Source organism: Sparus aurata, chromosome 3 (genome assembly GCF_900880675.1).
Source record: "Sparus aurata chromosome 3, fSpaAur1.1, whole genome shotgun sequence".
NCBI classification, from domain to species: Eukaryota; Metazoa; Chordata; class Actinopteri; order Spariformes; family Sparidae; genus Sparus; species Sparus aurata.
In genome coordinates this window covers 5,411,225-5,531,153 of record NC_044189.1, presented here as the reverse complement: position 1 = coordinate 5,531,153, position 119,929 = coordinate 5,411,225, and the positions used below count along the sequence as shown (strand labels likewise).

The window sequence follows — 119,929 nt, the reverse complement described above, 5'->3', positions numbered from 1 at the left end:
TTGACTTTCTCAGAATTTGTCTTTTTTTTCAACTTTTCTTGTAAAAGATTGCAAAATTATAAAACATGTTTCCATGCTGATCCATAAAATGAAGAGAGAACAATGTTATTTGAATCATGTTATATCATAGCAGTGATGGAATGTAACTACTTATTCAGGTACTGTACTGAAGAACAAATCTGAGGTACTTTTAATTGACTTTTGCTACTTTATACTTCTATTCCACCACATTTTGGAGGCAAATTGTTCTTCTACTCCACTACATTTACTCTATTACTTTAATTACTGTTTACTTTGCAAATGTTATGCTGCATCAGAGGAAAAGTAACGCACTGCAGGTTTTACTTCAATTTAATATCAGATAGTTTAAGAGTGTTTTATCAAACTTTCACCAAGTAATGTTTCAACAAGATTTTCTTTACTTTGACTCAAGAATTACTTTTGGGTACTTTGTACATGTACAGGATATATAAGAGTTCTTATTTACTAAAGGTGACTCTTGTTCTTTACCTGCTATGTTTCTTTGGTGGTTCCTTATGCTCTTACTAACGGTGCACAGTCTGTTTGTTCCAGACACACCAGAAACTCTCTAAGCACCTGAGAAGAGTCACACCACATACTGGACGACAAATACAATCCATTTATGAACTGCACGTTGGAGCAAAATGTCTAATATCAACTGTTTAAAGGTAAAAATGATCATAACAGATTTTCTCCAAATATGAATATGGACGATTTTGTCTTATACTGATACTATTTTATTAACTTTTTTCTCTTGGAAAATAAATCAGCTGTGAATGTTTGTATAAACACGAGGAAACAACACTCACATGAGGAAAATACAAATGTGAATTCTACACTCGCGCCTTTGGTTTTGAATGTGCTTCAAGCGCGTGAAGGCAGAGATACAGCCCATCACTGAGCTGACGTGTGGCTGCTTGTAAAAATGTGGTGTTACAGTCGGTGTTACGGAGACGTGAAGGCTGCAAGAACACTGATTGGTTCTCTTGGGCTGCTTGTGTTTGTTGAACATCAATATTAATGATAGAAAAACTCAGTAATCTTCTCCATTCCTTTGAACCCTAATGGTATAAAGATTAAACAACCTCCATTGTCTTCATAAGTGTCATTGCTTCAGTTTAAAAAATAAAGAAGCATAATTGGATTTTATTTTCTCTAACATTGATATTCAGATGGTTCTGCTGCACGGAGAGCCGGCAGCAGCTCGTCTTCGCTTCGTGCCATTATTGACATTCCCAACGATCTCCTCACATCCCGTGCCATGGCGAGGTGACACAGAGATTCTCTGTCCTCTCCCTTCCCAGTGCACTCTGGGAGAGCGACCAAAAGCAGTTTTACGACCAAGAGCTGCCGACGCTCACTTCCTGCCAAGAAGCAGCGAGGCGAGGTTCAAAGTGACCAGCGGCACACATACCAACACACGTGCAGGGAGGAACACACATAAACACTTTAAAACAGAAACCCTGGCACGTGTGTTTTAACATTTACTTCTGGATGTGTTCATACTATCAGACTTTATGCTTAAAACCCAAACTTTAGTGTGTTTTCTCTTTTAAAAAACTCTGATCTTGTATAACGTATAGAAATGTCACTGAAGTACAGCCAACAGGTGGATGTAACAAGTCCATGCCTGTTCTGGGCGCTGTCATAAGGCACAAAGACTTCCGTCAATGACAGGAAGCTTCTAGTCTGGCTGCCTAAATAGCTGACAGCTAAGTTAGTGATTGTTTTTACGTCTATTTCCACACAGGCTCCATCACTGAGTCAGACACTTATCAAGGAATTTGCCATTTATTGCAAAAGTTTCCAGTTGGATTTAGCTGTGAATTAAGGAAGCTCTGGAATGATCTGGTCAGTTTAGTACATAAAACAGGAGGCAGGGGTGGTGGAAGGAGGTGCAGCACGGACAGCCCATTGTTCCAACGCCCAAAGCCGTCCCACTGGAGGGAAAACCCTGATGTCCGACAACCTGTTCACCTGAAGACAAACTCTGAAAATGTCCTCGTGGTTGTTAGTTCCATGACTGACGGCTCTGTCCGTGGTGCTGAATCAGCTGTTTTTTGTTTACATTTTGGTTCTTTTACTTTTAAAAATGTTTAATATATTTTCCTGATAATACTTCAGCAGCAGTAGCATGCAGCTCGCCTCTGCTTTCAGTCTGTCTGCTGCCTGAACAAGTCGCAATACTGCCTCTGTATCGGACACGCAGACAGGAAGTGACAAAAAAAGTCAAATTTTCTCATCTTTCTTTGCATTTTTTTTCCTTACAGCAGAGAAACTTAAAGCAGCTGGAAGGAAACTTTCATCCGTGTTGATTCTGGTGACCCCTGTGGACAAAAGTGGTACGAGCACCACCGGCTGTTCGCAGGATGCATGACGAGCGTTAAGAAAAACTAGATAAGAAAAAGCCATTCTTTTCATGGATGGACTTGTTCGGTCGGTCATATAGAGGCATCAGGATCGAATTTACAATGTTTCATAACCAGCTGAAAACTCTGTATAGTCCCTTTAATTACAGAAGATAGTGTACATACGCAAACACATGACCTCAGTGCATATTTATCTTACTTCCTGCTCTGACTCACATTTACAGCATTAAAAACCTCCTCAGATGTTTCTTAACGCTGAGCTTGGTTATCATACTGAGCTGATGAGCAGGTCCTCTTATAAACCTGCAGTGGTTGCTGGGAGATACATGTTGCACCTACAAAACCTTGATTATCTCGGGTGGATTGCAAATGATTTACTGACTGTTTCAGGGGCTGCTCAGAATAAAGGGAAAGATCCAGGATTCGTTTTCTCACTTACTTTATCTAGATTTGGCTTTTCTGAGGGGCATTTTTTGACATTTTTGTTGACGTCTCAGGGTTTATTGTAATGGGTCTTGATGAAAATAATCAGGTGTATTCAGGTGGCTGTTATCTTTGAGTGAGTACAATTTGACGCAGATCCAAATCACTTGTGTAACTGCACGTCCATAACAATCATACAGGGTTAGAAGTATAGCTGAAGAAAGAGAGTCGGTAACAAGGAGGGAAACACGGTGTCTGTACATCTCAAGTGAAGATGATACAAACTGATCTATTCTGGATAATCATCATAATCATCATTTTAAGGCTTCTTTCAGATGTGAAACATTTGATGTTTCAAATATTTGCTTGATGAACTTATAGCACACATGACAAGTATGTGCAATAGTTGCATTAAACTTATTAGATCATTACAGCCTGAAATGTTACTATTTTAAGATGTTTTATGTCAAATTCTGAATGTTACACTTATGAGCAGGCTGTATCTCACCAAATATCAAACCTATTCACATTCTACTAGCAAGTTCTGGTAGATTTCTTATAGCATTGCCATCACATCCTTGTTTTTTCATTGTGTGTGATACGCTCAAGATGTTGGTTTAAACTTCTTGACATCCTGATGAAGAGCCTGATGATTCAATGAGAGCGATGAAAAAAGGAGGGAAATGGCCTGAGATGTCTGAATTGATTATAATGGCAAAGCTCCAGAGAAAGGAAAGCCTTAATTTAAAGGCGAAGGCGTGTTGGGTCTGAAAACGTCGCAATGAAAAAACTGTGTGTGTGTGTGTGTTTGTGTGTGTGAGAGAGAAAGTTTGAGAAAAAGAGCGGTGCATGTGATTATCGGACAAGGACCGGACAGAGGCCAGGCAGGGCAGCCCGCAGACAGACGACCAGAAAGAGACATTTACCTTGAACTCCAATCGGCCCGTCTCTGGGGCGGGGTCAGGTATTGTAGCCGGGCCTGACAGGGTCAGGAGGGGACTAGAGGGGGAGACGGGAGGCGGTTGGGGAGCAGGGACCCAGCCGGCCCCTGGGGTCGTGGGGGGCCAGAGGCTGAGGGGGCAGTGGGGGGAGGGAGGGGAGGTATTGGCAGATTTTCATGGGGTGCAGATGCTCAATATGCAGATGTCTAATCGAATTGTGCGACGATGAATTGGTTCCCCTCCTGATTTGCATCAGGACAATCCCTGGCAGTGGCTCAGGGGTCAGCGGAGTTCCCCCGGACGAAATGAGCAGCCGGCTGCAGACGCCCCTGAGAACGTGTGAACTTGAAGTAGACTTTATTCAATGACAAGGATATTGATTGATTTAAATTTCTGTCTGTCTGTCTGGGAGCGCATCTGACATCTGTCATTCCAGTGAAGATGTTATTTCTCAGCCTGAAATGGACAAAACATTCATTGTTTGGGTGTTTGGCCTGAACTTTACGTTAGAGCTGCTGAAAATGAGGCAACAGGACATCTTAGAAATATCATCATTAAACATAAATAACTTAATAATAAACTTAATAAACTTAATAATCTGATTCAAAGTTCAGACATCATAAAGAGCCAATCAGATCTGACATACTGAGTGTAAAGATTCATGTTAAAAACACTTTAAAGCCGAGACTGGACCAGGACAGGAAATCAGCTTGAAGCAGGTCCACGTTTTTGTGTTCAGTTTAACTTTCAAGCATGAATATGTTAAGTAAAGCCCTATTGCTTATTTCGTTATAATTCAATACATCATGTGTTGGAACAAGAATTGGAACAATCAGCCAGTTTGTAGCACTTAGATTAAGCTATAAACTGAAACATAACCTGGTTTAATACCTAAAACTTATAAAATACTAACAACCAAACCAGAACAAACCAGAAGAAGCTCTTAAGATGTGGAATTGTCTGTGTCGCAGATTTCTGACATTCAGTTATCCAATATGTTTATCTCTTATTCACGTTTAATTTTTATTTCATGAAGTAGTGTTGCCATTTCTGTAGTCTGTTTTTAAATGTATGTTTTCCCCTCTGAGCAAATTCACCTTCATCTGTTAGCACATTTTATTATAATATGGTGTGAATGATTTCTCTCAGCCCTTTAACATCAACTGTGTTCTGCTCGTAGTCCAGATGAATTACAACTCATGAACCTGCTTTTAAAGACTTCAGATGAAGTTCAATTAAAATGGAATTAAAAGGTTTTTATGTTAATTTCTGTGAAGTTTTGAACCCTCTTGTCCTCTCTGATTAAATCATTTACACTTTGCAGATGACCACCAAAGTCATTGAGATTTGCCTGGAAACAAAACTATTTGTGCAGCAACATAATCTTAAAATATCAGAAAGGAAATACTCAAATACTGACATCAAACCTCAGACCAAGTGTCACAGTTCACCTTTCCATCAAACTTGTTGATTTGATCTGCCACTGAATCGACCAATACTGTCCTGCTGTTTGTAATATAAAGGTAAGGACACTTTTTGAATCTCAGCAGCTCTTGTTGCAGCCAATACATTTCTAACTTGTGTTGCTCTCTAGTGGTGACACAGGGGAAGACAGTTTGAGCCCAAACGTTCAGTCCTCACACGTTTAACAGCTAAAGAGTATTTCTACGCGAGTTTAGAGATTTAGTCAGGAGCTGTACGGTCAGAAACAAACTGTCCGTCCACTAATCCTGAACTGAATCAGCACCGTCTGTTAGAGAAAGGTCGGGGCAGAAACCTGCAGCGAGGGAAAGATGGAAAGGAAAGGAAGAGTCTTTTGGAGGAGAGACACTGAGGGGAGCTCTGACAGAAGAAGAGAGAAACTGGCATGACTCAAGAAGAGTCTGTGGTCAGTGCAGCACAGCTGAGAGAGAGACAGAGATGCACAATTTTGGATATAAGAGTAGAATACTCTAAATTTGACCATTCCATACCAAAATGCACAGACTTTGATGAAACTACTCTTTGCTAAAGAGTCTCCTAGGAGAGCGTACATAACTGCACGACATGTGACTGCATGTCATCAACTGAGAAACACATAATGAAAACTGACACCTAATTAAAAGTTCATATACATGTAGATAGGTCTTATTTAATTTCTATATTTGTATGATGTTAAGATGTTCCCTTCTTTTTCCTCAATGTATTAATATTCCTACTTTTTCTATAAACATTCTAATTTTTTTTTTGAAACTTTGATGCCAGTACAGCTTTTTTAGATAAAAATTGGGAATGGAATTGAGAGAGAAACTGTTAAACAATGCAAGAGTTTGATTAATGTCTGAGATGAGAAATTCATAAATCACACAGTTCACCTTTACACCACCAGGGGACGCCAAACTGTTATCCATGAATGAACTTTTATGGCCAGAGAAGACAAAACAAGGACATTTTACTGACATGTTACATTTCATCACAAGTAAAATACATACAGCAACATAAGATACAAGAACATAAATCAAAAGAAGAGAAAGAATCAAACAAGCACAAATCCGAACATAAAATGTGGTTTTAGAGACGAGAGCTTGAAGAGCAGCAGAGGTCCTGATCAGTCCGGGACTTGAACCCATCACTTGTGTAACCTCTGGTTTACCCGAAATCATGATGTTATTGCATTTTAATGGAGTATTCTAACAAACAGTTTGTTTGTTAGAATACTCCATTAAAATGCAATAACATCATGATTGTAATCAAGTGGAGCAGTAGTTACATCCCATCACTGATAAACACTTTTCTCATATTGGGGGTTCACTAGCAAGGACCACACCGTCAACGAGATGCGTTAAGGATTTATTAGTGACAAAGGAAAACAAAGTGTCGAAGATCTTGGTTCTTTTGAGTTCTTCGAGTGCGTTGTGGGGATTCTTGTAGAGAATCCGCCGCCGCTCCCGGGCAGCGACGGACCCCCTCATGGATCTACGAAGGAGAGGAGAGAAAGAAGAAACAGGCAGAGAGAAATGGGGTGGGGGGGAGGGGTGCAGAATACGAGAGCGAAGCAGAGGAGAGGGTCAGGTGGTTATTTATAGAAATGCGGAAGTTGGCCGCTGTTGAGGTGTGGTCCTGCTCCTGAAACTTTGCCAATTAAGCTTCAATTAAAGGAGTCATTACAAGCTGTCGTGACCACAACTGGTGACCTGCAAGAGATACAACACCAGTAGAACATCCATCCTGTTGTGGCCTGTAAAAGAAAGCTCACAGCAGGAACTTTATTATCAATGTCAGGAGAAAAAATCTGCTAAATATTGTGAAAATACGATGCAACACAAATGGATCAACGCCACCTGTCGTCCATCAGAGGGCAACAGAACCAGCAGTCAGTTCTTCAGGCTGACTGTTGACGGACGAAGGAGATTCCCATCTGAGAGGTCAGCTAATCTGATTCCCCTCTCACCTCACTGCTAAAAACACAGGACACGTCCGGGGTTACCGAGTTCATCAGTCACTGTGGGATTATTGTGACCTGCCGCCCCACAGCAACTGCAGCAGAGCAGCTACAACAAGTCATTAGATTAGTTACAGCCACGGTAACAGTAATCAGAGTAACAGTAATCTGAGTAACAGTAATCAGAGTAACAGTAGTCAGAGTAACAGTAACCAGGTCAGACAGAAAACTGTATAATTTAACAGACCAGTAAATAGATTTGGTGTGGTTACACAGATTTGTTGTAGATGATAATGCAAAACACAATGAACAAGTCTTTTATTGGGAGCATAAATATGAAAAATAACAAAGTACAATTACTTAAGTATCAGCACTGGTTTGAGGTATTTGTCTTGAGTATTTCCTTTCTATTTTACGGCTAGATACAATTCAGATGCAAATATTGTACTTTTTACTGCACTACATGCATTTGTAACTTTACTTACTACTCACTTTGCAGATTTAGTCTAATAATACAAAATATAATCAACAAATAATTGATGATATGATAAAGGTTTATTGATCCCAGAGGGGAAATCCACAGGCCAGCCAGCAGATGAATGATAAAAAAGTACCAGTGTCAGTGTTAGAATGATTAACACATGAAGACATTAATAAATATAAGCTCACCGACAACAACAAAGGAGGGACAGAGCCTTGAAAGTGGCCTATTTACTAACTTTAAGTAAACCAATATTTCTATTCGTGCACAAAAAGTATAAAATCAAAGACTTCATATGACCCATGCCTCTCTATGTCTATGTAAAATTAAACTTTCAAAGCTTTGATTTCCCCCTTAAAGTCATACAGTTTTCTTCTTTATTGGCTTTCTGTAAAAACATCAAGTCTAATCTCTCTCTGAGACCTAGTTTGACTCGTTGTCCTGGTCTGACAGCCCAGTGGATCTGACCTCAGTAGCCCTGATATGCCAAGTCCCCCACCATGTGGTAAACCAAGTGGATTAAATCTTGACTACAGTAAATAGGTTCTCATTTACCCATTTTTTTTTTTTTTATGTGACTCAGATTTTATCTGCACTCAGGTTCTTTACAAAATACTCATCATGGACTCAGTGTCGCTGTGTGAACGCCCTCCACCCTCCACTGGGTGAACGTCTCGTGAGCAGGGTATTCCCCCGCAGACAGTGTTTGTACTGCTGGTAATGAGATTATGAGCACACTAAGCATGTTTTCACTGGTCTTGTTTTGAATACTTGCAGGTGAAGTCGGGCCATTCACTTCAGAGATGACAAATTCTAAATGTTGTGTTTGTTTTCAAAACTCAGCTGTGTTTATTGAAATGCTTGTTTCATTCAAAAATCTATGAATAATACTTTATGAACAGTGGATCTGAAGTCACCAGACGTCTGGACTTCTCCAGCTGCGTTTGTGACGACCAAAACAGTTATTTTAAGCCAGAACAAGAACTTTTCTTGACCCCATCCAAGTTTTCTTTTTTCCCTAAACCTAACCAGACCGTTAGCACAGTGCTATCACAACAAAAAATGTAAAAACTGAACCAAAAGAAATGTAAACGTGGACGTACTAGACTTCTCTCTATGCGGTTAACAGAAACACATCTTCATATTGATGATGAAGTTACTCTCTAAGTCATGTCAGTGCAGGTTTAATGGGCAAATAACAAAAGCTGACCAAAACATTTTTCAGAGGGAAATGTCATTTTGTTTTCATTGCCATCGAGTCTAAAGTCAAGATAATATTCTGTCCAAATACTCAGACATGTCGGTCATGTGACTCCAAAAAGTCCCAAAGTTTTTTTGTGTGAAATTGCAGGAATCCTCTTTTTGAATCCTCAGGCTGACTGTTGATCCGACCTCCCTCTGCTGCCTCGTATCCACACTGGAAGCCTTGTTGCATCTTTGGGTGTCTAGATAAAACTCTACTCTTACTGAGAATAGATCCCTTAAGGTCAGGCCAAAGAGCTTTGATAATTAGCTGCGTTGTGGCACTTAGTTTCCATTCCCCGTACCAATCCTCTGTCTGCTTTGCAGCGCTGCCAAATCCTCCTTACACCGCCTAAAATCAGCACCCCCCCAATCTCCTCCTGCTCCTCCATTTTAATCTCCCTCCCCCTACAATTGAAGGATGCCCTTTCCTAGAACCCGATTGTACGTTAAAGGCGGGATTGTGACAGGCGAAGGTTCCTCTCAAGAGCCAAGGGACAAAAACGTCTAATCCAATAAATCCAGACTCTTTAGTCTGAAGGGAAGATCCCCGTTCTAAAAGAGGAAAGATCCTCATGATAGACGGACGACTAAACACATTAAGGATCCTCCAGAGTGCTTCCCCATTGTTATACATGTTGGCTCAAGAAGAAAACCTGGGTTATATGACCCTGAATTTTGAGAAAAGACCCAAAATAATGTAAACTTTTGGGACAGATAAATTCTGACTGCTTTACTTAAACTTCAGTGGGTGGAGAGAAGAAGTTGTGGCCTAACTTTGGGCTCCCAAGAGTCACAAAACATTTTGGCCATAGTCACTAAATTGCAGTCTTTCAGCTAACATTACTATCTTTGGCTCATGTCAAATTTGAATGTCATAAACGAAACGCCCGCTGAGTTTCAGGTTGGGCTAAATTATGACTGGAAATACAACAGGAGCCAAATTAGGCAGCAGTTTTCTTATTGGTTATAACTGGTCTTTGTATGGGGATGATGTTCTGTCTCAGCATTTAAAGACACATTGTTTTGCTTTGAGAAGCCATTCTAGGTTGACATTGGTTTGCATGTCCTCTAGCAGAACTCTCCAAAGCCGCTGCAGACAGATGGCAAAACCCAACCCACCTGTGGAGCCGCAACCAACGGTGCCAACAGGGAGGCAGGACCGCTGAAGTTAGGCCTCGGCATGTCAGCAGAGGAATTAAGTTGTTTTATTTAAAACAGGGGAGCGATCAGGAGTTTGCCAGGAGAGCTTACTGCGGATGTTCCTCTATACTCGTCCAGTGATAAAAAAATCTATTGCAGCCACGAAAGCAGTTGTTGTGGAGGATGTCTGCAGCTACTTATGTCATCTTATTCAGGTTGAATGCATGGACAGTAAACATGCTCAGAGTCAGTTGTTGTTGTTGTTGTGACTGAGATTAGTAATATTATCTAATAGGGGAAGGTTGCTGAGCTAACACCGCTCTCAACAGCAGTCATCTGGAGTTCAGCCGTCATGTTAGCTCATTGAAGGTAACTGAACAACTCTAAGAAAACATACAAAAACACTCAAGTATCGGAAACCACTGATGAAATAAACCAAAACAGATGATTTATAGTAATGTGTAAAACTACTATGAACAAATTTAAAATGAACTACGGGGCAGGAAAACAAACACAAATACAAAAATCTGTCACATTATAGGACGATTTTGGTAGAAAGTGCTACATCCCCTTTCGCTGAACAAGCAAAGAAAATGACTATGATGGTCAACGAAAGATAACAAACATGCTTTTGTTTGACCTGGCACACACAAACCAAGTCAATAAGATAATACATCATTTGAGTAATTTCAGTTGAGTGAAGGTGGACATGTAGAGAGTGGCAATAAAGGGGCGTCACAGACTGGAAATGTGTCTGGAGGGTGGGACAGACGGTGATTGCTTCTCATTTTAAGGCCATGACATACATTCTAATTGGCTGGTGGGTGAGGGAGGGGAGAGGGCTGGTCAAAGTGGATAAATACCACCCCCACAACAACGTCACTAACTCTCAGCCCGGAAGAGTTCAGACACTTAATCCCTGCTTTCTTTCCACCATGCTCCACTCAGGTCGTTCACACCTGTAGAGTGACCGTGTTTCTGCATACAGCATGTGTGCTGGAGTTGATTTGTTTTCTGGTGAGTCTGGTTTGACAGCCGAGCAGATGGTGGATCAGCAGTCAATGATCGGTTAAGTGCATTTTACATCTCTCGCTGTACCACTCGCCACCGGTCGCTGGATTCAAACTGTGACAGTCCAAGGTAGTTTTGGAAAGGGCTCACTTTTACTTTTTCACTTCACTTGATCTGTTTTATTTTTACAGCAGATAAAACCTGCAGCATACTCGTAATCCGGCTACACGGCAGTGCCAAGTTCAGTCAGCTGACTTGTTTTGATCTGCAGGTCAAGACAGCGGTCAAGCTTCTGGAAAGAGTTTAGTCTGAACTTTAACCTGGGCTACATGTACAAACCTCCATCTTCCCCGTCAACCTTATTGTATATGTCAAGATTTGGAAACAGTAATTGATAAATAGTAATTAGTGTATAATAATAATAATGATAATAATGATAATAATGATAGTAAAGAAAGAGAAACACAAGTAGAGTTTACAGAATGAAAATAAAGGACAGCAGGGATAAGGTATATATATGTATAGACTATCATGAGCTAGTCACCAATGTTAGCCTGATCAAAAATGCTTTAAAAACTTTATACAAAAAATAAATGGTTAATACTGTTTATAGATATATTTACAAAGCTAACTGTGAACAGTGAAGTAACTGACTTAAATGCACGATATGTGACTTCCACTGCGAGGGGTCTCTCTAACAAAATAAAGCAGGAGACGTTTGCCGAGTGTTGTGTTTCGGAGCTAGCTCTGGAGGTCTTCAGGTGCAAGTGTTCAAAGACGAGGTAATCATTTAGTGTTATCATGTTATGTTTTGTCTCATTTGATGTCTTCATTCCTCAATCTCTGACTTTCCATGGATGCTATTCCATTTGGTGTTGAGGCTGAGTGACACGCCTGTCTCTTCTGTAGGTGTGTCCTTTTTCTCTGCAAAGCACTTCCTGCCACCCTGTTTGTGAAAAGCACTTTATAGATAAATGGGACTTGCCTGCAGCTTGGTAAGCTCACGTGTTCACATGGGTCCTGTTGAGGCTCCGCCCTCAAAGCGATCCAGTTTAATTGACTTACCTCACAGCAAGTGGAGGCTGATTTCCTCTGCTGCTCACAGACAAAGTGTCGCTGTTTGTCTTGGACTCCTCAGCTGGTCACACAGGTAAGAACCAAACTGAGCAGCACTACACTGACACAATGAAATATCACGACCCCGAGAAACTGAACGCTATTAATCACTATTGGACTTCTGACTTTCTTGGACTATCGGTCAATTTGTGATTCAATTAGTATTTGAGATTCTCCTCTTGGAAAAGCAAAGAGAGGCATTAAAACAGAGGACAAGACTTGAGACAAGGCTTGATGAAGGATATAATCTTCATTTGATGTTGATGTTGTTCTTGTTATGTAAATGCAGCAGTGCCTTGCCTTGCATTGCATTGAATCATTGGTTTTATCAGCAGCGACATACCATGTGGAGCTTTTTATTAATTAGATGATGATGCCATGTTGAAGAAAAGATTAGAATGTTTTGATAATTTTAATCACATGTTGTTCACTTTACCCTTAATGGTACTACTACTATAATAACCATCAATAATATGTGCTACATTTATAGCAAGTTATGCTTTAGCTGTTATTTCAATGTTAAATAATGAAATGTCACAAACTGCTAAGGTTAATAAACAGAAGTTGCAACCTTATAATGACCATCAAAATGTTGTTTATAGATTAACTACACAGTATTAAGGTTGCAACTTAACAAGACACATTTGCTCAATAAATTGTTTATAAATAATTGAATATTTTATTTATAGGGAAAGGACTAACATTTTGATAGACCATAAATTTACAATTTAGTAATTGGTTACCCCTTTACTCGAAGCAATGTTTAATTGTACAAAAGATTTAATCTATATTTATTTAAACCAAAGTATGTCAAATGGAGCTTGCCTAAACAAAGCCTTTCATATTGAATAGGTGTTAACTGAATTTAATCATGGTTACTAAAGTACTTCACTTGCTCTCCAAAAGATAAGATTACTTTGTTCTGGCTGAGGCAGATTTTTCTGGTAAATAAAGTTTAATGATGATCAATTAAGTAAATTTTGGTCGGTTGAGATAACAAACCAGGGCACTGCCCAAGTTTCATGGTGTATTCTGTCCACAGAGTTGAACTTTAAGTGTGTCGGACTGGTTCTGGTACTAAGACACAAAATATCTTGAGCTGGACTACTACTAATATTTTAGTTCTGTACCTGTATGGTAACAGCACATTCATGGCAGTAAAAAAAACAGGAGAAAAAAGCCCCCAAGAAATCTACACCTATATAACATTTTCCAACATTTTGGAAAAGTAGGTCTAGCTCCACATCCTTTTATGTTCTATATATATCTATCTATATCTCTCTCACAATTAGGTATGTTGTCCTCTCCTCTTTATAAACACAGCCTGCAGTCTGGGCAAATTTTCACAGAATCTTTGTCAGGTGTTTCAGCCTAGATTTTCCAAGCTGCCAGTTTGCGCTGTGGAGTGCAGAACTTATTGTTTGTTGAATAAAGTAAGGGATGTGTTCATTACACATGATTCATTCAATGAGCATCAGAGAACCTTTACAATATTTTCTATTCTTATGCTTTCTTGTTGTAATAAATGCTGTAATTTTGGGTGAAGAAAATATGCCTTTCAAACCTGCCTGAGGGTTGTTGAGTGTGACTGGATTTAACTTTATCTGTGACATCTCTTGGTAGTATTATTGTTGGTTGATTGGCTTAATGAGCTTATCAAGTGGCTTCTGCTCTTTTCACAGCATATGCTTCTCTGGGCTGAATTGTAGACCAGAACCAGGATCCAAAAAGGTACTGCTGCAATATCCCTGGGTTAGTCTTCTGTTTACTACTTTGACAGGGTACAGGAGGGAAGTCCCTTGGTGGAAGCTGTGCATCCTAGAAGAGCTCAAGGGGCCACAAATTCACACTTTGATACAGCTCTAAAACATCACCAGCATATCCAACAATGGGTAACTCCAAGAGTGGCGCTGTTTCCAAGGAGATCCTGGAGGATCTGAAACTCAACACCAAGTTCTCAGAGACTGAGATTGCCCAGTGGTATGAAAACTTCAAGAGGCAGTGTCCAACAGGGCGCATCACAAAAGAAGAATTCCAGTCTATTTACAGCAAGTTCTTCCCAGAAAGTGATGCACAAACATATTCCCAGCACGTCTTCCGCTCCTTCGACACAAACGACGATGGCACACTGGACTTCAAGGAGTACATCATCGCTCTTCACATGACGTCAACAGGGAAGACCACCAGGAAACTGGAATGGGCCTTCTCCCTGTTTGACGTGGACAAGAACGGATACATCACCAAGTCAGAAGTCAGGGAAATCTGCACAGTGAGTCTAGTGAGCTATAATATCCTTGCAGACAGTGAGTACTTGTAGCTTGGTAAGTGCTTGGCTCCAATATGTTTGGAAATTGGCTGAGTAAAGAGTTGAGTACTGTGAGTGAGTGATGAGAGACTCGTAGACATAAGCAAAAAGAAACGGAGACAACAGTATCATCTGCATAGAATTTGATAATAGACTGTCCTGTACTCTATCTGTTAGCGGCTCCTAGCCAAATGTCAGACATTGTTAGGTTTTGCAGAACTCAACTTTGGGTAAACTGGATTTAAGTGGGCTCAGGTTCCTTTGTATACCTTAAGGTCGGAGTGTATTAAACATTTGGTGGAATGTACAGTTAAGTTATTTGGAAGATAAAGGCATTGGTGAAAAGTAAGGGAAAATACTGAGTGGATTGATTGGTTGTTAAATAGAAGAAGGAATAATGGGAAGGATGGTTGACATTTGATGAGCAGTAAACTCTGAAGGAAGCTCTACATACAGTGTTTATGGATAATTAATAGGCATATGGAGATCACAGGAGAATGCACTGATTGTTGTCTCTCTCCAGATGTTGTTATATTTGGATATGCCCATCCCTTTAAATGCACATTCCCATTTTTTTTCCATTCCTAATTACTTCTCCATCAGCACACATTCCCTTAATATTGGCACCTATCTCCTTCACCGAATTAAACTACAGTATTCGACACAGGATTAGACTTAAATTAATGCTGATCAACGGTTTGGGGTAAATTAAGGGTTAAGTCTACTGAGAGCTTTACGGTATACATAAATAAGATAATGAAGGAAGAAACTATAGACTGAAGTGTAAAACACGAAGTTACATCTTATTAAAGAGTTCACATATTAAACTTATACTTTTATTAACATTCTTAAATCAAGAGTAATACAGTATGACATGACTTGACAATGTAAGACTCAGTACCCACTTTCAGAAATCTAAACCACTTGTTTCAAAGAAGTGCATGAGCAGAAACAAAATAAAGTATATATGACAGCATCCTCTGCATACAGGATCAGTTGGCACTGTCACTTAATATATTATTTGGTGGCTTCTAGGGAAACTTTGAATTTGGACACTACTTAGAACATAATTATGCAAATGATTTACTTAAACATTGTCCTCAAATCTTTTTGAAATAACACACCACTAATGCCACTTTTTTGGCTCCTTAAACATTACTGGCCTTCATGACCTCTGAATTAGTTTTTAGGGGAAATTATTGCTGTTTATTTATTTCTTTACTGCAAAAAATCAAAGAAGGTTTAAAGTATAAGGTATAAGGTTTAACTATTTAAGGTTTAAAGTAAAAGACATTGAAACAATAAGGTTTATGAAAAAAGTCAATTCCTTCTTTGGTCTGACTGCACAATGTCTGAGTAGGACCAGTTGTGACTGATTTGACTGCCTGGCATTGTTTTTCAATAATCTTTTCTTAAGCCCTGCCATCACATTGACATGTGAGAGAGTAGTTTTCCGATTTTACAGTGTTGCTAAAATAAAATGCTTCTCTCTCTTTGACAAGTCTGTATCACCTGTTTTTTTTTTTGTTTTTTTTCCTTACAGGCGATCTTCAAGCTAATTCCTAAAGATGAGTTGTCTGATCTGCCTGATGATGAAAACACAGCTGAGAAGAGGGCAGATAAACTCTGGAGCTTCTTTGACAAGGGTGAAAATGGTGAGATACTGTGGTTTAAATGGAGACTGAAATGAAATAATAAATATAAAAATTATTTGACTATTTGGGATGCAAAATAATCAGTGTGCTCCTCTCCCTTTGCCATGGGACCCTTAACAAGTATTTTTAATTCAACTTCATTTCAAAAACCTGCGCTGAACTCTGAATGTTTTCTTTCCTTTTGCTCCCTCCAGATCGAGTGGCAGAAGGAGAGTTTATCCAGGGAGTGTTGGACAATGATGAAGCTCTACGTTTGATTCAGTATGAGCCTTCAAAGTAACTCTTGTACAGATTTTTTGTGTCTCTCTTCATTCCTGTATTTTCAACTTTACCCTTCACTCTGCTAATGCAGGGACAGCAGCTTCATAAAATGTGAACACATAGCAGGTGTGACAATAACACCCTGTTGCAAAAAATTACCAGCAACCATATCTAAATTTGAAATGAAGTTCTTTTACTAACTGCTGTCTGTCTACCATTTTATATTCCCTCGTACCCATGTGACCTTACATTTTCCCACAACTAAATAAAATGTGAGTATGCTTTTTCTGCTCAGATTAACCCTGTGGTTCTCAAATTGGGGGCCCATAGTTCCACTGCAGGAGGCGTATGGATAACCAGGGGGAAAATATGGAGTGCAAATCAAGTCGAATGAATATGATTTATGTTGGGAAAATAAACAAACAAAAGTTTTCTGATAATATCGATCTCACCTTTATTACACTAAAACTCAACAGTGTTTTGCAGCCTAGTCGCCAGGATATATCAAGGTCAGCAAGGTCAACAAGGCTGCCAATCGGCCGACCACAGTTTGAGTCACACCACTGGACATTCTTAAGGTCACCTGACATCGCTATCTGTGATCATGGCGATTAAAACAGACATTTTAGGCCAAACCATGATGTTTTTTCTAACCCTAACCAAGTGGTTTTTGTGCATCAACCTAACCAGAGCACTAGCACAATGTTGTTACAAGAGTAAGACATAAAATCCAACCTAAAATTGCAACATAAACAAACTCCAATTTCATCTGTTGTTTTGCAGAAACACACTTACCTAACATTTATTCTGCTGATTGGATTGACTATTTGGTAGTTGTTTCTCCTCCTATTAACATGTTATAGTTGTCGGGTTGGGGGGCGGAATTGTTTGAGAACCACAAGATTGATTCTTCATTAAAGTTATGATAGAAGAGGCCCATACAGTACTTCTAAAACTGTCAGTGTGTAGTTTACATCAAGTGATATTTGTGAAAGAATATATCATGTGCTTTAGTTCAAGTGTCATCACCACAACTTATGTTGTTTTTTCTCTACTGGGCAGCCAATGCTGTTGTCTCATTTTATCTTAACATGTAAGAGCAGAAAGGTGTATTTGAACCCCTGTTATTCTCTAATTTTGTGTCTTTCAAAGTGATTAATTCATCCAAGTGGGAAAATCCTACATGCTTGCTTTTCTAGTTAAGTGGTGCATATTGAAGTTTAGGTTTGTTAAAGTACAACATGTGAAACTAAGTGTTGGTCCTGGATTTTCCTTTACAATGAATTCAATAAATCATAACCATGAAATTGTAATACCATTTAAGGTGTCAGAAGTCTTTTTTCCCCTTATCTTTCAGTCTTTTATGTCTCCTGTCCACACCATTTTTATTCTTTCAATTAGGCACAAACATCGACTTGGACACAAATAAACTGTTTGTGACCTCACAAATAAATGTCCTAACCTATCACTGCATATCACACACGGCAGATAAAGCAAGACAAAACAAAGTAAAAGACATAACAAGAGGGAAACAGGCATATTGGTCGACTCGAATGGGGGAAAAGGTGTGTTCGAGGCCCAGCAGCCCTCTGCCTGGACATTTCCCCTGGGTAATTGAGGTGTCTGTATGGCTACACATTCTGAGCTATGATTTAACTGTGACAGGTAGCTTCTGCTTCTAGGAGTTAAGGAATGTGGTGGATGTTGGCAGATCAACTCCCCTTTCTCCTATTGGATAGATGGACCCTTAATCCACCAAAGTGACCAATTAGAAAAAGTAGGTAGGTGCGGGCTAAGGGACTTCAAAAAGGCCCGCACAGGCAGGGAAAGTTAGGTGGTTAATTGTAGATTTCTTAGATCTAAGGTTCAAGAGGATTTCTGGTAGAGCAGAGGGCAAAGCTTTAGGCACATTAGGAACACCGGGTGCGGCCACATTGGTTCGGACGCAGGCTTAAGATCTGTTTAAATAAAGATTGCTCCATCATTCCATCCAGCCTTGCCTCCGCAGATTGTTTTATCACAACACTACACGCCGACTCCTTTGATAAAGACAGCCCAGAAACAACAGTAGCAAGAATGGTTTTGGCTATCAATATTTTTAAGGTAGGGTATCTATCTTTGTGGTGCGTTTAGGAACAGCTGGGACAAATCCAACTCATTCTACCTTCAAGTTTAATAGTCTTTGAATTATATTAATTAGGGCTGTCAAACAATAAATTTTTTTAATCGCGATTAATCACATTTTGTCCATAGTTAACTCGCGATTAATCGCAATTTTTTTGGGCACATTTCTTTCTGTTCTAAATGTAGTTTTGTCATGTTCTTTAACATATACTTTAACAACATAATTAAGGGCAAATATGCTTGCTTTATAAAAATGTTTTTTCAACACTTCAAATCATGCAGGAAAATGAAAGGCTCAAAAAATATCCCCTCACCCTAAATGGGATCAAAACGTTGTGATGTGTGCTTTTGGCGGGGGGGCTCTCTGGATCTGTCGTGTGTTTGACTTGCAAATGATATTTGAGACTCGACGTACTTCAGTGGTAACTCATTTCATGTCGACAGTACGTGCAGATAACTTTTGTCCTATGGACCGAACCATCTGGCCATGTTTTGAAAGTGAATTTGCCGTTCATAAGTCCTTTCTCCATTTCCTTTCACTTTCGCTTTTCAGTCCACCATGTTTTTCCCGAACGCCAACCCTGCTTCTTCTTCTTCTGATTCCCTTTCTTATTCTTCTGCCACCCTCTGGATCAAGACTACAGGTGCCACCGACGGCCGTAAATCAAACAATGTGCGTTTCTTTTTTTTTTTAATACTGAACGTTAATCGTGCGTTAAAAAAATTAACGGCGTTAAGAGGATGTTGCGTTATTAACGCGTTATTAAGTTAACTTTGACAGCCCTAATATCAATATGATGTGAGCTTCAGTTAGCTTTCCATAGAAATGGCTGGTAGAAATGTCCTTCAGAGGGATACATTTTACTTTTATACCTGAGTTCATTTGAGAGCCTGTACTTTATTACTTTTACTTGAGTTAAAAAGTTGTCAACTTTTTTACACAAGTATTGGTACTTTTTCTTGAGTAAAGAATGTGTGCCCTTTTGCCAACTCTGCTAGAGAAAATAAAATACAGTCAGTTTAATCCGTTATTGTCTGAACCTTGACAGCATGTCTGAAATTCATGGAAATCTATCCAACAAGTGGCAATAGTATCTCAGGTGCGAATGAGGTCGGTCTACATGTGCTCAACCCTCTTGTGACCTGTTTATAGAGTGTAAAATGGCTGTCGCAGGTTAATCTGTATTAGTCTTTAACTGAATTTTGGTCACCGGTCAACAGCAGAAGAAATGTCCTCAGGATAATCCACCTTCCCCACAGCTCCGATTGGAGCCATTTCCTCTGTTTACAGTTACAGTGGGGTCTGTGGATTATCCAGAGCCACTTCGGCACAGTTCAGATATTTTAGTGTCAGAAGGCTTGTTGTCCTAAAAATAAGAGTTTCCAGATGTTCACGGATGGTTTCATGATCCAAAGTTACACAAGACAAACACAGACAATAGTCTCTATAGAGAGGATTAGTATTGTTTCGTAATGAGAAGACCTAGTTTACTGTCTCGCTCCACTTTCTGGAAAGACATCTGCGTGCGCACTGCTTATTTGATCATGAAGCCAAATTAATTTCAAAATAAAATAATCACTTCTTTCTGACGTAACACCTTTAAAAGGTAGAGATTTCTTGAGAAAACAATCCGCTATAGAGTGAATACTGTGTTCACTCTCTAAAAGTACATAAATAAAACACTTTTTATAAGATCATTTTCAACATCCTCAGATTCTGTTCATCATGTGTGAGCTGTTACATTATCATAACTTATTATGTTTCTGCAATATCAAACATGATACAGATGAACACAAGTCTATTTACAGCGAATACGTTCATGAATTAACCCCTTCATTTGTTGGCTGGATTATGAGGAAAAACTAAACTAAATCACTTCAGTGTTGCTGCAAGTGCTTCATCTTACATAAACTGTTGTATAATTCAATCTCTTAATTTACATTTTTAATTACTTTCAACACAGTGGCCTGACCCCTTCTGCCTCACTGCCTACAGTATGTCTCTCTCTCTCTCTCTCTCTCTCTCTCTCTCTCTCTCTCTCTCTCTCTCTCTCTTAGTCTTATTCCCCTGACTGGGGAGATTATTGACATAATCTTCTGTCCAGCATTTGAAAGCATCTGCCTTAATGTCTAAATCTCTCTGTTGATGTAATCTTTGATTCTTGCCTTTCTTCTTTCCCTTGCTTTGTAGATGAACATAAACATGGAAACATCGTTGGATAACAGGGTTTACACATGCAAAGCCTTTGCATTGAGGCTGCAGGTGAAAAAAAAAAAAATATCCTGGTAATGTTTTACTTCTTTATATTTGTCTGGTGTCTCGACTGTAAAAGTCTTGAAATGGTTAAGAAATAAGATAAATCTGTGATACAAACAGATATGAACAAGTAATTTCATGAATAGCCATTCCTAAAGTTTTGTCAGTTGAACCTAAACAATACTGAAGCAGTTTCTTCTTATGCATACTGATGACGTACCGAGGAGAGTTTTATGGCCATCTGAGTCTAGTAATGCAGCCATCACCTCACATTGTTTATTATATGTGAAAACTGAAGTTACTAAGTTATTTATTTAGGTTTGTATTGCGTTGACAGAAAACCGTTCCCACATGAAACTGCTCATAACTGTGTCAATCAATGATTGACAGATTGATGGATACATATCACTACAGGTAAGAGGGAAACCAGATTTTGGATTTTGGGTCTAAACTGTCCTTTTAGAAGTCCATAATAAATATGGACTGTCAATTTCTTCTGCACTTTTATTCTGATGTTTTGAAGAGATGTAATCGATCATTATAGCAGAAGTCTCAACATAACCTGCTGACTACATGATAAGACATCAGACAATGTGGTTTGGTTTTATTTATCACCGCACGGGAGGAGATTTTCATCCATTCACACAAACATAGATCACAAACCAAAAATGTAAATAACATTATATGCCACAGTCGTTGTCACATCTATGTCATTAACATCTCTCAACACCCTCTGAATTTCTATTTGAGTACATTCTCACATCCTGTCATACATCTCATGAGTCACAGCATTACATACAATCCCTGAAGAAGTCACTGAAGTTGGTAATATTGATATATTGCTGTTGTTTTGTGTACATCCAGTAAGAACAGTCAGTCTTAGACATGATAAAAAAGTAAAAATATACTAACAGGATACAACATCTATTGGCGTCGCCTCACATTATTGCATTTCAACTCCTTAAACATATCTGAAAATACTTTGCAGTTAAAACTACACTGCTGTTAAAAAAACATACAACATTCTATTTGATACATTTTATATAGTTTTTTGTCCGTATCTTGCCATTTTGTTCTTCCTGCTCATTATAAATGAATAAATAAACAAATAAAGACTTAGGGAATGAGTTTCAGTATGTCATTGCTGCTGGGTGAAAACTGCAGGGTTTGAGATGCTATTGCATGTTATCAAGAAAACAATCAGTGAATCTGTGAAAGCTTCAGTAAGCAATGTTTTTATTGAACCAGCCAAGAACCAGGTGACCAAGTCCAAGAACCAGTTCATGAGGAGAAATGGCCATTGATGTGACCTGATCAACACCAAGCTCTATGCAGTCTAACTATGCTGGTTCTGGTGCTGCATACATACTTGATGGCAGCGGTGAACCAACCGTCCATGTAAAAAGACACAGTTTTAATCAAACAAGCTCAAAGAAGCTGAGCCGGCTGTACGCTACCTACCCTGTCAGGATTGTCAGGAAGCCAAAGATATTCTTGTCAATGGAGACAAAAGCAGGAGAATGAATATTGGTCTTACAATCATCTGACTGCAATGGGATGGTAATGTTGTGTAAGTAGTAAATTCTCTGTGCAGCAAGGCATTTGAGCTGTCAGTCTGTGAGTTTGAATGTTGTTTTGCCTCCAAGTGGTCACAAGATTGAATGAGACAGCTTGAGTGAGATGCAAACTGCAAATTTTCAAACAGTCTAGAAATGCATCATGCTACAGTTATCATATGAAACAGCAAATATACAAAAAACCCCAACAAAAAACGAGAAGAGTTTTTATTTTTGTGTTCAAGTCCTACAAGATGTTTGTCCTCTGACGTCCAAAGTCTTAGCAGGGTGAGTCCTCTCGCTCTTCCTGCACACTGTAATCTATGTCGTCCATCTCCCGTTCACAGTCTTCACATCCTTCAGTGCCACAACCCTCCACCACCACCACACCGTGATGGTCCACCAGTCTTCCCCCTCCCATTCCACCCAACGCTCCCATTGTTCCAAAACCCATTCCCCCAACTCCTCCTACCACTCCCATTCCCATTCCTGCCTTTCCAATTCCATTTCCTCCAACTCCCATTCCTCCAACTCCTCCTACTGCTCCCATTCCAACTCCCATTCCTCCTACATCCATCCCTCCCATTCCAACTCCATTTCCTCCTAAACCCATTCCTCCCATTCCAACTCCTCCCATGCCCATTCCCATGCCCATGCCTATGCCCATTCCCATTCCTCCAGCTCCCATCCCCCCACCACCAACCAGCAGCGCTCCCCCAGCACCGCATGCCAATTGTCCGACAGCTGGTCCCACTCCTCTGGGCCACATAGGATCCATGAGCGCCCCCTGCTGGCCAAGCTGGATCAGCTGACTGACGGAGTAAACCCCACCACCACCAGCTCGGACAACCTCCTCGTAGGAGGGGGCGCGGGCAGCAGTGCGAGCCTCCTCCAGCCTCACCCGGGCCCGGTGCTTCATCTCGATGATGGTCTTGGTGTAGGAGTTGAGCGTGGCGACGGCAGCTGCCATGCAGCAGCTGAACGACAGCCAGGCCATGCTGGTGAGTAGAGGGAGGACGGAGGTTACTCTGTCATCAGGTCACAGGCCAATGCCATTTGTTGTGTTCAATTTGCAGCTCTGACCAGGACTATGACTCAAAGTGTTATTATAAGACAGGACAGACTGGGGCTAGCATGCTAACTTCAGTTTACACCTCGGCAACATTACAGAGACATCTGACCTAATGTTGTTTCTTCACAGTCTGTTGATAACGTTGATTTATTTAACCTTTAAGTTTTAAGATTTTCCATGGTGGTTTAATTTAAACACACTTACGCAAATGACCATCCGTAGTCCCACGTCTGTGGCCTCCAGTCTTTGGGCCCGATGCTCACAGTCATCTGAAACACTGTGGTGTACATCATGTGTGCGACCATCCCCATCATACCTGGTCAGGAAAAAAAAATTTTTCACTAAAAAGACATTTAAACCATTGGTAAACCCTCTTAAATTAGGTGATCGACTCCTTTGCTATCGCCAGGAGACAAGTATGCCTCTCTGTTTTTTCCCCTAAACACATCATAAAAACAGGGAACAGTAGAAATTAGCACAATCCAGTGACTACTGCTGAGTCATCTGACTGGAAATGAATGCTAACTGCACCCACCAAAAACAAATGTCAGTGGGTTTAATGGGGTTTTTGTCCAGTATGACAGGGTATTTAAACTCAAGAGAGTATAGGTCTCATAAATCCTTATACACAAGAATGAATACCAGTCCACTGACATCACATTAGTGCTCATCATTCTGACATCTTCTCACAAATAATTGGGGCTGCCAGTGTTTAAGTTCAAACAACTAAAAGTGTGAAATTTCCCAACAACTCAGCACAAAGTGTCGCTCATCCCCACCTGACAGGACGGTGCACATGGCAGCGAAGGCGTTGATCTTGAGGGCGTTCATCTCCCTCTTGGCACAGAGGCAAAGCGCTTCCACACACATCAGCAGGAAGCCCATAGCCAGAAGGCCGATGTACGTGAACTCACTGATGACTGACAGCCAGAGGACACCTGGAAGGAAATCAATTTAGTAATATAATAAGCCAGCCAGCAAGACTGATGAGACAGTCTATATCTAACGATGGTAAACTGGGATGCAAACTAGAATACCGATTATATTTTCAATATGCTCTGGTTTGATTTGTGTTGTACCGACCTTGTGTCTCTCCTGGCGTCAGCTCAATGAAGCTGCGACACTTTTCTTCTTGATCCTCACCTGAAGGAACAATAACAACAGTCAGAGTTACAGAGATTGTAGTAAAAATACACAATCCCTGTCTTTAAATATATATCACATTAAATCTATAAAGGAACAGTTCAAACAAAAAATGGAAATTCAGTCGTCATCTAATCTAAACTGTGCCTGTGTTTATAGACTCTGTCAAAGTAAAAGCCAAAGGATCAGAGTGTTATATTACAGCTGCAATATGTAGGCTACTTTTTTATCATAATGACATAAGTAAGGTATAAAAACATAATGAAAATAGCTGCTTTAGGTCCAGAAGACACATGTGTGATGTGCTGCTGACTGTCGACCATTCTCAGACAATTTACTTATTAATTCTGTGACTACAATAATCCAGGCTGGTACAAAATGATCCTCCTTAGAGAGACTTAACTGTAAATCATCTGTGTTGACTCAAACACATTCTTACTGGCAGCTTTAATAGTTACAGAAGAAAACAGTTGTAGTGCACCAACATGTCAACAACGTTTTCTGTTCATTGCACATTCAAGTACAAAGCTTCAGTGCAGTTTTCAGGTATTTGTACTTATAGGATTTCTGATTTATTTGTTTTTCTAAGAATATCACCAAGGAGATAACGAAAAAGTAATTTGCTGTAAATCTTCACGCCTCAGAGAGTGATGAGTAGATATTCAGACCGAGCATGTTGGTGCTTACAACAACAAACCTTTGAGTTCAAACTCAGGTGTTTAACCACCAGGTCCCTGTCACTGATCATGCTTTCTGCTCCCATCACAAACCTTCGTTGTGCTTCTCACAGGAGAGCCAGAAGCCGGTGTGGAAGTAACGCAGCATGTACTTGTCCTCGCCCGTCTCCCAGATGTAATGGACGGCGTTGGCCAGCTGCTTCCTCTTTATCCTGGCCAGCTCCTCCTTCTGGAGCGGAGTGAGGGTCACATTGGAGACCGGGCTCCTCGGGTCCGGCGTGGGAGTCTCTGGATAAAGAAATGTAGGACAAGGAGAATGATTAAAGTAGAAAGAGATAGAAGAGAAGCACAGAAGTATAGAAAATAAGAAAAAAGAAAGGAAAAGATTTTAGGAAAATCTAAGGAAAGACGTATGAGTAGACTCAGGAGTAAATGTACCAGGAGGTACAGAGAGTGGAGATGCAGAAAGATTATAAAAAAACATGTTTATGACTAAAACGTCTTCCTCGATATCGCAGACCAAGAACCTCTGACATAAATCCCAGGGGGATCTCCTGTGGGTGACGGCATGTAACACAATCCAGCCCTGTAAACACTGTTCTTTAGGTAATCTGTCATTTTCTGTGCACTGAAAATTGAATACTACATGGAAACAAATAGGCTTAGCGCTCAAAGATGAGACAGCGGGTGAGTGAATCCAGATGACACGCCGCTGCAGATACAAAGTTCTGAGATTAGCAACAAAGCCGGGATTATGTGAATCTCTGCCAGTCAAGTGTAAAATACTTGGAATATCGGGCGTAAGACAAATATTGTAGAGGCCAGAAAAACTCTGCAGTATTTCTAAAAATACTGATGTGGTTCAGTTATTTTTACATGATCAGTGTGCTCTTCCATGACAGAGGTTCTTTCGAACTATCAACATTTTTCATGGAGAAGAGTGACGTGTGTGTGATAACATGCATTCACATACAAGAAGGAGGTCACGACTCACAGTAGCTGTACGCGATCTACAGTTCATGTGTAAAATACATGTTTGGGTAAAAGATGATGATATTTGACTTGACACTTTCGGTTTAATTTCCAACATAAATGATGATATTACCACTACACTACAGACAGCTGGTGTGCCACCACGGTCTGAGAATAGCGGTTCTGGTATATCAGGTGCAGACGACATCATGAATTTAATTTAAATCAGTAGATGTTTGTCACACAAGGCTCACTTCCTGGACAATTTATGTTTGAGTTACAGCAACTTCCTGTTTTGTGGGGAAACATCAAAATTCGCCGTGCTGTTACAGTAATTCCGCTCAGCAAAAACTTAAAATCTGAAGAACATTTAACTGTTATGGTCTTAAGATTGAACTCACCCAGTCTGAAGTATATCTGGTTAAATCTCTGGGAACAGTTCAATAAAGAACTACACTTGTAAATTCAAAATGGCTGACTTCCTCTTCCTAACAAAGAGGCCTGTTCAAAGTGATGAAGATGTGCACTTCACATGCAGTTAACAGTGTGTGTCTTCCCCCTGTGTACCAGTATACAAACTATTTCTGAAGCTTCTCCCGACGCTTTTCTTTAAAGTCTAGAGACATGGCAATTGAATCTATGCACGTTGTAGACGGCACAGTCGAACCATTTTTGCCACACCCAATCCAGAACCATGTCAGATATCACATGCCTCATTTGCCTCTTCTGACACTACTGCCATCTTTGTCCCTAAAAATGCATCACCTTGTTTAGGTTCAATTTTCTATTTTTTTCTTGCACAAAACTGTACTAAGGTTTAGGCACTAAAACATCATGGTTTGGCCTAAAATAATGGTTTTGGTTGGCACAAAACTAGGTGGAAGAGTCCCCAGGGGTCCATAAAAATATTCAGGAGTGTTATACGTAGAAAAGCTGAAAGCGTTGAACGGTGATCAGCTATTTGGCAGCAAGTGGCCTGTTACCTTCTATAAAACCACCATCCAAGCTATGTGAAAGGAGGCTAATAAGCATATAATGGTCGATATCTGTGGTATGTACAGATTGGCCGTGTTGGTTTGCAGAAATGTAACATAATATCTGGGCGACTGGAGATGAATTTCAAACCATATTGGATTAAAAGTTGTTCAAATCTCTGATAACAACACAAACACACATCATGGAAGCTTGAAATAAACAAATGTAATGTTTGATGCTTCTTAGCCAAAATGGTCGAAGTTGTTTTGGCAGAGTAGAGAACCACGTCAGTTTGATGAAGTTTGATGTGAAGAAATTGCTGATTACTTGTTAAAGTATGACAAACTGATCTGATGTTCAAATGATGTTATTATTAATAATCTAGGTGTGAAAAATCTCCTTTACTTTTCTACTAAATTTTACCTGGAAATGGAGGCTTGAACATCAACATCTGCACCTGTACGTCAGGTTCAGTCACACTGAAACAATGACTGACATTGTTTCCTGCTCTCACCTGTGGTGTACGGCTGACTGTTGTTCTGCCCACAGTTCTTCAACTTGACGGGCGACAGGCAGAGAGGCTTCACCACCTTGTGTGTTCCCTCACACCAGTAGGAGGTGCAGAAAGCGCAGACGGACAGGGTGAGCGCCAGCGAGGTGAGGAAAAGTGACAGCAGGGAGCGGTTGCGTCTGGACATGTTCTCCAGCATGGCGGCTTCTCGACTCTGACAAATCCGGAGAGAAACAGTGTGTGTCGGCCTGACTATGAGGTTCAAAAATGGCTCCACGAGCCTGACAGCATCTGCTGACCAATCAAGATAAGGATCAGATGATCCAGGGGGTTTCCGTGACACCACAGAGACGAGGCAAGATGAAGTCCAGCGCGTTGGATGTGGGTTGTTGTGACGACTGAGATTGACTCATGGACGATTGCAGAGAGGAGAAAAGAGAAAAGAAGCAGGGAAAAAAAGGAGGATTAAGGATGTTTGAGAAGTGGAACAAAGGTCAGAGGGGAATCTGGGAAAAGGGTTGGTTGGAGAGACGGAGGGAGGGCGTGTTTGAGGAAGGAGGACAGTCGATGAGCAGAGGTCAGAGGACAGTGGAGTGGACAGAGATGAAGTGCCAGGATTTAATCACTTCACACAAGTAGAAAAGGAGACAGATGTGCAGGCCAGGGGTTGCAGGAGGAACTCCAGCTCTCTTTTTCTGCTCCAGTATCAGTCACAGAAAATCAGCGTGGATCATCAGATTTAAATTAGGGATTTCTTCTCGATGTCACGGCACGAGCCAGGCGAGACGTTTGACTCCACACATTTCTTCTTACCGAGCTGCCTCTCTACCCCATGTTTCCACTGCCTTTGCGTCTCGCATCCTTTCTCTGGTGCTCCTTCTCTCTCGCGGATGGATGATAAGCGTCTAATTCTTGTCCTGCGGATTTTGAAACTAATCAGTCCAGCTTCCCGGGCACATCGGGCTCCTCAACCTGTTCCTCCACCTCTCCGGGAAGGATTGAGCTCGCAAAGGAGTGATTAGTCCGGTTTCTCCGACCTACAGTACCTCTGGGCCTGGTAATCTGTGTTAATCTTGCAGGGTTAGGTGGATGAGATTAATGCCCACTGACTCTCATGCTGTCTTTGGCTCGACGACCACCTAAAAGTAAAGATGAGAGACAGAGGCAAGCATCTGGATTAAGAGTTGCTAGGAACAGCTGAGTCGACAGGATTAGTACGAAGCCTTTGACGTTAACATGGACTTTAAGGCAATAAAACCTGAAACTAGTGAATCGAAACTCTTTGTTCTCTCTGTTTTTTTGGTTTTCATGGTGTGTGGGGGGACGTTTTCTGATTTTTATGTTTGTGTTTCATAAAGTGGATTTTGATTAAGGGTAAGACGAATAAACCTGAATTGCTATTTAAGATATCGATGTTGGTAACAGTTATTTTAGCTTTTGGGCCATAACCATCTCAGTTTTTTGGAGCCAGCGGTGACCATATTTGGACCAGAGGGTGGAGCTTATGTTTGGATCTAGGACAAACCTAAGTAGCAATTTGTTAATGACAAAGTAGCCACGCCCAAAACATACCCTGATTTATCGTCTATTTGACTTTAAATGCGACCATAATTCACAAAATGAATGTCATGCTGCATTGAAGAAGAGTTGGAACTAATGACTGAGACCATATACTCATTGAGGAACTGTTTACTGAGGCAAAACTACATACTGCCCCTTTAATTTAACTTTACTTTGAAAATCACCATTTCTATTCTGCAGTATAGCTCGTAGCCCTTTGGTTGTTTCAGCACCACACTTCCTCTGTCTGATGCACGACTCACTACCACAGTCTGTATCAGTGGTAGTCTTATTTTACAGCATATTGCACCTAAATCCAATTGGACGTAGCGTAGAAGGTGACATGGTGCACTTTCACCCCTGTTTGAGCAGTTTGATTGACATAACACACAACACATCCCTGTACAGAAAGCCTTCAGTGTTTTCTCTCCGCAGCCATTGGATTAAAGCCAGACTTTAGGAAAACCTGTCTGAAGCATCTGTCCTGCAGTTTTGAAGACTAGTCAATCAAAATGTAGGACATTGGATGACGAGATAAAAATGCTGTCTAGACCCTCATGAAGTGGGACACCTGGCCACCCAAAGTGGATTTTTAAACTTTATCATCACTCTGCTGCAGCTACCTGGTAGTTTACAACAGCTGACAATAATGTCAAGGTGGACTGTACAGAACCATCAGAGGTCAACATATGCTACATAAAACACTGTAAAAGTTAAGTAGCAAGACAGCTTAGATGCCAAAGTGCACAAGAAGAACAATAATTATGAAAAGGCTATGAAATGAATGGAACCTGTCTCTGCAAACAACCAGCAAGTTGGTCTCATGCAGCACAATCAACATCATCTAAACCCACAAACACACAGGTTTCTTCTACACAGTCTGACAGAACTTCATACACTGTATTTCATCCAACTTGGTTATATTCGTATATGTAAACAGGGAAAAGTGTATAAGTTATCATCTTGTTCCAGCTCTTCGTTGCACTGAGTGAAATATTCAGAAACCAGGTTTCTTTTACATATCATACATCTATTTGTTATCTTTGAAAAAACACTGGGATCTCCACCAGAATTTCACATAAAGTTCTGTGGGCGTAAATAATAAGCAGGAGTTTTAAATAAACGACCCATTTACGTGTCGATGAGATTTTAAGATGTGTTAACAGGTGATCTGTCCTCGACCCCCGAGAGCATGTAACCGCCAAATTAATCAAATCGTTGCGATCGTAAATGCTTATGTGATGTTCAACCGGGCATCGCAGATTAGTTTGGTCCATCAAATCATCTCGAGGTGTTAATCTATAATCCATACACTGAGGCAGTAATTGTTCTGCTTTACTTTACCTTACATGTGTCGACGTAATGTCCCCACACACCTGTCCATGTTAACAGCAGCTGAGGCATACAGATTAACAGATCCAAGCACACAGCGACTCAGTCTACTATCTAGCATTAATTGAGCGATTTTTTACATGGAGTTTGGTGGGTAACCTCCCTTCTGACTGGTGTAGACAGTTAGTTCTTCACACAGAGACATTTACATTCACAGTTTATAAAAGAGGCATACAGACTTTTCATAGCTTTCATCATCTCATCGCGCTGATTCTGAAATCTTCCCCCTCGCGAGTGTGAAATCCATCTGTCGTTCACACTCAATTTGTTGATCAGCTTACACCGGTGCAATGAAATAAAAATGTAACACCAGCTCGACTCACCGTGTTTGGGACTCTTTGCGTTTCCTCCTCCTCTCCTCCGACAGGGATTCTGTTTCCTTCACCTTTCCTCTGCGCTCCCTCAGTTTTCAGAGTTTGCATCAGAAACCCACCCAGATTTCCCTCTAATCCCCCACAAGTCCATCTGTTACTTTCCCTCCCCTTTGCTCCCTACACTGCTTCTGTTCATCCATCCATCCTCCCATTTCTCTCTCTCTGTCTCCTGTTTTCTTCATCTCTCCTCCTCTCTCACTCATGACCTCCCTGACCTCTACGCCTATGGTGATTAATCTGACAGTATGGTATGGGCAGCTTAGATTGAGATGAGTGCGACGGTTTCATTGTATCTGCTGCTCTCTAAACTTCGACCCTTCTTAAGTACAGCTGTGCAGTACATGCAGCTGCTGGCTAGAGGCAATCCCATTACCTCGAAATCATTGGTTTGGAAAGCCAACATGTTTGGAACAGTGTGTTCGAACTGTACATCGAGGAAACGGCAGCGTCAGAGGGGAAACGAGTTCAAGTTATTTGACAGCCAGGATTTTGCATTCAGGTCCGAGTTGATTTCAACATGGCTAGGAACGTATTTAGGCCCCGATCAGACGACATATTAACATCTGTCCTGAGGGAGTTCATCACAAGGCGGCAGTTCACACCTGGCATCGAGTCTCTCAAGTGACCCTTTGTGATCAGATCCCAACTCCCCGCTTTACATGCAGTATATCACTGAAACAACATTTTATTTTACAAATGTAGTTTCTGGCCTCTCTTCCTCGAAGGTGTCAGCGAGTAGTATGTTGATAAAAGAATTCTGCGGAGGCAAGGCTGGGTGGAATGATAGAGCAGTCTTTATTGAAACAGATCTCAATGCCAGCATCCGATTCAGAAGCGGCCGCATTCTGATTTTCTCAAATCAATGGCAAAAGCAATGCCAAAATGCTTCGCCCTCTGCTCTATCGGAAATCCTATTCGAGTCCTTCGATCTTTGGAGATCCACCAAATGCCACCCCTCCCTTCTCATCCTATGCAAGGGTTTTTAGAGTCCCTTTCCAGTTCACACCCACTTCTTTTAATTGGTCACTTTGGTAAATTAGCCAATAGATAAAAAGAGGAGTTGAACTGTCTCCCTGCTCATCCCCAACTTGGTTGTGGTCAACCTAAGGTCTTTTCCCCAAATTGACACCTATATCCTTCTACGGGCACATAGACATTTGGGCATCTCCCCCCATTTGGCGTGTGGGCCAACCACAGGTTCAGTACTTTGTGATGGTCTGCCGCCAGCTAACCTTTAGTACTCACACAGTTGGAAAGCTACTCTAGGTCCCCTGGAGCCGTGAGTCTCACTCTGTCTGCATTCCTCAACTCACATAAGGAGAAACAATTCATCATTGTTCAATCTAAGCTAAGTAAACTCAAAAATCAGAATGTGTTGTCATCCAGATACCTCACAAACAGAGAAATATCTTCACATAGTCCAGTGGCTCCCTGTGGCTTTGACAATTTACATGGAAATTAATCTATATGTTTTTTATATCATCATCAATGTTTAAGGCCAACAGTGATTCTTGCATTCTCCGACATTAAATGCACAGCCTACACACAGAATTGTAACGGTTCTATCAAGTTGTGATTCACTGAATGATCCTGAGTTAATATCATTGTGTTTTATGCTCAAGCCCGAGGGTTGATTGCTGTATGTGGCTGAGGATAAAAAAGAAGGATTAACTCACACTGAAGTAGACTCAAATAACATTTACACTGTACTGTGTTTTTATTTTTTACTGTTTTTAAACCTAGCCTGCCACTTTGTTTTATGATTTATGATCAAATGAGCTGACTTTATTTTTCCATTTTCTCCAAAACAGGGAGGTCTAAAGTAGGTCTGCATGTATAATTCTGTATGGCTGCTGTATTTCTATTTATTGTTGGCTAGTTCTTTTATTTCAGCAAAAGTTCAAGTACCTTATCCTGTAAGTAGCGTACTGCAGAGTTGCCACTAAATGTGAAAATATAAATTAATGCTCACTAAAGCCTATTGATAATCTTGATAGACTTATTTAGACTTTCTAGGCTGCATTCCCTTCATTATCAGACACAAATAGGATTTACAGCTCCAGAGAGATTTTTTTTCGCCGAGGGCAGAAGGGGCCCAAACACTGAGGACTCTGTTGTCGACAGTGTTTCACAAAGTTTGAATGTCTTCCTAAATCCCACTTTTATAGACTTGATTTCCATCTTTCATTCCTTCTACTGCTTTTAGACAATTTATCTGTTTTTAATTCCTCCCTTGTGATGTATCTTTTTCTTTTTTCTAACTGTGCTTTACTACTTTTATCATCTTTAATCTTTGTCCTTTATTCCTTTACTGCTCATCATCTGTTTTATAGTTTTTTTCTTTTCACTTCTCTCTCTCTTCTTTTCTGTGATTTTTCCAGTTTTATGACTTTTTCCTTCACGTTTTGTTGACATACTGACTGCATTCTTCTTCCAACTGTGTCTGGGATTTTTGAATACTCCAGACTAAGAGCGACGACTCTGCAAATTATTGAGACATTTAAATCATAATTAGGACAAAGCAGTGTTTGATACATCCGGATACAATCGTTATCTCAGGATATTGGGCACAAAAATGTAAATATGCATTTGTTGTCTTGAGATAACAGGATAAGTAAGTGGACTCGTGACTAATCAGAGGTTCAGTCACTTCAAATGTTTGTGGTAATGAAACATAAAACTATTCACGGCGACTATTCTGTCATTGTACTGCAGTTAATAAGAACCCCTTAGTTTGTATCATGTGATCAGACTCGCTTGTGTAAATAAGGCCGCACGAGGACTGTGACTGCAGTGTCCTAATGTTACTCATGCTGACTAACTGTCAAATCCCCAATGTCCCCCCTACTGCTTTTAGACACTAAGCTCTCTCATGAATGGAGAGATCCGCCTCTCCAGTCAATCTGATATTTCCTCCTCTTCTAAACAAATTCTCTAATGGCTTTAACTGACTCCACTTCCCTCACTCTCCTAAATTAAACAGGAGAAAGATACAAGGGCTGAATGGATGAAACGGCTGAATACACTGTAACACTGAGTATAGCTACATGCTAGACATGCTGTAAGACATACATGAAAATACTGTGCTTCACATTTATTAATTTTTTAAATGTTTTATCCATCTTAAAGCTGAATTAAGTGGTTACAAATTCTTAAAATCACAGTTACTCTTCCTCCCTCATTAAAGAAAATTCAGAATCTATGAATATTTAAATATTTTAATTTCAAAAGTTTAACTTCAACATATCAAATGTCCCTAATTCACTTTAAAGTCCATTCTCTGTGTATTTGTCCCGAAGGCTTTATGTCTCCTCATCACACGTGTTCAGTTGGAGCATGATTGGCTTAACAGAGTCAAAAATCCTGCTCGCAAGAACGCGTTAAATGTTTCGGGTCAAACACATACTGTACATTGTTCTGCACAGTGAAGGTCAAACATCCAAATAATGGAGGGAGACATTGATCCATGAAGAGATCAATAATCTGGAACATGCAGCAAATTGATCACATATAATTTATCTCAAATTATCACAGAATTATTTCCCTTTAGTGCGATTGTTATTTATAACTGTGTTCCAATTTAATTATTGTTATATGTTATATATCAAATGATGCTTGATCCTCTATTATTTTGCTTTCAATGTGCAAACTCTCGTGTTTCATGTAGAGTGATCGGGACATGTTGTGTCTGAATATGTTTGTATGTGAGGCCCTCTTGTGGTGACAGCAGGGTAGTTCTTCATGGGTTGTAAGTGAATGTTGGGCTCAAAGAAATAAGGAATACAAATAAAAAGGAAAGGAAAAAAAGAATTTAGATTATGGAAAAACTTGAAAGAGAGAAAAGAAATAATAAAGTCAACCAAAGATATTCCTCATCAACTTTAACAGAGGAACAATAGAAAGCATCCTGACTGTAAACATCACAGACTGGTTGGTGCATGGCCGGGACAGGAAGTCTCCACAGCAGGTGATTAAAACCCCGAACTGTGTCAACAGAGGTGATACTAAGATTTCTGCACAGAACACATAGGATACTAAAAGACCAACCAGTCTGTTCACCCTGCCCAGTCTCCAGGCAACAACTTTAGCAGATAATGTTTCTGCAAATCACAGATATGTCTGAGATTGAAACTTGTGCCAGACGTCCACATTATATATTTATTAGCTGACTTTGCTATCAGCATTAGTTTGAAAAACGGGCTCAGTGTTTGTGGGGAAACTTTGAGCTTTGTTACTGGCAAATAAAACAGTTATGTTCAGCAAAACCTTGATGTTTTCCTAAATCTAACAAAGTGATTTTGTGCCTAATCCTAAACAGAGCATGAGCAGAGCGTTGTGACAACAAACAAACGTAAAGTTCCAGAGGAACATTAATTTTCAAACTTATCTGTGATTTTGATTTATTCTGGCGTTTAAATGAACCTTGAACATCAGAGCTACAGAAGCCCACAGGCAACACATCGAGCACAGAGAGCATTTCACTTCTTGTATTATTTTATTTCTCAAATGTACTGTATAGTGTCACAGTTTACAACACAGCTTTAAATTTAAATACACAGCAAAATAAACCAATTTCATACAAAATCGAATTTGAGAAATAAAAAATAATCAGTGTTATGGACTTTTTCATCCTTATCTTGCTCTACTATCACTCCTTGAGTCATCAGTCAGGTTTTCCATCAAAATTCACATTTAAAGGAGTCAAGAATACATTAAAGACGTCTACAGGCCCATGAAACATAAAAGAATGTCTTCCCTGTCTGTTTGATTTACGCTGCGCTGTCTTGTTTCGTCTCATATTCTAGGATTAATCCTGCTACTGTGTATGTTTTAAGTCAAAACTCATCTAAAAATGTATCGTCAGCCACAAGGAAACAGCAGCCGTCTGTAGAGCTACATGAAAGTGGAGCCTTGTACACAGATTTGCCTTTTCATACAGGTGTGTGTTGAAATACTTCAGTAAATAATCGTTCACACACCAAACGGATGAGGAGCGGATGCATACACGTAGAGGAGAGGATCCGCTCGGACAGCATGCACATCGAAGAGGTTGATATGTTCAAATTCAGTTTTATTTCAGCCAACGCTGTAGCTAAACATCATACAATAATACAGTTCTGTTTTCTTGTCAATGCCAGGAGGATACAGCGAAAGACGTTCAATTACACAATGAATCCAGAACAACTACAAATCTAAACAGGGATGAAAAAGCCACCATTGGTTACTGAGTTGATTGATAATGCAGTGTTTGAACAGCCAAGTCAGATTAAAGCCAGTCACGTGTGATCAATACCATCAACCACTCACAACGACACTGTAATGACGGTTAACCTGAACTTGTCTTTGTTGGAGGGCATTTGCTGCATCAATAAATAATCACGAAATAAATCAATCAATAAATAGATCAATAAATAGTTACTCATCATTGTAACACTCTAATATACAGTATATTTCAAGTTTATCTGTGATTACTTCCACTATTTACATCAGCACGAGATATATATATATATATATATATACTGCACACACACAGTTCGTGCAGACAGGTCACACATACACGCACACACACACACATACACACACACCGCCTTGTACAAACACATGCACACGTCATGAAAACCTACAGTGACATCATCCTCTGATCAGTTCTGTTAATGTTCTACAGGTCCGGTCACAGAATCAGTCAACACTCAAAATACACAGTAATTCTTCCACATAGACACTCACACTGGTGCTCTCTGCTTCGTAGACTTGTGCATGAAGAAGATTAGGGCTGGCTGAACCAATATTTTTATGTCAGAGCACAGAGTTATATATTTTTGTGTTTGTGTTAATATATTATGCTGCATACTTTAAATCCACGGCTTTTCTATTGATTGGCAATGTGCAGATATTAACGGGAGGCGAGTGTTAGCTGAGCAGCTGTGTGATTAAAGGATCATACAAGTGGTTTTGCAAGGAGGGAGCGAGGCCCAACACTTGATGAAGGATGTTACTACACGTGCTCAGAACACTTTGTAAAACTGTTAAAACGCAGTTTGTTTGCAATTGATTGCTTTCTGTGTTTATACATGGTTTCAGGCCCTGACACACTCTGGGCTTTCAGTGAGTGTCAGCTGCCCTGGTTGTTGTGGTGTGTCTCATACTGGCACTAATCAGCTTGTCAGTGTCTTTTTGCCCATTGAGCATGTAGACCCAACGGCGTTATGGGTAATTAAAACGGATGGCTGACTGGAGGGTAAATTTGAAATTGATCTTAAATCATAGGGCTTTGTTTTGGAAACATTTAGTTCCATTTAGAAGGCTAAATCATGCACAACTACCCAGTGTGGTCCTTTGATGTACTACAGGTATGAGACAGGAACAATATGTCAAGTTGTCAGAACATGAATGGATTGTTGTTTTTATTCACCGTCTCACCCAGTCTGCTGCCTGAGAGCAACTGCGGCCGGAGAGGGACTCCCCCGTTATAAGGAGTGGGTCCTCCCAAGTGGGCCAAGCCGGCTTGTTGATTCCCTCCAAAGAAACTGGACTGACCCATTTGTGTTCCCAAAAAGTGGTCTGCCAAAGGATTCCCCTCCAGATTCCCAGACTGCACCGTTCCCTCTCCTCTACTATGGGGAGTTAAGTTAAATCCCATCTGTGGACTCCCTCCCACAGACACAGATTGAACCATTCCAGTTCCTGAACACGGAGGAGCCGCCTGAGCAGCTCCAAAAGTGAGAGAAGTTGTACCAAAGGAGGGAGCCGGGGTGGAACCGAAAGGGATGCATTGTGGGGCTGGTGTTTCGGGATAGGACACCGCTGCAGCAGCCCCCGATCTGACCACAAGGCCAGATGTCATGCCCCTAGCTTTGAAAGCGCCTGGGAAATTAGGATGAGCAGCAGGAGGATGAAGAGGTGAGGGGAGGAGGGAGGGAGGGATACACAGTTTGAAGTATTCCAGCAAAGAGGAAATGCACCAAAGCAGAGAGGGGTGAGAAGAGTTAATGATCTGCTGGATAACAAACACTAGTCTCTATTCTACACTTTAATAGGTCACTAATGCTCACACATACACACACACACACACACACACACATACACAACGACATCTATACACTACAGCGAGACCACAGGGGAGGGGTGGTTAGGTGAAACACATAATCACAGTAAGCTTTTCCATACAACCTATGATAAACATCTATTTGTCAGTCACACTGTCTCCCCCCTGTCTGTATGTACCCCTCCCCCTCTCTGTCTCACTCTGGACTGATGTCTTCAGCTGAACAGTAGTTGAATGCATTTGAAACCTCACCGGGGAATTGCTGAGTTTTAGTATCTCAGTGATTTTCCAGTCTTTGAGGTCGATCATGCATCCATTTGAATTACGCACACCACAAGTAACTCCACATGAGGCCTTTGTCAAAAATGTCATTTTTCACGCAGAGCCAAGCATTTTCTCTGTCCTTACCGATGGCTTGTGTCTGGGCAGCGAACGTGTTGATGAGGGGGCGTTGTTTGGGTTTGGGGTTAGAAGAAAACAGATCGTCCAAGTCAACGAGCGACGCCCCCACAGAGCCCAGAAAGGAAGCAGTCTTTCTATACGTCTCCTTTTCCTGCATTGCTTGCTTTCCTGCAATAAAATACAGGTCCAATTCTACTCTAAAAGGTGTTTTCTTTTGGGAAGAGGCCAGGGAAGAAGAGAGAGCAAAGCGGAAGAGAAGTTTATTTGATTAGGATTGTTAGCCAGCTGCTGACTGATGGGAAGGAGGTGAAATGGAGAAAATGGAAGAAAATGGTCACACGTGCAAGGGACCATTTAATGTAGACAAGAAAAGGGTATATTTGTACATAAATGTACATAAGCACAGATGCAGGCACACAAACAGTTACATTTTTTAGGGTGACCATTTTCAGTTGAGCTGGGAGATTAAAACAAGCAGAAGTTTTAGCAGACAACGCAGAATAAAGATTTAGTTTATGAAGTCAGAGCGGGACTTTTGTTGCTGTGTAGAAAGAGGACGATGAGATCCTACTCCTATGAATAATGGATGGAGTGCAATTGCATGCATTTAGAGAGAGTGTAAAGTGCGATTTACCTGTCCCATTGCTTGGTGTGCTGCTCGGTGCACCCCAAGGATCACCTTTTTTAGAAGCTCCATCTCCGAAGGGGTCACTCAATGGGGAAGAGTCTGAGGGCGCAGCTGGAGCACCCCATGCATCATCAGTGCCACCCGGAGCTGTAGCTAGACAGGGAAATGGAACAGGCAAGCTCAATGAGGAAAAAACTGTATTACACAGATTATGTCAAACATTTTAGTCTGATGACTTTGTTAGTTATGTGAAAAAAATACTCTCAACACCTGTGTACGTTTGTTGATTGGTTGGTTTGTCAGCAAAATTACACAAAAACTACAGAATGCATCTTGAAGATAAAACTCAGGTATATTTAGGTGGCTGGTATCTGATCCTAAACCAGGTGATCTTAAAATTATGTTTAATCTTTGTTATGGGTGGTTTACAACTTAGAGTGATACTGGGCTGTCGAGTTTTATATTGGAATAGGCTTGGCCGAATAAAAGGAGACTGTTGGGCCTTGTTGGATGTTTGTTTTCCAGAGTTTTCAGTCATATCAGATAGCTTCCTTTAGCAACTTGAGGGCATCGTCATGAGGCCTATCTAGGAAACTTTGGTCATATAATCAGTGGTTGTTCATGGTCTGTGATTGTAACCCATGTCTCCGTACAAATACAGTCTCTGACGTCAGATACAAATGGCCTTCTTGATCTTCCTCCAGCTGTCCGATGACACCTGGTCAATGACTTTGAGCTCTTGTCAGTCAATCTTTTGCTCAAAGTTCTTGTCACTTCACCAACAACGTGTTCATCACACACAATTCAAAGATGACACCTTCAAGAATCTCTCTTTCAACAGCCCACCCACATAATAAAGTCCTAAGGGAATGATTCTGTTGGTATGGGAGTTACAGCCCCCGAATTTATTACCAGTTGTTATCACATATTTAAAGTTCTGATGACACCTGAGCAGCTCCCATTTCCATTGGGAAAATAAGGCAAGCTTTGGAACATACAGAGTTAACTTCAAGTTTAGAGTATTATTTCAGATAAAAGGATTCCTAAGTTCCAGGTATTAATCTTCATGTTCAAGCATTTATTTGTTTGTTTCTTACCTGTTCCCCAAGGGTCACTGTCTGGTTTGGACGAATCCCCAAAACCATCAGAATTATCACCAGGCGATGTGGCACTTGTCCCATCCCCCCAGGGATCTCCGCCTTTTGTTTCATTTGGAGCAGATGGCGCATCCCAGGGATCTGATCCTGTGGTGGGTGGAGAGCTAGCAGGGGCCCCCCATGCATCTGCACTGCCTTGGGGCGAGCTAACTGGAGGAGCATTGAAGGGATCTGAAGCATCATCCTTTGGTGGGCTGGATGGCGCTCCAAATGGGTCTTCCTTAGGTGGTGTTGTTGGTGCAGTAAAAGGGTCATCTTTTGTAGATTTCGATGGTGCAGAGAAAGGATCCTCCTTAGGTGGTGTTGTTGGTGCAGCGAAAAGGTCGTCTTTTGAAGGTTTGGATGGTGCAGAGAAAGGATCCTCCTTAGGTGGTGTTGTTAGTGCAGCGAAAGGGTCATCTTTTGAAGGTTTGGATGGTGCAGAGAAAGGATCCTCTTTAGGTGGTGTTGTTGGCGCAGCAAAAGGGTCTTCTTTGGTTGGTTTAGTCGATGCAGAGAAAGGATCCTCTTTAGGTGGTGTTGTGGGAGCAGTGAAGGGGTCGTCTTTAGATGCTGGTGCTGCAAATGGATCTTCTTTAGGAGGTGTTGATGCTGGTGCAGTGAATGGATCATCTTTTGGGCTGTTAAATGGATCATCTTTGGTAGCATTGAATCGATCATCTTTTGGGGCACTGAATGGATCATCTTTTGGGGCACTGAACGGATCATCTTTTGGGGCACTGAACGGATCGTCTTTTGGAGCATTGAATGGATCGTCTTTTGGAGCATTAAATGGATCATCTTTTGGGGCATTGAACGGATCATCTTTTGGAGCATTGAACGGATCCTCTTTTGGAGCATTGAACGGATCATCTTTTGGAGCATTGAATGGATCATTGTTAGATGAACTGAAAGGATCTGGTTTACCCTTTGGAGCGGCAAATGGATCTTTCTTGTCTTTGGGTGCACTAAAAGGATCTGAACTATCTTTTGGTGCAGCAAAAGGATCTTCCTCAGTTTTTGGTGCAGCAAAAGGATCTTCCTCAGTTTTTGGTGCAGCAAATGGATCTTCCTCAGTTTTTGGTGCTGCAAATGGATCCTCATCACCTTTAGGCGGAGCCCCCCAAGCATCACTACTGGCTTCCTTGTCAGCTGTATCAGGTCTTGCTGGTGTGCCCCATGGATCTGTGGCTTCTTTAGGTTCGCTGGGTGCTCCCCATGCATCCGCTTTTTCCTCCTCTTCCTCCTCTGCTTTCTCTCCTCCCCAAGCACCGTCTTTAGAGTCACCGCCTTTGCCAGCATCCTCCCATTTCAGCTCATCTTCACTCAGTTTGGCCTAGAATTGAATTACAATTGCACAATTAGGAAGGTAAGCACAAACGCTATGGTTTAATTGTGGTGTAACCAAATCCCTCCTGTTTATAAAAGATGTAACAGATTCATTTAAACTGTTTTAGTATTTGCAACTGGCATAAAGAACCCTACGGCATTTGGTGCTTAAAAATTCTCCGATTGGGTGCCGTTTAGCTCAGCTGGTAGAGCAGGCGTCCCATGTAAAGAGGCTTTGTCCTCGCTGCGGTGGCCCTGGGTTCGAGTCCCAGCCTTGGGCCCTTTGATGCGTGTCACTCCCCCTCACTCTCTCATCCTGTTTCCTATCTATCTCCAGCTGTTCTATCAATAAAAGCTGATAAAAGGCCAAAAAAAAAAAAAAAAGAAGAAAATTCTCCCACATTGACCCAAGGGATCAATTTATGGTCGATAATTTTACAGTTTGTATGTATTGGGTGATACATTTACACTATCAATAGAGGGACACAATGAATGAGCAGGAAAAGGTTAAGTGTATCACTGGAAAATTGTGAAATGTATGAGTACTTTGTTGCCTACGACTAATTTACTCGCACAAAATGTTCCTCCGAAATAACTTTCTTTTAAGTTATGACATATGAAGGGATCTGGTTATTTCTTAGCTTATAGCTCTTAGTGATGTTTTAATCCACAGCATAGTGTTGATGCTATGGTGTCCACCTGCTATGTCTGAGAACAGCATTGCAGCATTGCACTTACCCTCCTCTCCATTTCTTTCTTCTCAGCTTCCTGCTTAAGACGCTCCTCTTTGCGGGCAGCAAAAGAAGCAGTCAAGTCAGCCACTGAGGGTATGTTGTCTAAGGATGGAAGCCCTGAGGCACCGGCAACATAGCACGGCTTGTAGCTGGGATCCTTGACTGCATCCGTGGATGAGGCTGGTAAGAAGGGATGGAGAAGAGATTGAATGAGATTTGCAGGAGAGTGGAAGGCAAAGACAATTGTACCAACACAGTTACATTTTGGGCATTTAGTGTTGTTTAGTGTAGTGTTTCTTTTTGATAGAAGGGCTCACCAGCAGAACCTTTTGATGTCTTCTCTCTGGTCTTTTTAGCAAAGTCTCTCTCCTCCTTTAGTTTGTCATCATCCTCCATAAGAACAAGAACAACCTTGGCCTTCTCTCTCACATTTGAACCCTTGGAGAGATATGCTTAAATCAGACAATGATTTGGTTCTGAACATTAAAACCCTATCCAAGCCTGAAAAATCTAGACCTGAAACAACATTATATAATACAAAAATAAGCTCACAACTTATGCACCTCGACTGAATCTCTTAGCGTTCTTTATTTATGAACCTGGCCTAGAGGTTTAAAGGACTGAGATCATGTGAATATTATAGTGTCAATAATGGGTAAACTTAATGCCTACCATGCATTCTTTTAATGGACATGAAAGGGTTGTATGGTTCGGACATAATCAGGCAGCACGTGTTACCTGATCTTTGCCATCCTTTTCTACAAAGCGATACTCTGTGAGGGCTTTGACGATGTAGATGTTGTCTTTCATTTTCAGGAGCACGCGATCATCACCGGTCTTTAACAGGTACTCCAGCAGTGTCAGGGACTGGTATGGAAAAAAGTATGAAAACAAGTGAACTTTTTAAACCACAATGTACATAATGGAAACAAAAATTAACTCAAAATATATTTGTTTTATAAAACAACAATAACATCTGTGTAAAATCACAAATTTGGTAGGAAAAGATAAACAATGCGAAAGCGTTAAATTATGCAATACTTGTAGTGGATACAAGTATAACTTAGTGCTAGTATAAAGTCCCATAAATGGCAAAGTTACAGTCAGTGTGGTCTCTTATGTTATTGCTATAGGTGATACCAGTTAATTCAACAGCAGATATGTAGACCAGTTATGTCTTTACCAAAGACCTTCTGTCTTTAGCAAAGACTGGAGAGATGAATCATATCATGTTGTCATGTGATGGACCAGAAATTGCTTTCAAATGGCAATATATTTCAGCGGAGTTTACAAACTATTGCTAAGGCAAAGTTTGCAAACTAAACATAAATCAATAGAATTTAACAACACATGATGGTTTTCAAGATGTCTAGGAGTACACAGCAGACAGATACATTTTTATGAATTATTGGAAATTAAGCATCCGCCCCCTTCAGATATGATTCTCCCTGAGCACAGCCAAGCAACACTTGGCATTTTGGCAATACAATAAAGCTGCTAAGAAATCTCTGGGTGACCATATTAGGCTCAGTTCATTATCATCTATGATTCATCCATCTGAGACATCTCAGTAGGTCTGCTGTTAAAAGTATCAAAGCAGGGAACCTGTTGTTCATTATCACTGTTACCTTGTGGATGTGTCTCCAGTTTCTGTCATCTTTCAGTCGCTTCCAGAGCATCGTCATGATCTCGTTGCAGGCCACCACATTGTAGGTCAGATCAGAGATGTCAGCCATCTGAGTGCTGGAGGGGCCCCATGGGTCATTAGATGTCGCCTCTCTCACCTGGAAACGAAGCAAAGTAAGATATTTCAGTGTTTGGGAAATAAAAGGTGGTGGCAGTCCAAAGGTCACAGATGCCAGCTTGTGACAGAACAACATGTATGTTTGTTTCATGTTTCATTACATATGATATTCAATGACAATATGTAAAAAATGATACAATAAATATAGAATTTGCCATTGGATATCTAAAAGTGGGATCTTAGGAGGTGCTAGAGGCCGACAGGTTATAGATGTTTAACATGTAACTGCAACATTCCTGGTTTGTGTCTGGTCAGAGACCTTAGGTTCATGTCATCCTCAATATCTCTTCTAAAAAAATGCAAAAACGTTCTAGAAATCCTTTAAAAAATGCATCTTCATCTAGACTAGCAGAAAACAATGAGAAAGCATTTTAGTCTCAAAGCTGAAATAATGGGGATATTTGGGTTCACAGAGTTCTTCACCACTTGATTCCTGTCCGTCTTACCTTGACCTCTGCCTCAGAATAGTTCTGGACCAGGTTCTTCAGCTGACGGCGGAGCATGGAGGACGTCATGGTGTCTTGAGGGGGAGGTGGGGAATCAAACCACCACGGTCTGATTCAAAGAAAACTTGTTAGCACTGATGAATGCTTACAGAGACAAGGAAAAGATGGTACACATATCACAAACAGATACAAACTCCCAAACCTTTTGTAAAAATCTGTCTGTGCGGTCTTATAGATTTATTCTGATCTTGCTTGACTGCAGTTGCTGGCTCACTGAGCGAACATCCTGCTGGTCTCTCTCCTCACTGACTGCACTGGCTTCTCTCAGGATGTCAGAAACCAGATCCTGCAGGGAGGAACGAGTCGACACAAAAAAGAGCTGAGGCAGGGTTTGGCACTGAGTGACAACAGCAAGCAGGCGATAATGAATATGTGACTGCAAAGCTAAAGTAGGGGTGTGCCTACACCTGCTGTGGTGTCAGACTGTCATAATCACTGCGACAAACACGTAGTATCCTAACCTATAGGTTAGTTAGCCGTCTGGCTAAGCTACAAGCTAGTTAGCGCCCAGCATCCTTGGGCTGGTGTAAGAAAATATAAGCTAAACCCTCATTTAGAGCACACCTGGATGATTGGTGTGAGCCGTACCGACTGTATGTCGGCGTGCTTTCAAGTAACGTGTCTGTCAGGAGTCACAGATCGTGTTTTCAGGACCTCGGAGAGCGACTGAAGACGGCCAGCAGCCGTCAATATGGCTAACGGTCGAGCGATGCTGTTAAGCCAGCAACAAGCAGCTTTCAGCAATTAACGCGAGGGGTTATATGTCAAGAAACAGCCGCTGCTTTGAGTTAAAAACAACACACACTGGTCGTTTGTTATTTCGTGAGTCAAATGAGCGTTTTTGCAGGAAAAATAAAGCACTAACCCTGAGCAGATCTCCAGGAATCTTCGAGGAGACGACACGACGCTGCGGTTTCCGCTTCCGCAGTTTTCAGCACCTGCTAGTCCACGCCCCCCGATACATTATCTTATTTCTTCACATTAAAATACACATTTATTTTAAACCGGATTCGCGTATTTTATTCTCGAATTGAACAAATAATTTACCGGAAACGTGTGAATTTTCCAGTAACATATAAATAGTAAACAGTTTCATGGCATTAGAGGAGCGTTTATAATGTTTCTGATGGTAACGGTCATGAGTGAGCCTCAACTGACGCCGTCTGGCGGTTGGTACGTCGCGAAACACACACACACACACACACACACACACACACACAGGCCCCCCTCAGTAAAGAACTGAATAAATGAGTCACAACCACAACTCCCACATCAATAACAGTTGAATCAAGATGGCGGCCGAGGGCGAGTACGAGTCCATCCTGTGCGTGAAGCCCGATGTCAACGTTTATCGCATCCCGCCGCGGGCTTCAAATCGCTCGTACAGGTAAAAGAATTAACGGTCGGTTGTTTCTGGGCGCCGTGAAATCTGCTTTAACGGTGTTTGGTGTCGCTCGGTGCGGGCATTGCACTTTCACTGCTCCGTGCCAGCTTTCACAGCACGACTAAGGGGCACTGGCTTTATGTTGTGTTGTTGGCAGACCGTCGGATTTGACGGTTCCGGCTGTAGAGTCTCGGTTCGGCTCGTTGGCTGGTGGTCTGTCTGTGTCGCTTTGTTGTCCGGACCGGTCGAGCTGTCACAGATGTGACGGGGGGGATTTGTCATCATGCCGGGTCGATATGGGCGAGCTGCCAGGACGGTCCCACACGCTTGTGTGACAGCTTGGATGTCTTCTTCACACAGAGAAACCGCTGGATTTGAAAATATTGTTTTCACGATCGATAGTTTTTGCGTGAGGTTGTTCTACACTGATTTAAACTTTGTCCCAACCCTGTGGTGGACATGCAGGCGCATGTCTGGATGGACAAATAGACAGAGATGATAAAAATAATCATAAAATCTCCATTAAGAGCCCTTACATGGATCAATATGGCAACCAGCAAGCTTATATGAGTTGATAAGAAACTATGTAGAAGCTATAAAGACAAATGATTGATTATATTCATGCTAAAGCACTTATAATTGATAAATATCTAGTATGTATTGTATTTTAAGCTGGTGGGTTCTGAATCCCCAAGAGATGAGATTAAAGCTGCATTATGTAGTTTTGGGGACGACATTTAAGATCTTTATATATTTTTGTGTGCCTAAACAAACAAAATAGATAAACTGTTTTGCTTTGTTTATAGTGGCGGACCCTGCCACCTTTCTAGCTTCAAACAGACTTCTGGTGACCTTATTATCCTCTGAGAACAGTTTGTTTATTCACTTATGGGAAAAAAAAAAATATATTTCTGAGTTTGCTATATGATCTCTTTATCAGTGTAAATATATCAAAATTCTCAATCTGCATTTTTCCCCAAAACTACATTGGGCCCCTTTGTGTTGTGTAAACTTTACTCCAATTCCTGACTTTTTTTTTTTCTTGTGTACTTGTATTTTTCATTAAATATTAACTATTACCTGTTATGTGGATTCACATGCAGACATCACTTAATTTGAAGGGGTCACAAGCCGAATAAACTTGAAATCACTGGTGTTGGTGATCAGGTATGTTGCGGAAAAACATGCATTAATAGTTTTTTGTGATATGCTGTGTATTATTTACAAAAAGCATGACAACATAATACGGACTCTTCTTGATGAAGATAACATCCCAGATTTGATTGATTTGAATGTTCTGTGACTTGACTAATAAATAAGCCTTCACAGGTTCTCTCATCATGAGTAATACTCCTGCAAAACGCTGGAATGCTCAGCTATTTCAGAGTATCTGAAACCAGACTTTTTCGGAAACGGATAGATAATGTCGACGTTAATAGCAGTGTTTTGTAAATATAAGAGTTTTACGAGTTGTATTTTGGTCTAACATCCAGTTTGTCTACAGGGCAGCAGACTGGAAGCTGGAAAATCCAGACTGGTCTGGTCGAATGAGGATCACAGCCAAGGGCAAAGTAGCGTTCATCAAACTGGAGGACAAGGTCTCAGGTAAGACTAAACTTTAAAACTCTATTACATCACACTCAGTTACATCAGAGCAGCGCAGCTCACAGCTCACATGAGCCAACTATTATTTTCTCAGCACAAACCGTCAGAAGCCCAGTGATATACTGGATACATTAATTCGAGGAATAAGTCGATAAATGGATAAATGGTTCGGTGCTTCGAATTAATTTCTCCTGTTGTTTTCCCTCCTGTCCTGCAGGGGAGCTGTTCGCCCAGGCACCAGTCCAAGAGTATCCTGGCATATCAGTGGAAACGGTCAGCGACTCCAGCAGATACTTTGTTCTGCGGATACAAGATGACAACGGTGAGCATGTGAAAATGACTACAAGTTATTTTGGTCTCAACAACTTCAACTGGTTACTTAATTTGATTGTTTGAAGGCTCTAAATCGTCTTTCAACATGTGGATTTAAAGAACGTCACGTGTCTCCTGTCTGCAGGTCGCAGTGCTTTCATTGGGGTTGGCTTCGGGGACCGAGGGGACGCTTTCGATTTCAACGTGGCTTTGCAGGACCATTTCAAGTAAGTGGTGACCGGGCGGCTTTTGTGATGGAAAACAAGACGCTGTCTTTTAGATGCACAGCACTTACTGAAAGCTGCATGCTGTAGTTTTTTCTGAAAACTGCTGAGATGCATTGTTTATTTCTGTAGCTGTGCTGATGTCTGTCTCTCCTTCACTGCAGATGGGTGAAACAGGAGACTGAATTCAGTAAAAGCGCCCAGCTTGGCGATTCAGGACCAAAACTGGACTTGGGCTTTAAAGAAGGACAGACCATCACACTCAACATAGGGGTAGGAACCAGTTTGACAACATGAAGATGTCCAGGTTTTACTACAGTTGTTAATATGATTAAAATACAATGAGAGTGCTGGCAAGTGTGGAAAGTAACAGTCTTCCAGTCAGTGGCTTTATAATTAAATTGCTCTGCTTGTATTCATAATAAATCAGTAATGTCACATGCATTTAGTAGGCAGAAAAATAACTTAATGTTGCCCATAAAACATAAAATGGAGCTCGAGTGAAACTAGAGAATCAATCAAGTCAAAATTTCCATTTATTCCATTCATTTTTCTGTTCTGCACACTATAAATGTGCCTAATATATAAAGAAAAATCATTGCGTTGCTCCCAAAGGGGCTCTGTGTAACAATTTGTAACAATTTACATGAATGAATCCGTTTTTTATTTGCCATTTGTGAGCAGAGTGTAATAAGAGGTAAAATATGAGACCTTCCCCGTCTCTCTCGGTGGCCTATACAAGCCTGTGGAAGATTTGTTGAAGTTGTTTAATGCTGCTGGATAAGTAGAACTGTCAGATAAATGTATCGACAAAAAAAGTACAATATTTGCCTGTAAAATGTCATGGAGCAAAAGTATAAAGTAGCCTGAAATGGAAATGGTCAAGTAAAGTAAAGTACATTAAAATGTAGTCGTTACTTCCCACCACCGGCCCAAAGGGATTAAGTTGAATGTGCTGTGACGAAGCAGGGATTGAAACTCAGAGGTAAAACATTAACAGTCTTGAAATCCTTCATGGACATCCTTTTTCTTTTCTCCATCTCTAAGCAAGGTAAAAAGAGGGATAAACCCCGCCCTCAAGGCTCAGGTGGGTTTGGACTCCTCCCACCACCACCTGGAGGGAAGATAGCCCCTCCTCCTTTGTCGGGCTCATCCAATCACAACATAGTTCCTCAGACCGACGGCATGGCGACAGGTAGATGGAACTCTCAAACTTGAATATAACTCAATTTGTGTGAACAGTGATTGGTGTTGGTGATCAAAGCCAGCGTGCACGTTTGCTTTGGGCAAATAAGAACATTTGATATCTCTGTGGTTTGTGGGTAACCTACAGGGATGACCTATTTCCTTAATCACTGTGTTAATTAGTTTCTGTTAAATGAGTCAAAGAGTCATTACAGCTTCAGGCGGTAGAAAATGAAGTGAAATGTGTGTCAGTTTGTATTCTGTGTTTGTCTCCGTCAGGCTGCCTGTTGGAGCTGGACACTAGTAACTCCAACACGGTGGTTCAGTCAAACCCCAGCTCAGATCTCTGGGGAGACTTCTCTGCTCCTGCAAGGTACAACACTCACTTCTTGTGATATACACGGGCAGGACATTCGTGCTTTGTTGCATTAGATAACATTGCAAGCCTGATTACATCCAGTGCACTTTACTTTGAGGCTCAAATGAATTTGTCAAAGATATGCGTTGATATTTCAAAAGTAATTCACACCTTTCCGTATCATGTCACTGTTAGCTAATCGGTTACCAAATATATTGTTTTATCTTGTAATCTTGCCAAATGTCTGTTCAAATCAACTTTTCAGTTGCCGATCAATCAGGATGCAGTTAAATGATAACAGTTTTGAAGCTGGAAAACAGCTGTACTACCCTGAGCGGAAATGACCGCTGTGTGAATATGATCTATATATAACTCAGGCGAGGCTTTTAACACGTTTTTGGAACCTGGCTGCGGGGATATTTTCCCCTTCAGCCACAAGAGCTTAAGTAACGTCTGACACTGATGTGTCTGGCTCAGTTCATCCCAAAGGTGTTGGATGTGATTGAGGTCAGGTATCTGTGCACGCTCGTCAAGTTCTTCCACACCAAACAGAGTTATATACAGAGAAATGAATAATACAATTGAACAATTCAAGTGAAAATAAAAAATAAACAAACATATTAATAATTTTGGTTGAAAATGGGGGAGATCTGACAGTGAGGGATAAAATGTATGAGCAGAAACGGGTTGAATGAGTGTCTGTATATACCATGTGTAAGGGATAATGCCCGACGAGGTGTCCATAAATAGGAGTTAATGGACGACGCGGAGGCGTCGGACGGTTGCCTCCGCGAAGTCCATTAATTCCTGTTTATGGACACCTCGAAGGGCATTATCCCGCTTATACCATGGTCACTTGCCAAAGAAAAGAAATTAGGACCATTAATTTACATTTTCATGCGTTTTACAATCAAAATATAACGTTTTTCACAAGCCATAACTAAGTTTCCCTGGTAACGCCTGAGGGTTTGACTAATACCTGGAACAATCATTACTCTCCCGTAAGATTCTTATGCAACGGAGACGTTGTTCACTCCTCCAGTAAATAGGACGGATCATAGATACGACTTGGCAACGGGAGATATTCTAGTCCGCTCAGCCATGAGCCAGAAAGCTAACGCTATGCTAGCAAGATTCAAAGTCAATAACATTGCGTACGGTTGACAAACAGTAAATGTAATTTGACAGTATGCTAGCTAACATGATTAGCTAGCTAACCAGTCATGTCATTGTCCCCAAATCAATAGCAAGATTTTCACGAACAAATGAGCGGCCGTGTGTAACGTTACTGTGGCCGCAGCCTGAAGCAGAGAGCTGAACAGCGAACGGGATGTGAGATTATTCGCGTATCAATAAGTTTAGAGGGGAAGTGAACTTTCTGCAGCTTGTGTGTTACAGTCGCCACCCTGTGGTGTTCAGAGGATAAGACGGACGGACTGAACTCAGTGCTGGAAATAAAATATTCAGATTTGATACACCAGCTAGCGCATTAATTTACAGCGGTGAACAGTCAATTTCACTGGAACTACTTAGTAGGTGTCCATATATCAGGGGTTAATGGACACCCTGCAGCCAATCAGAATCGAGTATTCCCCCAGACCATGGTATAAGATGTGTTATACAAAGCATTTTTGTACATCTCATTATGAACAGCTGCACTGATACTGTTACGAGCCAGAACTTTAATAATAATATAATATCACAATACAATACAATACAAAGAACAAAAAACAACCTGAATTTTCTGTGTTTTCAGCTCCGTTCCTCCGCCGTCTCGGCCGCAGGAAACCGGGAACTGGATCCAGTTTTGAGTCGTCAGCTGTGACCTCCATCTCACCTGCATCTGTGTCTGTAGCTTCCTGTGCATCACACTGAGATTAACTCCCACACACTGATCCCAAAGCAGAAACGTGAAACACCGAAGAGCTGTAGAAACAACTCATGACATCATTTCACTCAGAAAGAATCGCAGTTCTTTCTAATGTTCTTGGCAGGAAATGAAGCATTAATCTGTTAAAGCCATGACGTGATATGAGCCATTTCCACTTATATTTAAGGGCTATGTGTGACGACCTGAGTTCCTCTTTTCTGTGTCTGCGTCGCCTCTCCACTAGATGGCTCTCTGAGCAGAGCTTTGTCTTTGACCTGGCATGTTTTTGTCTCTGCCACAGCTCCCCTGCAGGCACTACAGAGTGCCACATCTCAAGAAACAGTACCAGTGTTTCCTGTGACCTGCTGTGAATAATGTGCACAGAGCTGCAAAGCTCAACTTAAGCGAAAGGATACATGAACTGTAAGACACAAATCAAAGAAGAAAATGGTCTTTATTGTTCTCAAATTGGAACGTATTTTTTATTTTTGTCAATTAGCCGTATTATTTCAAATGAAGAGCGACTTAATCGTGACATACAGCAACAATCTAACATATTTAAAGATAAACCCAAAAGTAAGAACAGTTCCAGACACATTACGCTCTTTTACCTCATTTGCAGGATTAGGTAGTTGAAATTTCAGACTGATCAGGGGATTAAATGACTCACTCAGTCCCACCTTCACACTGTGAATTGCGGAGTAGTACAGCTGCGTCCATGTCTCAACATTTCTGTATTTACAACAGCTATAGTTGATCCGAATTGTGGTTTGAATTTTATAATGATATTACAAGTGGATATAAAGATGCAACCTCAAAATGTTCAGGTTAGCTTTGCATGATGGGGTACAGAAACTAAATTCTCTGAATGCAGATTAAATCGCCTTTATCACGCCATCGCCTGGTATTTATCCCTACATGAATCAGGAATGATCCATTGTACAGTATTTAGAGTGTTTATAGAATCACTAAGCTCACTTAAAGTGGGAAAAGATACTGTAGGTAAGATTTATTCATAGAAATATTCGGGGAGCGTTAACATTCCTTCCTGGCGCATTAAATCTATACATTTATGTTTACAGTGTGAAATCATATTTGTGTTTACTCCTGCGTGCTTCTTATCAGCAGGTTTATTGTTATTGTTGTAACACTGGAATCAGCAGCCAAATCCAGACACGTATTATTTCTGTCAGTTATTTACATTTGACATATTTTCACCGAGTTTTCTTAAGAATTATATAAGCTAAGAATTAAGTGTCATATTTTGCTGAATGTGGTGGCGAATGTTTGTCTGCTGGCAGTAAATTAAATTTACTGAAATACTTTTTTAAAGACCTTCCTCACCCCAATCCATCATGGAAAACAGAATCTCACCCCAGTTAACTCACCCATTTCCAAAACCCAGTTTTGGATTGGATGAATGAAGTAAACCAGAGCAGGACTGAAGGCACATTTTTGAGATGATCTGAAGCGTCGACAGAGTGAATCTCAGCTTGGCCTTTGCATTAAACGTACAGTAAACTGTCCAACAGATTTATCATTTAGATGCTAAGAAGATGCTAAGCACAAATGCTCAAATTTCCACATGACTGGCACCTTGAATTGATGGATTAATCTTCTGTTACACAGTGGAAGGAGTGGGATTGTTACAGAACTGCACATGTAATGGATTCATGAAATGTACCCGAGGCTTTTTGATTGGCAACTTGTTTATGGAGCTGTTGCAAACCTAAATACTGTATGTCTGATCTATATGTAAGTAAATCCAGTTCCAGATGCAGAAGCTGTCGGACACAAGTCTGAGCTTTGACAGCAGATTTCGACAATCTGAAGGAAATGATTAGGAATCTAAATGAGTAGTTTGACATTTTTGGTCAGTCCAAGTCCATATTCGTTTTCTTGCTTATAGTTAGATGAGCAGATCATGTCTGTGTGTTTAATCTGAGGCTGGAGCCAGCAGCTGGATATCTTAGCTTAGCTTAGCATAAAAGGTAGCTTGCCTGGCTCTGTCCAAAGGGAACAAAATGTGCCTAACAGCATTTCTAAGTCTCACTAATTAACACATACATTGTTTGTTTGTAATTCCCAAAATGTCAAACTATCCCTTTAATTTATTTTGATATGAAATGATATTCTACCGAAAGGATAGGATTTACCTGACGCCGTTATCAGGCTGTAGAATGAAATTTAAACATGCTGTTTTATTGAAACCATGTGTTCAGTCAGAGCTGTGGACTGATGGCACGATAAACAAAATGATTGTCTTAGTTCATCTGATGAATGTCTTAACGGCAGCAAATGATTTGTTTATCTTTGTGCTGAAAAAGCTTCGGCTCATTGTGACGTTGGATGGTGTTTACAGGAATTTGACATGTGAATTGTCATAAAGATTTCGTGACTGTGAATTAATTTTGTTTGCATATATTTTGAATATTTGCTGTGATAAAATCACACGAACTGTATTTGATTGGCATCAAGCTACAGGGCTGATTGATATGATTTGTTGACATGTGTGTTGTGTTTACATTGCTCGTATCGCTGGCTCAAATATAAAAATGTCTCCCGTTTCTCACTCATTCCACCCTGGCTGTAAAATCACTGGACTAACACTTTTGATTTATGACCAGTTTCATGAGAAAGAGGCAATAAATCCTATAAAAGGACGTGTGATGTTCTTATTTTTAATATGGAGCACTTGCCAAGTTTCCAAAATAACATGTTGGGATTTTACAATTCTGATAAACAGTGTATGGCACGTTTAAGTGTATCAACATTTGTACAATATTTCATGTTAACGTTACATGTTTACAAGTTGACTGTCATGTCGTGTGACGTTACAGCTCGTTGAGACCGATGTTCAAGATGGCACTGAAACATTTGTGAGCAGGAAACCACCAACACATCCTCAAACCTAAACTACAGTAGAGGTTGATTTCCAGTGACTCCCAAAACAACATACACCTTTTTAAAGAATCTTTGAATTACCCTTGCAGTGTGCTAGCTGTCGTACTGTCACAGTTTGGTTAAGCTGAGGAAAACATTTTGGTTTGGGTTCAAATAACTTGCATACCAAACTTCAGTCACTCAACTATGTTTCTAACTTAAAATAATCACTGTTGGAAACCGTCTGACAAAAAATGTAAATATGGGTCATAACAGGCTGCTTTAATAGTTGATCTATACGGCCATTTTCTAATGAGGACAGGCTTGAAACCATTGGATATATTTAAAGGGACAGTGTGTAATATATCAAGTATTTAGCGCCATCTAGCTGTGAGGTTCTACATTGCAACACTCCTTTGTTCACCCCTCCCGTTCTGAAGTCGTTGGAGACGTTCCGGAAGCTACGGTGGCCCTGACGGACAAGAAACTCATTTTCAAAATATGGACTCTTTCCCAACAGCGTCGAGTATTTCTACTGATTCAAGTAATGAGGTAAAGATGTAGTTAGTTATTGTTCGTGACAAGCGCTTTCGCTGAGCTCCCTCTCAGTTCCGCAGTCAAGCTAGCTCTGAGCGAAAACGCGTTTAGCCTTACTACGTAGTACCACGTAGTGCTTTGTGTCCCTCTCGGCAGTCCATAGTTTTTTTAAAACCAGAAAGACATGGCGGCCTCCATAGAGCTTGCCCGTGCTATGTATATTCGGATAGGTAATTCTTCGCTCAGGCGGATAAGTCAGATTGTTGGCAGAGGTAATTGTACACCAATGAGGACTTACTTATGAACGAAGACGTTGATTTGAGTTAATAAATGACTTAAATCGTTAAACACTGTCCCTTTAAGGAAACACTGGGACATTATTGAGAGGTGATTGCAGCAGCAGAACCAGGTGGCCTCATGTTTTCCAAACCCTAACCAAGTGGGTTCTTTGCCTAAAACTAACCAAACCATAAGCACATTGTTTGGGAAAAACATGAAGTTGACACATAAATAAATGCACGGGGCCCGAAGGAGCGACGTGGGCCCGCCCTCAAACGGGCTCACCACTCGCAGGAGGGTTCAGAAGGGGCTGGTGCAATGTGATTTGGGTGGCAGTCGTGGGCGGGGGCCCCGGCGACCCAATCCCCGGACGGTGACTCTAGCCATGGGGACATGGAATAGCTGGAGGAAGTGTCCGGGGAGAGGGAAGTCTGGGTGTCCCTGCTCAGGCAGCTGCCCCGCGACCCAGCCCCGGATAAGAGGATGAAAATGGATGGATGGATGGACATAAATAAATAAATAAATGTAAAGTTTGTAGTCTGTGGTTTGCAGAATGTACATTACCAAACGACTGGTTTGTGACAGTATGTAAAGACGCTACACAAAATTCAGAACCCTGTAAAAAAGGCGTTCTCCACGGACCCCATCCCTCTTTGCAGGCTCTCCTCACATGGTGGCCCAGTATACTCACTTCTCCTTTCCCCCCCCGAGTCCTGTGCCCCCGACAGTAGAAGTGAGAAATATTGCGTAAGATCAGGACATGACCTCATCGAGCAGTAGCTTTTAGATCTGCTGACAGACAGAAAAAGAGAGCGACAGACAGCCGGACTGAAGGTGTAAAGAGGAAACCAGCGGAGGGTTCAGATCTCGATGTCCTCCCCGGAGTTTCAACACAAATCCATCTTCCTCTGATTTTCGTGTCACCTCTCTTTGGCTCTGAGGTCATTTTAGGTATTTAAGTGACAGCACGGAGCATTTCTGATGACAAGTCTTAATGTTGGACTGTTCTGTGTGTGTGTGGCTGCATGTATGTGTGTGTGAGACAGGACTGTGTGTTTTCTGAGTGTGCTGTTTGTGAACTTTTGACCACACACTGTGTGAGTCTCTCTGTGTGTGTGTGTGTGTGTGTGTGTGTGTGTGTGTGTGTGTGTGAGTGTGAGTGTGAATCCCTCTCCACTTTAGATCCGGGTCACCTCCTGCTGTGTAACCCAAACCGAGCAGCACATCTCTCCAGAACAACATCACATGTGTTATTTTGACGGATCCATTCGGTTCTGTACGGCAGCCAAACATAAACTACAGAGTAATCCAGGACTTTTAATACACTTGATATCTCTGGATGCTCGCCAAATATTCTGTTTCCCATCCATCATCATCGCTGGGATGAGGGATCAGATTTAAAGGTTCAACATGGAACTCAAACACAAACTTGAGAATACTCTGATCACAAAAAAGCACCAGTACGACACCAACATGTGGTTTTTAATCTCTGCTGCTTCTGCCTCTGTTGTTCTGCATGCTAACTTGTCTACAGCAATGCTAACGGTTTTTTGAGGCTTTACTTAGGAACTACTGAGCTAAATGCTACCTGTAGCATGCTAACATGACAGTATTGTAAAGACAGCCCAAAAGATGCACTTAAAAAAAGTAAAGTAAAAGTAAAGTAAGGTAAAACTAAAGACACCATGTGGTTCTGTCTGACCACTCTGGTCCGGGTCAGTCAGACAGACAGACACACTTTTAGAGGACTTAGGTCACTGAGTCTAATCTTATCTTAGCGTCACTTTCAAAGCTACATACATCAGCACTTCATAAAAAAATAGACAAGTAAATTTTTGATTTGGCCCGAGGCTGGGATGAGAGGAAATCAGAGCCGGTGCCAGAGACGCTGTCGCAGTCAGAAAACGACATGTACCCATCAGAGGAGATCTGTAATGTCATCTGTAATCTGCTCCAGGTCCAAACAAGGTACCAGCGTGTGTTCACGTGCTGCTCCGAAGCCTCGACGCCAGAAAGTACTCCAAGTTCCTCACAAGTCGGGTGCTGAGTGACACCGCAGGGATCTGCTCTTTAGACATACTGGTGGCTCTCAGGACTCTCGGTGCAGACTGAAATATTTGACAACTATCAGTGCAGACATTCTTGTTCCCCTGAGGATGAAGTTCAAACCCAGAAAAACACATCATGAATTGTGGGTAATGGCGCCTTTACCTCTGACCGCCTGTCGCTGTGACTTCTGGGAAAACATCAAATTTAATGTAATTTAATTGAATTATTTAAAGGATAGTCCCTTAAGATGAATCATCTTGTTTTCAAGGGAGTCCTTAACATGTATACAGACAATAACAAGACAAAACATTACAACATGACATTACATTACAGGACATACAAGAGTAAGACAGAACATTACAACAAAACAATACATTACAAGACGATAACATCCACACAATACACTCTTGACCCAACCGTTCCCTGCCCCCCCAGTCCATCTAGATTCACATTTATACATGAGTGGTATTATATACCACTCTTATTATATACCCATCATCATAACCAGTACGTACATTCAGTGTCAGTGAGATGTATTTTATCCACAGTTGACCAAAGATCAACATTACCGTCAGTAATTTGTTAGAAACAAGAACAGGGTTTTTGTAAATGAATAAAAAGGGATTTCCTGAAGAGTTGAAAGGAAGTGATAGATTTTAGAAAATTAGGCAAGGTATTCCAATCTGAAGGAGCTTTAAATTGAAAGGAAAATCGACCAATTTCCCTCTGAATTCTCGGAACAAAGAAAAAACAACTGTCAGTATGGCGTAAGTAGTGCTGTGACCTATAAGGGGTAAAATATTGTTTTAAGTGTGGGGGGTATTTATAATAAATACATTTGAAAAAAAAAATGATACGTCGGAGAACCTGGACAGAAGTCAGCGAACATGACGAGTGAATAAACTGAATAAAACCTCGTCTGTGAACATTAGAATCACATCAGATAGATCAGATAGAGACGGCTCCCATGATCCCACGCTACGTCATGATGTCATCACACTTCTTCTGTTTTTGTTGTTTTGACTGAGATACCCGCAGCTCCTGAAAGTACCTAAGATGCTTTTAATCAGATCTTAGATCGTTGCTTTCAAAGTGTTGCCCATCATTTCATCACAGCGGCTACGTAACTTCACCTCAGCCTCTTCAGTGTGTGTCTCCTTCTCTGCATCTCTTTCAGCTTGTAAAACGGGAATTTGCCACGTATGTCCATTAACACTGTCCTAACATCTGCTGCACTCGTCATCTTCACCTCTTCATAAAATCTTCTGCCAGGACGAGAAACACTCATCAAACCTGCGTTACTACCGTCCAGCACGTCGTGACGTCGGAATTTTCACTCAAACATCTTTTTGTCACTTTTAATTGCTGCATTTCCTTCCTGTTGATAACTTTTCTCACTTTCTCACCAACACTGAGGCTAAACAAACACACACATTTCACTCTCCCTGCTACACAACCCCGGCATACTTAAGACACATAGCGTTAACGCAACATATCAGGTGAAATGTCAGAAGAGAAGTTTGGATCAGAATAGTTCACAGGCCAGCAGCCAGTGTGCCCTCTCGGACCTGCTCCCAAAAATGTGAGACGGTAATCAAACTGTCTCCCTTTAACAAGCTCGCTAATTCATGATATTTGGCTGAGGAAGGTTTGTGAAGATGACGCGCTCCTCCTCACGGATGATCTCTTTATCTGGACGCTGCCACTTTAATAACATCAGGAATTTCCCGTTGGCTCAAACCAGCAGCCATGTTGTGTGGCACTGTGTGATTGTGTTAGGAGAGGCAGCAGGTGGAGTGAGGACAGAGAGTTCAGAGGTCAAAGGTTAGAGTCACTCGTGATCGCTTGTTGCTTTGAAGCGTCAGAGAAACCTGAACCGACACCTCCAGTGGATGATTTAGATGCTCATGGACACCAAATGTGTGAATACTTTCAGGCTAATATGGGTGTGTGTGTGTTGTGTGTTTGTCTGAGTACATAAACATGTCAATAATTGCAAATGCCTTTAAACAGGTTTTGTTTTAGCTGTTTGTTACGACTGTCAGCTTTTTAGGAATTAAGAACACCAGATTTGTTTTTAGCGTTTACAGTGATATCCAGCTGATGCAGGAAGAGTTTCACAAGCAAATGTTTTGTATGAATTAAAGATATGATGGTGACTAAAAGTAGATTTACAAGGCTGCATTTGGTAAAACCTGATATGTATCTGTGTATGTGTGCTGTGTGTTAAGATGATATATGGAGGGTTGTCGCTGCGGCCTCAGACGGAGGAGCGGATCAGGTAAACACGGCTTCACCTTTCCTCACATTTACTGTATTTTAAAGCAAGGTCACTGTAGTTATCTCAACTGAAATCTAGAGTGTTTACTCAGGAAAGATTTGGCAGTTAATGAATCACTAATGAGAAAATTCCTGTGAAGCTTGTGTTGAATGACTATGAACTAGATAAAGAGAACAGACTATGAGAATCGTTAGGTTTTTATATCCTTTTATAGGCCCGATTGACGCGTCCTGCAGCAGATTTTTGTTCTTGTTTTCATCATGTCTTGTTATTTACGTGTCCTCCGGTTGTTATTAGATCGGGCAGCGGTTCAACATTCTGCGGTCTGTCGCCGCTGCTTCTCTCCCTCTGACCTCACCGTCCTCTCCCTCTGTCTCTAAATGCTGCCGACTCGGCCTTTTCCACAGTAGTGTCAGAGATCAAATGTTTTCTGGCAAACAAATCGTACAGTAGTCGGCCCCGCCGCCCTCGCAGCCTGGGAAACGGAGACCTGAAGTATAACTGTGAACAAACAGAGCTGTATAAATGAATTGCTAGCATGCAGTCAAATATATGAGAAGAGTGTTTGAAAGAGCTGGTCTGCAGAGTGGCACACTTGAATGAATGCACAGAGCTCCAACAAAAAACAAAGCAAGAACACAAGAAGAAGCTCCTGAATGACCTGCAGATAACATGGTGACTCTGCAGACAAAACATTTGTTGCATCGACCAAACTGGATTTCCTGTATTGTATAAACTTCCCTCTAGTTGGAGCAGCACTCATACAACACACACGCCCCAATTAAAGGCGTAATATACTTGAAGTGCATGCCGAATTCATTCATTACAAATTGGGCAGCGTAAAACCACAGTAACCGCTAACTGCTGCTAACTGTAGCTGCCTTTAGCTAGTTAGCTTGGTTAGCCATGCATCTAGAGGTCCAGAGCTCAGAGCACCAAGGAAGTGTTTGGTTGTTTTGGTTGATCTTTGGATTGCGATGGACTGGAGCTAGCTGGTGAGATAACTGCAGTGGATCTCTGCAACACAGCACATTGATTTAAAACTTTGATTTTTTGGTTCTGTCCATCATCCGAGTTAATTTTTGATGTGTTATTGCACCTTTAAATCTAAAGTCAGTGCTCATTTTGGTCTGAACACCTGTTATTGTGATCAGTGCAACTCTTTCATAAGCAATGTTGGTACATCTGTGCCAGAGATCCATGTTCGCTGTCAGCGTCGCTCACTGTGTCTGCATGCTGGCACCACCTCTGCAGGTATCCAGCTGAGAGAGAGTGTGTGACTTGGCTGAAGGGTCGTCGCAGCGCGCCGCGGCACATACATGGTGCTGAAAGGTTGTAGTGTCAAATTTACGACTGCGGATCTATTTTTGAAAACATCTGGGGAAGCTCTTCAAAAGGTCCTCAGTGTGTGTGTGTGTGTGTGCGCGTGTGTGTGGCTGCATGCACTTGTTCAGTGCATGTGATCTATTTGTAATGGTGTATAATCTTACTAGGACATTATTGAGATACGAGCGTGCCAGGCCATGTTGTTTTAAGGTCAGCGCACTTGAAAAATCAGTCTTTTCAGAACACATGGAGGTTTTTGTCTTTAGGACGTAAAGTAAAATCATGAAACCCTTTTTTGAAAAAACAATGTATTTAGATGATATCTGAAATGTATGTTGCATAACAGGTAAACATACTCGTCTTTTACATTGTACACTTGTGTTAAAGTGGAAACAAGCTTTTCAAACTCCCTCTTCTGAACATTTCCCTGTGTTGCTACTGTTGGTGAGGGTAGCAAGAGAGTCCAAGTTTGATCTGTGAAACCTGATCTCAGCGCTGTGAAAAGGCAGAATAAAACAGCCGGTTGCATTAAGAAGTCGGCATGTTCTTGTTCCTTACTGACTCTTACTTTAGTTTTAGAAAATGCTGGTTTTGGACCATCTCTATAAGGAAACACATCGACAGGGGAACAGACTTTGACACCACTCTCCATCGAGTGAATGCCCGTCCATTTGCTCTTGTTATACCTCTGTTTCTATAACAACTATAATATCTTTTTCTTTTGCAGTGTAGAGTTTCCACAGTTATCCCAGTTGTTCAACTGTTACCTGGAGATAGTGACCGGGGAAAACAATGCCACTTCCTGTTTTGGTTGTGCAACGGCAGACAACCTTCATGTCTGCAGGACAAACGAGCCCATACATTTAATCCTCATTTATTACATTCAATTTCATACATTTGACACATTTTACATGTATTATACAAAATAAGAGCAGATGCATCGATTTCGATTATGTAAAAGGTGCAACAGCAAACAGCCAACAGCTTCGTTCAAGTGCTTACATGCTTATATACAAATTGTTAAATGCCGTCAGCTACATTTACAAGTGCTACACAAGTGCTACTAAAATATACACAGCGTTTTAAATATTTACTTCCAGCGATCACCTCTCAATACGTGGATATTTACTTCACATTTGAAACAGTTTTCATAACCCTTCTGCACCTCTCAGCCCGCTGACAGACATGTTTATGGCCGGGCATTTCTCCGGTCTATATACAGTTCAGAACCCACTATGATGCATACAGCCTGGAACCAGATATAGATGCAATGCACTAAAGAGGGGATCTTTTACACGGACCTGGTAGCATTACAGCACAATTAAATACAAGTTATCCCCACAACTGCAGCTGTTACACTATGTTTTCAACTCATTCTCAGCCTGTTACATAAAATACTGTCAGTGCTGAAGCAGATGTGTGTTTTTAAATAAATTAAAAAGGTATTGTTCAATTCATTAATCAGTCGACTTGATTGATAATTGAAATGACAGTTTTTAAATCCAAATCGTTGTCTTTTTTTCAGTTTAGTCGCAATAATTCAAGTTGTTTAATCCTCTATTAGGTTATTTTCTTAATTAGCTTAATGATTTACCACTTGAAATTTAACAAACCATTTAAAAAAAAAAACTGCATCTTCAAATTGGTTTGTCTGATTAGCGTCCTAAAGTTAAAAGATATTCAATTTAAAGTAATCGAAAACAAAGGAAGGCAGCTTAGTCTCAATAGAATACGCTAAAAACTAAATAAATATTTATCAGGTTTAATGAATTGAACCGTCACATATCTTTGATATAACACAAAGGTGACCAGGTTCACTAACGAGGTCACACATGTCCTCATCGTTCTCCCCTCCCCTCCCTCTCCTTCATGTTCCTGATGGCTCCCTTCCCTCTGCTCTTCTTCCTCTCCTCCTCCAGTCGAACCCTCTCCTTCTCCATCACCCAGTCCCCTCCGAGGTAACTCAGCCCGTCCTCGGGTCGTCCGCGGTGCCGGGGCCTCGGGTCGAGGAGTGACTGGAAGAAGGAGCAGGCCAGCGGGGTGAAACACGTGAACTGTGGCGCTGTGGGCGAGTGATCGTTCTCTCCAAGTTCTGCTCCGTCTGTGCCGTCGCCCTGAGGCTCCGCCCACACATCGAGTTCGTCAGCCGGTCCTTTTGTCCCGTCAAACCATTCCTGATATTTCAGGTACGAGTGGCAGTCGCTGGATGTTTCAGCCCAGGGATGGCTGCCGGTGAGCATGGCGTAGGTGAGGACCCCCAGCGCCCAGCTGTCCGTGCTGGGCTCCACAGACACCCAAACTCTGGACTTCTTTTCCATTTCCTTATTCTCCTTAGCGCCATCATTCCCGTCGCTGATGCTTCTCCAGCTGTCGTCATTCCCTCGAGCGATCTCGGCCTCGGGGGTGCAGTAAGGAGAGCTGTACCACACCTCTGGGACCCTGGTGCCCCGGGCCTTCACCTGGTGTGGAATACAAATGAATCCATTACACCTCCTGCAAATGTGTTGACTTTGTTGTTCTGTAATAACGTCACTGGACTTCCTCCTTCACTCTCGTCATAATTACTGTCCAGTAAGTTCATTTCACTGAGAACAGGAAACTTATTCAGCTGTTTTTCTTCTTTAGAGGATGGTCTCTGTTTATTGTCAAGTCACCAGCATAAAATATTGATATTTTATGTGTCAGCAAACCACACATATGTTCAAATTTATACTTTTCACACACGTCATGTTAACATTTCTTCAGCACGATGTAGGGATATACCAGCAACAAAAATGTCTTTCTGGATGAAACATTGGGACATTTATCTGCTTTTTCAGTGGCAACAGGTCCGGATGTTTTTAATGAGATGTTGGGACATTTCCATCCGTGTTTGTGGCGACAAAAAACAGGTATTTGAAGCTAAAAGAATAAGAGGCTTCTCAGAAACCATCTTCTGACAGTGGAGCGATGCACTGTGTGGTATACTGACCATGCCGAAGTCTCCTAGTTTGACCCAACGGCAGGCTGAGTCGCACAGGAAGACGTTCTCCGGTTTGATGTCTCTGTGGACAAAACCGAGAGAGTGCAGGTGTGACAGAGCGCCACACAGCTGGGACACCACCCGCTGACAGCAGTCCTCCTCCATACCGACCTGGAGGATGATGGGAGGAGAGGTGTGTGGGTTATACTGTGATCACAGAAGTGTTTGAATGAAAGGGAGCCTGCAACCTGAAAAACTTTAAGCATGATACTATAACCATGATAAATCCAGTGCATGCTGCACTACTTGTTGTCGAAGTAACTGTGTACCTCAGGCATGATGACGTCGTAGAGATCGCCGAAGAGGCCCGCCTGCTGAGCGAAGACGTAGTGTGAAGGTGTGGAGTAGGCGATTCCCAGAGCTCTGGTCAGGGACGGGTGGGTGCAGAACGACAGGGAGAGGTTGTACTCCCTCAGGAAGGACAAAAGAGAGGTGGACTCACGAGGGAAGAACTTCAGAGCCATGGGAGTACCTGGCAGACACGAGGGACAGACAATGATGTCGGCTTCTTTGTTCTTGGGTGTGTCGATGCTGTAACAAACTAGTGTTAGTTCCCCCCTCACCTCTTTTCCTGTGAACGGCCAGCATGACTTTGCCGTACGAGCCTTCCCCGAGCAGCTTCAGGACCTTGAAGTGCTCCGATGTGTCCATCGGTGTCAGAGACTGAGCCGTCAGATGGCACATCTCATCCAGAAGTTGTGTAGCTGCCTGGACACACACAACAACATTCAATGTATCTGTGTGAAGGTCCTTGAAATATGTGCTGGTTAAGAGGTTATAAAGCCCTTGTAAGACCTTATAAGACGCATATTAACATAAATATGTGTTAATTATTTGTTGGAAGACATTTATAATCACTTAGAAGAAACTTTAAACTTTAAACCGTATGAGTTTCTAAGAGTTGTTTATGAAAGTGTTGCTGTCACTGCGGCTCCGTCCGTTTCCCAGAATTGCGCACCAGAGCCGCAGAGTCCAAACACATATCAGACACCTGCTTCAATAAAAAACAATCCGAGTTCTTCCTTTCGTCTCCTCGTTGACCTTTCTGTTAATAGAGAATAAAAACACAACAACGATCCCTTCATCAGGCCGGCTGATGTTCCGGCATCATGAAAACAACACAGCGTCTCTCTGAGTGAATTCCTCGAAGCTCTGATGAATGTGACACAACTGTTGCCGTGATGATTGTCGCCATGGCAATGCGGTTGACACTGATCCACGGGTATAAACATGTCTGTTAATAGCCTTGTGAAATCCTTTCACACACACACTCTCCCTCTCATTCTCTCACACACACACACTCACGCTGGCGGTTGTTTTGTCTGCTGCAGCGTCGATGTTTCCACCACAGCCGGCTCCCTCAGGCCGGGGCTGGGATGTGGTGTCAGCGTGCGTCCAGACACCGGGCGGCTCATTACAGCTCATTACAGAAACAACTCAGAGCCGCGAATGTGCCGCACACGGATACTGTGAATTCCTGCCGAAGGCTTCAGTCACACCTCCAAACACACGGACTCAAGGACTCACAACATTCTGGACAGATTTATTGCACAATCTTGTATGTAAAATTGCAAGTAGGGACGTTTTTTTTTTATCCAATTTATGGCTGATAAATGGAAGTTAGGTTTAAATCAACAAGGATTCTTAAAATCAGCATCACAGTTGTTACTTTATGATGTCAGTGTTATGTCATACAGTCCAAGTCTAATCCTTGAGCATCATGTGTGCATACATTATTAGGGTGGGAGGTCTGAGAGGAAGCTGAACTCTCACCCTCTGAATGTTTGAGCCGTGATCAGATTACTGCGCTGCTCAGCTCCGTCTGAGGCCTCGTCCACGCTAACGCAGACATTTCTTTAAAACTGATATTTTTTCCCTTCAGCTTTAAAACGATCCTGTGCACACAACCTTTGTTTTGCAGAACACATCTGCACGCGAGAAACAGAAACAAATACAAATGCTGAAACAGGCATTCGGTCAGTAATACATAATTGTTTCCCCAAACGTGTGAACACCCAGACAAACATAAACCAGAGTTTTAGAAGGAATGCACAACAGGCCAACAGCTTAAAATGATTTTGCTAACTTGAACTTATTTGAATCATATTTACAACACTTTCATTTCTGTATCGTTGGTCGTTTTTAGCGGCATTTTATAAAGTTGTTTTTAAAGCAGCTACAATAAAATCCGTTTTTGTTTTTTCTGGCGGCCCCTGTGGACAAAAGTTGAGCAACTAATGCTCCAGAATCACTGGATCATTCACATATGTGGAATAATTAGACCTTCACTCATGCAGTGGATAAAAAGCAGCCGGCACACGGTGTGGAGGACCAGGGGTTAACAGGGTGTTCAGAGAGCAGCATAGCTGACGTGCTCAGAGCTGGTCGGGTTTAGACGGGTGTAAGAGGAGGTGACACCGGTCTGAGCCAGCACAGAACCACTCCAACAGCTTCAGCTTACATAAGACACGCACACACAAGGTTGGACCTGTACTGACTGCTGTGTGTGTGTGTGTGTGTGTGTGTGTGTGTGTGTGTGTGTGTGTGAGATGTAAATGTCCTGATTATGTCCTCTACATGGAAATGGATCTCTGTGGACCACAACCACGTATGCGTGTGTGTCTCTGCGTGTTGGAATACACACACTTCTGTCAGCACTGGCACACATATTCAGAGGTCATCTTTACGTTTATTAAAAGACACGACCATCTTACCTGTGTGTGAACATTATATAATCTATCACATACATGCAGTCATCAATGATTGGGCTTCACATGAACATGGCCGGTTCCGTTGTCCATTTTCAGCAGGTTTCACTATCATTAAACATTATTTATGTTAGGAAAAGACACCTGAAATAGCCTCGTACTGATCATTCTGACATTTATAATCAAATATTTTGGGGCTTTGGTGAATGCAACAACTTTACGGTCGTACATATAAACATACAAAATGTTAAAGAAACATCAAAGCTTCTGTATGCATGTCCTAAAATCTTGATCCATATTTGTATGAGTTACTTAAATGTTAGAGTCGGAGCAGCTCGTACAAAGTCATTTTATCAGATGAACGACTTTGGTTTTTATTCAAGTTTTGGATTTCTGAAATCTACCTGACATTTTAAAGCATTAGAAGCTCCTCATGGACTGTCGTTATGTTAATCACAAATACACAATCGTTGTAGCAAGACTGTAATAAAATAAACACAAAAATATTCTATCAAAATACTTCACAGGGCATTTAATTCAGATACCCATTTCTGTAATAACATGATCTTAACGAGAAGTTTGTGTTACGATTACACTGAAAAAAACACTTGTTTCCCTCGAGGTTTCAATAGAAATCCTACAGATTTAATTTGCAAATAAATTAAGAGAATCTACAGCTGATAAATTACTCAACCTTCAGCTCATCTAAATGACAAAAACAGATTTTGTTCCCATTAATCTCTTTGTCCAGGTTATTACATAACTGTGTCTGAGCTTTCTGCTTCCAGCAAAAGACAATCAGACAATCAGAATGTAAATAGTTTCCATAGAGACTGTGTTTTATTATACTGTACAAAAGTGGCTTCCATTAAAGCTGGGATCTCCACTCTGTTAACATCCAGTGCACTCAGGTGAAGGCAGGTGACAGATGTCTCAGAACCAGCACAGATATCCTGCACAAATCTTGAGTGAACTGAACCTTTATCGTGTGAAAACCTTCCTCACATCGGTGTCGGAGCTGTTTGACTTACTGTCATTTTGCAGATGTGGTTCAGTTCAGCGTCGTTAATCTTCAGTAAGAAATCTGTCCAACATGAGTTTTTGTCCAGCTCTTCATTTAGCAGGTGCACCTGTCAGGAAATCCTCTGCAGGTGTCCATCTGCTGAGTCGTCTCTACACCTTCAGCACAGAACCGTCTCAGTCAGGAGCGTCTGGTTCTGTTCTGCAGCCGCTGGACAAAAACTCTCTGCTGCTGTCCGACCGGCTTGCTAGAGGATTTCATGTCTGCTGCTGCTGCAACTTTTATCCCAAAGTGATCTGTCTTCACCTCCACTCCTCCCCCTTTCCCTTCCCTCAGGATCCCAAAGAGTGTGTGTGTGTGTGTGTGTGTGTGTGTACGTGCGCGTATGCCAATCCTGTCCTTCTATCTTTGTGAGGTCGAGTTGAGTGTGAGGTTTATGGTGAGGGTTGAAGGCATCATTTCATTATTGTCCACTCTTCACATGTTAAATACAGACTTAATGAGCATTTGTCAAAAGACAGAGGAAATATAAAAGGTTCATAAGATTCATGTGTTATGAGATCTATCCAACGCCTTAATCCTTAATGTGCTGATGTTAAGATGTTATGGTATGATTATCTTTTCTAGGATCATATAACATAATTTGGTAAGCACTCGAGTAGAATAAAAGTCATCAAACTTCAAAAACCTCTAACTTAAAACCGACTACAACTCTGTTATTATTATTAAAATGATGGCATCCTGAGTTGCATTTTGAGTAGTTTTCTGATGAGACATGCGCTCTGATAGAAAAATCCTTCAATTAGTAGTAGTAAATCCTTCTTATCATGTCACGACACTCACTGAAGGTCTGGTGTGAGTGTTGTGACGTTGGTAGATTTTGGGAAAGATCCTGGTTTGGGTCAAAACAACTGCTTTGTTAAGGTTACAGGAACATTGTGGTTTAGGGGTTGAAACGACCAGCTGATGACGTTAAACTCGGTTGTGGTCGTTGTTAAAAAGAAACTCAGTGTTGACTGGTAGTTCAGAGAAACAAAGCAGTGATCACTCATGTTTAAAGTCCCCATATCATTGTGGTTGTCTACATGCTTCAATGTTCAAAAAGCACATTATTTAACTCATACTATCCATTGTTTCTATTCCCCGCCTGTCTGAATGCTCTTTTTTAGCTCCTGTCTCTTTAAAGGCCCCCCTCCTGAAGAGCCCAGTGTGCTCTGATTGGTCAGCTCTCACAGGCCTGAGCAGGCACCGCCCATCGTGCTTCCACATCAGCTCTACAGGTGTTTTTGCAGCCTCGGCTGTGCTTGGAGCGTGGTTGAGGACGGTTACTGTATATTTGTTTACTGCAGTTCAGGCGGCTCATTTGAAAAACAGTTTCTGAATATGTTCTGTGCCAGTTTCTCTGTGGATTAATACTTTTTCAGTATTCATATGGCAACTAGATTTGCTTTGTATTTAAAAAGACATGGAAATATGACTTTCTACAACATGAAACCTTTTAAAAAAACAGTTATTTCAGCCTGTGCATCCACCTCAACATCAGCATCCTCTTTTGCTTCTGGATTTTATTTGGTAATGATACACACAACCAAAACTGTAACTCTTACTTGCAGAGAAAAACAAGCTGTTGATCTGTCAGCCAACTTTCTTTCTTGCTTTGTCTTCCTTCTCCCTCCTCTCTGCCAGAGGATTTTCCTCTGCAGCTCAGGCCCACTGGGGGTTGCGGCTCTCAGCTGCTACCAGTGACCACAGTCCCCACATGCAAGTGCAGGATCACTCAGATGTTTCCTGGAGGCCGGCGTTAGTTAGAGGGCCGGTCTGTCTGTTAGTGAGATCATCTGTCTGTGGCCACATGTCATCGCGCTGACATTACACAAGTCGCTGTGTGTAACTGCGGGTCACTTTCACAGCTGAACAGCGGCGGTCTGTACATTCCCATGTGTGTCACTCAGCCTTGTGTGGACGCTTTTAACTTCGGTGCTTTACAAGTGTTTGCGTTTAAGCAGCAGATGTGGAGTTTTAGTGACACAGTAAAGTTTGTTACGGGCACAGTTACTGTCATCGGTCCAGCTACTTCCACATCAGCGAAGTTAACAGCAGTCATTTTTCACGTTTGAAGAAGCAGATGACAAAGTGTCACCAGTGCTTTATTTCACATGGCTGTTATGTCGTAATAATCTCCAGGGGGAATTTGTAATTTGGTACTAAATATAGGCTGAACAGAGAAAGTAAGTAAGCCGGGAGTGATTGTTTACCACATGACTTTTAGACAAATGCTTGTTTTTGCATGTTCTGACCCACTTTGCACTGACAGGTTTTGCTAACTTTGCATTTCATGGTAATAATCTAATTGGAAAAGTTAAGTTCCAATTGAACTTAAAGGTCGAGTGTGTCAGATTTAGGGGGGGTCGTTGAGTACAAATGGAATATAACATTCATAATGATACTTTAATTGATGCATAATTACCTGAAACTAAGAATTGCTGTGTTTTGTTACCTTAGAATGAGCCTTTAATATCAGTGGTGTCAGTACCTGATCAATCCTGCTCAAACTAAAACTTTAAAGTCAAGGTGACTCACAATGGTTTTAATCCCTGTCAATTTAGTAGTTATTATATATCATATATTAATGTTTTAATTAACACATTCTGGATGTTCTCCTGTTGCTGGCCTCAGGCATATAAAAAACCTCCTTGGACACTTCTGGTTGTTGTTAATACAACAAAAGTAGTAACAATTCATAAAAACTCACGAAAAACAAAACAACAAAGACTCAATGTACATTTTATGTGGCTAACAGTAGCTGTAGCTAACGTAGTTTGTTTGTACCATTTCCAATGTCAACAACAGAAATCAATAGAAATACATTTAAGAACAACAATAAAGAAATCATTTTCTAGTTACTGTTTTCTACTTTAAAAATATCTTTTTTTTTTTATATGAGATCGAGTTTCATTCAACCAACACGATTATTTCCAAATACACAGTTTTCAGGTTTTGTACAGGATAACTGATCCAGTGTTGTGTAAAGTGTGATTATGTGTGAACCAGTCAACAGACAGACGCAGAACTCTGTTTCAAGTGTAGCATTTTATTAATAACTTCAGGTAAAACATACAAAACCAAATCATACAAAATGTATAAATAGCAAACGTCTCTATGACAATACATTATTATTAATATTATTAAATATTACTTAATAGATACCCATAGAAAAAGGTGAGATGCCTGCATCCCAAACTAAACATCGTCACATACATAATATAAAAAGCTCATAAATAGCATCCTAAATAGGTTAAAAAAACAACAAAAGTATAAAAATATGAAATTTGTCATTTAGCTCATCAAGTAAATCAACACTTAGCAGGCACTGTGAATGTAAACAGTCTCAGAGGAAGTAAAGGTCACAGGTGGAGTACCGCTGCACAGTGCATTAGTTCAGCACATCTTAAAGGCTACATGTAAAATGTGGCATACACATATTTTCTTACACACGAGCGAAAGAATTACACTTTGTTTGAAGAGCTGTTAATGTGACGGCCCACGCACAGAAGACAACTTATGTAAAATGCCCGTACAATGTGTGAGGAGCTGAACGCCTCACTGTTATTGCATCAGAACAGTTCAACTCTGCAATCAGGCCCATACGACCCGATAAGATCAGGACCTGCACAACATCATGAGTAACAACTACACCAACAGTCTACAGCCATGTTAGCAGCCTGTTTTCAGGCACAACGGTGCTTGGAGCTAAATGCTAATATCAGCTTGCTAACATCCTAAAAGAAATAAAATAAATAAAACGATAGACATTGACATCTTGCTTACGAGGGTTAAACTCTTTGCTGGGGGAAAAGTTAACAGTGGTTCTGTGCGGTTCCTTCAGCAGCTGCTTCTGAGCTGAAGGCAGAGGTTTAGAGTCTACGGCAGGTTCCCTTGAGAATCCGTAACACTCTTTTGGACCAGTCATGAAAGACCTGTAACCGCTCAGAGATCTCGACAGAGAACTGCAGCGCGTCGAAGGCGTTGGAGACGACCGGGAGCGAAGGAGTCGGTGACTGAGGAACCTCTTCACTGATCTGAGGACAGAGAGGAAGGTGGAGGTTTAGAGGTTTAGGCAGCAGCTTCATGCCATTTCCAAACATTTCATACATTTTCCTTGTAAAAGAGTCGAATCATCCTGGTCGTCTCACCTGATTCAGAGACGCAGTAACCAGGTTGGAAAGCTGCAGCAGGTGAGTGCTGACGCTCTCTGCTGCCTTGGAGGACAAACTGACATTTTGTTGGGCTGTTTTCAACCAGTCGACGTGCAGTCTGAAGGACTGAGTGAACACATACAGCTGGGAGAGTGACTCATTCACCTGTGGAGACATTTCACAGACAGGAAGAGAAAATATTAACTCAACTGCTGCTACTGACATGCACTCATTACAGTAAGAAAGTGTTTGGAAACATGAATTTCTCTGATTCCAGAAACTTTACCTTCAATGAACTGAAGTTTTCAGCATGAGCTTGTATGTGAGGAAGAGAGTCCAGACTGGTCTCAGCAACAACAAAGTCTGAGAGCTCAGTGTCGCTCTGTTGGGAACAAGATGAGAAGTGAAGGTTGAGTATAATAGCCAGAATTACATTTTCAAGATATATTTGGGATTTCAAACACCTTGAGAGAAAAATCTTAAATCACTGTGTGGTAGGTTGTGTCTTTGTTTTATTGTGAAGTTTTGATTTCCACGTGTGAATCTGATACATCCAGATTAGCTTTTTTCCAACATTAGAATTTCCACATGTGGCTACAGTGAAAATAACAAAAATGGAAATTTTCATAGGAAACTTTAAGCCCGTGTTTAACAAATGTATGTAACATTTATTACAATAATTACAAGGGAATTATGTTGGTGTGGCAGTGAAACCTTACCAAGCCATGGAGTTTTTTGGAAAAGTTCTTCAGCCTGTCCACCTGATGGATCATCGATCCGAACATGCCACAGATGGCTGGACTGCTGGTGGGACGAGACGAGGTGTGGACAAACAGCTCCGCCAGTAGCAGCAGGTGGAGAAGACAAAGGGTGGAGTCACAAATTACTGAAATGATAAGAAAAGAGAAAAAACTGTTAGTGTTTGTTTCTGTTTCCTTCAGCTGTGACGTTTCGTGTCATCTACACGTGAAGCTTTTAGCAGGTGCTGAGGTGTGTTGAGCTGCATAATTGGTAACCAATCTACAATCACAGAGCGTGACGCAGCTCAATAACATCTTGCGGCGCTTTGAGCCCGAGTTTACAGCTGCACTCCCAACAGGTGGCTACTCGCCAGCGTTCACTTTGCAGCTGAGTGTGTGGCAACTCACATTTTTCCCCTCTGATTGACCTGATGCGTGTGAATCAGTAAGAAAACCACAAAGTTACATGGAAACTGATTTTTTATTTCCAACCCAAACATGCACAGCTGTACTCTGATTCAATTAATGCTTCGCACAGAAAGTCAGGAAATAATCAGCCATTTATGACACAGTCACAGGAGGAACAAACGAGACAACAAACTGATGAGTGTTCAAGGTTCTTGTGCATGAAAAAGATCTTTGAAAGTTAAAAAGGTCAAAGTCCGGATCAACAGAAGCTCCTCTGTCTCACTGGAAACACTGTCAGAAGTCACCATCACACTACGTCACACGGTGATGTGCACAAGTGGGGGGGGGGGGCAGGGGGAGTCGCCCCCCCTCGTGGCCCAATTGTTGAAAAATGCACGCTAAAGTGCCCTCCTGAGAGCCAAAACGCACGCTAAAGTGCCCTCCTGAGAGCCAAAACGCACGCTAAAGTGCCCTCCTGAGAGCCAAAAAAGCGTGCCAAACTGCCCCCTTGGCTGGTTAAAACATGATAAAGTGCCCTCTTGGGTGACAAAAACAGGTGCTAAAGTGCCCTCTTGGGAGCCAAAATGCGCGCTAAAGTGCCCTTCTTTTCTCCCCTGCCCTTCAAAAAGTCTGCGCACGCCACTGATATCACACATTCAGAATATTGATGCCTTACAGCTTGTTTGCCAGGTCAAGAGTTAATTTAGCCTAGCTGCTCTATTGTTAGTGTTGCTAGGTCAGACGTGTGTTTCATTTCTAGAATCATCTAACAAGGCGACACTTGATTCCCCAGATCCACTTTGTTTTAACCAACCCAACAGCATCCAATTAAGAAAATCATTAAGGTCTGAATGTGATTACAAACGGGCGACCGCAGTTTGAGTCTGTGGAGGTATTTCAAGCCAAACCATGATGTTTTCCCAATTAACAAAGTAGTTTTTGTGCCTAAACCAAAGCAATCATAAGCACAGAGTTATGACGAGAGGGGAATAGAAAACTGAACCTAAACAAATGGAAAGTTGCAACATACAGAAACATCAAGTTTGACCTTATGTTTGATAAGTTGCATCCTGTGATCCAGACATTTACAGTCAATCTAAAAGGTCTGCGGTGTGACGGAAGGTTTAGAGGCCAAACTAGGTCAGACACTGATTTACTGTTAGCATGTTCGGCGGCTCAGTGTGGGTTGAAGAGGAGGAAACAGACAGATTTTCTGCAGACTGATATTTTATTTGGGCTTCGGGGAAGCATTACAAGGTTTAGAGGTCAGTTCACATAATACGTAACACCCATTATTGCTTTAGGTCTCAATGATTAACTTTGGCTGAAAGGATTTAATTATATTACAGATAACTTAACAGCAGATTAATCAACGTCATGTTTCCAACATCCACCCCAGTTTCAGCTCTATGTTTGGTCTCCACCAACACCTGAGGAAATATCTTCTGTGTCTGTCTGCGGTTCAGTGTTTAGCAGGTCGTTAGTTTATTTTTAGCGTTATCACTGACAGAGGTTTTCCTGTCGTTGCTGCTTGAATGAGGCTAATGCCTGTAAAGCTTTCGGGAACTGCGTGTGATTCTGTAGGCGTTTAACACCTTTCACATCACACAGTCATCTATTGAGAGAAACAATTTGATAAGCTTTGCAGCTTTGATCAAAGAGTTTAAGTTTTCTAGTCTTAATTAATACATTACAGAGGACCAAAGGCCCAAGACAGGGCGCTGAGATCCTGTACTTGAATCGCCTTGTTGTTGGAATGTGCTACATAAATAAATGCCTTGAATGAATGGGCCTCTATGTTTAAATAGCAAAGTGTCGCACAGCTGTCATCTCCTTATCTTTGTATCCACAGCCCTCTCATTACATCCGCAGATGAATCCTCTGACCTTTGTTTTGTCTTTGTCTCTAAAGCTTTCTTAGTCTGTGACGAACTCCTCTCAAAGAACAACACTTGGATCAAGATACGTTAGCGTCTGTAAATGTATTCCTCGCTTCACGCAACTTCAAAAATCCCGGAGAGACAAAGACATGAACTGTCCGTTAGTGTGAGGTCAGGGTTAAGGAATGAGAGGTATGCTGTGGGTTTTTTGCTTTTCTCCCAGCCTGCTCTGGGCCTCCTGTTGGAAAAGGAGAGGGGAGCCGGCGGAGCGGTGTGACTCAGATTAATCTGTGCGGTGACATCACCAGGCAGACGCCTCGGGCTGCAGTCTTCTAGAGAGAGAAAACAATCACTTTGCTCTGAGCGTCTGACGCCGAGCACTTTAAACACTTTTACTACCGTTCACACACTTAACAGCAGGAACTACTTTCTGTTTTTCCTCTTGAGGTCAAAGGTCTCAGCGAGGAAACTCCAGTCCACTGACACTGACTCTGGCTTGTTCTCATGTAGTTTTATCTAGTCAGACTTTGCATGAGCTAAAACTATAAATCACATTCACTGACAGTAGAACAGCCCCGTCCCATCCCAGCCCAACACCAACAGTCCCCTGGCCCCCCGACCTCCTGGGCTGGACTGCTAGTTGCATTGCTAACTGAGCTAACTACCCGTCAGCAGCTACAGTTAGCAGCAGTTAGCGGTTACTCTGCTGACATGCTGCTCCCTGTCTGTTTGGAGTAAGAATCCGACAACATGGCCTTACACGTTCTTACCTTTAAAAACTAATCTTCAGGATTATGACTTTAACATGTTTACACAACCTTCATATTGGCGCCTTAAAGTTTAATGTCCGTTTTACTCAAGGGGCCTCACGCTCTAGACTTTCTCCCCTTTTTTAAACAATCAATTGCTCTGCTCTGTTTGTGTTTTTGTCTCCATCATATGTTTACTTGTGTTTTCCTGTTCTGGGTCGAATGTCAGCTGCAGCCTGTCTCGGCGTCAACACAGGCGTGGAAACAGCTGCAAAGTCTTGCCTTTATACTCATCAACACTCGCATCTGGATCTTATTCCGGGACCTTGACTGCGGCCCCGTCTTATCATTTTCACAGGGAAAAATAAGATATTGCATCATATACAGTATCACACGTTTCACTGGGAGTCACACATTGACTCCAAGCCAATAACAGAAACAGTCTAGTCAGTTTGACAGCATTTCCACGTCTGGCAGGTGTGGTGAGCTCAGGTGACGGGAGGTGAGGTAACATCTGGAAGTGAGACCTTTCACTACTACTGAATTCCTTCCGATAGCATGAAAAAACTCTGGTTTAACTGCACGTATAATATGTTTATACACTGAACATGTATAATCCCATTACACCCCTGGATGAAGACAAACAGATGTTCGCTTACAGCTCGTTGCCCACAACTGGACACTGAAGAGGACGTGCAGCTTTCTGCCAACAAACCCTGTCAAATATCTCCACAGTCAGGCTTCCTGTGAGTTTTCAGTCAGCTACGGATATAAACAAGAAGTTGGACAAACTTCACAAGGCTTGAGGAAAATTACTGAAAAGGACATCAGCAAAAAGCCTCTGTCATACTAGAAAAATATCCCCCGGCAGTGTTGTGTACAGTCATGTTATTGGCAGAGTGAACAGCTGTGACAGCGTTACAGCTCAGAGCAGAAGTGCTTAAGCAGCAGAGTCAGACGCTCTTTGATGTATTTAGCAGGTCATTTCGTCAGCACACGCTCACTCACGCACCCAACATCAACACATCCACGCAGCGTCTCACGCACTTCCACTTCTGTCCAGATCGTCAGAAATGCTGGAGTTTCCTGCGTTCTCTCTGACACAGTGAACGCCTCGTGTCCTCAGATGGACTGTTAGCCCACTTTCAAGAACTGCCGATGAACTTCTGAACAGATGTGATCGACGCATGGCAGGAAGAGCCCTGCACATATCAACTTCCTCCAAAACCAACCAGCTAAGAAACTGTTAAGTGTCAAAGAACCACAAGTGAAAAGTTTCACTTTTCAACATGTTCAGTGAGGATCATTGTAGTGAGGAGGCAGTTTTGATGTGCTTTTGTATCTCCGAATTTTGATTTATAGGAATAATGGTGAGACAGTTGATATAAACTTAAAGCAGCATTATGTAACATTCTCACCTTAAAGTAACGGTTTTAAAATCATTTTGATGGTACAGTGACTCTCAACGAATGGTGAGTAGAATGGTGTTCCTGCACTGTGTGACTTGTGTTGAGCCTGTTTGATCTCAACACATCCTCACACCTGAACAACTGAAGAGATCGATTACAAATTACTCCTGAAATTATAAATAAGACAGCTGTCAAAACAACACGACTGCAGCAGGTTGGTTAAAACAACTAAGTTACGTATTTAACTTCAGCTTCGACTTGCCTACTTTATGTTCATGATGCTACTAAACCACATAAGTGAGTTAAAATAACTCAACACAGACTTTCTGGCGTCACACTGCAGGTGAACATCGCTCTCCTGGGTGAAAGTACTGTGCTTGTTTTTTTTATTCCTCCCTATGTGGACTCCCTCGTGTAATAATTAGAGCTCGCCGCCTACAAGAAATGTAAATATGTGTCGTAATAAGCTGCTTTCACAGTCAATCTATTGTTTTTCTGATGAGAAGAGGAGCACACTTACAACGATAGGTCACACGCCACCGACTGAGGGTCGCGATTTGGTTTGGACCTCATGGCAGAGATGAAGACATGGAAGCTAAGAAGTACATCAGTGATAAAGCTGCTGTGTGGACGTGTAAACAGACAACAAGTTGGCCTTTCAAAGTGAAAGCACCGGATGTCTGTGTTTGTGCTGCTCCTACGACAGTTTCTGTTCTTTTGGCTCATGAACAGGATTTTTTTCCTTTTCTGCACTTGGCAACAACAATACACAAAACATCTGTGAATCCTCACAACAGATGACCGGGCTCATGTTTCGGCTGGTTGGCCGATACAGTGATTACATGCAATTTCATATAACTCCAGTTTTGAATTACATTACAGTCACATAAAAACACGGTTGGCTGCAACACACGCGCCGTCATGAAAACTCCTCGTTGACGCGCTCAATCAATCAGAATATCGAATATGCAAAGTCTCTTTAACGAGCCCTGTGTGTGTATAAACTGCTGTCCTGTTTCCTCATCAACACATTCAGTGTGATTATTCTCTTTAGCTGCAGTTCCACGTGTGGCCACTAGGCTAAGATGACATCACTCCCCCTCCTGAGACGCCACTGATCCGTCTCCATACAGTGAGTGTGCAGATTACATTACAGGAAAGTGCTCTGATGACGTGCGATGATGTCATCACCGTCTGCCTGCCTGACTCGTGTGCACACACACACACACACACACACACACACACACGCTCAAACACACGTCTGACTTCTGTTGCTGCTACTAGTCACCAGGTTTTCTTCACTTTGTAATTAGTTAGTAATCGATTAGTAAGCTCGACTTCACCGACCACAACCGCTAACAGCTTCACTTTCCTGTCTTTGTTTTGGCTGTCAGGTCATGACTCTATCTGACCCCCCACAAAGACGAGTGACGGCTATCGTTCAGATTCACTCAACAAAATAAAACTTTCCATGTAAAGAGCATCAGCATTTCACGCCTCAACAATTAACTGTCTTTATCGAGAACGTTACAATTTGATGCAACTCTTTCCAAGACTGCTTGTTGATCCGGTGTCATAACTCTTATTGCTTTGTTCTGTTTTTAAAGAGAAAATCTATGTGAAATGAAACAAATTAGGAACCGAACTGATATTAGCTTCATCTGGTTTAGCCGGCTGCAGCAGTGTTTAACAGACTACAGTCCCCAATGGAAGCATAATTTCATGATGTTAGGTTTTATTAACGCGGCAAAACATGACGTCTCGTTAACGTGTTTTCGTTTTAATACAGAATAACAGAGCACATGTAAGTTTAACGCAAACGTTGACGGAGGCATATCTGGGTAAGAAAATGGGGCAGGATTTTTGAGATTGTCAACTGAGATGTTAAATAAATTAGCTGAAACACCAATAACATTAATACTGCTTCCTTTAATAATTTAAGCCTGGGTCCATTTAGTTCCATCTTTCAGTACTCATCCCTAACAAAGCCGTGACACTGCTTCAGGTTTCCACCATTATTCACCTTCAATCTGAGATTATTTCGATAAAGGTGAAATAACACGACGTACATCTGTAAAAATTCACTCAAAGCTGTTTTGACTACAAAAAGTCTGATGCAGCAGGACACAATCATATTGCTGACGAGTTCAAACTACTTAGGGAAACCCCTAACACACACACACACTCTCACACTCACACTCACACACACACACACAGAAGCAGCCAATCACAGCTCAAACAGCGCGTAGTTCATGAAATTCAAAAGAAACTCAGTCACATTTTAACACTTTAAATTGCAGCCAATGACAAACAGATACTCACTCACTAATTCATTCATTCATTCATTCATTGTCTCTCACAGACTCTCTGTCTCAAACTCACTCAGGCATCAAGTAAAAGCAAAGACCACGTGCAGCACATCCCTCCTCCTCCTCCACACACACACACACTCACACACACACACACACACATGCTGTAAAAGTATCATAAACAAACTTACATTTCATCTTTCTGCTGCCGCTGAAGTAAACAAACCTCTCTCTGAGTCCAGTGTGTGTACTGTACTTGTGTGTGTTTGTGTGTGTGTGGACAAAATGTAAAAGTTCCCTTTTATAGCACTGAGTATGACACATCACCTGAGTCATCATCGTCGCCATTCAAGCTTCTACGCCCACGCCGGACAGCCCCCCCCCCTCCCCTCCTCTAACCCCCCTCATCTGAAACAAACTCAGAGTGTCTTGTTTGTGTGTGGAGGTGATTGTGAGTGAAGTAAATCATCAATAAAATCTAACTGAAGTATCAGAAAATACATAATTGAGCAATCCTGCAGTCTCTTCCTTCTCTGCTGCCTCATGTCGTCACCTCACCGTCTTCTTTTGTTTGACCTCACTGTGAGTTTACTTTAATGATTTTGTCCCGTACGTATGAGCCTAAATGACGGACAGTGAATAAAATAAAGACCCAAGAAAGGTGAGACGTGGCAAGAAAACGATCTTTATCACGCGATCAATCGAGTTCGGGACACTGGAACACATCTTATCTTGTTCCTACGTTTCTTCCAATGCAGATATTCATTGGAAAAAATCATGTAACAGGAAGAAATGAAAGGGAGAGAGTGTGAAAGTGAGCTGACAACATCCCAGCAGCGCAGTTCATTAATAATAAATGCAGGAAAGATGATAAACTAAAGTAAACAAAGACGTCCTTCCTCCTGTCACAGGGAGGCGAACTGCTCACAACCACAATGAACCACAGCTGCTTCACCCATTACAAGTCTGTGGTCATACTGGGCACTTCCCAGTGTGGCTTCCTGCCAGGATGAATAAAGTGTTTCTTTTTTTTTTCCACTTTTACTACGTGTGCGTCTGCTTTTGTGGAATTTCTCGAGTTTGGCAGTTATGAGAACTTCCTGAAACGTCATTAAAAAAAGCCATCATCCACTTTCTTTCTGGAAATTGAGGTTACAGTTGTGAAATTCTGCAGAGTTGAGATATTACTCTACAGAGGCATCCTCAGAGTCACGTCAGCTTCCTCTCAGTGAAAGTCATTGCAGTAGCGAGATGAGTGTGACTTTCTGACTCAGTCAGGTGTCTCCTAAGGTGAGAGTGTGGACGTGACCAGGTTAATGTTGTTACACTTGTTTCTAAAAATGACTCAAATGACAGTGTCTCAAGTCTGCAGTTCTCCTCGAGGGTTACAGAACTTTACCGTCAGTTTTAACTTGCCTGTCTTCACCAGAAAAATGACAACAATGGTCCACTAAGAGGATTAAACACGACCAAAGTATGTTGGCGGTGGCCTTTAGTTGCCATAGTAACTGTGACAGAGGCAAAGGGAAAAGTCAGGTGACGTCGTATAAACAGTGTCCACATTGGGAGAAGGTCAGGGTCGAATAAAACCGCAGGAGCCCACTGAAAACCCAACTTTAAACTTACGTATGCAAGTTAAAGGACCAGTGCGTAGGATTAAGTGGCATCTAGCAGTTTAGCTGCAGGTTGCAATCAACTAAATATGCCAAAGAACGGGTGTTGTGTTTGACCATTATGGGCCACTGTAGAAACATGACTCTGTGAAAGAGGACCTTCTACCTGTGTAGATATAAAAGATTCATCCTCAGGTATGAAAAATACAGTTTTTAGTTTCAGGTGATTATACACTGATGAAAACATCATCATAAATGTTATTTTCCTCTCCTGCCCTGAAATCCTGCACATGGGACCTTCAACTTCCATAGCGTGCGAAACTCACGACATAGACAAATGTTATTCTAACTCAAACCATCATATTATCTTAAATGTAACCATGACGTGATGTGACACTACCCTTTGAATGGTCATACATGTTGTGCGGGAAGTCTATTTTGTCGCTCAGGTGTGAGGAGGTGCTGGCTTCAGGTCAGTGTTTCACAGATTTCTCCAGTTTCTGACACGAATTTGTCATTCATCCAAACGTGGGGTGAAAGTTCATATTCAGGCTGTAACAATCTGTTGAAAGAAAGTGCTCTAAAACTACTACTACTACTACTACTACTACTATCATGTTAAAACGGGTTTCAAGATGATTTTGTAATGATGCAATGCTGCATGACATTTCCTCCAGTTTCTTTGTCTCTCGCTTGATCTTTATTTCCCAGAAATGGTTTACAAGTGACCTACAGACGGCACCAGTGACGCAGTGAAAGCAACAGAGCATCAAGTGTTGACGCCACAAGAACAACCTCCTCGATCAGTAAGTTAACATGTTTATTATTATTATTATTATAAGTGGCCATTGACATCTGCACGATCAGCTGTTTGACCACTCGGAGTAACAGAAACAAGCTGTAAACACACAGATGTTTCATACCATTATACAGTTTTAACAGTGTCAGCTGATAAACGTCAACTCTTCCATTAAGCCCTGTTGGGTCAGAGATTCTGCGTAACGCTGCGGTGAATGTTGACCTCCGCTCTGCCGTTGTATTTTCAAACTGGACACAGCAGCGCCGCCATAAAACCTCTCCAGAGTGTCATTTCATTCAGCATGCCAGAGCTGCAGAACCGAAAGTGGTGTAACGGTACACATCATGATGTTGTGATCTGACATCACACGATCGCCATCAGTAAATAGCAGACTCTATCAGGCGCTTACTGGCGGAGAATGCTGCTGTTTTCCATCATTTTCAGTAACTACAACAACGCAATAGTGAAAGGCGATAAAGACAAAATCACGTCACATTATCACCGTCAGTCACCTGCGGGAGCTGCCTGGCTCTCAGTGCCGGGGACAGACGCTGTTTGTCAGGTGGAAACGTGACAAAGAGTTGGTTGGACAGACGTGATGACACCACATTATTGTTGTTCTGTCTGGTAACTTTGCTTTGTGGGTTAAAATGGGGGACTTATCTCTTTTATTTGATGAGTGAAGGATGTGTTTAGTTGTCAGACTGAACACAATCTGTCCCGCGCTGCTGGCTTTCCCTTACGTACAAATGTCGTCTCACCTCTGTCGCTTCCTCCGCTGGCGTATCCAAAGCGCCCCCCGATTCCACCTGTGTTAGTTTCAAACAAACAGCAAGGCGGAATATCACTGCAGGACTCCCGGCTTGAAAAGGCAGCGCGAATGGGGCTTTAGTCTCCACCAACTCATTAAGAAAATATCTGGTTCACCAGCTAGTCACAGCTTGTTAGCTGCTCAGCCTACACATCTTCCCACTGGTCCAGAGAGCTAGAGAGCTTCAGGGCGGTCGTTATCAGTGTAATCAGGCAGGGAGAGTTCAGGTGTTTCTGTGGAAGGAGGCCTGAAGGGAAGTAGTGGGAGAATTTGCAGTTGGATGGACTCAAGTGAAAGAGCGCCAGTCAAAACTGACATTTCAAACCTCGTCTTTTATTTTAATATCCTGTGTTTCCACTCTTAATGTGGCAAATGCCCATAAAAACATGTTGGATGGTTGGAAAAACCACAAATACTTGGTTGGGGAAAGATTGTGTTTTTTCTGTGAAATATTTAAAAGTCTGAGTCAGTGCTGTGTTTATTAATTATTAACCAAAAACACAATATTTCCTCTCCCATTTCCCCTAACCATAAATATGTTAAGCATGCTTTAGTTGCCAGGCAAAATAATAAAAAGCTCTGGCAGTTAATTAATTTGCAGACAAGTTCCTTGTGCAGCGGCAGTCAACAGTTCAATGATGCAATGAGGTGTAATCATGTTTTACCTCTGGCAGCGTCACTCCAACTATTACTTTCACTCCCATGATGTGTTTGTGAGTGGAAACTTCTTGATCACAGTGTAGAAAATGAGCAGGTTAACTGCTGTTCGATAAGTCAGGACTTACTCAGCTAAAAAAACTATCTGGAGCATCGTTATGTTACTCACTTCATTTAACGGCGGTTTGGCGCATGTTAAGGCTGCACTGTCAGTGGGTTTAAGCTGAATCTGAGGAATGACGTTGTGGTTTCCAAGAAGCTAGAGCTAGTTTCCTGCTTCTTATGAAATGTTTGTGATACTTAATCTCCACCCACCAGGATGGAGAAAAACTTAACACATGAGATCTGCATCCTGAAACTTCTTTTATTAAGAAAAAACAAAAAAACCCAGCATGCTCCTCCTGTCGTTTTGTTCCAGTTGGGATCACAGATGGCCTGAAATGCTGAACTGCTGAACTTTGTGCCAGTGAAAGTGATGCACGGAAACAGAGGGAGGCACGTCATAACGGTCGCTGACTCGTCCGGCCTCCTTTTGTCATCAAATATACCCATATGGGGTAATAGGGAGAGTGTTAGGAGGGGTTGAAGGGGGCTTGTCCTCAATAGTGGTTTTTACAGACTCAGTAATCATTTCCCCAGCCACCCACGTCCCGGATATCTTCTGCTTTTGATCCGTTCCTCGCTCTCTTTTTCTGACCTCTGTTGAATGGAGGAATGTGAGGAATGCAGCAGTGAATGGGTGAGTGGGGGAGGCAGCACGCAAAAGACTGACGGATGCAGGGTTTTTTTTTTTTTTTTGGCTCACTGAATCCGATATGAGCTTACAGAAAGTGTGAAAAGTTTCAAGAAAGCATGCTGGGGAAAAAAAAAACTAGAGTCTAAACATGAAAATGATGCAAGCCAGCACCTGCACGAAAGCTGCTCAGCGCAGGCATGAAAAGACGTATTTTTACCCTGGACGCTCTGACACAGGCCGAGTATTTTTAGAGATCAAACGCTCTGCAGACTAAACTGAACAGATGAAACCCTCGCATTAGGCAGGAATTCAGCGTGACAGCCGGACAACGGCTAGATCTCCCCGTTGACAATAAGTGAGGCGTGAAATCAAAGCGCAGACTGAAGTAACCGGCGCGTTGGTGCTTCCTGTGGAATTTCTCAAGAATGTGGGAGTGTGGTGTTCAGTCGGAGACCCTCAACATGACTGATCTCATCCTGGGTTCTCTTCCAGGGGGTTTATATCATCATATGAACAGTAATGTTATGCAGCTGTTACTTTTTTCCAACCAAGACAGACATATGATTTCACCCTTGTCTGTGTCTAACATTAGCATGTTAACTTGAAACGTTACAGATGTCTTTCCCCTTGTTTTGGAAGAGTTTTTTTTATGCTCTTGGAAACACATCTGGGGGTGAAAACATTGCTGAGCGACTTGTAGCAGCCGGACAGTTCTTGACAAACAGGAGCTCATCCAGGATTTGTTGCAAACTGGCTCAGGCGAGGTGACAAGGAGTGAACACACACGAGAAAGTGCATGTAAAACAAGAGTCATATTTTCTAAAAGCAAGGATGAAATAGATCAGAAGAAAAACAAAAGACAGAGAAAATGAGGTGGATGCCGCCTGTAGGAGAGGAGAATAAAGGACTGACAGACACCAGCTTTTATCCTCTGGCAGAACAGGTGAGTTGAATCTAGCTGATGATGTCACTCCACCCACCAGGCTCCAGGAGGGAGAGGCTGGCTCAGGGGTTAATTAAATACAGCAAATTAGAAACCAACAATTCACTGAAAACTCATCATGTTTAACTTGAAACAACTTTTCCTCCTCAGCCAAGCGTTAAAACTTGCAGCATTTTAACATTTTTCCGATTGTTAAATGTCTCATTTCAAATGTGCATGAACTACGGAGGAGGATCAGGGCCACATGCGAAATTCTTTTTCACATGTGAATTTTTTATTTTTATTTCTGACTTTAAAGTCAGAATTCTGAGAATAAAGTCAGAATTCTGAGATTAAAGTCAGAATTCTGAGATTAAAGTCGGAATTCTGAGAATAAAGTCAGAATTCTGAGATTAAAGTTAGAATTCTGAGATTAAAGTCAGAATTCTTAGATCAAAGTCAGAATTCTGAGATCAAAGTTAGAATTCTGACTTTGAAAATCAGAATTCTGAGAATAAAGTCAGAATTCTAAGATTAAAGTCAGAATTCTAAGATTAAAGTCAGAATTCTGAGATTAAAGTCAAAATTCTGAGATCAAAGTTAGAATTCTGACTTTGAAAATCAGAATTCTGAGAATAAAGTCAGAACTCTAAGATTAAAGTCATAATTCTGAGATTAAAGTCATAATTCTGAGATCAAAGTCATAATTCTGAGATTAAAGACAGAATTCTGAGATTAAAGTCAGTTAGAATTCTCTCTTTAAAAATCAGAAATTCAGTCAGAATTCTGAGATTAAAGTCAGAATGTGACATCACCATTTCCCTCCTGCTTCCTTTCAATTCATCTTTTTCAAATGTAAAGTAGTATGTGCACAGTTAACTAGATATCTCATGTTGAAACCTTGCATCATCTGATTTTAAAACTGGTGGGAACATAAGAATATGTATCATTGATGGAAATATAATAAGGTTTGCAGATTACCAGAAAATTGATAAAAGAAGGAAAATGAAACTGAGCATGTTGTCAGCTTCTCAGGACGTGACCCGTGACAGGACTGAATTTCACTGCTCTCCACCACTAATTTCACTTCTGTGCTGTCGAAAGAGCGGCTCCAGTCAGAGAGATAAAAAGAGGAAGTGAAAGGAATGCAAACTGTGATTGTGTTGTACCATACGAATGATTTACAGCGGTGATGCAATGAGTGAAATATTTGTACACTCCAGCAGAGGTTTTCAAAGTGGGGGGCCGACCGCCACAGGGGAGCTCAGTGGGAGGAAGAAACATCACAAGGAGTTGACAGTAGAGACTCAGGAGAGACTTCAGGAACAAAGAGCCCAAAGTTCAAGACAAGAAACTTTCAGCGCCAGGTGCATCTTCATCAGAGTCAAACAATACAGAGACTCCATCCTCCTAAATAACCTCCTCTGATTAGGACCTAGACAGGGCGAACAATTCAAAACAATAAATAATAAACATGCAAACAGTCAATGTCACAGAATATTGCAGAAAAAGCACTTCAGGTTCCCTCGTCACTCCAAGTCATCCTGAAACAAGGTCTGTGGTAACCCAAGCTGAAGACATTTGGTTCCATGACATAAAACATGTCAGTAAATACACGTCTTTGAATTAAAATGTGCTTACATGTCCTAAAAACGGCGGTTCCTAACAAGTGTCTGAATGAGACGGCAGAGGTTGTCGGTGACATTAAACGTCATCATGTTGAACACGGACACTCACCTGCTCACTAGTCCATCTTTACAGGCCGACTTAAGTTGCACTTTTGTAAATATCACAAAGGGGTTTTCTGCAATAAACCAAAATCCAACAAATAAATCCCAAATGTTTTTTTTATCGAGGAAACCAGGACAATGCTAACTTCCAGGTCAACCTACAAAAACACACCATCACCTCCTGAGGTGAAAGTTTCACTTGTGATCTTTGTCAGAGCTTTCAAATGCTCCTCCTGGTCATCTCCCAACAAATGTGTCTGCTGACCTTGAGTAGACTCTCTAGATGTCAGGAATCAAAGTCCAGGCTCAAAATACCAAGTTGTCAAGAAATGATTAAGCATATGAAACATAAATAAATACAAAAATAAATACATTTTAATTATTGTAATTTGAAAAAAAGAGTATAAACATTGTGGCTTTAATTGAAATGTACATATATACATGCATATTCAGCCTCTCATCTCCCCTGTATATGATCCTTTCTTATTTGGAAAGCTGTTATCATGCACAGAGCACATTTATGTTTATATTTGCCTTTTTTTCTCCTGCAGGGAAGCGACTGACTCTGTAAAAGGAAAAATTAAGCATCACATTTCTCAAGATTAGTCATCCCGACTTCCTGCTGCGGTGAAACAGCGACGACGAGGATGCCCGCGAGACGAGACTGTGACTAGACTGTGACGTGCCAAAAGATGTCAAAACTCCTTATCAGATCTTCTGTATTAGTGCTCAGCGTCTGCTGTCTGGCTGTCTGTCAAATTCTCAGCTCCAAGTGAAAAGTTTCCTCCTCCTCTCAGCCTCCTGGAAGGACTTGGCAGGAGAGGAAAAACAAACGGAGGAGGAATGTTAACCAGAACTACAAAAGAAGGATTTTCACCAGATGTAGATTAATCATTAACACCAGCATGCAGGTTTTAAAAGACCTGAGAGTGGGAGATAATTGAACAACAAAATCTCAACATAATATTAAGAAAAACACAGGTTTCCATGAATATAAGATCTGTTAGATCACAGGTGGACAGCTCCGAGTCAGTCGGACACATCACTGGCTCCCACGGACACAATGTTCCGAATTAGCTTCAGGTATAATATCAGTCAAATTTAAAAGTTAAAGGCCAGCTAATAAAGAATTTGTCATAGACAGTGTTGACGTGCCGAAAGATGTCAACTGCAACTGAAACAAGGAAATAAGGAAAGCAATAACTTTATTTTTATAGGATTTGTACTCTTCTTCTTCTTCTTCTTCTTCTTCTTCTTCTTCTCCATCTTCTTCTTCGTCTTCTCCTGCTGCTTCTTCTTCTTTTCCATCTTCTTCTCCTTCTCCATCGTCTTCTTCTTCTTCTCCATCTTCTTCTTCGTCTTCTTCTTCATCGTCTCCGCCTTCTTCTTCTTCTTTTATGTGGCCCCTTCTTTTATGTGGACTCTTGTGTACAGTGCAGCCCAGACCGCCTCTGAATGTGGTCTGAGTGATCATATCTTAAATCCTCGATGTGAATTGTGGATGTTCTCCTCTGCGCTTCGAGGCTTTCCGCTTGTGATTGGATCACACAGGGCACATGTTTATACCGGGTCTCATCAGGGCTAATATAATGACTCCACAACAATCCATTAGACATATTTAAAGGACCAGCACAGCCCCACATAATGAAGGGAATCAACTTAATGCTGCTGCCTGAAAAACAGAGTTTAACATGACAGAACAGACGGACGCTTATTAAGAGTCAGTAGATTAACAGTTATACGTTGTTCTTTTCCACCTTGTGATGTCAGACATCTTCAATCCGTGATTCATCGTTCCCCAAGTTATTTTTTAGTCAAGGACTTTATGATTATTGATGTATTCACTTCCCATCACTGTTTGCTTAACCTACCTAATAGTCTATGTCTGTTATTTTCCAGAATACCTATCTTTGTCCAGAGAATGTGAATAATTCCTCTGTGAGTTTAAAAACAACCTCCGTCTTTAATGGGTTTGTCTGATGGAAACTTCCAAGCATGTCTGCTGAACACTTTTTTTTCTCGTTGCATTTTGGTTTAATATATGCTCCTTCTGCACGTCACCTGTTCCTGTATGCATCGCACAGACAATTTATAATAAAATTCTTTAGTTGCCTAATGCTAATACTTTTGTACCTTACTTGTTATCTACACTAGTACTAATATTTCTTCCACTGCTATCACAAACACAGTACAACTACTACAGCCTGCAATACAGTGACAGTGGCACATTGTGTTAAGCACGTAACCCACTGGACTTCCGTCAACACCAAGTTAAGACAAGTTCTCCTCTTCAAACACTGACTGTTTAAGCAAACGCTTCCGGCCGGGTGAAAAAAAAACCCCCCTCCAGTCACTCAGACGTAGAAGTCGTGTTGAAACAGGTCAACTACAGTCTGCTGAGTCGAACACATTCACAGACTTAATGGGTGATAAATCAGTGTCAGTGCATTCTTCATAATGAAGGAGAAGGGAGGAGGAAGAGTAACAAAAGCATTGTTAATATCTGCTTGTTATTCAGATGTTCAGGCAGAAAACAACCAATTATCTTCTGTTTCAAAATAAATAACATTCAAGAATGACTTTCACTTCACTTACTTTCACTTTATTTGTTCAGTAATGTTTAAGTGATCCAACACTGCCTAATTAATACATATTAAGGTCGCATGGATGTTACTTAAGATTTACTTGTGAAGTTTTATTCAACTTAAATTCGGTCTTGTTTGCCAACTTCCCTCGCCATAAGCGGTGGCGAACGCACCTTTAACTTGAGTAAACTGTTTCTCTTAGTTTGAACATTGTTGGACACATTTGGGATGATGAAAGTACACAACTCAACAACACGTTTTCACAAAGGTCTGGTTGTTTTTAGACATTTTGATGCGGAACTCACATATTTGACCTTTAAATCACCTTTTTCTCTAAAATATGTATAATCCCAAGACTGATTTTTTTCTTCTCAAATTGTTTGATTTGAACAATTTGAGATGGATGAAGTTTGAAAAATCAATTAATGTCCCAGATTCAAAATCTTACTTGAAGTAGACGAGTATTATCAGCAAATGCACTCAAATAATGGCTCATATGATTATTATAGCAGCTTGAGGTGGAGAGAAATGATTGTAAATATGACACAACAATGTTAGAGCAGTTTTTATAGATAGTTAATATGCAGCTATATTAGTCCTGTGTTTTCCCCTCCAAAGGGTGCAAGATAAACATGAAGGGTCATGAGACGATTAATGGGAAAGTTCTGCTGCACAGATTTGTTGTTATTCTTGGTCTTTTATCTAATTTTTTTTTTCTAAGTAAAATCTTATGAGCATCTTAACATTTGTCTTTCTTTGTCAGTACTCTTGACCCATGCAGGCACTAGTGTAGAAACTGGAGTTGGTCCCAATGGCCGCCCTCTGCTTCTAATATTTATGGGTCAATACAGAAAATAAATTAAATAAAAGTAAAAAGCAGCAAATATACAACTGCACATGAGCTACAACTAAAAAAAAATGCTTCAGCACATATCTGGAATAAACATATTTAGAGTTAAGAAGTAATTACAATCAAATTTGAAAAACTTTCTCATTGTCCTGATTATCCTTTTCTGAGATTTCTGCTTCTGCATTCAGTGTTCTAACTGTATCCCTGTTGCTCTGGATGATACGCCACATACAGTCCACTGTCTCTGCAGGAAATCGTAGACACAGAAACTAAACTCTCTACAGGACTAGAAAAAACTAAAGATGAGTGATAAATACATATTTATATGTTTTTAATTCTGAGAGCCAATTCCATAAAATCAAATGACATCAAGCTGCAAATTGTTTTTCTCTGCACACTGAGAACGATAAGACAAGGTTTCAAAACCTCGTGTGAAACAACTTCTATTTGTGCCACTAGAGGGCGACATAAACAGGAGACTCAGACAGACGTGCACGTTCACACTCAGACACACACGCTTATGAAAAAACACACATTTGCAGACATATGTTTGAGCCACCAGAGTGCAGCATTGGAATACATAATGGAAGTCAACACCTCAGTGAAGTGTCTGTGTGGAAGTCTAACTATAACCACATGTCTGTACGTAACAGCTTGTAACAACTGATAACACACATTCCTCACTTCCCTCTGTCAAAACTCTTCACACAGTCAGCACAACACAACTAAACTGACAATGTGCAGTCAGTTTACTTATTTTTGTACTAACTGTCAAATTTAAATTTTAAACACAATTATGCGCTGTATTCTGCTACATGCACATCTAAAAATAACTCCTGGATGAGACACTGATGTTGTCACTGCCACCATGAAAGTCTTGTGCAAGGTGAGAAGGAACCCAGCAGATTTTGTAATTATACACGACACTGTGGTTTACAGCTCGTATATTTATGAATATATATATATATATATATATATATATATATATATATATATATATATATACATATATATGTAGCAGTTTTGGACTGGCGATAAATTGTTGTGCCAGACTGTATCTTGAGAAAAGGAACTGAAAATGTGAAGTGTAAATACTGAGGACTATCATTGTCACATTGCACACTACAGTCCGAGGCACTCTACAGGATTATATTTTTGTTATGCACAAATAATTATATCTCACACATACAAAGAGTCTTTCACAAGATGGAATAAGGAGAATAACACTGAAGTGTCTGAAGAGCACCAGCAGAAACACCCAGCAGCGCAGCCAGTCCATCTTCTGAAACTTAATTTTGAAATGAAAGATTCTTCATTTGGGTAAAATGGTTTTATTGCTATTCATTTGATTACTGTGACTATTCAGCAAAAACTACTTAAATCAATCCATAGTGTAAATAATCATCATTCATCACAAAAATGTACCTGGAGTACAGCTAAGATATTAAAAGATCCTATAAATGTAATAGAGTGCTCTCTTTCTTACAGACATTTGTATCGCATGACTGAATAACTTAAGTTTAGGTAATAAAGTTGTTAACTCGCATTGCAACATTTCTGAGCATTTAATTTAAGGTGTGCCGTTCAGAGAGGCGTCACCTTTTGGTGGAATTTATGCAAATATTTTATGGTGCAGATGGTTTACATTTCTAGGTCACTGTGTTGTATATTTCTGTTGGGAGACAAATGTTCAAAAACAATGGACAATCTGATATCTGTATAGCATTTTGTATGTGAGATAAATTGTTGTCCCAGGCTGCATCTTGGTAAACAGAACTGAAAATGAGAAGTAAGCACAGAGAGGCATAAATACTTGTGAGGACTATCAGGGGATACTTTTTTAAGGAGGACTCAGGACAATTTCCAGCAACAAAAAACACATTTTTGACAAAAAGTCTGGACATTGTTCAGTTGTGTTTGTTGAGATCAAAACATGGTTGGTGGCAGGGTTTGGGGCCTAAACCTAACCAGACCAAAAACACGTTTTGATGAAAGTTAAACCTAAAGAAATGTAAAGTTGCAACATGTCTGTGGTTTGCAGAAAAAATGAATACAATCGAGTTTACACCTTCAAACACTGAGTCAAAAATCTCCTCATCCTGAAGGTCTAACACTCTAAACACACACTAGCACACACACACATAAACATCCATGCAATGTTATATGCACAAAAATATAATGTGCATGTGCAAAAAAACATGTACACACACACACAAAAAACGGCAGTCTTTTGTTGAACGTGTGTTCATGTGAAATCTGAAGCACAACAGGTTTTCCTTGAACAACTTCTTGCTCATGTTGTGGTGGTAGTTCTGTCATGACCCACTGCAACAGCAGGAGGTCATGAGCCCTGCTTAGAGTGACCCCATTGGCCGAGGGAACAACGAATGGAGGAAGTGATTTTACATAACATTTCACGGAGGAAAAAAGGATGAAGTAAAGGACAAACTGGCTGAGGTTTGACCGACATTCTGCACTGAAGGGATTCATGTTGTATAATAGAAAAAGCTTGATGAAAATTACAGTTTGGTAATGAAAAAAAAATTCTGACTTTCACCCTCTATTTGTGTTGTAGCTACGTAGAATGACAGAGTTGAATCAAGAGCTCAGTCACTCTTCTGTGGTTTCTTTCTTTTGTTGTCTTTACTTTCTGTTTCTGGGGGCCTACCGAGCTAAAGACAGCCTGTTTCCAACAAAGAGCAATGAGGTCATGCTGTGTGGGAACATGAATCTAGGGTGCAATCAAGTTTAAATCACTTAAACTTCTCAATAAATCTGCAAAAAGATGTTTGTATAACTCAAAGTCCAACGTGAAGGATCAATTTGACAAGCATTCCTAGAGGAGAAACACATGGATTATCTGAAATGATGCGTTGTAATAACACAAGGTCATCGGCCTTCTTCAGAGGAATCTGATTGGCCGAGGTGACGGAGGGGGAAAGTTATGTCTCCGTCTCATTAAAACAAGACAGTCATCCACACTGTGTGTTTATGCATCTGTGTGTCAGTGTGATCTTGTTTTGCATATTTGTGGGGTCCCATCACCGCCCACTCACTGTGTGGGGTCTGAAATCTTTGTGGAGACCAAAAAGCAGGACCCCATTAAATACATCATTAGACCTTAGGGTGAAGACTCGGGTGAATGTCAGGGTGAGGCTCGGGGAAATTATTGCAAGTGTGTGTGTGTGTGTGTGTGTGTGTGTGTGTGTGTGTGGCTGTGTGTGTGTGTGTGTGTGTGTGTGTGGCTGTGTGTGGTTGTGAGAAAAAGAGAAACAGGAAGACGGAGACACGTATAACATTAAAAAAAGAGAGAAAGAGGAAGGGTCTGTGTGTGTGTGTGTGTGTGGCTGTGTGTGAGAGAGAGAGAGAGAGAGAGAGCAAGTGAGAGAGAGAGAGAGAGAGAAAGAAGTCCAGCTTTTGGCAATAAAACCACTTGAAGTAACATTGACAGAGGGGATTTGCGCATGTAGATGTGTCTTCACTTCTGCCTCTGACCATCGAGACCGAAGCAGCTGACCTCTGAAGCAGCTCCACATCTGCAGGTAAGAAAACAGGACTTATTTATGACCCTTTGTCAAAAACTCAGCGACAATATTGTAGATATTTCACACCTACGATTTCACAACTACAGGGTAGTTTTGATAATCACATGATTTTCTTTTTGTTTCTAACATCACTTGAGGTCCCAGTAAGCTCTTATTGGGAGATTTTGAGGCCAGAAGACATCTAATTGTGGGTTAAATATGAAAATAGTAGATTTATATTTATATTTATATATATATATACTTTTCAACATGTAGACATGAGCTGCTTAACAGTAAAGTCCTTGAATTTAGAAACAAATAGCAAGTGTAACTTAAACGTAAAAAGATGAAATAAAATCTTCAGTCAAATTTAACACAGCCTTAAAAAGACACTATGTAAGTTTTAAAGAGGGATTTTGATATTAACGATATTAATGAGGTAATAAAACAAACTCAGATATATCTATTTTTTCCATAACTGAATAAATGAGGAAAATACGGTCCTCAGAACTCTATTTGAATTTAGAAAGGTGGCAGGGTCTGCCAAATACAAGCAAAGTAAAACCGTATGCAACTGTGTTGTCGTTTAAGGTCAGTTTGTTAATTCTGTTTATTCATGTATGAAAACAAAGAGAGTTTGTTTGTTAAAGAATCGTACAAATATCAGTCAATGAGGATCTTTGTCTTCTGCTTTCTACCCCAATATTGACATAATGCTCCTTTAACTTGGTCACGTTTGCAGAACCTGGGTTTCTGCAGTTTCCGTTCAAACACTGAAACAATGAGAATGTTTTTTTCTTTCCGCAAAGCTGTGAACTGCTCAGAGTGAAGTTTGTGGCATCGTTTGTTGCTGTGAAAGGTTAAAATGGTTCAGTACAGGAAGTCTTTATTAGGCTCAGGTTACTTTTCCTTTCTACCATGTGTTGTGTTGTCAAACAGTGAGAAAGATAGTTATTAAAATGTTTAATCCGATTAGATCCTACCACAGTGAAGTTCTATAAGCAGTAAGAGGTTAGATTGGACCAGATCAAACCAGTGGTTGGAGGTTTGTGGTTGAGCGAAATGGAGAACATAATTGAAACTGTTTGTGGTGAACTGATGATTAATGCGCAGTTTTTCTTCTGAGGTATTTTGATGCACTTCCCCTCATCATGTCCAACAAACTGATGTTCACAGAGGCCACAGTTTTGCTCTCTGACTTGTGTCATCTTTAACCAGCTGTTCTATGTTGACACAAGTCCACTTTTCAACGAACAAACACCAACAAGTACAACAACGACAACGACGACAGTGACTCAGTTGGTATTTCTTCATGGGAACAATCCTCTGGCTCAAAGTCAGTGGTGGGTTAACTCTGGTTTGAGAGCAGTTTGTCTCACAGAATAACCACTAGTTATTAGTGGTGACTTACTATTTTTAAAACATTTAAACAGCAACAGCAAAACCTTTTTTCACACAATTTCAAAGCTGATTATATTTTGCTGTAACTACTGCAACATGTTCTCATCCCTGGTTGTCAGGATATAACACTGGCACTTACATTTCTGAAAAATCTGTTATACTTTGACATTTATACATGTCATCTGTAAGAGGACCTCGGGACGCAAAAAAAAAAAGAAACTGTTATTTTGAACAGTAAGTCATCAACGTAGGTGTTTGTGGCGACCAAAACAGATGTACAGAAAGAAAAGGTCTAGATTGCTCAGGAAATTGAAATTGCTCTTTGGGTCGTAAACAACATAACTCTTCTGGCCAAAAGGTTGAAGATACTTTTTGAGATGGTTATAACATACAGTAATTCTAAATTTGCTACTCAGCTCTATGTAAACATGCATTGTCAGTGTTTCTTAGAATTTCAGTATCAAAATAGTCATCTCAATAAACGGTTTTTGTCTTGGACTTTTTCTCTTTTTGACTTTTTGCCTAAACCCACCGAACTTCTTGTATGTATGAGGTGGCAACATAACTGTGGGTATCCTAGGGTGAAAATTGTGGCCGCCAATGTGTTGGTACATTTCGTGGATCTGACACTAACTGTGTGGGAAATACATAAAATTGATCAAATTCAAGATAACACAGGCTGTTATGACTCTTCTGTTGTTTTCCATTGTGGGTGTCCTTTGACATTTCCAGAGTAGTCTGTCTTTCTTCAGAAGGGAGGTAAACAGCGTTCTTCTCAAGCTAATCTGATAAAAACTACAACACAATCTCAATGCAACAAGTACTCAATGCACGTTCATTTAAAAACCTTCTTACTGTAAATTTTTAACTACTTTGTGAGAGTTTTTAAATGTAGTTTTATAATGCTTCTCTAGTCTACTGAGTGCTCAAAGCGCTTTACAACAACTGACACATTTGCCCATTAAAGTAAAACTCTCGCCAAAAAGCAACCAAGGCTTTTTTAATTGAATATGAGTCAAACCTTTGTGTAAATGCATAGTTTTGTTTTCGGGCAAGCTAATGTTTAATGGAGTGCATGGGTCACTGGCACTCTAGCATCAAAATCGAGTTTCAAGTCAAGTTTACTAAAAAGAAGGTTTTTGAACTACTCACCGTAGGAGCTGGATCTCCGGCATGTTGCCGTCATGGCATACAAAAAGTGTTGATCCCCGAGTGCGACCTAACAGGCAGGAGAGTAATGGTGGACCTCCTACCTGTTAGGTCGCACTCAGGGATCAACACACGCTGAGTTGTCCAAAAACCTTCTTTTTAGTAAACTCTGTGTACACAAACAATGTTCACAATGCTCATGTTCATGTGTATAGACCCTGGTGATACTACCAGCAAAGTTTCATGCTGTGTCGAGCCTTCTTAGTGTTTTAAATGCTAGCATAAGAGTGCCCCTGCACCCCATTGAAAATTAGCTTGCCCAAAAACAAAACTATGGTAAATCTTAAACGTGCCTCTTTCGTCGTAATTATGCATTTACACAAAGGTTTGACTCATATTCAACCACAAATAATGCCTTGGTTGCTTTTTGGTGAGAGTTTCACTTTAACACACTGATGGCACATGACTAAGCATGTGAAACAAAACAATAATGTTGCAAGCTGTAAAACCGAAACAATGAGCTGTTGGACACTGATAACTGATCTTTTTCTGTGGTTTCACAATACATGTAATCACTGTTTATATCAAAATAGTGATAAGTGCAGCTTTACTCATTAAGTTTACATCAAAATTCTAACTTATTTCTTTTTTCAATGAAAAGTAAACATATGCCGTATTCACATCAGAAGTTTGGGTTAGCAGAAACAAAGTTACTAATAACATTAATGATGAATATGGATGATGGCCGTGGTCATAGTTCTGACTAGGTGGTTACAGAACACGCAGGTTACTAAAAAAGGAAACCCCTGTGGCCAATCAAAGAAAGCATGCACAGAGCTTTCTTTAACCTAGTTTCATGAGAAGTCCAACTTGTGTTTCCTGCTGGTCAACCACATCAGGTGTGGCTTAGGTGTAAAGGAAACAGTTTAACAGAACTTCCTTTTTAGCATTTTCATGTGACACTTTATTTTATACTCAGACACACTGGCTTCAGTTACACGCAGCAGTTTAGCACGCAGTATTAAAAATGGATGGTAAGAAGGTTTTTAAATGGACCTGCATTGAGAACTTGTTGCAGCGAGATCGTGCAGCAGTTTTATCAGATAAGCCTGAGAAGATCTCTGTTTACCTCACTTCTGAAGAAAGACCGACTACTCTGAGAAAAGAAACATGACTCATAACAACCTGCGTTATCGTGAATTCAATCAATTTCATGTTCGTCACACACTGTAAGTGACTCATTGTGGGTCGGTCTGACGGTAGATCACACATCTTCACCCTGGGAGGCGACATCTTCATGGTATTTTAACAAATGTTGATAAATGTTTATGATTTCTGTAAATAACGCAGCCTTCACCAGAAGAAGGAGACACTACCACAACCTCAAACTCTAGTTGCCACTCCCCCGTTAAACAGAAGAAGAAGATGAACAGTCGATCAGGTCGCAGGAGGAAGAGTTAGGCCTTCAGAGAGATGTTTTTCATTCCAAATCCCAGAAATCAGTTAGCAGTTAGCGAAAAGCTAGATTTCTGACCAAAATGTACAATTTCTTTTAAATAAGAGATTAAAAATACAAACCCTGATGATTTTTCTTTAAGATTATAATAACCTGATGCCTAAAGACTTTAAAAGCTGGTAAAATCTATTGCAAGTGTGTGCATGTTTGTCGTCCAGCTTGTTCACATGCTGGTCGTCAGTGTGAATTTCTTTTTCACACAAAAAGTTGTATTTTAAGCCCAAACACACACACACACACACACACACACACACACACACAGACACAGACACCTTGGTACATTCTCAGACATTGAAGCAGGCTGAGTCAGCCGGGCACATCTGACTCGTCCACACACACGTGTTCATTCACACTGTTCTGTTAATGTCTATTTTCACAGATAAAGGCTTGTGATCAGAAAAGTTTACTCGTTTTTTAAAACTTGTGACTCTCTTACAAAGTTTTTCCTTGAGCACAACTGTTGGGCAGTTGAGCTTTGTTTTTAGTTTTGTCATGCTTTAGTTAAATGTTCTTGTGTTTTTTAAAGCATAGAGTATAACGGGAAGTAACCCCAAAACCAACAGTGAGTTTATAAACTAGTTTCTAAAATAGAGACAATCTTTGGTTGACCACGAACCATTTAGTATCATTATCACTGATTTGAAAGGTCAAAGAAGCTAGAAGCAAACAAGCTACGACTTGGCCTCCTTTGTCAGCTACTTTCACTGAATTTCAGCTGCATTTCTGGTGTTTACCCTCTTTGAACGTGGAATGAAAACTGTTTTTACCTTGTGTATTTAGCTCATGCTGGGGATATAAATCTTTTCCTTTCCCTTCAAATCTCACTGTCATGTCATAGACAAATTAATACCTCGTGTGCACAGATCAATAACTTCTTCACTCAAATCAACAACTTATGAACAGATTATTTGACTGTGCACTCAAATGATCCACAGTTTTACCTGTTTGAAGGCCCTGCAGTAATAAATTAAACTGATATCACTTTTAACTAATCCACTCTGACCTCAGGCAGGTAATGTTTTGATTTTCTTTTATTCTGTGTTTAACAGTCACAAGATGTTTCCCAACGCCTCTCAGTCTCTTCTCATCCCTGAAACGTCTAAGAATGACGAGGGGACAACTGTAGACATTGACGCCATCATGGACAACGTGTCCATCGTCCTCTACACGCTGACCGTCGTGCTCGGCATCACAGGGAACTCCATGGTGATCTGGGTGGCCGGATTCAAGCTCAAGGTAGATGCACAGTGTAGAATGAGATGCAAAAAGAGATCCTCTGTAGCTCATTGTCGATAAATTGCGACTGTGCTTCTGTTCTTTGGCATTTAAATTTATTGTTTCTGGTTCCAGGAAAGCAAAATACTAAAGGGTCCCCTGCAATTCTGCTCTTTTCCTTCTGTTTTATTCTCTGTCTTTGTTTTCTGTTGTCTCCGCTCTTTTCTTCCCTCATTTCCAAAAATGTCAAACTAGGAGATACAGATCACTAATCCTCCATATGTGCAGTTGTTTTTATACATGTGATGATGCTGAGAAGTCACAAAACTTAACCATATATATTAATATTCTCTTCTACTTCCTCCTCAGCCGACTGTGACCAACGTGTGGCTGGTGAATCTGGCGATTGCGGACTTGATCTTCTGCTTCACACGGGTCTTTTCGCTCACGAAGAAGCTCTTCTTCGACCACTGGCCCTTCGGCATCTTTCTCTGCAAGTTCAACGGCTTCTTCAAATATGCCAACATGTTCTGCTCTGTGTTCCTGTTGGCAGTGATCAGTTTGGACCGGGCGCTCTGCATATGGCAGCCCGTCTTCACCAAGCGTCGGCGCACCCTGTGGGCGGCGAGGGTGGTGGCTGCCTGCGTCTGGGCCACTGCGATCATCTTCAGTTCTCCGTACTTCGCCTTTCGCCAAGTGTACCTGAAGAACAACCTGAGTAAGTGCTCTGTGGACGTGAAGGAGGCGGCGAAGAGTGACAGCACCTCTAAACTTGCTCTCTACACCATCCGCTTCCTGTGTGGCTTCATGTTGCCTTTCATGGTCATCCTTATCTGTTACATCCTGGCTGGCATTGGCATCCGACGTACACGTCTGTCAAAGAAATCCCGTCCCCTGCGCATATTAGCATCTTTAGTCATCGCGTTCTTCTTGTGCTGGGCGCCGTACCACTGCCTTCTGCTGGTGAAGATGGTGGACAATAAGAACCCAGTGGTTAAGATCTGGCACCCTGTGGCGTCGGGCATCGCCTACTTCAACAGCTGTGTGAACCCACTGTTGTACTTCTGCATGGGGCTGGATGTGAGGGGCCGGTTCAGGCAGAGTCTGTTGGGGGTGTACAGGAGAGCTCTGGCAGAGGACGTGGATGGACAGACAAGCCAGTCCAACGAGCGCTCTGTGGATGACAGCATTGATTCGAGACACAGCACTGTGGTGGCAACAGGGAGGAGTCGGACTTCAGTGGATGTAGCAAAAGTCTGAGTTTCCTGAACACACATTTGAGTATTTAAGAGCCATACTTTTTTTGTTTTATCATGTTTTAAGCCATTCAAGTCGCATTAAAATGGAATTTAATGGTCGCTAGCTGTGCGTGATTGAGATCAAATCCCTAAGATATGATTGAACAACTCAAAACCAGGCGTGTTTTGAGTTGTAACGAGCTGTAGATAAATGTTGGCCTACACCTTTAACTCCCTCACCTGAATTAACTCCTGGAAGGATATCCTTTTGACGGGCTAATTATAAGGTTAAAAGACACTTTTACTTTAATGATCCCAGACTGGGAAATTATTTTGTTACAGCAGTAGTGGGTCCGCAAATAAAACATTTCATACATAAAATAAATAGAATCCAATATATACATAGTGTATATATACAGTGCACAGTGTGCTATAAACAGTAAACAATAATAATATATACAACAAAACAAAATATGCAAAATATACTATAACAATAATAATATATACAACAAAACAGTAGAGAGACCAGAGTTCTCTGTCAGGCAGAGGTGAGAGAGATGTAGCACAAAGGACGAAAATACAGTTGTTTTTTTAAACCCCTGTAAATTAAAATGATAAATAAATGTAACTTGGAACCTTGTTACATGAGAGAAAAAGGGCTGTGGTATGAAGTATCCGTCTGTAAATAACTGCTCCATTGCACTTTCCCCTTGTTTTGTTTCTGAGTACAACATATAGCAGCATTAATGCAGGGAAATGCAAAACCCCAGGTTTGGTCCTTAAAGAACTGAGACTGTCTGTCTTTTTATTGTAATCATCACTTGTAGTATTTCCTTCTCAGACTTGAAAAAAAAAATGCACTTGTCAGTATTGATTTTGAATTGTATTTGTCCAAACTGCTGATCCTACAGAGATGAGACTGGCTAGACACATGTTCTTGAAATGAACGTGTTGACAAACTGAGGATAGGTTCACATTTTCCTGCAAAATTGTGTTTTGCTACATAAAAAGTGGAACTGTGGTGAGTCTGGAGGGACACAGAGGACAGCAGAAGGAAGCGAGACTATTAAAAGGAAAGTCTGTACTGACTTTAGTCATGACACTGTCTGGTGTTCAGAGGTTGCACTGAAGGAGAAGAGGAATTGAAATTGTAAAGAGGCCTATCATGGTAATCTGTCACTTGGTTTTCTATGAGCACTTTCATTTTTCAAACTGCTGAAAAGGTTTCATCAGCTGTAACCACAGAGCAGATGAGTTTTATAGCTTTTATGGGCCGTGGATGGTAAGATAAAGACTCGAGGCTGGTCAGTCAACAATGAGCATCAGTCCTTAGCAACCAGCTCATAAAACACTGCTGTACCCACTCTGCAGATTACTTACACATCACTAGAACACATGTCTGTGCAATCAGACTGTTTATCCTGAGCTCACTGTACTTTCGGTTTTATGGTGTCACTGTTCTGTATCATGTTGAATGTCACAGTGTTACTTTTTGATTTTAAAATTCACTGCAGCTATCGCCAAGCTCTGAGATTCTGTAATAATATAACTGTGTAAATAGTATAAGACAACAGATACACTGTAACATGAAATTAAAAATCTTTAAAAGTTGTAGCACATCTAGATATATTCTTTACATTGTTTGATTGTGCATCGTGTAATAAATATGAGTGTTGTTTTATGGTTTAAAGACTGATTCATTTCACAGTACCAAAACCAAAACACCAGCTCAGCCAATGACATAACTTCTGCCTTTTAGAAATTAGTTTACTTACACTAAAAGCTATAAAATGCTGTTGTTATGAGAAGATTATTTGGCAGCATCTATGTTCGCGCTCTGGTTCCCCTTCTTGAAGGTTGACATGTGAGACAAATATAAATAGGCAAAACAAAATGGAAAGAGGATGTGACCTTCCGTTTTGTGGAAGAGTAACAAGAAAGCTTAAACATCAGAAGTTTTTCAAAACCACTCACCGCGTTTTAGTCCAGGCTGCTCGAGAATGGCAGTTTTGTTCCTTTATTGTTTGGTCATAAACTACTTCGTAATTTAATTTCATGATTAAACAAAACTCATAACCCTTCTGGTGCTGCTGTCAGCGTGTAATACATCTCCCGGTAATGTCAAAGACACATCTCTCTGTGTATGAAGCAGAAGGTGATAGTTTCTATTCACAGCAACACAAACACAAACTTTAAATCTTTAACTGAACTGCACAACACGAGCACAACAGAGGAGTGACAATGACATCTGAAGGTGCAAATACAAAGTTAGAACAAAAGAAAGAACGAAAAAATAAGAACAGACAGTAAGAAAACAGACAGAGAAAGAAAGAAAAACCGAAAGAAAACAGAAATACAAAATAAAAACAGAAAGAAAAAGAAAGAAAAACTAAAAGGAAAGGTAGAAGAAATACAGACAGAAAGAAAAAAAGAAAGAAAGAAAGAAACTTTATTCTCCATAATAAGAACAACATTCAGATCAGAGATGTTCATCACCAAGTGCTTTAATGAAAACTGGGGATACAACATATAATTTAAAATGTAATAAACATCCTGTAAGGATTTCAGCTTTTTCATGAATTATCATAATTTATCACTATAAATACAAAGACGAAAAATTCTGTTAATCAGCATTGAAAAATACAGTTTCACCATTTTAATTCAAACACGTCTGATTATCCTTCGTGAAACAATCAAATATTTTTCGGCTGTTTATCTTACAAACCAGCAAGATTTAATTTTGTTTAGAAACTTAAAGAAATCTAAGATTTAAAGTAAAATAAGTTCACATGCTTCAGATAAAGTGACAGTGATACACACCGTCACGTTTGAGGCTCATTGACCAACAGACGGCCCTCACTTTGTGGTTATCAACTCCGGTCCTCCCTGTGTAGCCAAGACAAACACACACACACACGTACAATTTCAGAGCACACCTTCATCTTGACATGACTAAAATAATTTAAATGACACAGTGAAGTTTGTTTGAATTGTAATATTAAGGCATTTTCAAAGTGCTTCACGGTGTTTTTGCTGTGTCTTTTGTTTACACTAGAGTTCCTTGGTCTTGCGTTCTGTCAAGCAGACTCGGAAACATAAAATCATCGCTGTCACTGTCGTCCTCTTCATCATCGTTGACCTATCAAGAATGAAGAGAATGAGTACATATTAATGCTGTTCTGCCACACCTACAGCAAGACTGCATCGATAACATCAACTCTAACCTTTAGAGGGTGTGGCATGACATTCTTAGCTATCATCAGTGTGGACTTCTTTTTAATTACTATGATGACTACTGTGTTTCTGTTGCTGACGCATAGATTGCCTATCGTGCCACAAACTGTGGGTGTGCTGCAGCAATTATCACCCCAGCACAACAAAAGAGGGAAACTGATAAACTTAAATTGCAAGTGACAAATGTGTCACTCAGGAAACTATGCTAACAAAGCTACGGTGTTTTCAGAACAGCACTGAAGCTGATTCAATGTCTCTGTGTTCTGGGATACTCTAGTTGGCTGCTCGTCCCAACCTTCATAATCAGAATTAATGGTTGTGGTACCAGCGACAGTAACGGTGGTAATAACAGTCGAGGTGGTGTTCATACCTGTTGCTGTTTTTGTTTTTCCAACTTGGATTCTGTGTCCTGAAATGCCACGAAATGGATCAGGGTACTCACTCTGAAAAGTCATAGAAGAATCTGGTTATAAAAGAAGAACTGATTTCTCAAGAAGCGCCTCCTTTGATTGGACCTAACGAGTGACTGGTTACCTGTGGTACACCATGGCAACGAACTGGATGAGGACCAGCAAAGCAAAGGCCAGGAGGAACATGAAGCCCAGTGGGTCGATGTAAATGTACTCTCCCGTGAACTGCAGGTTGGTGTCGATCTTCGGCACCTGGATGAAGATGATCGAGTCCAGGAGCTGAAGAGAGAACGTTGTTACGAGCCAGAAGGCGTTACAGATGAAGTAGGCGAAGGTGATCTGTGCGTGAGGAGAGAAAAAAAGATTTAACTTACGATCTTTTTGCGTTTTTTCATCATGGGATTTCATGAAAATGTAATCTAACACACCTTGTTTCTCAGACTCTTGAGTTTTTCGGTCATTTCTTTCTGCTTCTCTTTGTCATGAGGCAGAGGTTCCAGGTATTTGGCTGTCAGCTCTCTGAAGAACTGCTCCTCGTCCTGCAGGGAAAAACAGTAACACTCTTAATTAAGAAAAAAGAAATCCGGCTGCATTTATAGAAGATGTGAAACTAGAGCTAGAGACCATCAACTCATCAGACTTTTATAAAGAGGCTCCTTCTGGTTTCCCTCATGGGATCTTATTTCAGAATCACTTTGTATGGTGGTGAATCGAGACAGACATTTTTTCTTAACCCTGTTTGAATTGTGCCATGAATCACATATTTAAAAGATACATTTTCAAGTCAATCATCCAAATAAAGTAAGAAATTAACTGTAAGACACGTCATTATAAACACAACACCGACAGTAGTTGTGTTGGTTCATCGAACGCTCATCAAAACCCATAAGTTAAACGTTGTAGATCTGCTCCGGTATACTGCAGCTCACAAAACTGACCCACTCTCCTTTCACATAACTGCAGTTATGCATATTTATCTTTTTTAAAGTGCATTTTCTGTGCTGAAGCGGCGGCCACGTTGGTGTGGTGACGTATGTTGATTAAGATGATGCGGTTTAACACAAAGATAGATGATATTTTACATCATTACAACAAACAGGATTTTTTTTACTTGGTTAACTATTGTCAAATTGATCAATCGTTGACTACTGTACAAGTGTTTTCTGAATTAAGATCCCATGAGATTCATCAGAAGGCTAATTACTTTAGCACTCTCACTACATACATTTTTTAATATTCTTCTTGCAGCCTGTGAAGGTGCCTCCAGCAGGCACTTAAGACCCAAACCCACTGTGGGTGCATGCCAAAATCCCCAATTTGGAGGTAGTTTGATGAATGTTTGACGATTAATATTTTTGCACACTAAAACATAGCAAATGAGGAAATCCAGACTTTCTTCTGACATTATTATTTTGCAACATTATGTGGTGTTATTTCTTGTCAGTACTGGATTAAAGACATTACATTTTGCCTGACATTTCCGCCTGATAATCACAGTGTGATGTAAGGAAGAGGGAGGGGCTGTGGCACTTACACGCGAACATACTGAGAGGTAATTAAGACACAAGAAAGTGATGATACAGATGTGACTCAGAGGACGACATTTACTCTGAGTTATGAAACAAGAATTCAGACCTGGTCGAGCGTGTCCTCTTGCAGGCACATGTCATCGGACAAACTCTGCAGCTGTGTGACCCAACCTGGAGAAACGAGAATGACAGGGAAACATTACTCAACATAAACATTTTTCTACTGATTTTAAGCCTATTTCTGCAAAATATCTTCACATTAAACTTACACTGGATCGGGCTGGTGACAGCAGGAACTTCTGGCCTGAAATAAAGCAAGCAACATGTTACACAATATTCTCTTGTCCCTGATATTATGTTTTTAACCATTGTATTATTGATTTTAATCTTGAACACAAACACTAAGCAACGGCAATGAAACTGTACATGTTACAAACCCTCCGATCAGTCTTACCCCTGCTCCTCCTCAGGATTCCTCACTTCATCCACAATAGTGTTTTGGGGTTCAGGTTCAGATACTGCTGCTTCCACGCTCGGGTCCTCCTGGTTCACGATGAGCTCTTCTGCGCTGCCTCTCCGACAGAGTTTTCTGCAGCATTTGGACCGTGTGAAGAACTGTGCCAATGTGCTTTTGACTGCAAGAGTAACGATCAGTAGAATGACTTAGAATGATTTATCATATTAGTTGTTTCAGTGATAAATTTGGAAAAAGGGACTTGTGTGAAACTAAAAACCTTTAGTAATGGGATAGAAACCATCTAATTTCAATTCAAACTTGTCATGACTATAAGAAAGAGGTATCAGTGAAGAAGTGATTAAAGATGGTAACAACCAAATCACCAGGTGAGTAAATTAAAATCACAAGAAAAACTTTATTAAATATTTATGGAAGTTTTCCCAAAGAAGAAGAAAGTTGCTCACTGGTCAGTCCACTGTGGCAAAACATGTCAACTGCCTGTCCGATTCCCAAAATCATCAATTCTATGAGTTACTCTAAGTTTCACAAGTATTTACACTTCTGGGTTTGGGTTTGTGGAGCCTGGGCTGCAGGTGTGGCGGCTCCAGGAGCAGGCGCCGTCTCCCTGGTGCCCCAGGACACATTGTTCATGTTGACCATGGAGTAGATGGCCAGCAGCAGGTAGGCACTGGGGATGCAGAGGATGTAAAGGCAGCCGTACACCACCAGGCCGGCCTCCTGAGGGTGCAGGAGTGCAGTGACGATGTAAAAGCAGGCGAGGGTAATGATGAAGATGCCGCTGGGAGTCATGATGGTTCCGTCCTTTACCATGCTGACTGTTGGACAGGAAAAACAAAAACCGGTGAAAAATGAGAAGCAGTAAATCATTTCATATTAACAGGCTTTGTTGTGTTTGTGTCCAACATACCTATTAATGTGAGTGCTGAGATCATCATGTGGAAGGCGTACAGGACGCTCATGACTGCTGCAATCAGAATCTGAGTGTCTGACTTGATCTTGAAGCTGATTCCGAGGAAGATAGCAGGAGGTATCACAGCCAGGACCAGAGCAGCGTTGGGGTGAATGTCCAGCAACACAGTCAAACTACCTGAACGGTGGACAGGAAGCGAACAAAAGAAATGCTTTTACAAACACATGGAGCTCAGTGTAAGTCAAACTCTTTTGGCTAAGATGGCAGAAAAATAGCTCTTGAAACAAGCCTGACCTGCGATCATGAGGACGACAGTGGAAGGCGCCAGTACGGACGAGGCCAAGCTGAAGAACTGGTAGAACATGTAGGGTTTGGACATGGACGAGTTCCTCTTGGAAACCAGAGTACCAGAGCCCAGCAGGTCCGCAATGTTGGCCATGGTGGACGGTCCCCATCGACGGCGCTGAAGATGGTAAGTAAACGTTTTTGTAAATTATATTGTAAAAGGTTAAAACATTAAACATTAGGGCCAACTAGACATTAAAATCATTTTTGTCTCCTCAGACACTCTTTTTAAAATGTATTTTATCTTTATAGCTTTATTTGATATAGATATGACAAACACAAATATATTTAACTTACATATTTCAATATGACTGTAATTTTTACATAAATTGATCGCAAACACCCGACACGCTCTGCTGGATGCATGGTTGCAGCAGTGTTTCTTGCGTTCCTCTTCTTTTGTCACAGTGACATTTGCATATTGACAAATACTTCACATGGTAATTATCTCTTAAATCGTCATGACTGTGTACAGTAGAATGATGCTCCTTTCAGAAAAACCAGAAAAGCAAGGCACCATTTTGGATCAGGTTCAAAAATCTTCCAAGAAAATTCTAAGAAAAGTGTCTTACAATGACAGATGATTCAGAGCTATTACACCCTCTGGTGCCAAAAGCTTGTGCAATATAAAAGTGGTTTTGACTGATCACCTGGTTGTAAAACTCTTTGAACTCCTCCGGAGCGTTGGTGTAAGCGTCCGAGGCCGCGTTGTACTCAATTCTCCATCCTTGCTTCAGCAGCAGAGTGCACAGCCAGCGGTCCTCACCTGCAAGGACGATCACAGAAATTCTCAAAGATTAATAGAAAGAAATGATTTGTAGCTGGAGGATTAGTCAGTTGGTACTGAGGTGTTTGTTGTTCATCCAATTGAAGAATACGAAACGTATTCAGTTGTTTTATTATTTGTGCTTTTTGACAAAATCAGACCACGTACAAGCACTTTTGGACAACAAGACACTGCTGAGACTAACTGATATAGGCTAACACACTATCTGGCAGTGGTTGTGCTGTACAGTCCATGTATTACTCACTTAACGTGTTATCTGTAGCTAGCAAGAATATATAATACGATCTGGATACGCCCGCTAAACGCTGCTTCCAATTCTGCCCAGTCGCCCCCGAAACCCAGAACTCATTTTCCCATGAACCTTACTAAAAAAGAGACAACTGTAAAACTGTCCCAGGACACATTGAATTACTCAAAAATGTTACTGGCCCGCTGGATATTTTTTTTGCTATAATATCGCGAGTTGACACTGGAAGCAAGGGTGAGTGGCACCAACATATCCAGGCCTAAACAATACATCACTGGTATGCACATGGTGCAATTCATAATGGGCCGAATACAGATTAACAGATTGATCAGACTGTTCAACATTTATCTATACTTTCTGCATAGTCAGCTATAGAAATAGACCAGAATATGAAGTCTCCGGTTTGATGGGTCGCTCCTGTGAACTTTCAGTTACCTTGGTCGTACTGGATGTGGTGTCGAGCCCTTGACGCCTTGATGGTGTACTTTTTCATCACGTTGTCGTCCATCAGCGCCGCTGCTCTGAACAGACTGAAGCAGCCCGGGCTGCACAGCACGCAGCCGAACACGTGCTCCGCCGACTTGTGAAGCCAGTGGCCCACTGCGTATTCAAACTTCTGGTACCACACCATCGGACCTGCCAGGGAAACACACACTGTTACTGCATCAACCTCATACTGTGTATATGGTTTGCAAAATGTGGACTGTCTTGAGCAACCGCCTACAGAGTTTATGAAAATAGAGTCAAAATCAAAGTTCTGTCTTCTTTGCATTGTAATGACAGAACATGTACTTTGACATTCATTTACAGAGTTCAATTATCAGTTCTCTAGTTTTACTGACCTGATCCGGTGGGGTGAATCCTTCCACATGCTGCCCCGACGTGCGGATACAGTCTCAGACGATCGATGAGCAGCATCACAGAAGACGGCTGGAAGTCCGTGTCTCCATCTAAAGCCAGCAGGTAGGTGTTGTGCTTTTCTTTCTAGAGGAACAGAAAACAGTTTGCTCTGGTTCGTCGTATAAAAAAATATTCAGCCTGTGTTTGCATGCACATGATTGATGATTTCTCTCCTCTCACCTCAAACTCTCTCTTCAGCTCAGTTTCGTTCCCTCCTTCTTCCCACTTGCCGAAATACTTGGTCGTGAGCTTCCAGCCCAGGAGGTAGTACAAGTACATGACCTGGGATATATAACATGTCTTTCAGCAACAACATCTCCTAACATTTACGTGAACACACTGAGAGCTCAGACAAGTGAAGACCTCAAAAATCTATCAAGTAAAGTCTGAAAGAAAATAAACGGAAGGCAGTGACCTCACATGTAGAAGCACTGACTCATTTCTCCCACCTGAGACCATCTCTTTTTGTGGCGGATGAGTGTCTTGTCCTTGAAGTGAACAACCAGACTGTTTCCGTAAGGCATGGTGACCACCAGACGCCCTCCGTACGGTGTCCTCACAACCGTCTGATCTGGGACTTGCTGCTGCTTTTCGAAGAGGTCTTTATCGAGGTTCAGGAAGGAACTGATGACAGAGGAGGTAAGGCACTTTAATCTGTGAGATTTTTAGCATTTGCTTTCTTTTGTTAATTAACAGTGAGTTTCACAGATTTTACCTGTAAACTTCTTGGATGATTTCAACCAGCATCTCTGCATATTCATTGACGTGGCGTCCTTGACTCCCAGGAACATCTCTGAAGGCGTCGTCGAAGTAGATGTGGCCTTCAAAAGACACATCACTCGTTTCTCCGTCCCTCCTCGGCCTGTACTGGTCCAATCTGAGGAGTTACATGAGCGTGAACACTTTAAGCAACTGTGTTGGTTGTTACATTGCGGTAGAGATCTTTCAGACCACCTACAACAATCCACAATTTTACAGGATTCTGAAGCTTTGAGAGAGAACTCAAGATGTTTGAGTTACATTCACTGAACAGCCGTGCTTAAAATCATATTGTATATCACGACACCCTTAAATGTCGCTGAAAACCACAAAATCAAATAAGTCTATCCTCGTCAGAAAAACAACCTTAAAGACTGAAAATGAAAGCAGGATATGACATTCCATATTTATAGCATTTTATGAGGTGTGACCTCTAGTGGTTGTTATTGCATCTAAAAAGGAAGAAGTGAAGAGAAGAAGTATGAAGAGTGAAACGTCCGGAGAAAGGAGGCTCAGGATGGAAGGACGGGTTCAAACAATCACAGGATGAAGTGAAGTGATGTCATGAAGGTTACTTACAAGGTAACTAGATGTGTTTATAATGGAAATTACAGAAGAAAGGTAGTGATGTTAGCAGCAAGTGGATGTTTTGATAGTTATTTTAATGCTGGCTGGTCTCAGAATAAAATCCTTGCCTACCTACCTACATGTCAATATCATAAAAAAACAAACTACTCTCTAGATATTAAGAAGTTGGGGAATCGTGTTTGTTTAAGAAAAAAAGCAAATTAGTTCTTGACTCCTTACCGAAATATTGAAATCATTATCTTCATCATCTCACTGTAGGTTTCATGCCACATGGTTGCACAAAAGAACACTTTCACTGGGTCCGTTGGTCTCAATCTGGAAATGACACATTTTTTGAAAAAACTCACAATAATCCCACAAACACATGGGCAACTCGAGACCCTAAACCTAACCTGCACTACCGTAGAAAGCTAATCTTAGAGATCCAGTGTGTAGGATTTGGCGGCATCTAGCTGTGAGGTTGCGGACTGCAACCAACTGAACTCCCCTTATCTCACCCTCCCCTTTGCTGGCTGCTAAAAATGGAATGGAGGCTCCCTCGTTCTATAGTAACAAACCAGAAACAAACTAACACAAATATAAATCGACACTTACGTCTTTCGCTTTTCAGTCGTCTGGATGTCAAATCGAGTGTTCAGAAGCAGCGACTGCTCCATGAACCCTCCCTCGTACAGCCTCCTGATGAACACGTCCTGAGTCCTCTGGATGCGATGCAGACTGAGCTGCCACAGGTGGAACGTGGCCAAGACAAGCCCGAGCCACCACGACACGGCTGAACCTGAAGGGAGAGAAGTGGCAGGATTAAATGAAGATTCTACTTTTAATTCAACTCTCAATGATTAACTTCAGCGTTATTTATCTTTTACGGTCCTTTTTTAGGACATGAATAAGCTGAAATTTCACTTTAGATTAGGTGAAAGTTCACTGAAAAGTCCATAATTATTTACTCTACCCTGAATTACCACAAACTTCAAGCAACAACCATCAGCAAAGTCTCTGGAAGCCTCAAGTTCCCAAAATTGATTTAAAAAGATGTTATTTAGATCAAAATCTTGTAGCTACTTAGCTAAAAGCGCTAGTCACAACATATCTGAAGGAACTCGACCACAGGGTGTAAATATCATCTTTTCAAATCAGTTTGGGACCTTGGGGCTTCCCAAGACTTGGATTAAGCCATCAACATTTTTGATCCTGAAATAAGTTTGAGTTAATAACAACGTACAGCTTGTAAAGCTTTCACATGTAATAAAGACACGAGTAAAGTCTTAATGTAGGGTGTCAGACTGCAGCTCCAGTCTATTACCTGTCAGAAGGCCAATGTCCGTTATCTTGGACATGTCCAGGAAGCACAGAGTGTGCGTCACATCCAGAACCAGATGTGGGAACACGCTGCCGTTCAAGCTGAGGTTTCTTCCATCCACAACTACATTGCAGTAGTCTGTGAAGCTGATGTTTTGAGTGCCGTTCAGACTCGTTCTGTAGTCCTGATAGTAAACGATAACGGGGACGACGAGCAGAACCATGACGGCCAGAGAGGCCAGGTACAGAGGCAGGATGAAGCATCGCCTCAGTGCGTGCATCTTACAGGCTGCCAATGCAAACCAGTGGCAGAGAGCAGAGGAGATGAGCTGGACCCCGATGATGATGGCAATAATTCTTGTCTGGCGTGTTGGGATGGACCTCACTATGTCCCAGTCCATTTGGCCAAGAGGGACGTAGGCTCCGAGGACACAGGCGGTCACGGCGATCCTGAGCAGGCTGGAGAGGATGTGCAGGATGTTCTGGCACTTTGTCATGTCTCTGCACAGGTTCTTGAGGAAGATGGAGCTGCTGTTTGTGCCGATCAGTCTGAAGTAGCTCTCCCACCAGTTGAAAGACACCAGGAAGGACCCACCAACAGCCAGACCCACCCAAATGGCCATCTTGGTATCAAACGGATCTTTCATAATGTATAAGACGAGGAACAGGACGTAACCGAGCACAAGGAGGATGAAGGCGGTGATGGACGGCAGCAGGAAGCGGTTCCGTTCTTTGGCGGTGCACTGAGCGACCACCTGTAGGAGCGCGGAGAAGATGGCTACGCTGTTCAGTATCGTCACGTTGGTCACGATGTCCAAGTGCGGCATTGCCACGATGGTGAGAATCGCTGCACCCAGAGACACCAGGAACTCAAAGAACAGAACCTGGAGAGGAGAAGCAGGAGCAGAACATTGAATATTCAGTAATTTACTCACAGCTGATGAAATATTCTCTCTTTAAGCATTAGCTCAGCTTTATATTCAAAGGGTCAAACACCTCAACAAAAGGAAAACCATAACAGAGATGTTTGTGGTGCAGTGCATCATGGGAGGCAACGAGGATGAGAACATTTCATGCGATGAGCTGTTTTAATTGTCTACATGAAACCAAAACAGAGCGGTGACAGTCACCTCTAACATGGCTTCAAGGCTTTAATTAAAAGAGGAGCAATAGTTCAGAAATGTTGTCTTACCACAGCTGCAGTGGTTTTGGCCGGCAGCTTTGAGGATCTGTAAAACGCCTTCCAGATGCTCTTTTGTAAGAGAAGCACACTGGATGCAATGAGAGAGCAGCCGATACACAGCAGAGCGACGGGTTTCTGCTCAGCCGGGAGCGTCTCTGTGCCTTCACTGGACAAGGTGATGAGGAGGAGGAAGGACGTCTGCAGCAGAGGACAAAGTGACGGTGATGCAGAAAGAAAGTAGAGAGAGAACAAAAATGTGCTTTCTTTAATTGATGCAGTTAACTTGTAACACTACTAGTCAGCTGAACTCAACAAAAAGCTCTTTTAGGTTACAAACATATCCGAGCATTCCATCAGCTTCCTTCATGAAACAGCTTCGTTTTGTTTGCTGTAATCCATTCAAGCTGTTTAAAATAGAGAGCAGTTTGGACAAAGTCGTAAAAAGTGTCGTTCACATCAAGAAGCTGAGAAATGAAGCCGACAGTGAAGTTCTAAAAACTTCTTCTTCTCCTCTTCTACTTTTCCTCTTCTTATTCACCTTCCTCTTCTGTCTAGCAACGTCTTAATGGGGGGGAGAGAGAGGATCCTCATCTTTAATTGGAGGAGGCTGATTTTGGGGCAATTCTTCGGATCTTCGGCCCTTCTTCTCCTCATTCTTTTTCATCTTCTTTCTCTTCTTCTTTTTCTCCTTCTTCTTCTCCTTTTTCTTTTTCTTCTCTTCTTTTTTTCTCCTCTTTCAGCTTTCTTCTTCTTCTTCTTCTTCTTCTTCTTTTTCTTTTTCTTCTTCTCCTTTATGGGGTAGCATGGGCAGATCCAATCATGTGTGACCGCATCATCTGTGGTGGATTCCGGCCATACAGAAACCTTCAGGCGATGTCAGGGTGGCTCTGCCCACTATCTTATACAATATTATTCATCTAGATAACATTTAGATTAGAATAAAGTTATGTTTTGTAATTGAAAATGTTGTTTGGTGCACAGTGTGTGTACCTTGCTGCAGAGAGCCAATCCAAACACAGTCACCGCGACGACACAGAGCGTGATGAACTTTAGAAGTTTGATCATTTTCCACGGCGTCTGTTCATCCTCAACGGCGTGGACCTCTCGGCAGGTGTCCCACGGCCTCCTGGTTTAAAGACAGCACAGTGTCAAACTCTCAGGCGACTGCAGGCAGGTTATTACATCGGTAGAATGCAACGAGGTCGGCAAGAAGTGTACATTAAGAGCATCACACAGGTCGGACTCGCTGGACTGGATCACATAGAGATTTACAGGTGTTTGTTTTGTGGATCTTCTACAAAATGTTTTATTCATCTGCTAATTAGAAATCTCCTTTCATTGATTCTCGTGTTTGAAAGAAACAAATCTGAATAGCTTAAATATAAATATATTCTTTTTAAGAAAAGCTTTCCTTCAGTATCAGCAATCTCTTATGCTTTATGTTCATGTGTATCATAGAAGTACAATTCTAATTAAAGAAATTAAACAGCTCGACGGTTTAACACATTTTACGCCACAAACATCACAAAAATCATCACCTTATTCCTTATTCCTTACTCCAACCTTATTCATTCATATCAGCAGAGACTGCTGTATAACATGATGAATCCATTTTTAAATTCAAAAATGTTTCTACTCACTTGGGAACGCTCCAGTCTTCATCCATGTTTCCGACTGATGTGAACACTTCGCCTGATTGTTACGTTCTGACCAGTAAAGGTTCCTGTCAACTTCAGAAGCAATCATCATGACAGGTGACTCATAGCTACACTAAACCTGTCAATCAGCTGCAACACCCAGAGTGTGTATGTGTGTGTGTGTGTGTGTGTGTGCGTGTGTGTGTTTGGTACAGGTACTGTTAAAGAAAAAGGCTGTTTGAAGGCAACAGAAAGTGGCAAAAATGTTTAAAAAACATAGCGTACCTTTTGTGTAGAAGGTTTTGTTACATTTTCACATGTGACTAGTGAAGATCGGAGTATTTTAAGGGTAATTTATTAGCATAGAGACAAGACACAGCAAACAAAATTATAGATGGATTCGATTGTTAGCATTTTTTTATTAATGCTATATATATATTTGCATAATATCGTTATTGTGAATTTGCTTGGCCTTGATAGTTGTGCAGTGAAATCTGACACCATGACGGCCCTTATGTCCTTTTTAACAGCTACTAATGTTGCTATGTGCAAGCAAAAATAGGCTCGCAAAAAAAAAGGGAACACCCCGGAACATGTTCTTTCTTCTCTTTTAATTATCATGTAAACAGGTGCTGATTTGCTGGCAGGCCCTGTACTGAAGGCTGTGATTATCACACTCACACTATGTTCAAGTGACATCTTTGGAGGATTTTAATTAAACTACATTTCTAAGGCAAGTTTGATGAATCCGCACTAAGCTCTCGTTGAACTGCTCCGAGTACAGACACAGTTTTAGACTCTTTTGAAAGGTGGCAGTTGATCTATAGGAGTTTCAAAACATGTAAAATATTTATTATTTTGTCTCACCTGAATTTCTTAATGCAAAAATAAGCCTGCAGATGACTTGTAAGTGCCCCTATTAGCTGGAAAACACAAAAGGTTTACACATCATATATTATTTCATTGTCCAAGTTCAAATTCAATAACAATATCTGTGAAAACGAACACTTAACACATGTTTTTCTAAGGAAATATTCAGTTTATGAAAAAAAAGTGAAAAAAAACCATAGCGAACACTTAAACAGAGGTGGCTTGAATATGTCTTGCTGGTACCAGCAGTACAAAGCCCTTCTTCCTGCCAGCACTGCACTGCTTCTCCACTGCAGTGGAGAGCTGAGGGTCACATACTGCAACGAACACACTGACGAGGGATTAATACCTGATACAAAAGACCAGAAACTATACCTTTAACTATTTTTTCAAATATGTGTTAGTATCAGGGCTTTCTCGCATATCCTGCATTTGCTTGAGGCGACGGTTGTGCATGTCCTCAGAAATTAACATAATGAGTCTGCAAGACGCAACAGGCATGAGAATGGTAGGAACCACGTCAGGCCAGTATGAGGAGGTGACTGGTGACAGGTTCATAGATTTATACAACAACGAGGTTCCATATCAAAGATGGTGGACATTCAAACCAATGGGAATTGATCGCATAGTGCATTCGCCAAAAAGCTTTTCTGGCTCTCTTGTTTACTTCCTGGTTGTGCGGCCTATTGAATGTACAAGTTCCCATTGGCCCATAGACTTTACATTGTCAGACTTTTACATGGATTATTACATTAAACCTCCACCGGGCCAGACTGGAAGTGAGGCTGAGCGGCACCTTCTGAGTCATGCATAGGTAAGTAGGTCAGAAACAGCAGGGACAATGGTGGGACAAAGAGGCGAACTTGCGCTATCTAGTGGTTTGTCCCAGTAACACATGCAGTATAGAGGCATATGTGAACAACTTTGTCACAATGCAGTTGGTTTCTATGCCTGCTTAAACCAACCATTATCTATAATTGCTTAACCTTTGGAGGATGCCAAGTAACTTTATTAGATGGCTTCGGAATGTTTAAGAAACCCAGAGCACCCTAAAGAAATACTGTTAGTCATGTCAGATAATAAGCTTAACCTACAAGCATGAATTTATGAGTTACATATGACCTGAAGACCTACTTTGAGACACAACGATGAGATGAGACACAAGAAGTCCCTCCTCGCAGATCACATGATGAGAACAGCTTAACATTATTAGAGATTAGAAATGCACATCTGTTACCAGAACTGACATGTCACAGCACATCGCTACTATTAGCTCGAAAACACAAAGGTTTTCCACATCATATAGTCTGATATGGTCCAAGTTCAAGTTTAATAAACTATCATTGAAAATGAACAATTAACACATGTTTTTCTAAAGAAATATCCAGTTTGTGACATCACAGTTCCCCTGCCTAAAAGAGAGACAGCAGCCTTAAAACTCATTAAAACTCTTTATTTCCTTATTGAAACTAACTTTGTGCATGGAAAAAAGTCAAAAACAAGATGCAGGGTAACAACTAAAGATGTTTTCAAGTAAGTAAACTCAACACACGTCAGTATCTAACATTAGCTGAGCTAAAATAATTCAAGAGCATGATATTTAAAAATAATTATCGAAGTAAACAGTATTAATAAAAGTTACCCCCAGTGTGTTTGCTTCAACATTATGCTGCCATCACAACGCCCATATATGCACATCGTGCAAAACTGGGACAGGTGGACAACACAGAACAGGGTCAAATCAGAATTTTGTTGCCTTGAGGTGACAGTATTAATGCCTGCTGTCCTCTCAGGTGCAGCGGCTCTTTTATGTTGGAAGTGGATGGAAATGCCACATACCGAGTTTAGTGCAGTAATTTAATGAGGATTATAAGTTGTTTGACGTCATTGTTGTTCACACAGGTCGTTCAGTAAACATTACACAACTTACAGGTGACAATTTCAGTGACCTAATTAGATAAAGAACACAAACAAAATAATTGTGAGGGTAAGTTTTTATTTATTTAATCAGTAACTTTTCTTTCAAAAATTTACTATGACATTAGAATGAGAAATAGGCCATGTTACAGTTGTTTGATCCAAGAATAGAAATGTTACATCAGGAGAGATTATTAAAAAAAACATAGATACAGAATTTATAATTAATCCTCATATTCGAGTCTGATATGCAAAAGCCTTGCTGCCTTTTCTCCAAACTGGCTGACTAACTAGGTTATATGTTTAAATGTTTTAAATCAACTTGAATGTGACCGACACGTCCATGAATGTACAGTGACATTCAGACTTGGATGGCCACAAATTTCTAAAAAGGAACAATAACAAAAACCAAACATTTAATATCACACCTTTAACAGAGTTTAAAAAGTGCTTTCACAAACAAGCAAATTCAGGAAGCTCAGTTTAGTGCAGTAATTTAATGAGGATAATTAATAAGTTGTTTGACATCATTGTTGTTCACACAGGTCGTTCAGTCAACATTATGTCACGAGGCGGAACTTGATTTTGATGTTATTGTTAAGCATGCTTGTTACGAGTGTAGTTTGTCCCCAGAGGGCCCAACATAATCAAACAGACAATCAAGTCACAATAATCAGTCCATTGATTGAACAAGGAAACATGTTTAATAACCCAACAAGGCCTGAGGCCTGTACTGCGAAGCCAGTTTAGTGGGTTAGCGAGGTATGTTGAGTCTAAAGCCAGGCTTCCCTGTACTACAAAGGTGGCTCTCTTTTAACCCGGCTAGATCACCATGGTAACTTATGCTTAGCTCATAACCTGGTCCCGACCAGGTTATGTTCAGAGTTTCAGCTTAAAATCGGCTATAAAAGCGCCGCTGTTTCACTGTGTAAATCATTCGGAGATGGCGTCACCATTCATTGAGAACCCGGTGGACCTGGGAGCAAGAATAATTCTGGCAGCACTACGATGTGAGCGGCTTCTTCGAGATCGCGCTGATCCGCTGGCATTTCCTGATGAAATTCTCTATGAGCGATATAGATTTTCAGCCGAGGGAATACGGAACATTTGCTCACTTATTGAGCCGAGTGTCAGGAATGCCACTCGAAGAAGCTGTGCGCTCACTGTAAGGCAAACTGTTTGTGTAGCCTTTCATTTTTTTTTGCCACGGGAACCTTTTTACATTCAGTTGGTGATGCAGCAAATCTGAGCAAGAACACTGCGTGTTGCGTGTTTGTAGTGTTCCCAAGTCATTTGAGCACAATGCTTGTTAAGGAAGGATTCTATAAAATATCTGGTAATGTAGGCTACTTTCATACCCCTCTACATCATCAGTATTACTTGCTTGCATAATGAAATCTTCCCCTTTTCATTCTTCTTCCTGTTGGCTTAAGATAGTGATATATTAAAATAAAATGGGAAACAGTATGTTATCCACACTGACAAAATGATGGGGCAGCTTGGCTACATACCACTTTGAATGATGTGTTTGTATTTGGCTCTAACTTGCTGCCATGTCCGACTGCTGCTTCCACATCTTAATAAAATGCAATATGAAATATTAATTAGGCCAACCTAGTATTTATTTGTCACAGATAATGAGCAAAGTTAATTATTTCTTTGATGTGGCCATGAATAAACTGATGAACTGATCAATGTTTCACCCGTTGTAGGGCAGTGTACACCCAAACACAAATCTTACAGGCTTGAGCGATTTTCACTGTCAGGAAGCTCTTTATTGTCATTGTACAGGGACAGTCGCTACATTTGCTTGTTCATCCCGACACAGTAATAAAAAAAAAAAAAAAACACCGAGCCTACGCACACTCAGCCTCGCTTTCAATAAAACACACACGCGCATTCTATAACTGAGATCAGTAAAATGTGAAAACAATATAGACATCATTCAAAAATGAAAAAAGATAGTTGTTACTTCAGTGTATTTATTTTTTAAATGGATGAGGGTTAATATGTAAAAGTTGCACAATGTTGAGCTTTCAGAAATTAAAACACTAAGGGCTTAATATAATATTTATCTTAATATTAATCATTGTTAACTTACGCATTTACACGGTCAGCTATTTTCTGCCAGCAGCCCTCCCTCGCTCTACTGGCGGCGACAGTGTTACTTTTTGCCGTGATTGTGTCCTTGAATTCTTCATAGTCCTGCATAATAAGAATCTGCTCATCTTGAGTAAAATATGTGGCCCGGGATCGATCCATTTTCGCACGGAAGTAGAATAATATGACGTCAAACGCCCCCTTTTACATGTACGCGCGCAGAGCACAAAGCAGAGAACCGGACTTGACAAAGTAAGTTGATAACCACCGTCGCAGTACCGTTTAACTCTGTTTGGGGACTTGGGGCTTTGTTGAGCTGCATCATGAGCACAAAGCCTGGCTATGTTGAGCCCCCTTCGCAGTACAGGCCTCTGGTGAGCCAGCAAGGAGGAAAAAACAAAACAAAAAGGGAAGACACCCAGGCCAACCCACAAAGTGTCGTAGGACCTGGGCTCTCCCCTCTAACCTTGGTCCACCCAAACTACAACTAAAGAAACAAAGCCACGAAAACAAGGGCTACCGGGCTCACCAAACTCTCCATAAGCTAAAGAGACCAGACAGACAGATTTTAGACCAGAGAGTAACACTCAGAAGTTGCAGCTCAGGCTGGCAGCAGGAGAAGTCAGAGAGAGAGGCCACGTCACATTGCTCCCTCTCTATAGGTCCTCCC

General features: G+C 41.1%; 8 protein-coding genes and 1 long non-coding RNA gene across 14 annotated transcripts; 4 read left to right on the top strand and 5 right to left on the bottom strand.

Annotated features, from left to right (window-relative positions):
* The first annotated feature begins 12,104 nt into the window (after nt 1-12,104).
* Nucleotides 12,105-17,707, top strand: LOC115579018 (recoverin-like). Its single transcript, XM_030412462.1, has 4 exons — nt 12,105-12,202; nt 13,851-14,437; nt 16,017-16,128; nt 16,323-17,707. Exons 2-4 carry the CDS (start codon nt 14,057-14,059, stop codon nt 16,406-16,408), a joined length of 579 nt encoding a protein of 192 aa, XP_030268322.1. The 5' UTR covers nt 12,105-12,202; nt 13,851-14,056; the 3' UTR covers nt 16,409-17,707.
* Nucleotides 17,708-21,347: 3,640 nt separating this feature from the next.
* On the bottom strand, nt 21,348-31,663 carry LOC115579019 (germ cell-specific gene 1-like protein). The gene is made up of 8 exons (XM_030412463.1): nt 30,952-31,663; nt 27,680-28,815; nt 25,312-25,506; nt 24,482-24,541; nt 24,178-24,336; nt 23,603-23,714; nt 23,026-23,324; nt 21,348-22,941 (listed from the first exon to the last, which is right to left on the bottom strand). The coding sequence occupies exons 2-8, from the start codon at nt 27,873-27,875 to the stop codon at nt 22,607-22,609; spliced, it is 1,356 nt and encodes a 451-aa protein (XP_030268323.1). The 5' UTR covers nt 27,876-28,815; nt 30,952-31,663; the 3' UTR covers nt 21,348-22,606.
* Nucleotides 31,664-35,478: 3,815 nt separating this feature from the next.
* epn1b (epsin 1b) lies at nt 35,479-45,788 on the bottom strand. 5 transcript variants are annotated; one of them, XM_030412429.1, is made up of 12 exons: nt 45,452-45,788; nt 44,729-44,872; nt 44,527-44,635; nt 43,905-44,060; nt 43,015-43,143; nt 42,594-42,714; nt 42,281-42,456; nt 41,222-41,549; nt 40,175-41,191; nt 39,084-39,230; nt 38,456-38,617; nt 35,479-37,866 (listed from the first exon to the last, which is right to left on the bottom strand). In XM_030412429.1, exons 3-12 carry the CDS (start codon nt 44,593-44,595, stop codon nt 37,382-37,384), a joined length of 2,790 nt encoding a protein of 929 aa, XP_030268289.1. In that variant the 5' UTR covers nt 44,596-44,635; nt 44,729-44,872; nt 45,452-45,788; the 3' UTR covers nt 35,479-37,381. The 5 variants fall into 5 exon arrangements, with proteins under 5 accessions (XP_030268289.1, XP_030268287.1, XP_030268288.1 ...); XM_030412427.1 differs by having other exon boundaries at nt 40,175-41,549; nt 45,452-45,786; XM_030412428.1 differs by lacking the exon at nt 44,729-44,872 and having other exon boundaries at nt 40,175-41,549.
* A 6-nt stretch (nt 45,789-45,794) lies between these two features.
* Nucleotides 45,795-54,187, top strand: necap1 (NECAP endocytosis associated 1). Its single transcript, XM_030412455.1, has 8 exons — nt 45,795-45,973; nt 47,475-47,575; nt 47,793-47,897; nt 48,033-48,114; nt 48,276-48,384; nt 49,159-49,306; nt 49,576-49,669; nt 51,411-54,187. The coding sequence occupies exons 1-8, from the start codon at nt 45,879-45,881 to the stop codon at nt 51,463-51,465; spliced, it is 789 nt and encodes a 262-aa protein (XP_030268315.1). The 5' UTR covers nt 45,795-45,878; the 3' UTR covers nt 51,466-54,187.
* A 7,550-nt stretch (nt 54,188-61,737) lies between these two features.
* LOC115579002 (serine/threonine-protein kinase SBK2) lies at nt 61,738-67,905 on the bottom strand. Its single transcript, XM_030412446.1, has 5 exons — nt 67,641-67,905; nt 64,465-64,609; nt 64,171-64,373; nt 63,851-64,012; nt 61,738-63,338 (listed from the first exon to the last, which is right to left on the bottom strand). Exons 1-5 carry the CDS (start codon nt 67,644-67,646, stop codon nt 62,718-62,720), a joined length of 1,137 nt encoding a protein of 378 aa, XP_030268306.1. The 5' UTR covers nt 67,647-67,905; the 3' UTR covers nt 61,738-62,717.
* A 2,796-nt stretch (nt 67,906-70,701) lies between these two features.
* On the bottom strand, nt 70,702-79,590 carry il11b (interleukin 11b). Its single transcript, XM_030412461.1, has 5 exons — nt 79,512-79,590; nt 72,546-72,712; nt 72,113-72,208; nt 71,824-71,991; nt 70,702-71,709 (listed from the first exon to the last, which is right to left on the bottom strand). Exons 1-5 carry the CDS (start codon nt 79,516-79,518, stop codon nt 71,545-71,547), a joined length of 603 nt encoding a protein of 200 aa, XP_030268321.1. The 5' UTR covers nt 79,519-79,590; the 3' UTR covers nt 70,702-71,544.
* LOC115579022 (uncharacterized) lies at nt 76,909-89,916 on the top strand. Of its 2 annotated transcripts, XR_003983579.1 has the most exons (4): nt 76,909-77,074; nt 78,066-78,143; nt 81,645-81,739; nt 87,140-89,916. It is a non-coding gene; the product is annotated as an uncharacterized LOC115579022 (long non-coding RNA). The 2 variants fall into 2 exon arrangements; XR_003983580.1 differs by lacking the exons at nt 76,909-77,074; nt 78,066-78,143; nt 81,645-81,739 and adding an exon at nt 83,814-84,879.
* A 3,500-nt stretch (nt 89,917-93,416) lies between these two features.
* On the top strand, nt 93,417-100,474 carry LOC115579004 (C3a anaphylatoxin chemotactic receptor-like). Its single transcript, XM_030412449.1, has 3 exons — nt 93,417-93,565; nt 98,663-98,849; nt 99,198-100,474. Exons 2-3 carry the CDS (start codon nt 98,670-98,672, stop codon nt 100,086-100,088), a joined length of 1,071 nt encoding a protein of 356 aa, XP_030268309.1. The 5' UTR covers nt 93,417-93,565; nt 98,663-98,669; the 3' UTR covers nt 100,089-100,474.
* A 2,285-nt stretch (nt 100,475-102,759) lies between these two features.
* LOC115578998 (chitin synthase-like) lies at nt 102,760-109,638 on the bottom strand. Its single transcript, XM_030412439.1, has 17 exons — nt 109,622-109,638; nt 109,356-109,530; nt 109,087-109,188; nt 108,849-108,990; nt 108,442-108,642; nt 107,623-107,738; nt 106,922-107,090; nt 106,625-106,804; nt 106,254-106,532; nt 105,694-105,874; nt 105,509-105,543; nt 105,346-105,410; nt 104,139-104,249; nt 103,835-104,049; nt 103,671-103,743; nt 103,117-103,205; nt 102,760-102,952 (listed from the first exon to the last, which is right to left on the bottom strand). Exons 2-17 carry the CDS (start codon nt 109,428-109,430, stop codon nt 102,937-102,939), a joined length of 2,049 nt encoding a protein of 682 aa, XP_030268299.1. The 5' UTR covers nt 109,431-109,530; nt 109,622-109,638; the 3' UTR covers nt 102,760-102,936.
* Between the last annotated feature and the right edge of the window lie 10,291 nt (nt 109,639-119,929).

Excerpts from the sequence above, each read along its gene's own strand:
- necap1 (XM_030412455.1), top strand. The coding sequence starts at position 45,879 with ATGGCGGCCGAGGGCGAGTACGAGTCCATCCTGTGCGTGAAGCCCGAT. Across the intron at positions 48,115-48,275 it reads GCTTTGCAGGACCATTTCAA|ATGGGTGAAACAGGAGACTG; the intron begins GTAAGTGGTGAC and ends CCTTCACTGCAG. Across the intron at positions 49,670-51,410 it reads GACTTCTCTGCTCCTGCAAG|CTCCGTTCCTCCGCCGTCTC; the intron begins GTACAACACTCA and ends CTGTGTTTTCAG.
- LOC115579002 (XM_030412446.1), bottom strand. Across the intron at positions 64,013-64,170 it reads ACGACGTCATCATGCCTGAG|GTCGGTATGGAGGAGGACTG; the intron begins GTACACAGTTAC and ends ATCATCCTCCAG. Across the intron at positions 63,339-63,850 it reads AACTAGGAGACTTCGGCATG|GTGAAGGCCCGGGGCACCAG; the intron begins GTCAGTATACCA and ends ATTCCACACCAG.
- LOC115579019 (XM_030412463.1), bottom strand. The coding sequence starts at position 27,875 with ATGCTGGAGAACATGTCCAGACGCAACCGCTCCCTGCTGTCACTTTTC. Across the intron at positions 25,507-27,679 it reads CAGTCAGCCGTACACCACAG|AGACTCCCACGCCGGACCCG; the intron begins GTGAGAGCAGGA and ends TTCTTTATCCAG. Across the intron at positions 23,325-23,602 it reads GACTACGGATGGTCATTTGC|CATGGCCTGGCTGTCGTTCA; the intron begins GTAAGTGTGTTT and ends TCTACTCACCAG.
- LOC115578998 (XM_030412439.1), bottom strand. The coding sequence starts at position 109,430 with ATGCCTTACGGAAACAGTCTGGTTGTTCACTTCAAGGACAAGACACTC. Across the intron at positions 108,643-108,848 it reads GATTCACCCCACCGGATCAG|GTCCGATGGTGTGGTACCAG; the intron begins GTCAGTAAAACT and ends TTTCCCTGGCAG. Across the intron at positions 105,544-105,693 it reads AATCCTGAGGAGGAGCAGGG|GCCAGAAGTTCCTGCTGTCA; the intron begins GTAAGACTGATC and ends GCTTTATTTCAG.
- LOC115579004 (XM_030412449.1), top strand. The coding sequence starts at position 98,670 with ATGTTTCCCAACGCCTCTCAGTCTCTTCTCATCCCTGAAACGTCTAAG. Across the intron at positions 98,850-99,197 it reads TGGCCGGATTCAAGCTCAAG|CCGACTGTGACCAACGTGTG; the intron begins GTAGATGCACAG and ends CTTCCTCCTCAG.
- epn1b (XM_030412428.1), bottom strand. The coding sequence starts at position 44,595 with ATGACGTCCTCCATGCTCCGCCGTCAGCTGAAGAACCTGGTCCAGAAC. Across the intron at positions 42,715-43,014 it reads AAAAGGATGGCAAAGATCAG|GGTTCAAATGTGAGAGAGAA; the intron begins GTAACACGTGCT and ends TATCTCTCCAAG. Across the intron at positions 41,550-42,280 it reads AGAAAGAAATGGAGAGGAGG|GCCAAACTGAGTGAAGATGA; the intron begins GTAAGTGCAATG and ends ATTCAATTCTAG.
- il11b (XM_030412461.1), bottom strand. Across the intron at positions 71,992-72,112 it reads AAAACTTCAGTTCATTGAAG|GTGAATGAGTCACTCTCCCA; the intron begins GTAAAGTTTCTG and ends ATGTCTCCACAG. Across the intron at positions 71,710-71,823 it reads TTACTGCGTCTCTGAATCAG|ATCAGTGAAGAGGTTCCTCA; the intron begins GTGAGACGACCA and ends CTCTGTCCTCAG.
- LOC115579018 (XM_030412462.1), top strand. The coding sequence starts at position 14,057 with ATGGGTAACTCCAAGAGTGGCGCTGTTTCCAAGGAGATCCTGGAGGAT. Across the intron at positions 14,438-16,016 it reads AAGTCAGGGAAATCTGCACA|GCGATCTTCAAGCTAATTCC; the intron begins GTGAGTCTAGTG and ends TTTTCCTTACAG. Across the intron at positions 16,129-16,322 it reads CTTTGACAAGGGTGAAAATG|ATCGAGTGGCAGAAGGAGAG; the intron begins GTGAGATACTGT and ends TGCTCCCTCCAG.